Raw genomic sequence first — 135144 nt, forward strand, 5'->3', positions numbered from 1 at the left:
AAGTGAGCCCGCTGGAGAGAGGCGCCGTGGACTACGGCGCAACAACCTGCTTGTTAGCCTGACAGCTTTCAGGGCAGGACCCAACAGATGTGAACAAAGCTGCATACTTTTCCGAAAATGTAAATCCAGAGAGAGAGAAGATTGGTGGTTTTTTTCTCTCTCTCTCTCTCTCAGACAGTGAAATAGGAGCCTTAGTGAGCATTGTAAGGTTATGGAAAACAACTGGAAAATGATAAGCTACAAAAAGTGAGCCCGCTGGAGAGAGAGGCTCCGTGGACTACGGCGCAACAACCTGCTTGTTAGCCTGACGGCTTTCAGGGCAGGACCCAACAGATGTGAACAAAGCTGCATACTTTTCCGAAAATGTAAATCCAGAGAGAGAGAGGATTGGTGGGTTTTTTTTTTTCTCTCTCTCTCTCTCTCTCTCTCTCTCTCTCTCTCATATACAAGGGAGTGAACATGGAGCAACCTGTCTCACACATAACACAGCTGGCAGATACATGGCTCTCTTCCAGTCTCAATTTTCAAAAGAGTAGCTGTGTGCACATCCCACCTTCTGGCCAGAGTGCTGTGTCTCGCCACGCAGCACTCTGCCTGAAAGCCCTTTCTGAAAGCCCTTTCTGCCAGAAAGCCGACGTCACCTTAAGTCAGGTGACGTGGTAGAAAGTGCCACAAAGTACATGTCAGGAGGGGTTGGTGGTGTATTAACGGGTCAAACACGGGACATTCACCCAGGACCAGGGTTCATGACCTGTATTGGATTTCAGACTTAGTGGACTTATTATTTTCAAAGGGTGGTGGGCCATAAAACGACTTGGTAGGGTAGCTCAACTACCAGGTTGGGTTTAGGCAACACAACTACTCTGTTAGGGTTAGGTCAAATGCCCTTATTAGTGAGCCCTAATGGCCTATTTCTCCCATGTAAAGATCCAGCAGTCTTCCCTGTCCACCGTGGATCATTTCAACATCTGTTGACAGACTGGCCTTGGGCCATCCAACCCTGTTTGCCTTTGTACTGTTTTAATGCTGTCACCTGTGGAGGGAGGAGGGGCTGGGAATCAGGGAGTCTAGTTCAACAACAAAATGGGGTTTTTGTTCAATATATCACATTTTGTTCAATATATTTGTGTATAACAGCAACTTGGAGAGAAAAACGCTCTGTATGTAGAAATGCTGTTGCTATGCTGTCTTGACTGTTTCTTTTGTGACTGAGTGTGTGTGTGTTTGTGTGTGTGTGTGTGTGTGTGTGTGTGCGTGCATTGGAAAATGTTCAGCCATCTTAACAAACACAAGAGGAAATGGTTAATGTGGCTCAGTTCTGCTTTATCTCCATCTAGCTCTCTCTCTCTCTCTCTCTCTCTCTCTCTCAACAGGAGACCACTATCCTCCACTCCCACACCATCTCATCTCCTCGTAACCTGGTGTTCGCTCGTATCTGTGGTGCAGCAACTGTGCCTCCCTAACGTTCTCTATGCTCTATCTTGTGTTCGGGTTGTGTTATGACACACACACACACACACACACACACACACACACACACACACACACACACACACACACACTTGACATAAACACTCATGTTTCTTTGTAATGCATGTGTTGATTTTGCATGTAGTTTAAGTACACGTCATACAATAAATATTTTTAAATATTTTCCCAACAATATTCAATGAAACACAATAGAAGACTTTGTTGTGATGGAGTACCTCCCCCCTTTCATGGATCTCTTATCCAAAAGTAAAGAAAGAAGTTTCCCTCTAGACTCTTTTTCTTCTGTGTCGTGTGACAGCCAATCAGGGACTAGTCAGGTGAAGGTCATTTTACATTAACACTTACAGGATTTCAATGGAACCCATGCTTTTACAGATGTCTTTGTTACAGGGGTTGAGTCACAGCGATGGAAAACACTGATCTCTTCAGCACGGACATGGGATTAACCTCCTCAAGTTATGCAGTGTTAGACCTTTGATTAATCTCAAGTAGAACTAGAACCGTATAAAGAAATGTGTGTTTTCCAAGCCTATTTTCAGTTAAATTGCAAAATGTGAGTGTCATTAACATCTAATGTAAACATAAACATCAAAATGCAACATTTCTGAAAAAACTAAAACACCAAGAGAGCCAAGGATTCTTGGAGCTCATTTTTTACATCTGATATGACGGTATGTATTTCTTGTCTTACATAAAGAAGTTCCGTTTACAATTGCAAGCCTATTCATCTCTCTGTTTCTGTTTCACCTTCCTAGCTGCCACTCAAGTAACATGGATAATATTCTATCGTCTGACAGTTGCTCAGTTCCTCGTGAAAATATCATTCAATGCTTTGCTGTTATCACTGTAAAGAAAGTATTGTGAAGTCCAACACAATCTCACATGAAATGATCAGTGAGAACACCATTGATTGACCCACGCACAAGCCAGTATTACATTTGTGTTTGTGTGTGCTGTCGAGTAACAAATAAAGCAAATATGCTAATGAGCCTGAAACTACTAACTAGGTGTATTACATTGTGCAATAGCCAGATTAGCAGACCTTGACAGGAAATTAGATAGCAGTAAGCAGTCATACATGAAAAAATAAGGGCTTGGATGGAAAATATCAGCAAAAAGGATGAACGAAAACGTAAAAAGTATGTCCAAGGGTGGACCCAGCAACAGCATGCATCCATGCTGTGCCTGGGTGTGCCCTATGTACCCCCTTCCAGGACGCTCCGAGATCCTCAGATCACCAGAGATCCTTGCGGCCAGCCAACCCACGCAGGGCTACCGGTACAACTGGATTCCCCTCTTCCTCTGTGGACTGACTTTGCCTTCGCCTTCACCTGGCTGTAATTCAATCGAGTCCTTAACTTGATTGAACTACAACAAGATCCCTGGACTGGAGCTAACGTTTCCACTGAATTATGCACGACCAGAGAGCGTACACGTAGAAAAGGACTCCTTGATATGTTTTTGCAGTCAATTAACTGAGCTATTGATAAGGCTTCAGACTATTTTACTAACTGTTTATTAAAAGATTACACAATGCCCCTTCAGGTAAACCCAAAATTGGCAAACCTTATCCAAATGCATGTTCTTAGTTGTGTGCGGGTTGGCTTTGCAAGCCCCTTAGTCAGGTACATTAACCTCACATTAGGCTCAATCTCCAAACAGCAACAACCCGAGGTGCTGCTGTTCCAGAGCTGCATGCTGCTACATGTCTTGCTGCTGGTTCTCTCCCTAACTCAAGCCTGTGCCGATGAAGGCTGAGCAGTCTTCTCGCAGCTACCGCTACGCTCCAACCCTGTCACGAAAATGCCCCTACTAAATCAGCCTCAGCGTGTGTGTGTGTGTGTGTGTGTGTGTGTGTGTGTGTGTGTGTATGTGTGTGTGTGGTTGTGTGTGTGCGTGTGAGGTGTGGAGCACTTTTGTCTATATGTTATGTCCCATTAGTAGATTACCGGTCTGAGATAAATAAGGTTCCGAGGGAATGAATTGAGTGTATGGTTTGTTGCTGTGCGTCCTGCAACGCACCACACCATATCCAACAAACCATACCTTAACTCACCATACTATCCTTTCATACACCACACTGGCTTAGCACACCACACCATATTAAGACTGCACTCTCCCAAAGGCCTCTCTTTGGCATTCCATTGGTCACACAGTTGTATGATAGTTTCACGTCTCTTGTAGAACATTCAGCAAACAGCCTTTGACTGTTCTTCTCTTGTGCATAATGCTTGCTATTGGCAGTATTTTGCATCCTCTTATTTTGAGCTCTCCCCTGCTATCTTTCATTTGCTATCTTTCATCAAATCTGGGAACGCCAGCACGCGATCTTTCCACATCCCTCTCTCTCGCTGTGATCTTTTCAATGCCACCATATTTTTGTTCAATGGACTAATTAAACTGGCAATTTATTAAGAAGCATTTTTGTCTTATTTATTGAAATTCTCTTAACATAATGACTGTAATAAATAAAACAAATATTCAGACTAAAAAAAGATACATTTTGTTTGGCCTGAATTAAATTATTGGCTGTGCACACTCTGCTCGTCCACTCCAGGGGTCTTCCACAAGGCTAAGCAATCCTATTGCTAAAGCTAGCGAGCTAGACATGTGTTTATGGGGAGTAGCTTTTGAAGGAGGCCTGAAGGGAGGGAAGGGGTGTTTTTGGTTTAAAACCTTCAAAATACAAAAAAACGCTGGCTGGTTTGTCCAAATCGTCTACTCTAGCCTTAAGTGCAGAACATGAATGCAAGTATTTGATCAGTGTGAATGATTATCACACCATGTTCATCAACAACTAAATGTTATTTCGTTTCCAGAAGACTTAACATTAAGTAAGCATGTACATGAATAGAAATATACAAAACGCTGAAAGATGTTTCAACTAACCGAATATTTGTGTATTTATCAGATTCATTTTTTTTTTTCATGTCATCTCAATCTGAAAACATATATAAAATAAAACTTATAGAAAACAAAAAGGTTGCTTATTTTTCAGCACAAAGATAAGAGGGAAGATGATTTTTGGAAAGCGCCCTGTTAATTATTAATCAATATGTTGGGTATATTAGAAAGCCCTCATGACCGCTGACCCTTGCCTTACACACAGTTCAGTGCCCTGCTACTCTTCATGGTCCAGGCTTCATTTATTTTCTTTATGACCTTCATGAAGATTGTCCTTAACATTTTAAAAGACTGAGAAAGGAAAGTGACTCCGACTACTTCACAAGGTAATATTTGTTATAAATATGATGGATGTTAGACACATACTCTGACTTATGATGAAATTGGTGTAAAAAAATACATTTTGTTCTTTTTTAATCCATTACTTACTGTTCGCTATTGACATTTGGTTTCATTCTATATGAAAGATTTTTTTTTCCATGTGCATATATTGGCTTTCCTCAGTGAGATTAATTTAAATATGCTCTTGAAAAAAACGGTATTCTATTTATTCTATACAGATGCTGAACAGATCTTTTAAGATAACACACAAGTCTTTGATTGATCCTTGAGGGGGGAATTCAGGAAACCTCCTGAATTCCTTCTGATGTATTAATCCCTTTTTAGTACTCTTGTTGTAATTAAACCCATAGCAATAATGTGGTAACCCCAGTCGATAATATAAAAATTTCTAAGTGCGTAATATAATAACATTTTGCCAATAATGTTATAACGCATAACATTTTGGTTCACCTATTACGTAATGAAGTAAGCATAATAATTTCCTCCTTACGTTATGAAGCAAGCATAATTATTTTCTACTTATAAGCCAGTTTCACACATTTTTGCCGCATTTGTATATCAGGAGATTCTACCCTTAGGGCGATTCACACTTAATGCTTTATATGCGGACACCGATGTCGTTTAGACATCACTCAGAATCAACGGGGGGTTTAGGGGGGTGGGCTTGCAAGGGGCAAGATATTTTGATTTGACCAAAGACAAAATGGAGGCAGAACGGGCCGAACTAATCGCGATCATCTTAAATGTCGCTAAAATGATGCATCATATATTCCGTTGCATCCACAAAATCCGAAGCATCGATTGATGAAAGATTGGAGCATGAGTTAGAGACAAATAGAAGAAACGACGAAGAAGAAAGGCGTCGCGAATGACTGCGTTACCGGAGAAAGAGAGCGTATTCTTTTGCTTCATTTCACATATAACTAACACTTGGACAAATGTAGTTGATTTCTGTTTTTAACTGAGAAAACAGGGAGTGGAACGACTGGACCCTTTAATGTTCAGCTGACATTTTCGATACACGTGCAGCTGTGAACTCATTTATTGTTATTTATTGTATGACGTGTACTTTTAGGATTATGATAAGACCTATCTTTTAGCGTTCACCACAAATTACTCTTAAAAGCAGTGCCAACATTTAAATATTTTTTAACCATTCAGCGAACAAAAGGCAACAGGCTGATTATCATTAAGGGGGCTACTCAATGACATGCAGAAGCGTCATCAACCAGCCCACTGAAGTGGTGTGAGAAATACAGACTTTCTACTCCTTATTCACATATAAGGTAATTTACATTTTGTACAGAGAAAATACTAGCTCAGGGGAGGTATTATTCAGGAGATTTTCAGAGTACAAATGTCAGGATATGTAGTTTACACAAACGGCCCATCAGGAGAATATCAGGATTTACACGTGTGTCTGAAAGCAGCTAGTGTGTGAGCATTTGATTACATTATAAAATGTGTCAATTTATGGGTAACAGGAGTAATTGTTCAATGGAAAGTGTTGTATACTCTGCATGCAAATCATTAAATTGATTTAACTGTTATTCAGGGCTCAAAAGTACATTGACATTTTAAAATGCATGGCAACTACTATTGGTTAGATGAAAATAATAGTGTCCAAGACAGGCAGCAGTAGCCTACAGTCACACGCATACAGAGAAAACATAAGAAAAGTTAAACAACTAAAACAGTGCAGTGGGAGGGGGGATATCAATATCGCAAGACATTTTGGGAGGCTCAAAGAGAAGAGCCATATTAAGTTTGAGCAGCAAAGTGTAAAGACATTTCGGGAGGCTCAAGGAGGAGGGTAATTTTACATTTGAGCAACAAAGTGTAGACTTGTGGTGGACTATAGACATAATTCACCATACTGTGTTATTGACATGTTTTCGTTGTGTTCTAGGGACGCTGTCTCTTTAAGATCACGTGACATGTGTGTTGATATGCCGGTCGGCGCAATGTTTGAATTTAAAGGTTTTTATGTGACAAAACCAACGACGTGCTTGTCGAGGTGAGAAATTGTCTCTTCACTTCTTTTATAGCAATTTCTACAGTCTATAGACAGAACGTCTTACCTGGGAGAGTTTGTCGACGGCGACGCCGTTAAAACAGACGGAAGGGGGGAGGGGGGGGATATCAATATCGCAAGACATTGCGGGATGCGGGATTGATCTTGCCGTTGTCTTTTGCACGTTTGTGTGTTTGTATGTGGTGTGTATGTGCGTGCGTGCGATGTATGTGTGCATTCGCGAGTGCTGTGTGTGTGTGTGTGTGTGTGAGCTGCAGGCCGCTTGGCGTGAATGTGTGTGCCTGCGTGTGTGCGTATGCGGTGTCCTGTGCTGCCTTTGTCTTGAAACGTCTGCGTCAGCGTGTGAGTGTGTGTTTGTGAGCGTGTGTGTGCGTATGTGCGTGCGTGCGGTGTATGTGTGCGTTGGCACATGTGCACTGACCAACTTGAGTAACTTGTGCGACAGGCCTGCTTTTATATATAAGTAAGATAAGATTTTATGTAGCAAACAAAGTATATATGACTGATGTGATATGGTCATTGACATAATGAGGCATTGGATCAATGAAAAGGCAACATAAGCCTCTAAATAATAGCATTGTACCAACTGTTTAACCTGGTTTGCTGCAGTGAAATATTGTCCCTTCTCGTTCCAGACCATAATCTCAAAGATTAATAGTTCAATAGATGTCTGTTAAATCACAGACAGCATATCACCTTCAACTTTAAGAACTGTAAGACTGAAGCCATTCTGGTTCACCCCTGCTCCAACCTCCACCTGGTCCATTAGGTAGAACCGGTCTGGTTCGTTGGTTACATTTAAATATTTCCCTCTGACTTTATTAATCCTTCCATGATCCCTGACCATGTACTCCTGCTCAGTTTCGGTATTACTGTGTTGTGTACCTTGATGCCTTTCTTTAATTTTGGTTTTATTTAATTATTACTATTGGTCCGATGTGTTTTTTGTATTATTTGCCTTTTTAGTTATCCCCTGTACAACATCTTGGTCTGTTATGCTGGGTGTAATGTGCTTTATAAATCAAATGTACTTCCTTACCTCTTCCTCAAAAGTGCAAGGCAGACAAAGTGAAAAGCGTCAATCAAAAACTATATCTTCTACCAACTCAGGCACAGCAATCCAATGACCTGCCCCTTTGTTTTCTTGCCATAGCCTACTCATGTTCACTTTTGTCACGTGCTCTAAGAGTTCTCACTATATCCTTGTGGAATATCTGCTCAAACTTGCACTAGGGACCGGATAATATTAATAAAAACACACAGACACACACACTACAGCCACACAGCAGTTGAGAAGGGACACATTTATAGCCATAGGTAACACCTGAGTGAAAATCTTCCCCAAGAGTCCTGACACAGTGCACGTCAAACTGTGACCACCCTGTGTATGTGTGTGCATCCCATTTGGATTTAAAAAAGTTCCTAACTTCCATGAAAGAAAGTTTCAGCCTTTGAAAGTGACCTGATGGGGCCAAAATAGTTGATCAGCAGTGGGTTTATTCAAGTTAGTCAGCTGTTATTATCTTCAGACTGGAATTGAGAATGTCAAGCAGAAGTAATCCAAAAAATGGGGAACAGTATAACCAATGCATTATTTATCTCTATTTTTTGCACCTCATGGAAATATGTTGTGTTTCCCTACGAGATTTTTTATATTTATACATTGGTAGTCAAGGCGAGGCCCAATTGTTGTTAAGGCGTATAGTGCTGTGGGAAACACTGCTTTCAGCTAGGGGCAGCTGGTAGTTTGGCAGTGGCAGAAGTCGGAACTCGGAGGTTAACCAGTGTTAACTGTGGCCCTAAAACGCCTTTGTAACTTTCCAATCAAATAAGTCAGTTGTAGCATCGCTTTGCATTACATTTATATTGGGATGCAGAGTGTATGTAATTTGCAATAATGTGCGTCTTAGCCTCATGTGGGTCAGCTCTTCCCTCGGAGGGAAGCCCTTGACCATAACAAAGGAAATAGTGTTGGGAACCCATGTGAGAGACCAAAATAGTTAAAAACATTTCCAAACTATGTAGGCTATTGTTCAGTTATCTGACTGATAACTGAATATACTTGAACTGAGAAATAGTTCAAGGTGAACTGTGCAGAAAATGTAGTTAAGGTGTTTGTGTGTATGCGTGTGTGTGTGTGTGTGTGTGTGTGTGTGTGTGTGTGTGTGTGTGTGTGTAATGTGCATTTATCTTCTTAATTCTTACACAGTGGACAACAGTGGAAGAGCCTATTGTATTCCCGGTCCGAATCAATATTGATGAATCTGTATGCTATGTTACCAGAGTCGCCACAGTGTCAAATGAACATACTCGCCCCCTTCCCTTCCCCTGCCTTACCCACGCACCCTAATGCTCTCCAGCTTTGGCTCTCAGCCAAACTGCTTATGTATAATATTAACGAGGTGGGAATGCGAAATCTAATCAACCAGGCAATCTGAGCATGTGAGAAGTAGAGGTACCATTGAGCTGCTGTTGTAACATAAGCTGGTGTCATCAGTCAGAAAGACACAAAAACCTGGCCCAGAGCATGGGGCCAGAACATAGGGTGTGTTGTGGAGGTGGGACATTCCAGAATTGGAGGGCATTTTCTGTCCCACCCATGAAATTTCAAATAATGCACAAAATACTAAAACATGCACTGGTTGTGTAAATTATACTTGTCCTGAGACAAAATGTAAATATAGTTGTAGAAAAAGTGGTTCCAAAATATTATTTAAAATACCAAATAGCTCTCGAGCACCCCCTAAAATGGCATTTTTCTCTTGTCCCACCTTCTTGATGACCAACTTGCATGTCAAATGTAACAGCTAAAATAAGTTTTAAATCTACTTTTTTTGGTATGATTTTGTTGATATATGTATTTTGTAATTGTTAAAGTAATTTGTTTAATCATCAACATATTTTAAATAATAGTAATTATGCACTGAAGTTGTGTCCCACAACATGCGCGCAACCCTGTTAACGAAACCAATTTAGCCTGACAGTGGAAGAGAAAAAACAGTGAGTCACATGACACAGAGGAAATGACATCATTACACCATTTGCTAGCACCATGGGTAGACCAAAGGTACGTCCTTTCTTCTATTTTTCATATTTTTCCAATCTTTTCAGCATTGATTGAGTGTGTCACTCTGACCAGCGCAACCCTGTTAATCATATTATCAAAATAAGACAAATTAATTTCAAGTTTTCTTTCTTTATTTATATAACTAAGTTTGTCCTTGACCTTGACAGTAACATCACATTCCACAGCTAGCATATATTCCTGAGAAAAAGCTAACATTAGCATTGATTTGCAACCCTGTTACTGTAATTAGAGACAGGACATAAGTTTAGGTTATTGAGGAACGCAAGTGAGTGTAAGCACAGATCATAAGGATATGTAAAGAAAGGTAAAGGAACTGTATCTGTACAATGAACAGTGAAATAGGCATCACTTTTACTTATATAATCCTCCTATAATCCTTAATTATTACAAGTCAAACGATATCCATTTTCGATAATGAAACAGTATTGTAGCTATCAGTATGATGTTTGCTATGACTATCGAGTACTACTGCATGCACCATGTATTGCTAGTACTTACTACATATGTATCTATTAATTACTGGGTAACTACCCTCAAATAAGTTGCTACTGTGAAATCAATAATGAAAGTATTTATATGGTTACAGTTAATGGCTGGCGATGTCTATTTTGCTGCAGATGAAATGGTTAAGTGACAATATATTTATGTTTATATGTTTCTTTTAGACAATGTGATCTTGGGATAAGAAAAAGGAGGGCTGCCAAAGCAAAATGAAACAGGGAGTTGAGGAAACTACAGGATGAGTTGAGTAACAAGCAGAAAAATACAGAAAGCGGCTCCAATGATCAAAAAAGGACCATCCATCTCCAAGATCCAAAGTCAACAAGTTGCTTTGGGAAATCTCGGGCACATCCCTAAGGAGAACCCTATTGTTCCATACAGCAGTAGCTGAGGAAGTACGTACCAAGTGTGCACATTCAAAGAGAGAGAGTGACAGACAAGTCATTGCAGGAATAGTCACCAGCAAAATCCTGAATAAGTACAGGCTGCAGAGAATGGCAGAAGATGTTTTTGGATTTTCAAGGAGGAGGTGGACAAAACTGGCAAATGAAAATGTCTGCAGGTACCAGAGGCAGAAGCACGAGGGGATTGCTCCCACACTGAGATCAACGGTGAGACTGTTCTTTTCACGTGATGATGTCAGCAGGATCACAACTGGAAAAAAGCAAACGGTGACAAAAGAAAAGAAGAAAATGCAGAAAAGATTACTGGTGGATTCGATGAAGAACCTCCATTTGAAGTTCCTGGCTGAGCAGACCAACCTCCGTCTATCATACTCACTGTTCTGCACACTTCGCCCCTACTGGGTTGTGCATCCAACATTGGCAGATCGTGAAACATGCATGTGCAAACAACATGAAAATCTAGGCTTTATTGCCAAAAAGCTTCACCAGATGCACATCATCGACACATCCAATTTGGAGAGCCTGACACAAGCCATCACGTGTGACACCACAAGCAAGCAATGTATGTATGGGGAATGTGAGGAATGCAGCTATAAGACCTATGCACTCACAAGCCACTACAGAGCCACCGATCGTGTCTCCTACATTCAGTAGGCCACTGTGGACAAAGAGCACAAAAATGATCCTGGAGCAGCCTCAAAGATCACTTTGAAAAAATAATTTGAATGCTCCAAAGAAGAGCTGGTGGAAACGTTTGCCATTTTGCTCCAGAAGTTCAGGCGCCATCTCTTTAACATCAGGCAGCAATATGCTTTCTCACGGGTGCTGAAGCTGAACCTCCCTGCAAATGAATGTGCAGTCCATATTGACTTCTCAGAGAACTACGGCTGCAAGTACAGTGCTGAAGTACAAGCTGTCCATTTTGGTGCATCACACCAACAGGCCACTTTGCACACTGGGGTTTACTATATGGGGTGGGGGGGCATCTGCCCCTACCTCCTTTTGCACTGTATCGGCATCCAGACTGAAGGGACCACCTGCCATATGGCAACACCTGGAGCCCATCCTGAGGGAAATCCGAGAGATTCCCGGATGTGACAACCATCCATTTTTTTAGCGACGGCCCCTGCACACAGTACAAGCAGCGTGGTAATTTTTACCTCTTTTGTACTGAAATTTTCAAGAAGGGGTTTACAAGAGGAACCTGGAACTATTTCGAAGCCAGCCATGGCAAAGGTGCCCCAGATGGTGTGGGTGGCACATTGAAGAGGAGGGCCGACAGGCTTGTCAGCCAAGGAGTTGATATTCCCACGGCATTGTCCATGTACCAAGCTCTGAGTGAGGGACAATCAAAGGTGAAATTGTTTTACATTCAGGAGCAAGCTGTGGAAGATGCAGTGAAAGAAATGCCAGCTGACCTTCCAGCTGTACCGTCCACCATGAGGCTCCACCAGGTGGTCACACTTTCACCTGGGAAAATTCTCTACCGTGGCATCAGCTGCATGTGTTCGTAATACTGTAATATGACTATTTTTTATGTTTGTCCATTGAATATTTGATCAGATCCAGTTTGTGGTCTTGTTGACATGTTTCTTTTTTTTTATCATCCCTACTCATCCTGTTGATCCTTCATCGAAACGATATATAAAATATTATTAAGCAACATTCCTTTGGTCCTGAGTATTTATTTGTCATTTATGTCATGATCTACAATCAAAAGTAATGCATCCATTCAACCGTTACTTTGCACAACTCTGTTACTCTAATTTCAACCCTGTTACCATATCATTTTTATTAAAATAATCTTAAATTATTTTCTCAGCTCACAAGGGTTTAACCTATTGTCCTTTTAATAGTTTGAATGATTATATGCATAATGTATTTGAGCAAATATTTCAAAAATAAATACTGAAATGAGTAAAAAATAAACGTGTGTCTATTGAAAAGTTGGGCAAGATAGATTTCAAAAGTTGCTTAAATTAATATAAGTCAAGTCTTATCTGAAATTAAATGAGTATTCAATGTGAATGTGACTTTCTTTACTTAATGGTAAAGGATTTATTAAACAATATTTTAAAATATACTTTTTTCAGGTTCCTGTATTCGTAACAGGGTTGCGCCAAGCATAGCACACAACAAATAAAACATCTCATAAAAAGTGTACCTTTGATGCCTGAGCTGGACGAATCAAATTATTTGATGGTTTATTACCTGTTTTTCTTAAATACATAACAGAAAATTATAAAATAAAGGGTCAATTCTTCAAAAGTGTAGATGCCTAAATTGTCCTCCAATTCTGTAATGACCCAGATACTGTATACACGGTGACCTTTTGAGGGACGTCTTCTTGACTGCTGTTAGAAACTCGGACACTGTTTGGAGATGGATGAGTAAATTGATTACATGATTGCTATATTATATAACTATACATATAATATACTTAATATATAATATAAATGTATAATTTGTCTGATGTCTTCTTTTTCGTACAATAGGCTACATATCATATTTCATTATGAGGCACTATTCAACAACAACATTATCTTAAATGTTTTACATTTTTGATATTTCAAGCATATCAGGCTTTTAAAGTAATTTAGTCTTTTAAAGCGAAGTTACACTTCCAGTCTTTGAAACCGTCTTCTACAGCTGCCAATTACTTTTGACCATCTGAAAGTTCCCCAAAAGGCGACATTCTCTGCCAAATAAGAAACAATGGGGGAGATTCCAGTGAGAAAGGGTACAATGTCACCCGTGACGAGTTGAGCGAACCACCACAGGAAGGGCACAAAATGTAAAAGTACATTCATTCCTGTGCATATAAACGGACTTGCATCTTAAATGAACAGCAGTGACCATGTGACGCCGAGGAAGCAAACTGTTACTGAAACTGAAGAAACCTGGTGCAAAACATAAACGCAGTATTTCTTTTTGGATGGTGATGTGGTGGGGGGAAGCGGTGTGGTAAACGCGGCTGAGGGTGGAGTGGGAGACGGGCCGCCACGGTGGCTGGACGTCTTGAGCGAACACACCGCCGGTGCTCTTTCGTGGATCTCCACATGATGGTGGTGGGGAAGGGAGGGAAGACACGATTGTACGGTCGACCCTCCTGTTATTTACGTTAAGTCGTTTGTTTTCCTCTCCAACGGATTTGAGATACGGAACGGGAAAAGGTAACGTCACCATCCAACCTATGTGAATTATATGGCAAATTATTGCGACATTTTTTTTTGTAGTCGACAACGATGGAAAACCAACAGTCGGGCTTTTCATGTGAACGGGAATGCAGCCCAGCATTTTGAACGACGACCGAAAAGATGATGCGGTTATTTTTTCTGTGCAATGTAATGTATGGATATATCTGCGTGTGAAACGTTTGGTCAATCATATAACGCTGCTGGACCTCCACCTCTGGCCACATTTCCATTGACTAGCTCGACGCAGGCCTGCCGAGGAGACCTAGACCTGGCCTACTAACCCGCTACCGCTAGCTCGGTGAAAGTCGCCATAGGGTTTTTTATATAATAGTGTTGATCTAATATGCTCTGCTTGTCTTTTTCCTACACACATTTGTTTTCCACTTAACTTAGACCGTATCACAGCGCGGATAAACCACTAAACTACCAGGTACGACTGTGTGAAGCAGTCGTACTCGAGTCTAGCATTGAATTATGGGACAGCCGAGTTCCGTTATTTCTTCTGTTAGCTGCTAAATTAGCTCTTCATCTTTGGTCCGTTGTTAAACTGGACAAACGAAAAACGAGTCAAACTCAGGTCATATTAAGTATTTTCCCAGATTAATGAGATGTTGGTCCTGTGTTTTGGCAATCCTCTGGTTCCAGTGAGCATATACCTGGTGGTGGACACATTGTTTAGTGTGGTCCTCGTCCAGCCTCAGTCTACTGTTAATCATTATTAGCTGTATGCTACCATTCTCATGGTGACATGTAAATGAGATGCTAAAGTCCTTGATGTTGACGTCATGATTCGGCTACACTTTTGTCCTGTCTCATCCTTGACCCCTTCAATCTGCATACAAACCTAAGAAAGCATCATATAGTTGTATACACACAGAGGCTAAGGTGGTTTGCCCACTACATTTTCTTATTGTGTTAAGCAGTTATCAATAATAATAATAAAGTTTCAGGTATTATTGTGCCTTAAGTCCCAATATCCAATAATGTTTCATTTTTCATGGGCTATGAAGACTACATGTTTTGAAATGTATGTATTTAATTCCAAACGTTACACCTGGATTTATAGTGATCCAATCCATCCATTCCTTTATTTTTATAGACCCTTATTTGCTCTTGCTCCGAGCTGTTCTCAGAATGTGTTCTACATATACCCCACAAATTCTTTATGACGTGCTCTGTTTCAACAAGCCCTGCTTGACATTTGGTACCTTTTGGGTTTTTCCTGTGTGTGGTTATCAATATGCAGTGATAGCAGAAATCGTAGCCTGTTTTTAATGATAATATGCTTTAATTAGACAGTATATGTCCCATATTTTGTCTATTTGGAGTGTCAAATCTAGTTAGTCTTCAATTGTATGGTTCGTAATGGTTGACTTCCGGAGTGCCCTATTGGCTAGCCATTCATTAGCTCAATGTTCAGTTGAGGTGCCTCAAGGCGAATGTGTAGTACTAGGTCTGTAGTACTACAGGTCGGCTTAGCTCAGGAGGTAGAGCAGTTGTCTTGTAACCGAAAGGTTGCTAGTTCGATCCCCAGGTCCTCCTGGCTGATGTGTCCCTGAGCAAGTCACTTAACCCTAACAGCTCCTGACGAGCTGGCTGTCGCCTTGCATGGTTGACTCTGCCTCGGTGTGTCAATGTGTGTATTAACCGCTTTTTTAGAGCGACATGTTCCTTTTTATGGAGTTAAAAAATATAATTGTCATAAATTGAAAATCGATTTTAACACACTTAAGTATACTTTTCAGAATTAATGTTTTTGAAGTCTATGATCTAAAAGGCCGGTCCCTGTAGTGTTTGATGTGTTTGGTGTCGTCCACCACCAGGGTTTCCACAGCACTTTACAGCTTAGGCGGCCGCCTAAGCAACACATGCCTGCAGCCTTCAGTTCATTGTCATAAAAACAAAAAGAAAACTTTGGTTTTGAATATTTTAAAAGTTAAAATTGCATAAATTCTTCCACTGTTCTTGTTTCAGTTGTTATTTTGACTGTTAATTCTTTGACTGTTATTTTGAGAATGTTTTTTAGCAGCCTGATGGCAAACCATCTTAACTAACATTTTCTGCGGGAAACCTTGACTCCCATCATCATCATCATCATTATCATCTGGTCTTCACAGGTGACGGGTTCGGCTGGTGCCATGTGAATAACTGAAAACACCATGAAGCCATCACACAAGCTGCTGTTCGTTCTGTGCCCCATGCTGGTCCTTGGCTTCATCTACTACTCCTCTGGGAAGCTACACCTGAATGTTTGGGGCCAAAAGCCACGTAAGTTGCCCTGCACTGCCACAGCTGCTACTGTTTTGTTTGTGCATTTCTTTTACTGGCGTCAAAGGGTGGGTGGGGGCTGCAACCTTTTAGAATAGCCTTTTTCTCTTTAAAAAATGTTTTTTTTTAAATGGTACCTTTTGACTATTTATGAAACATTTTATTAATAATCGGGATACTTCAATTTGCGCCTTTCTTATTGTTAGATTGTTGGGTTCAGGACTAATATTCATCCGACAATGTTATATCAAACACACACTGGTCAAGTACAAAACAAGAAACCTGTTACAGTTGTGTTTTTTTTTATGTCTTTGTGCTGTTGTCAGCGGTGTGCTAGCCTACCACCCACCCAATGTGGCCTCTTGTGAAAGTGGAGATGAAGCACGTCTGCTCTTGATTCACCTCTGTTCTGTTTGATGTCTATCTTATCTGTTATGTTGTGTTTCTAATTTTCTCCCAGATCCGTTTTGTGTTTCTATTTCCTTTCTGTAGTAAAAAAAAACTTTACTTCAAAGGACCATTTTTAATTGTTTTGTAGGTCTTAATGTTTTTGGGTGAGAAGATTTATTCTGTTTTCCTGGCCGCTCTCTGGTAGTTCCATCATGTGAGTCTTCTGCGAGATAGGTATTTATTGACATTCATTCAACAGCCTTAGCTCTTGTATCAACATGGTGATAAGATAGCTCAGTTTTTTTATGACGGTAGACCAAATAAAGCTACTGTTGGGATTCCCTGTTAAAAGTTGAATCATTTCACTGAAGTTTATACTCATTATATGACATGCATTGCTCTCTGTAGAGCAGGAAATTACACATTGTCAATTCCCAACAAATTAATTAATAGTAATTCTAAAATCTGAAAAGCCGTTTTCCTAACGCAGTTCTATCCTCATTCATTTTGATTTTAAAAATGTCAGTACTGTTGTAGCTTTTACAACCAAAATAGATAAGTAACAAGGATTCATTTTTTAATGGATTACGAGTTGGTGGTTTGTCAATAGAAGTATGATCTCCCTTACAAGCAATCACTCTTTTGAAGGAGATGCCATGATACTAGTATGTACCCGACATCATCACTGTGTGTGCATTACTTTTTGTTTGCTGTTGTGATCTGGATCTATCTGATCTGGTTCTATCTAACTGGATCGAGCTCAAGCTGCCCCTTACACCTCTTAATGAAGCCAGCAGAGGGGGCTCCAAGATTTCACTTGGCCACCATATAAAATGCATTGGCTGGTAATACTAAAGAGAGAGTTTTCATCCATTGGCTATCCCTCATCCCGAGCCCCCTGTCCGTTTTTCCAGGAACATTGGTTTGGGAATGTTGATGGGCACTGACAAGAGATGTTTGAGCCTCAGAGGCCTTGGTCCTCATTTATTTATAAATGGAGACTTTATTGACAAACCAGCGGCTGAAAGTGGGACTTCTTCTGTGTTTTTAGAAGTAGATTCCTGAACTCCACCGGCCATGATATCTAGGGCTATAGAACAGCATTGATGACCCAAACCGTTTCCGCCGCCCTCTAACAGACCACCCTGATCCATTAGTCATAATGTGGGGCAATTTTAATGATGGGCATTTAAAATACCAGCCAGTATTTTGTGACATTGAGTTTTGTGCTTTGAGGCACACGCTCTTCTTTAAGTTGGAGAAACCTTGTCGCCTGCAGTGATGCAAATCGGATCACTAATAAGCAGTGAGGTGGTTGAGTGAATCATTTTTTGTCTCTAAATAGTTTTGTCCTCCACTAGTTTACTTTAATGCCAATTTATTTAGCAGTCCAGTCTGAGTCCAAGATAAGCTTTGACTGTGAGTTACAGTGTGAATAATTATGTCCTATCCAACAACATATCTTGTCGTTGTCTTTATACATGGAAGAGTTGAAAGATCTGTGTGTGTGTGTGTGTGTGTGTGTGTGTGTGTGTGTGTGTGTGTGTGTGTGTGTGTGTGTGTGTGTGTGTGTGTGTGTGTGTGTGTGTGTGTGTGTGGCAGCAGTGCCAGATACGTTTAAAGGACTGATGTTGGATAAGGGAGAGAAAAGCTTTTTCACACCGCCTCCCCCTTCATTCAACTGTGGCAAACTAAGCCATTCTATTTGAGTGAGAGGATCATATCTGCATAATCTCCTTCCTCACTCTTGAAATGATTGTGCTGGGTGGGCCTCCCGCCATTCCAGGGCCAAATGGTTTCCACTTGGACAGCGGCCGCGTGCATCATTAAGATTATAAATGATCTCTGTTACTATTTTTATTAATGGCTAGATTTGAAGCTGTGGTTGGCTGGGTACCATATGGCCAGTTAGTGCTTTCCAACAGTATGGATATCCCCCTGGTTCTAGCATAACTCAAGCACTTCTTCCTGGGAGAGTGGGGACAGGGATGTTTCAGGCAGGGTCTTTGGATGGTATAATTTTTGATGCTCTACGGATCACGCTTTCTTGGATGGCCTTCTCATAGCAGTGACTGGGCCTTCCAGCATTAACAAATGTATTATTGTAAAATGGTATAACAGTCTTGCCGGTTCATAAATAGCCATGTCAGCAGGAGTCCAAATGGCCGTGAGCAAGCAGACACCTACAATCTCTTACTCTGCGGCTACGAGCATTAGAAACATCACCTTGGGTTGTATCACGGTGCAAGACAAATTCTATGACCTTAACGAAAGTCTTATTGGGTTTAGCTTCATCTCTCAGTAACGCAGAGAGATGGGCATATGTGCACACACTATTTGCCAGAGGCGTTCAATTATTAACATTTGGTAAACCAATCTAACCCTGTTTGACTGCAGCTATCATTGCATTCTCTAGACATGGACAATTTTAACGTTTCTTTTATATCTATCGATATCCAGTTTTATTCCGATCATATTTCCAAGCAACTCTCTTGGGTTTTATTTCTGTAATACTTTGTGTTCTCATCAATGTTTGATATATGACTGTCTCCACTGAAGTGCAATAAATTGGGGGGTCTGCAACGGCTGATTGTTTCAATCACCCCTTTGTGTTTTCAGAGAGTGATGAAGAGTCTACACTCAGGGCCTCAACTAAAGGGCCTATAGTGAAACTGGCGACAGATAGTCATGTCACAGGTAGAGGAGCCATCCGCATATTGGGCTCATGGAGGAAGTGTTCGTCTTTACAGTAGGGGTCGACCTATTAGTTTATTTCAGGGCCTAAACTGATTATTGGTAATCAAGTGGACTGATAACCGATATTTGCATTTTGGTGTCAAAATTTAGAATAACAAAAACTCCAACGCAAAATTTTGAGATGCCTTTTTAGTCAAGCCTATGCTTGATTAAAATAACTTAAGATAATATTATCATAAAAAATATTATCCTGGCTACTTCAGTGTGTGTGTGTGTGTGTGTGTGTGTGTGTGTGTGTGTGTGTGTGTGTGTGTCCCAAGTGCGGAAAGTGTGCAACAAAGTGCGTTATTCGGGCACTTTCAGTGTAACTGGGAAAACCGGATATGATTGTCTTCAGGGGGATTATGTTTATTTCAACTTGGACAATCTTTGCGGACTTAAACTGGGTACACACAAGACATAGAATTTAGAAAGCGTGAGACCACACACCTTTGGATGGATAAGATACAATTAACTGTGCTGGTGGTTTAATGTGTGTGATAGGTAACAGCTTTGCCAACCAGCACACCACACACTAACCGATACCATTCCACAACAACCCAGTCAAAATTTTCGTAACCGGCAATCAGGCCAATCTAACATGGAGACAACGGTCAGGAGAAACTAGTTATGCTAGCTTTTGCAGTCGGAACTACAGGCTGTATCTCCATTTCGGAAGACCGCCCCACTTTTGCTTTTTGCCACCATGGCTTCTGTTATGATATTGTTGGTATTAGGTTTAGTCAGCGTGGCTCCGAATTGGCTATCCTCTTTCCCTTGTGACAATCGATTGCCTGCGTCCTCGACCGTTGTCGGGGTTCCCCCTATACTACAGCATATCTAATCGTAAATATTGAACATGTACATTTTCCCGATTTTTAATCGGTGGGGCACCAATCCTTTAAAAGCATTCTTAACATACCCCACACCACAGGATATTCTGGGAAAAATCCATATACAAAGTTCAATGGATTTTAAGATTCAAAACATTATGCCAGGGATTTGCTTCCATATCTGAACTCTAACCTGCCCTGTCTGTGGCACACAGGATTGCAGGTGAACCTTCAGTGTGGAAAGGCTTTTACACTGACCGGTAACCAATGAGATTATGCTGTTGGCAGGACATTGCTTGAGAACACTTAGTGGTGACTCCAGACACTGGCTATGATACATGACTGCATGATAGCCAAATTAGAATGTTTTCAAATAAATACATTTTATCGGCAATCAGGTTACAAAAAAATAAACACACTGATCATCTCGATAATGCTGAATAACGGATTCGATAATTGGCCAGGTTTATAATCGGTCGACCCCTACTTCAAAGTGTACACGGTATAACCAGGGTGGTTTTGGTGCTCTGTTGAAAGTCAATCTCTACTAATGACAAAAAATCCTCCAAGGATTGGTTGTTATTAATCACTATAATCCAGTTGGTGAATCTTCTATGAGCTTATTGCACCTATTTTCCTCTCTTTTCAATCTGGTATTTCCTGGTACTTTTATTCCTTTACCTTATTGAACCTAATTGGGTGACGGTTTTCATATCTGAATGGTGATCAGTGTTGATTTGATTTTGATGATAAGCTCACGGCTAGAGCTACTAACCGCCCTTCTCTCTCTCCCCTTCTTTCTCTCACCCGCTCCCTCCCCCACTTCCTTCTCTTGTGCCATTAGATGTTGACATTTTGGGTTTGGCAGCATCTCTCTGAGCCCCTCTCCGTCAAAGCTGGTTGACATGCCCCCCCCCCCCCCCCCCCCTGATGCTAACCAAACCTCTTGTGTTTCAGAGTCTGAAACGGAGATTACTCTCACCGTGGGACGAATAGTAGGCTCAGGTATACCCTCCAACCCCACCTGTTCTCCAACCCCACCTGTTCCCCTTCATGTACACCCCTTCACCTCTTTCTGGCTCCAAACCGCAGAACTTCCTCCACGCCCTGCTGGTAGACTTCTTTTCAGGCTTTCTTTTTTTTTTTTTTCATGAATACACTGGGGTGAGATTTTCTTCTTTTCGAGCATGGCCACGTGGCATAAGCTTAAGGCGTTGTTGTCCTGTCCCAACCAAATGGGACTCTTAGTTATAGCCTTAGTCACAAATTACATGTTTGTCAAAACTGGCTTGCCAGTTAACCAATAGGATATTGGGTAACTGGCATTACCCAATATCCTATTTTTAAATATATATATTTCTAAATGATTTAGCACTCATTTAAATCATGTATGTGGGCTTAATGTTCTCTGTTGAATTGAAGTTAAATTTGGTTGAGGAAATTCCTTATTTTTCATAATCTTGTTTTCAGCATATTTTTTTAAAGCAGCCAGACATCCACGATTTGTCTGTTGTAATGCAACAGCGCCCTCTTCTGGCACTGATAAGAACTGATGGCACGGTTTTATTACTTAAGTATAATCTTTTGAACAAGCAGTCTGCAGGAGTTTCTGCGGTTTCCATGGTACCAGAGGCCAGCGTTTAGCCTCGTGCTACTGGCCAGAGCGCTTCCTCCTCCTCGGCCCGGTCTCTTGCTGCTGCTCACCTCCTCTCGGCAAACCTCACACTTTACTATGGGAAACGTGCATCCATGTCCATCCTCTGTCATCTCCACTACCACAGCCAACCCCCACCCCACCCTTGTCCTTCCGGGCCGTGCTTGGAGTCTCTTCCCTCCTTGGGCTCCTCCTCCTCCATCTTCTGCTGCCTCTGTTTCTTTCTCTCTCCCCCGTAAGGTCTGCCTCTGAGGACAGCAAGACCAAGCAACGGAGGAAGACTTGTGGTCCCCCCTCCCCCTGCCATCCCCCCTCTGGGGCTTCCATTCAGTTTTTACTGATGTTGGGCCGCGTTAAGGGTTCCTACAGAATGAGGGGGCAATGCCAATACTTTGTGTCGTTATTGCTTCATACAGTTGTCGTATACAATTGTCATTACTGTGTGCTACACAACATTACACTGGATTTGGATCACACTATCAATCAGACGTCTTTATTTAATCTTTCAATCTTTCTTTACATTCATGTTAAAAGAGAACAGGTAGGTTTTATCTGCTTTCTTTTTTACTTCAACTGCCGCCTAATGACCTTTTCGTGAGGCACCTATGGACGACGACTCCAGGCGTTCATAGGTGAACCATAATCGGCGTTTCCCTGACTTAATTTTTAACCGACAGATTATTTTGGCTGGCTTCTACCTAACCGTGCATCTCTGAACACAAATGCTCTTTAACTCTAATGCTTTTCTTTTACTTACTGTTGGTGTCCTTTACTTTGTTTCAGATTCAATGCTTTTGTGTTTAATTCCTCTTTTTATTTTTTAAACAATGCCCAGCCTATTAATTTGATGAGACATAAAACTATGGCTACAACAGCTGATAGTTGAATTCATTATTTTCGTCATGACTTCCGTTAATGACTTAACGTTGCCAGTTGTGTAAGGTTTCCTTTTTTGATAACTGTTGTTTCTCCTCTCTTTCCTCTTCTCTTTTGCCTCTTTGTCTTTTTTTTCTTCTCCAGTGTATGACAAGCAGGGCTTTCTGCTGAAGCTGGACACCAAGTTGTAAGTACATCTCCCGACTTTCAAGTCTAACCTGGTGTCCTTCGGTCCATCATCCAGCCCCCTCTGTTGCTCTGCCAGGCCTTTCTGCACTCCTCTGCTAGAAGCTCTCACGTTAAATCAGGGGCCGTTTACACGCCATAGAATCTGAACTTTACTCTGTGGGTTTTGATGCAAGACTCCCAATATTCTTTGGGCCCTTACCTGCTTATTTTACACAAACTGACGTCCTGCCTTGTTAATTAAATATTTGGGCAGATGTATATTTTTAAAGCACCCATTTTCTATTCCTTTGAATATATGTTCCATACAGATGTTATTTGGCCAGTTGGGGAACATGGAGATTATGGAAATGTAAACCTTTTAAATATCCATCTTACTTAGTCTAATAAACATTTTATTATTTAGTCCTTACCAAACTTTGCCGATTTAATGTATGCAAGGTAGACACTCTCAAGATGCTCTTGCCTATTGATTTGTAGTTTGGTTTATTTCATTAGTGTATTAATGAAATAAACATAATTATTAAAACTCTTCACTTATTAATGAAGCAGTTAGTGTCCACTGTGTCTCATGATGGGTGCACATTTCTGGACAATTGGTTGGACACTGTTGTCACAAACTGCCACAGTCATCATACTTAGCGGGTCATTGTTGTTATTCATTGTCATCGCTACGCTGGGTCTGGCAGGGCATGCCTCTCCACACTTGGCCTTCACACTTTAAGCATGATGTCAACACACACTTCAGGGGGTGGGTCGGGGGGTTCTCACATGGGACAGAAGGCCCTCATTCTCATATCTCTTTCAGAGTGACCCATGTCATAGTAACTCCACAAGTTGTTGATGCCAGCATGGTTCAGCATTATTCTAACAAACCCCAACCTGAGCAAACAAAAACTATTTCCGTAAGGTTGATTGGGCACTATCATTGGTCTGTTTGGAAGACATTGAATTCATCTCAAACTTGGCAGCAGAGGTCTCTCTCCCTCACTCTCTCTCTTTCCTATTCGCACTGCACGGTGGGCCACCCAGTGGCTCCCAGCACAGCGGGCCTCCACTGTTTATTTGAACTGGAATCATGGCATAAAGCTGATTATTAATGAGCATGCAATTTAGAGGCTTTAGTCAAGACAGCTGTTGTAATTATTTTAACCAGAGACCGACTTTCACTTCATCATGCTGTGCGGTATTTGGGATCTGATAGCGGCCTTTCACAGGACGCTCTCTGTATCTTTTGTAAATGTTATGTATGTGCTTGTGAATGATCAGCAGTGCCTGCCGGTTGCTAATTATTCTCTTTATCGTTCTGTTCTCTTCGCTCATCCGCAGGCCCCTAGAGCTGGCCTACAAATATGGCAACCTCAGCGAGGGAGCGTGCAAGCAGGGCTACGCAGCGGCCAAGATGACCACCATCTACCCCAAGTGAGAACAACAGCATCTTTCTTCTTCCTCACTTCCTTATCTTGGTTTGACACCGGGTCTGTGGTCAGATCTCTAGATTGGGTTGGTCTGAATATTAATAACGTCCTCATGTGCCCTTCTTTTTTGTAATCGAGAAGGGAACAAAGCAAGGACATTTTAAATCCACACCACAGGATCAATCTACATAAGCCAACAAATCAGTGTCGTTTGGTGTCACGAGGATGTAAGACTGAGGCTGTCAAACTAGTATAACCAGTCGCATGATGTCACCACTCTGGCTGAGGTTGGCCCTTAGGGGCCCTTACACCCCATGCTCTCCCACAAAACCCTCTTCTTGTTTTTCCTTCCTCTCATTCATCTCACTCCTCTTCTGCAACCACGAGAGTCGGTCCTTGTAAGCCACATGCCTCACAAAAGCCTGTCTGTCCCTTGGGCCCCAGCCCCCCTCCCGTCCCCTGTCCCTTCCTACTCATGTCCTCGTGGCCCGCAGGCCCTCCTTTTATTACCAAAGCACGGACCAACTTCCTGTCCAGAATGCCCGTGACTCATCACCAACTTCCTGTTCCGTTGCCCCCAGACGGTTCCATGGGGGCGCTCAGTAGGCCCTCTGTGACGTCACCACTGGGTCCTTTCATCTCGCCACTTATCTGGAGCTCAATGTATAGCACTTTGTCTCTTTAGCATTCCTCTAGCATGAAGCTAATAGAGAGGCAATTTTCCACATAGCTTATAATCGCGAGTGACATTTCAGTGCTAAACCTGACCCATTTAATAAAGAAATCCCCCCCCAGTGTCGTTAGCCATTGTGGTTCTCAAAACCAAAGAATTTATGCAGATAAATAATTGACTTTAAACATGAAATAAATCAACTGTATTGTAATGGATGTCTGCGGGAAAAGGCTTTAGACGCGTCGCGCCTAACCCTTTCCTACTCTGGTTTGATCGCTGGCCATTCACCACGACTTGGCCGCGGACCAACTTTGCACATTAGCAGACCTGCGGTGCATGGGTGAGCGGCAGGGAGGTGCGGCGGCGTCCGAGGAGCTCTGTTCTACCCCCCCCCTCCCCTGCGCTCCCTCCCGTCCTCCCCTAACAACTTCCTCTAATCAGCCGCACGTGTCTGATCAAAGGTTGGTCCGACGCGCCAGCCCCCCCTGCCAGCAGCCGGCTGATTACTACCACCTTCAGAGCCAGAACCCCACCGGTCAACAGGCTGTTAGGGGCTTAGCAGGAGACCCTTTATAGCAGGGGAGATTAAGTTATACGTTTATAACCGCCTGAGGGTAATGCGCTAAAGCACCACGTGCACACGTTTTTAGATGTGTCAGTTTTTCCAAACCATTTGATTTAATTAGTTTTTCCCGTTTTATAATTTAGTATTTTGATACTTGCATTCAAATAGTTTGCTTGATTGGTCTTTCTTTTTAATGTTTTCCTCTTCCTCCCGCATACTTGATCTGTCTTGCCTGGCTGGCAGCTTGACAAGCGTGAGTTGTTATTTAAGGAATGACACTGTAATTGGTTTGTGAACCAGCCCTCATAAGTCATTAACCCCATAATGAGCCCTAGCTTTGATTCTCATAAGCTGGAAAGGCAAATTATGTCCAAATAAATTTAGTCAAATAAAGAATATGAAATGTATAGATTTCAAGTCCCTTTTTTACGGTGTTCGGTTACATCTGGTAACGTCCAATTCCCGTTATAAATAGGTGTAGCCGATGACTCCTTAACTTCCAGCATGTCGCTTCCACCCTTATCATCTCCTCCTTCCTTCAGATTTGTCTTCTCTGAAGGGCCCTGCTCTACACAATCCAATTTATTCTCCCCCTGTGTGCCCACCTCCAGTGTTGTATTGGAGCCCTAAATCAAGTGTTGGCAGCGAACTGAAGCACTGCGGTTGTAAAAACAGTGGCTTGGAGTGAGGGATGTACCAAGCTTAAGGAAATGAACAACACAATGCTTTGAATCCTTATGGGGAGCTCCTGTTCAGCTCTGTGGCCCTTTCTACCACTCTCCTCTTTAAACCTTGAGTCCCTCTGTCGGTTCTCCTGATGCTCAATGCATCCATGCTGTTTGTGTGTGCGTGGGTATGTAAGCAGGCATACTTTAATGAGGAGGCTAGTTCTGCACATGATGCGTCGGTTGCCCCCATCAGGGCATTAGCGGCCATTTAGTGACCCAGGGAGGAAAGAGACGTTCAAAAGTGCATCTGCCATGTTTGTTCATGGTATCACAATGCTCTTATCATTGTGTCTGTTGTATCTATTCCCCATTGTAAATCTACATAGCACTATGTTGTTGTGCCTAGTAATTAAGACCATAAACAATGTGGAACTATGAATTTGGCACATGTTCTGCCTGTACTCTCTTTCTAGGCTTAGTAGGGTCCATCTGTAGCAGCTGTAAGTTATTATGTGTGTGTGTGGGAGTGGGGGGCCTCGCTCGCATCTTCATTGTTGCAAAATAACAAGACAGCCATGACGGACGAGTTGATGTCGGATGGTGTAAACATAAACGGTTGGTGTTTAGTAACAAAGCCCTCACACTCCGCCACGGAGCACCCAAAGGCCATATCTAGTTCTTCTGAAACCACCTTCTAGTGCGTTTATTTTCAAAAGCGTAGCGTTGTTTGACTCAAGAGCAAGTGATGGGGGGGGGTTGACAGACGCTGCAGATTTAAATCTCTTGCAGTAGCAGATTGGTGCAGTGCCAGTGCTTAAGGAAAATTTGTATTCTCCAACCTGTATTCTATATTCTCAATGTTTTAGGTCGAAGGGACTAATGGAGACAACAAATACTGGAATTGTGTTGAGCGAGAGAACGCTGCAGTCATAATCTGCTAAAAAGGGGCTGAAATGTAATAATTTTGGGCAATAGCGATCTTTCAATGGACGTCCTCTAAAAGTGCTTGTTTTCTGTTGGACAACAGATGGTTTAGCTTTGTGTTTTGGGTGAACGAGAGTTGAGATTGTAATGACAAAAGGGAAATTTTCAGAGATTTCAGACGAGACTCCTTGAGTTAGACATGGTTGGACACAATATAACAGATCGTGATCAAGCTAAATAAACAAGTTTTATTTCCCTCTAGGGATTCTTTCCATAATTATAGAATATAATCTCAGTCAGGGGCAGAAACTAGCACGTTAGAGGACCTGTTGATGGGCGCTATTGCCCCAAAGGAGTTAAACCCGTTTTCACAGATCACGATTGCAGTGTTCTGCCCTAATCTGGTCCAATTTCAAAGATTCTTGTCCGCATTAACTTCTTGGACCTGAAATGAACTGAAATCTGGGTTCTGGTTGAGAAATCCCCAAGTTTTCCCTTGTTGCGTGCATGAAGTGGCTACTATTGATTCAGGGGCTGTGCTTCATGTTCATCAACAAATGGACACGGGCACACATGTACGCATGTAAAACATGCATACTTTGAGGGGGAGAAGGTGGAGAGCTGTGTCTCGTAAGAGTGCAGCCAGAGAGACTTTACTTACTTTAAGTGTGGTTTGTCAACATAGCCAAAAGTCCTTATTTATTAGCTCTACTCTGCCGTGGCAGGATGACTTCTTTCTTCCTGGAGTGAGATAAGGAGTCTCATGTTGTTGGCCAACACCACAGGCCCATATTTCTTCTTCTGTTTTCGTTAGTGGTTTCTAAGTGACTTCATTTGCCTATTAAGGTTGTGTGTGTGTGTGTGTGTGTGTGTGTGTGTGTGTGTGTGTGTGTGTGTGTGAGTGTGAGTGAGCCGAACCCAGTCGTAATTATGAACGGAAGTAGACTCTCCCTCCCCCAAACAGCTTCTTGTTTGTCTCCACTGCATTCTCTGTATCTTCCTCTGTCTCCGTCTCTCTTACCTCTGATTACTCTGAGTCCACATTAGCTTCCTGCGAGAAGCAGGACGAGGTCGAGGACTAGGGTGGGAATCCTTCGGTATCTTGATTTCAAAACCGGCAAATATTAATTCAAATTTGTAAAAAGCTTACATCAACAAATTCAACTGATTTAGATTCAGGATCTAAATCTCAAAGAGATGAGACTTGCATTAAAAAAAAAATCTATGGAGGACGCTGTTAAAGGATGGAGAGTTTACCACAGTGTTTTAGAGTGGATGAGACACAACCCCCGAGGGTCAGAACCAGGGTGGGGCGGGGGAGGGGCCCCGAGGTCCATTTCTCTGGGGAGTGGTAGGACATGTGGGGAATGCATGGCTGTTTGGTTTTCTATGTTGTCCAGAGGGTTTTTAAGGCAGTGAGGCTGAGGTTAAGACTGTCATATGACTAACTCAATGTCCATTTTTTTTTTTTTTTTTTATTATAATTCAAAGATGTCTTCTGTGTTAATTGTGGCAATTTGGTGCTGTAATGATCCATATCATCCTCGTGGGTTAACGAGCAATTGACTGAATGAGGAACTTCACAGCATTTCTTCTGTAATGTTTGAAAGACGTTTCTCCTAAAAATGCAAACCATCTCTTCCTTTTCTTTCTGCCTCTTCTCTTTTCTAAACAGGTTCATGAAACCAGCTCCGATGTTTCTTGACCGAAATTTTAAACGGCTAGCAAAAGTCAGCAATTACTTGCCGCCTTTCGGTTTCAAAACGCAAGGTAAGGACAATACTAACCAGCATCCTGTCACTTATTGTGCTGTGTTTTTCTATAATAATGCCAACAGAAATCTGAATGAATCCACCATGGCTTTTACGGCTAACAGGCTCCAAATAGCTAGTTTCCTTTTTATAAGAACACATTGTGATATTATTTTGTGCTTTTGTGCTTCAATGTGCACGATTTTTGTTCTTGGTTGCAAAGATTAGACTTGTGTAGATGGAGGTGATGAAACATACCTTTCATTTTAATCTCCAGCCATCACTTGGCCCCTGATATTAGAACTTCTTGTTGTATGCATGATGAAAAGAACAAATAATTGTTAACAATCCTCATGAGGCAAAGTCTACTGAAACTCGGCTTGTTTATCAGGACAATTAAACTGCTGTTGATCATGACCCAAGGCCCGAGGTTGCTTAGATGCTCGTTTTTTCCCCACATGGATCATTACCTCACACCTATTCCGAAACCAAACACACAATAAACACATGGTACTATGTGCCATGCTTAAAGAAACATTGATGTGACAGGTGTCTTTTGGAAAGTCATTGAATAGATGGCTGTAGATTGTGTCGTGGATAAAACCCACGATCTAATAACAAATAACAAGAGGTCGAGAAGGACTAGGTTTGAATGATCAAGGCTTTATTTTCACCGCAGAGAGTAACAACATCACGCGAGTTTGTTTGCAAAAGAACTGAGCTCTTTGGCTCGGTATCTCAGAGGTAACTAAAGCTGTGATTTTCTAGACCAATCAGAGCTTCTAATCTATTGGGCCTACCCCACACACAAGGACCCTACCTCCCCTCATTACCATTTAACTTTACTTCCCACATGGAAACATACATTCAAGCATTAGATACAAAGAGTTAAACATTAGTTGTATGAAGTTCACATATTATGCATTACAGTTATATGAAGTGAGGTCTTTGATTAAAATCCATTCATCGCCTTGTTTATTAACCTGATCTTAATTCACCATGACTTACCACATGGGTTTAAGAGATGAGCCCTGTGAAAGGAATATTCATTTGAACAGTAAAATATGTATTTTAATAGTTAATGCCACTTTATTTGTGGCATATACAGTCATAATCCTAAAGCTGGTAGTGTCTGATTTTAACCGGGGTATGAATTAGTTACCTTAATTCTAATAATGTGTATTCCTACAGAATACACATTCTAAGACCACAGACGAGCAACCATAGGGGGTCTCTGTAAGAAGTAATTTACATGGGGCGTCGGGGGTTCATCGGAATGCAAGCATTTGTTTTGACACAGGAAGGCCAAGTATTTTAACATTTGGTTCCATTGTGAATATAAATTATATTATGTTCTTATATAATTTATACTTAAAGCTAACCTTACTTATACTTATTATCTAAGTGAACTGAGAAATAGACTGATGTCATTGACTACAGAGGGATGTCTTATCTGAGTCTCATCTGTTTGCCGGTCAACTCCGGACCCTTGTCTGTTATTTCTAATCTATGTTTTTGTCATATAGTGGGTGAAATTTGGTTTACCGGAAATGCTAATCTCTGCACTAAACCCATATCTGCTGTGTCTTTGACAGTCTGCACTGGTCATTCTGGGGCGGCATTGGGTAACCTGAAGGTTGCTAATTCGATCGCCAGCTCCTCCTAGCTGAGACTTGAGATGTCCCTAAGCAAGCGGCTAACCCTAACCCCATCAAACCATTTACCATTCTCTGACCCTAATCCGACCCCTCAGTGCCACGGCCAAAATCGCACCAACCCACGTAGACACAAGGATCGGAGAGATAACGCCGAAGGGAAACGACCACCTCTGCAGCGAGGTGTGCTAGCGGACATTTTCAAATACTTGCATAGCTTGCAGAAACACGCGTAAGGCTACACTGAATGTTGCCTTTTGTGCCGCGCCACTCTCTGCAGCGTTGCAGGCGAACGTGCCTGTGCGCTCTCAGGGTTGACGATCAAAGGGAGCACGCCCAGTGTGTGGGTGCTACACCTGGTCTCTGTTTTCATCACGGCCGCTGCAGGCAGGGGGGGGGGGGTTCCTTTTCGGCGGTGCTCATGTGTAGCGATGATACGTGTGGATTCTGAATAGAGCCTCCACAAAGGATTCCGTCGGGAAGCCCAGGTGGGGGGGAAAAAAGGGTGATCCTATAAGTTTATTCTTGCTTTGACTGATGCTGCCATGCAGTGACCGAGGTTCACCTCAGGCCAACGCTTGGTGTAAAATGATGAAAAGAAAATAATAAAAGAAAATACGAGGGAGAGTCGGACCACTCTTCCTAATTGTCTGTGCTGTCATTTGGTTTCATCTGCGATTGTAAAACCATCAGAGCCAGTAGAGGAAGTCAATTCATAACAACTGTATTTATTTCTGTTGCCGTGGACCATGATTCAAAGCTATTGCTCCCCGGCGGGCACGTAAACACTGTGTCCCCATCCTATGCCTCTTCACTGTGTTTAGGCTGCTTCCCCCGAACACCGTGTCTGTGTATATGAATCCGGTTGACACCTCCAACTCTTCTCCTGTATTTCAACTCGAGCCCCCCCCCCCCCCCCCCCCCCCCCCCCAGCCCCCCGCCATGCTGGGGTAAGCGGCGCGTACCAGACTAATGTCTTAACCCTTGTGAGTCATTCGTCTTCGGCTGCACCCCGACACATACTTGGGTGAAATGTTTACCCCGGGTACTTATAACAATTAGCTTCCATGTCCAGAGAAGAAAGAGACGCCAGCCACTTGTCATTCATTTCATTTTTTGCCATCCTAGGGTCCAGGTGTGTTCCCTGGGCTGGTGTTTACGCAGGCCGGGGTGATGCTTGATTCAAGACATCGACACCACATCCAAACAACGGGCCAGTGGCCAGCCATCCTCCCTCTCCCCCCATGGGGTTAATCATTAGCACTGTCAACCGGGGGCCTAATGTGTCTTCTAAATGGCTCGAGGCCCCTGTGTCTGTGTCAATGGTTTTCATTCCCTCTGCGCTCTTATAGGTCCGGTGTAGTTTGGGGTAAAGGATATCGGGGGTTCAGTGGTGCCGTGGTTGTAGGGTGCAACGATGCACGTTTGTACTTATTCAACACAACAGGCCTGAGTCCTAAACCATGACTGGCGTTTCAATCTCTTTTGACTGAAGTCTCAAACTATATCTATTTATCTATATGCGAAAGAAAAAAATCCATCTGCGTTCTTTTCTGTAATATCTGAAACTTCCGAAAAGGTGTAATTTGGGTTGGATAATTTTATATCGTTGATATTCACGAATAACTCCTCCTTATTTTAATATTTATCTCCTAAACCACAGTCTACTCATCTGAATGGTGAAGCTGTTGACACAGGCGCATCACAACAGCAGCAGACCTGACTCAGGTTTGATGACTCCCGTATAAGTAGAAGAGGTGTCCTCTGAGGTTGCGAACGGAAGTCCCGACGATTATGGAGCGCCCATTCCTGCGTCCTGGCGGTACGGTTCTGAAGAGTAGAGCGGGGGACGTCCGTCTTGCTAGACGCTCTGTTAGCGTGACGCTCTGTGGAATGGCCCGCAGAACACGGCAGGAATGCGTGCTATGGCTAAACACACTTCCCACAATCAGGTGTTTTCCGGACGCTCGTGGACACTATCCCTCAGTTGCCCATTTTCCTCCTGCGAGAATGTGGTTGTTTGAAAAGCAGCATTCCTCTGTTGAGTGCTTTTTATGGGGTTTGTCTTTACATAAAAGACACACACACACACACACACACACACACACACACACACACACACACACACACACACAGTACCAAATTTTGTCTGTCTTATTTCTCCCAGATTTCATCCCCCCAAGCCAGAGCACATTGTGTTCTTTTATTATTCGTTGTCCATGTTACCGTCGCCCTCACAACCGTTGCAGGGGCCTTATTGGTCAGTCCTTATCAGGGGTTTGAGTAAACGGCCAGTCAGAGCGAGCCGCGAGGCGTTCTCTCCTCCACTGCTTCGAAGGACCACCTAGATTGCCTCCTCCACCTTGTCTCTATCACTGGTGAGGTCCACGGCAGGTTGTTGGAAAACAACCTTTGGAAGAAACAAAGTTTCTTCCATAGGAATGTTAGGCTCGCTTAGCCTTCCATTAGCCTGGTTCAGTTTGATGTGCGACTATGAGGACCTTGATGCCACTTGCAGTGTAAACGGTCCAAACATTGTGTTTGAGTCATTCATTTAAGTCTGATATGTAAGGCTTGGTGAACTGTGATACTACACTACATATTGTCCAAAAAATACTACCGGTTTATTTATCATTTTTAATTGGAATGGACCGTTAAACAATTTTGCCGAACAAACTCATGACGGCAACCTTGCAACCCTCAGAGATAATTCAAGTGGCTCAGGATGTATTGTATTTAATTCACAGCTAAACCATTCTTTATTTTCTTTTTGCACTTTTGTTTCATGTTTTTCTGCAGAGAGGATCATAGAGATTATTTTAACTTCAACCAAGCACTATGGACTTGGTGAACGGCTGGACAGGTAACATTTGAAATCCAAGGGTTCTAAATAATTAACAAATTTAGACAAATGGTCTGGTTCCTTTTTGGATTAATGCTTTCTTTGTTTACTATTCAGTTTGAGCTGTAAAAGATGCATTATTGTGGGCAACGGAGGAATCCTAGCAAACAAGTCCCTGGGCTCCCGGATAGACGCTTACGACGTTGTCGTGAGGTGGGCAAACCCTTCACCTCCACAAGTTATTTACTGTGCAAGCCCACAAACATAAACTGTTGTGATTCCGGTTCACGTTTGTCTCGGTGCATTATACAGCATTGCAGACTCTGTCACCCCCCATGTTCATCGCCCTGAGATAAAAGGGAAAGTGAATCTCAACAGTTAGTGTTTGGGGGGTAAAGTGCACGGACTGTATCAGTCTGCATCAGAATGCAGTTCCTCTTCTTGGGAGGAGGTCTGACTTCCCCTTCCCCCGTCTGTGTATCGGAAGGTTGAACGAGGCTCCGGTACATGGCTACGACAAGGACGTCGGGACCAAAACTACAATGAGGATAACGTATCCAGAGGGGGCCATCCAAAAGCCTGACCGATACGAGAAGGACTCTCTTTTCGTCTTCTCTGCATTCAAACCTCTGGACTTCAAGTGGCTCCGGCAGATGGTCTTCAAGGAGAAGCCGGTAAGTACCAAAGTGTGTGTGTGTATGTGACCCTAATCATGGCCAAAAATATAAAGATATGGACAATATTTCACCCTCTCCCCAAGAGAGGAGCAGTTTTGGCTCAAGGTCTGAATAAACGGGGATGTCCTTGGTCAATTGGCAATGATGCTCAGGCCATGGACTATACATAATCTCAATCTAGTTTTCCTCTGTGGAACAACATTCTAAACACACCACTTCATTATTAAGTGCGAAAGAGGTGCAATGTTAATATGAATACGGATTGTATAGCAGGAATTTTTGACTTGGTCTAAATGCGTGAGTTTGATGGTAAAAACTTTTCAGACAGAAAAGTAATTTACCGCTTCAATGACTGGCATTTAAAAGTTCTATGTTTTGCCTTTCAGTCATTCGTACATGACATGTTCTTCAACACATTTATATCTCTCCAAAGCAATTCATTTTAATCCTGTCCACTTGGAGGGACAGGGTAAGCCCTTTCCCTTCCAAGGTGGATGCGCCACAGAAACCCTTTGTTGCCGCGGTTGAGTGGCGGGCTGCGAATGGGTCTCTTTATCGCCGGGTCGGGTTTGATGGGACTCAATTGCCGCTCCCTTATCTATATGAAAAAAAAAAATGACTAAAGGTTGCTGCAGACTTTAACTACCCCTGAGCCCGCTCGAACCACTCACTGTAAAAAGGCTTTCACAAGCACCTCTTTATACTTAAACAGAGGCTAGTATCTGTAGAGATTGTATAGGCTGTGGTTTCCATTCAATTCAAGTACAATAAAGGCGCATATTGCAAGGCCTCTACTAAGAGTGGATTAAATGGCTGTCCTTTGAGGGGAAGGCATATTGAGTGTGCAGGAATTGTAGTAACGTCTCTTTGTCCCATCGACGCCATGGAATTTTTCAGTCAAGTCCAGCTTTAGGAAGTCTATCTCCCAGGCTTTTCAGAGGCCAGCAACAAGGATTTTCTTTCTTACAAGGTGACATTAGTGAAAAGTATTGACTTGAAGATTGAGGGGGGGTGGGAGGGTTAAAGAAAATAAAGAAACCGAAGGACATTTGAATACAGGGACAAGTCAGAGGAACGTCATGGTTAAGGGTAGAATGATCTGCACCAGGGAATAATGTCAGGTCAGAGACGAGAAGAAAGCAAAGCAAATGATTAGAGATGGGGGGGGAAAACGGTGAGCGTAAAACGGCTCCATTGGCTTCCTGATTGCCCCGGGGCCCTTTTGATAGGGGCCAGAATTCTGGGTTTCAGTGGGAATGAGGGGACATTTGCAATGGCCAGCCGGGATAATTGATCTGGCCCCTGGCTTCAGACTCTTTGATCTGCTCGAATAGAAGATTGTTGTGCTCATGAGTTGAATCAAGGGCAGCGGAGAGGGGGGGGACATTCTCCATGCACCAGTTCAGTGGCGAGGTGATGGAGTGGTAGACGGAGCTACCACTCCAGGCTTTGAGAATATGACTGGATTTATTCAGTATACTATTAGCACCGGTCTTAGTGTTAACAGCTGTTTTTTTAAAGTGTTTTATTTTGTATTTTTTGGTACCGTTTTTCTTTTTATGGTGGACTTTGAAACAAAAACGGTGCTCATGAAGTGCAAAGAGCGGGAGACGGTTTGTTTTAGTATTTTGGGGCATGAATGCCAGTATTCCTCAAACCAGATGGCAGGACACATCTCTCTCTGCATAATGGAGGCATTGGAAGTGTTATGATCACCGCCGTCACCTTCTAATCATCAGCGTGTTCTCAAAGGGGTTCATCCAGCTGTCACTAAGCGGCTGGGCCTCGTCGGCCTGTGTGTACGCCCGGTGATTGAAAAGGTTTGTGTTTGGGATCCATTTAACTAGTGCACTGGGAGCCAACACACGCGACATGCGGTGGCCCTCTTTGGCTCTGCAAAACATCTAGAAATAAGGAGCATTCCTCTGCTCTCACTGTTCCTTTTTGATTGGCTGTAACCCCGGGATCCTCACACAACCAGCTGCTAACCTACCGTCAGATGAGCAACGGATGATTGACTGCTACTGTAATGTTCACTTGTTGTTGCATCATCAACCCTATTGTTTAGCTCGAGGACAATAGACTGGTAATGCTACTCCTCCTCCTCCCTTCTTACGTGTTATCCAATCGTCCTCACCTCGTGTTCTATTGTGATCGCTGTTTGTAAGCGCTGTGCAACAACAGCCCTGTGTAACAACAACCCTGTGTAACAACAGCCCTGTGTAACAACAGCCCTGTGTAACAACAGCCCTGTGTAACAACAGCCCTGTGTAACAACAGCCCTTTGTAACAACAGCCCTTTGTAACAACAGCCCTGTGTAACAACCCCCCTGTGTAACAACCCCCCTGTGTAACAACAGCCCTGTGTAACAACAGCCCTGTGTAACAAAAGCCCTGTGGATGACACTGAGCCGATACACCTTGATGGTAGTGGCTGTACACATGGGATCAGGGAGACTGACTCCTGTCTCTGTGTCTCTCTCACGGTTCGTGGAAAGAGTTTAAAGTGCCCTTTACAATGTTTGTCACTTGACAAATGAGGCCCATAATTGTTGTGAAAGACTCCTGATGAAAAATGATCCCCAGGATCAGGGGGCCCCCGGGGGCCTGGTCCGCTGCCCGGCTAACCTTTACACATGTTTACTGCACTCCTGCACTCGTAAATAAAAACCCTGGATGGAGTTTCCTTTCATTTAGGTACAACAAACAGAAGGAAGATGCTGTATCATTCTCTTCCTTCTTTCAAGACTACCCTGTAGCTACCTGGCAACGCTCTCTGTGTTTACAGTAGAAACAGGATGTTGGGTGTCAGGCATCGTGATCAAAAGAAACGTTTTAAATGTGTTTAATCCTAGCCTTATTGTCGGTCGCCTGGCCCAATTTACCGCATCACCATGGGCTGGCTCAGACTAATGCAGCGACATAATCCCAGCAATGCAACAGATAACCGCTCTTGTCTGGTCTCTTTAATTTGTACACATGCTTCCATACAGGCGTGTGTATATAGACCCCCCCTCACCTAGCATGTGGATTGCGGCGGTAACCACCAGCGTGTATACATCTATCGGCTGAGCGAGCATGCAGAGACAATTGGCTTTAGAAAACTATCCGCTTTAGTGGACCCGGGGCGGCTAATCCTCCCATTGCAGCAGCGGGCCTTTGGTGATGCAGTCAATCACAGGAGGGAGACTAAATGTGACTGTGAAAAGTTAGCTTAGCTCGCTGGGTGGCTCGGGAGGGGGACTTACAGGTAACTGCATCGCAATGTGAAGCCTTGCTTTTTGATGTTCTTCCATTTTAAAACTATGTTTTAAAAAAGGAAGAAGTCTTTATGACTTTCCACGTGAAAGCGGTTGCATGCGACTTCCCTCCAGCACCCCCTTCCCTAAAAATGAGAGCGCTAGTTTCCCAATCTCTTATTGTTTTTGTACACTTGCGCAAACATGCATACTGCATGCTGCTGTTGAATCCTCTTCCTCTCACGCAGAAAAACGCACACGCACGCATTTGCGCGCACTCCCACTCACGGACACGCACACAGCTACAAACGGATACATGTACAGACATACACATACATACACAGTTGACTTGAGTTTAGAACAAAAGCTTGCAGACGATTCATCATTCTAAATGAACCCTTGCAGTTGAAGTCTCACTGATGATCTCTTCCGGGCTTACAAACTAGGAGATGTTACGAGTGGTGCAGAGTAGGCCTCCCACCACAATCATGCTGGCCGCCCTAATTTGAAAGTCCAGACGAATCTACATAAAGAACATACACATATACGCAACATACAACATGTCTTTCTGACAAAGGTTGGGCCCCACCCATCTAAACGTGCGGTTTGGGTGTGATTGGCCATTTTAAGTTGTTTACAGATGGATCAAACATGATAATCGGTCACTCTTGCACATATGTGCGATTTTGGATTGTTTTGAGGCAGCCTTCATGTACCGACACACATAACGCACTCATATCGCACACACCCACCCACTCCCGACCCGTATACATGCATACACAGGGACCTTTGTTTGTATATGCCGGGATCTTTTCAAACAGGGTCAGTGGAGGATATACAGGCGGTGGTAAACAGGGTCTGAGGGTGGATTGTCAGTGTTCTAGCTCTCCTATTTGTTTACTGGGAGCTCTCGCTGCTCTCCACCGCCATCACGGACACACCGGAGATGGAGGGGGGAGCCCCCTTCTCCTATAAGGAAATACCTCAAGGAATACTGACTCCCAAAGGGGTGGGGGATGAGTAAGGGCTTAACTAAATATTGTGTTATGCATAAAAATGTACCAGACTATGAAGATAAATATAGCCCAGAATGATGGATTGCCTGGGGATCACTTAATCGGTATATTTATTTATATAATACAGCGAAATCCATGGAAAATAGAAGATGTTTGGTCATCAAATTGGAGGTTAAAAACACGAGATTGTTTTAATATCTATAGCGCCCCCCCCCCCCCCCCTCCAAACATCTGTGCATCAATCCCAAGTAGCATACATATGTGCCTTCGTAAACATTTACACGCTTGGAAACATGGATAAGGAACAAGAACCAAGGGACTAGCTTGGTTCTCCGGTTGTCCCTGATTACCATGCGTGTCGCATTTCATGGTGAGTCACCTAGATAACTGATCAACACGCCATGCTCCTCGCTGTGCGGTTACCTTCAGAGCTCCCCCCCGGACCACAGAGAACCGCTTGTTCCCATCCTATATAGTCATTACCACTCACCGGTGGACCTGGCCTGGTCTGGACACAAGCTCCGCCCTCAAGGGCCCATTGGCCACCGAACAGGAGCTGGTCCGTTGTCAAGTGTCCCCATTGTTTTTCCGGTTTTCCGTCATGGGATTGTGAGGATACAGGTTTCACACACCGGATAACCTCGCCGAGGACGGCTGAAAAGCTGGACTCCAGTGACCCCCAACAGGGCCAGAGGTCGTGGTATGAGTCAAGAGAAGCAGAGGCAATTTGGCGAATGCTTTAGATTCCTTTCCCGAACAAAAGGGAATCTCCGCACCATGGCACACCGCAACAACTTCAGTCGGTCGCATCGCTGAAACATGACTTACATTCTCAATTGTGCACCTCCTGAGACATTTCCTACTTTGGTAAATCTCTAAGCCCATTTCGCCCTCCTGGCTGAGGCGGTTCCCGCTCAGTGGAGCACTTATGTGGTGAGCTGCAGTGACTTGTAAACTCCTGAAGTACAACATGTACACAGTCCTAATGACCACCAGACAACCTTAATTGTGATCGTTAGCAGTTCATGGCTGCCGTTCTCCTTTCTTAATTGCCTCGGAGGTCTCGCTTCCATAATTTGGCCGACCTTTTTCGGGCTTCCTGTCAGGTCTACTGCATTAACATCAAACACGACCACATCCTCAACTGCCATTCTCCAGTTGGGAATGGCAGTAACTGGATAAGGGAAAGGGTGTATGATGGAATCTAGTAGGAATGTCGACATATACATTGATGTTAAGATCTAAAGAAGTGTTAGGGAATGAAGTGACTATGGTGCCATAAGATAAATGGATGGATGTGATAAAATGATGAGGGTTTACAACAACAACAACATTTTGCTGAAGGATTCTCTGAAACGTGTAGTTGAACACATCTCTTGCTGGAAAAGGCTTCCGTGGTTGCTGAGAGAAGGCTGGATCCTTAAGAACCCAAAGCAGACACACACCAGACATGTGTGGAACATGCATGTCCAACTCGTAATCTTTAATTTAATCAAATTCCTTTTTAGTTTTTGCTCCATTTAAAGCGTCTGTTAGATTTACAAAGGAACAGAGAAGAATGGCAAAAGAAATGTTAGTAGTTTTGTTTCAATGTCTATTTTTATCAAGCCTCCACTTATCATCTTGTCCACATCTAAAACTGTAAAGTAAGGTTGTGTAAATGTAAGAATTTATCCCATTTATGTTTTGTTAGATTTTGCAGCAGTGTAGCTGAGGCAGATTATATTCATTGTTTTATATTGCCTGTATCCAGCATAAAGCCCAAAGAATGCATGTAATGTTGGTATGTTTATGAGCAGCTTGAATCTAAGTGCTTTTCCACACACCTTCCCTGGCCCATCTTATTGGTGCGGTATTTTTAGGAGGGTTGCACATCACTTGTTATGATCTCAGATCCCTTCAATAGAGATAAGCGAGGGGGAGGTCTTGGACACATATTGCTGTTTACATACGGTTTAGTTGTGTGGATCCCTCTCTGAGGCATCGGCAATTAAGAACTGTGGATGCTTGGTTCCCATTTGTATATTTTCCATGAGAAGATTATTGTTCCATGTTTGGGTATTCTAATGCTTGGGTGATTTCATTCTCATCAACTCTGTAATCTTTGTGAGACTGGCCGTCCTTTTTTTAAACTCCTTTTACTGATCTTCCAGTACTGTATGTTTTGGGTGTTCACTGGAATGGCTTTTTCCCCCCGCATGGTACCAGCTCAATTCCACTCGCTTCTGATAACAGGTACTTTGGTTTTCCACTGTAGATACTACAGTGTCAATGTCAAGGTCGACCTAGGGATGTGCCAATACACTGCCGTGACGCCCTCTTCAACGGGACACGCACAGAAACAATGGAAACAGGTTCAGTGTGAGGTCCTCTTAAATTGGTGAGAAAGAAACGATTTAGATTTATGACACGACAATCGCATCAGTGAAAAAAACAAATAGATTCAACCGTTTCACCAACATGCATTAAACGGATTAGATTATAATGGAGTTTCACTCTTTCGACCAAGCCGTCAGAATTCAACCTTGGTGCAATGACAATTGGTTTTTGTTAGGGTTAGGGTTAGGGTTAGCGGTTTTTTATAGCGGTCAGCTCAGGTTTGTGCAGGTTGTCCCGCGTCGCGCAATGTTGACATGGTGACTCAAGGACACAGGGATGACTAGTGACGATTCTCTGGGACCAAGTAGTTTGTAGTGTTTTCATGTTTTGGTATCGTCTTAGCTGGCTTGGAACCTGGGTCAAGGAGATGCTTAAAAAAGGTACCATATACTATCTACACCTGGTAAAACCAAACAGGGCGATTAAAGTTGAGCAGTTTCCATAAGTGGGACAAGAGGCATAAGCCTAGTGTTGAGGAGCTCTGCTGTAGGGCTCTGAAGAAGTGCTTCCACTACAGATGCCTGTGGTTCGTCCTACTGTTCATACATATACCTCATACAGTGGTTTTGGTCCTGTTTATTTGTTTATATTTCTGAAACTCATGAACACTGTCTTTATGAAATTCTCTGATGCTCAACACCATAACTAGTTAAATTCTGGAACACAGGCAAATTGGCTTTCTTTTTTTTGCAATACCGATTTGGATCTTAAGTTTGGCTTAAAGGGTAATTCCGGTGTAAAATGGATTTGGGATATGTTTTGTATGATAACGAGTTGAAACGTTCGTTTTGGAGCACAAAAAACGTATATAGACGCTTTCTTCAGTTGGCTGTTTTTAGCCGATTCTATCAAAACGCTATAAACTCGGAAGGATGGGGGCACTGGTTATGGTAAAAACTAAATCGCTATTTTAAACCACTTAAAGGGCTAAAAGTAGCCAGACACTTCTTTGGTAGTATAATAAGGGTCTTAACATATAAAATGAGGCATTGAGAACTTTGTAAGTGTACCGATTGTTTATTAAAAAGGACATTTTATACACACAATACCATCAGTAGATCACCCGTCGACGCCATTTTGTTTTTAAGACTCGATAGGTAGATTGACGAACACAGAGATTGTGACATCCGTCAGCAACACGCAAGCTCTGTGTTCGCCAATCTACTTAAAATCGTAAAAACAAAATGGCGTCGACGGGTGATCTACTGATGGTATTGTGTGTATAAAATGTCCTTTTTAATAAACAATCTCTACACTTACAAAGTTCTCAATGCCTCGTTTTATATGTTAAGACCCTTATTATACTACCAAAGAAGTGTCGGGCTACTTTTAGCCTTCTAAGTGGTTTAAAATAGCGAGGTTCAGGTTTATAGCGTTTTGATAGAATCGGCTAAAAACAGCCAACTGAAGAAAGCGTCTATATGCGTTTTTTGTGCTCCAAAACGAATGTTTCAACTCGTTATCATACAAAACATATCCCAAATCCATTTTACACCGGAATTACCCTTTAACAAAGATGCGAAAATTGTTTATTTGGGGGCTAAGTTGTGTCAATAATTTATACAGCATAAAGTCCCCCCAAGAACAAACACACACACACACAACAGCCTGTGTCCCTCTGCGTGGGATAGCCTGTTTACTTTAATGACTGCTCTGCTCGCCTGCACCTGTTCTTATAGCAGCTGACCGCTGGTCAGCCGTGGCTTGAGGTCGCTTTAGTGTGAATGACACGAGCTTGGGCTATGCTAACTCATGTAGTCAATGAGTCCCGAGTCTTGTTCCATCCTGGCTTCTCTTGAGTGAAACCCCACCCAAAGCTTCTAGCTTCATGGATCGGCTACATACTCCAGTCGGTGGTGGTGGTGGTGGAGGTTTAGTACCACAAGCCCCTGGGAGTTGGCTGACTCTGGTAGCTAGCACTAGGGAACGGTGTCTCTGGTAGCCCCAACCACCGTACCATAGGGGCCATCTTTGTTCCCCACTGTCCCACTGTGAATCAAGAGAGTGTGGCCATTCTTCCTTAAAATCTCTCTCTCCGCTGTAGCCCACTGGGTCCTGTCCACCCGTTAAGATGAGTTTACCTTCCTGTCTGACGCTGGTCTCTGGAGTGCTGCCAGTAAATCACCCACCCGCTGACAGGACGCTGTACTTTTTTGTCACCTAGGATCAGGCTAGGATAATAAAACCAAATTAGACTGTTGTTTTGTTTTTTGGCCCCAGAGCCATCGTTCATTCGAGGATGACACTTTTAATGGGCCGATGGGGCCCCTGGCCGCGAGCCAAGGAAAGCGTGCAGCCGGAGAGACATGGAGATGTAGAGAGTTGTCTTTAGTGACTTCTGTTGCTCCAAGTCCTTCCATGTAAGAGCACCCGCAGCTCCCAATTAACCCGACACGTGTACAAGCACACATATAGACAATCGCCTTTTTTCTTTTTCCATTCTTCAATGAAGAGGAGAAACGTGTCTGGCCGTACAGATTAGTCTTCAGACTGTATACCGCAGCTCCTCCAGTGTCTAAACCATTCGGTTAACGGATTGGGCTTGATGGGTCGTTCTAATCCACACCGCTTCCCGATTCCACATTCACAGAAAATCAGTGTCTGTTTATTTTCCCATTCCATTTTTGTTATTCAGCGAATAAACCCAGTGCCTGCGTTCTCTCCCATTGATGAGTGCTGGGGCTGAAAGATGAACGGTGTGTGCGATGGCCAAGCGCAACACGACTCGTAACCTTACATGGAGGGCCGGCGGCCCAGCTCGAACCCAGGCTCCTCTGGCTTTTTCAGGCTGCGCAAACAATTACCTCGTCCAATTAACCTTGTTTTAACAGGTGCTTCTATGGGAGCCTTTTGGGCACACTTTAAATCTAATAACCCAAGACCAATGTGACCGTAAAGCTGTCGCAGGGTGAAGGGAAACAGCCATTTCCTGTCGGACCACAACCCTGGTGATGCACCGCATCGTCCAACATTGCAACACCTCCCTGTTTTCATGTGTGTACACACACACACACACACACACACACACACACACACACACACACACACACACACACACACACACACACACACACACACACACACACAGGTCAGTCCACAGCGTAGCCACATCCTCGCTCCCGGTTGAAATGCTGCAGGGACGGCCAGAGCCCTCCTCTCTGCCCAGCGAGTAAAGGGTAAAGCGTTGTTGTGTTGGGTTTGACGTTGAATGCGGACCGTACCTAATCTGAGGTCCAGTTACTATACCAAATTAAAGGGCATTACATCTCTGCCATGAGAGCTCCACTCTATTAATCTATAAAGGTTCATACAAACAGGCAGTCTCTCGCTCTCCCTCCCTTCCCCTCCCTCTCCCTCCCCCCTCCAGCCGGGACTTAAAGAACAACTAAGAAAAAAAGAAAAAAGTATAGAAGACCTGGTGGTATTCTCTGGCTCTTAACCTCTTGCCTTCAGAGAAGGAAAGTATAATTTCTCCAACCAAATAAACCAGATACGTGTATTTATAGCACTGCTGGATCTGGCCTCATTTAATCTCCCGTGCCTTCTCACACCTCCGACGCCCGGCGTAACCCTAGACGTCTGGGCAGCCACGCTCCGTGATGAATTACGACATCAGAGGAATTGGGACCAGGCCCCGGCCGTCGCTGGCTGTGTTCCTCCGATGTTCCTCCATGGAGCTCAGGGTGTCTGAATTGGTTTAGTGTTTCAGAATCAGCCTTACTCAATTAAGACTTATTGCTCCGACCATGCTTATGTCCGGGAATATATTTTTCCTACTTTTCATTTTCCTTACTACACATTATTTTTTATTTCAGAATTGATGTGTTATATTGCCTTTTTTCATTTTTCCTATCTTGGGTACACATAACCCATTCATCATATGAGAACAAATGCATAACCCTTCACCAAAACCAGGTCTGGGGTCTCTGAGTTGACTGCACTTGAATCCCATTACTGACCTTACCACAATAGCTCTAGTTGTGACTTGGAGACATTCTTTATGTTACTTTTTGACAAACAAACTGTGGTCAAACGATGCTGTTCAGTCTTTTTTTGTTTCTGGTAAAGGGGATTTGAAGCGGTGGCTTTTAGCGCAAATAACTCCCGAAGAACGCCTCCCCACTTCTGTAATTATTTGCTCAGCGCACCGCATGCAGGGACGACCGAAAGTGCTCCTCCAACTCATCCTTATGATTGGTTCCTAACAGTTCTCTGTGCCACCTGTACTTAGGCCTGCTCTCTGGGGGCTGCACCGCCCCGTGACGGTCTGTGGCCATTGAGCCATTGTGTGGAACGGCAGGGCGTGTGTACCGTTTACCTTCCTCCCTTTCATGGTAAAAAGCGCTAAATTACTCTTTTAGTCAACTCACGCATACAAGCAGTTATAGACGAACACACACACCCAGAATTTCCCGCACACACATACACACACACAGACATCTCACACACATTCACACATACCTCAACCGCACGACCAAACAGATTCCTGGCAAACACAAGCTGTGTTGACGGGGAGAAGAGCTGGGGTTCCTGTCATGACTTGCCGAGAGCACAGTGCAGGGCCCGGGTTAAAAAAGACAAGCCGCCACTGTCGTAGTCACAAAGCACCGCAAGGCCCACTGTACTGGCTTCTGTCAGTGTGTTACACACACACACACACACACACACACACACACACACACACACACACACACACACACACACACACACACACACACACACACACACACACACACACACACAGACACAGACACACACACACACACAGCTGTATCAAAGGCAGAAGGGCGGGGGTGGAACTATTTGAACAGGTGAATCCCATCAACATGTTTCCTTCATACCTGGAAGTCATGCTTTGGGTGCGCTGTGGAGAGCCTGGTTAGTGGTGCTTGGAGAGGTGGTTGTTGTGCCTTGCATCATTTGTACAAATTCCAAGGAATTTTAATGGGGAAACTTGCTTTTTTTTCTTGTCAGTCTTTTTGTTTCATGTGTGTGTGTGTTTGTGTGTGTGTGTGTGTGTGTGTGTGTGTGTGTGTGTGTCTCCACTAAATACTGAATCTACATAATTCGGTTCAGGTGTATTGTCCCGGCCACTGATGATAATTGCCGGGTATAGGTCAAGGTGTGATTTATTCCACATCCTGTGGCGTATATAACCTCAGCCTGGCCCATATGCTACCCCATCGGTCTGGCAGCCCACCCCCAACCATCACCTCACCCACCACCACACTCATGGGGACTTTCACACTTAACACCAGCGACGCAGCACTCTGCTGCTGCAGCTACCGTGGCGCTTAATACCGCTAATTAAATTCCCCACTGGGTATCCTTTTAAAAGGAAAATGGAAAAACAAGCCCCCGACCAGTTGTTTCCCTCCTGGTGGTCCATGGTGGCATGGTGATGCTGTGGCTCTGACGTCTCCCACTGTGTGTGAAAGGCCCTTCCACACACTTGGCATTCACCTAATTTTAGTGTTTCATCACAATTCAGTTCCTAATCAGTCTTGTTCTGTTTCTCTTTCCTCTCCTTTCTGTTGGGTCTCCTCCTCCTCTTCCAGCGGGGGACGGAGGGTTTCTGGAAGTCTGTGGCCCACTACGTGCCCCGGGAGCCGGTAGACATGAGGATCCTCAACCCCTACTTCATCCAGGAGGCGGCCTTCCAGTTCATAGGCCTGCCTCTCAACAACGGCCTGATGGGCAAAGGGGTGAGTGGAGACCAAGAAACGCGCGCGCCATTGACTTTTTGAGTCTTTCCATCATATATTTTGCTGGAGTTACACGATTTGCTAGACCAGTGAAGTAGAAGAGATGAGGAGGGTGGCCCACCTCAAAGTACAGGATAGAGTGCTACCAGCCCAGGTTTGTATGTGTGCATGTGAGAGAGGCATTGAGGGTATCACCTTCACACTGCCCTCTGGGGCCACCAGCCATACTCCCCTACTTGAACTCTGCACTGCAACATGTGTTCAACATGTGGACAGCAGTCCACATGTTGGTAAAGTCTCTCAATTCTTGCCCTAAAATTCTGCCCTTTCTTGATTTTGATTAGAAGCATGCGTCTGATTTTTATTATTATTTATGTGTGTGTGTGTGTGTGTGTGTGTGTGTGTGTGTTAGAAGATGAGAGACATAGAACAGAGAGGGAGGCCCCATTTTAAATCATTAGGCTGATTTGGAACCCTGAGGGTGAGCACCACTCAACCTGTCGGCAGGCCAACCCCCTACAGAGTACACACACACACACACACACACACACACACACACACACACACACACACACACACACACACACACCTCTTTATTTTTCGCTGTTACTCTCTTTTTCTCGTCTCTCTCATCATCTAACACATGCGTTTATCCAATGCACACACACGCGTGTATCCAACGCACATTTGCCCTCTTATCCCAAGTACTCCCTTGCAGCCCAGGGCATTTAGGAAGTGTGGGTCCCAGCATGTCAGGTTACCGTGCAATAGGTTTGAGGAGGGGATGGGAGTTTTTTGCGGGGGGAGACGCCCCTTGATCACACACACACACACACACTACAGGCTCACTTACCAACCATTGACCCATGAGATCACATAATGGCCAGAAGAGGGAAAATAGTAAAATTGAAAGAAGAGAAGCATTGAAGGGTGATCAGGATGGAGGTTACTGGACATCGATTGGAATTGAGTTGAAGTTGTATAAAACCTAAATACAAAGTCCATTCCGACTGTACTGAGTGAATGTGGTTCCAGTGGTGACTGATTTGCTCTCTCTCTACCCAGAACATCCCCACCCTCGGAACGGTTGCTATCACCATGGCGCTGCACAACTGTGACGAGGTGGCGGTGGCGGGCTTCGGCTACGACATGATGACACCGCACGCACCCCTGCACTACTACGAGACCGTCAAGATGTCCGCCATCAAAGAGGTGAGCTGCTTGCCTCTCATGCCTCTCACTGTTACCACAGAGTTGAGGAAGAGGAAGGATAGTGTTATATTAATGATCAACAATGGATTTGAACTGGGTGAAAACAATGGTTATATTTGTTGGGAACGTTACTTAAAAATAGTTATTAGTTATAGTTACTCACTACTTGTTCCAAAAAGTAACTGAGTTAGTAACTGAATTACTCTATAATAAAAGTAACTAGTTACCAGGGAAAGTAACTATTTACGTTACTTTAAAAAAGAAAGCTATATGTCAAAGAATTTGGATTTTTCTGAGTTTTCACTTGGCCTTAATGTGTTAAATGGTTGAACTGCCCATTGAAGTCCCTGATATACTTCCAACTGAATTTTAATTTGCTTGGTTGCAAAGGCTGTGGAACATCTGCCGAACACTACAGAAAATGCCAACTTTTCATCGGATTGCTCTGGGCTCGCCATTTCTGTTGCTTCATCGAATCAGTTTGGTGTGTGCGTGGGGCGCGCGTGTCCTGGCTTGTGTGTAAAAACACTGGCTCCGATTGGCTACCATGAAACATGACTCTGTCTTAGCCAATCATAATCGCTTATCTCGTTGTTAACCCACCCGGTCTCCTCACTAGCAGTTTGTGTTTAGAGCCAGGGGTGCGTTCGGATTCTGCAGTTTATTCAATCAATTCATAGTAACGCACCGCATTTAACGTACAGTAACGGTAACGGCGTCGTAACGACGGAAACAGTAATTAGTTAGATTACCCTGTTACTGAAAGAATAACGGCGTTACCTTACACCGTTCTTTTAAACGGCGTTATTACAAACACTGCATTTAACACAGTTGGATGTGGTGTGTGGGTGTGTGGTCCAGTCCAACTCCTGGCAGTAGAGCAAGGCATCAACCAGAACAGGGTTTAGGGGTTCAACTCCCCCTGAGCTACATAACAAGGCTCTCTGATGTTGACTTTTATTACATAGTGTTCTCCCTCAAATTGCATACATTTTATTTATATTTGGCCTCAATAGGGATTAATTCATGTTTTCATTTGAGTCCTGTTTTGCTTTCATCCTGTCCCGAACGGTCTGGTTTCCCCTGGTGAGGGACACGACGGTAATGGTCTCTCCTGTGCAGGGGTGGGCGGCAGAGCGCTGACTTTCTGAACCCACCGCTGATGACGGATCTCATTTGGCTTTTGTCAGCCTGGGCTTCCTCACACATTCCTGTAGAAAGGAGCCCTAGTTTCCTCTCAGGCCTGACGCGCTGATAAACTCCAGGTGGCTGCTCTACCTTCTCCTTCATACTGCTATCCTTTCCACTCCGTTATACAAGCGGTTAAATATAGAAATGATAAATAACAACTCAGAAATGCTAATAATTAGGGATTGCTTTGTCTCGGTTATGGCTAGCCCCCGGTGCATGAAGGTATCCAGATATTGTAGTTGGGTTCTCAGCCGCTCTGAGAGGTTAAACATTCAGTGTACCGGACGGAGCCGATATGTCCGGGTTTCCACTGACGTGTGAGACGTGAGATCGCTACGGTGATGACCTCCGTTTCAACTCCCGCTGAACTCTGTGGCCTCTCGTCATTATCGCAGCAGCAGTCATCACCGTCGTCATCATCATCATCAGCAGACGGTCCATCACGATAATAATAATTGTTTGGACTAATTAACGAGCACCAGCAGCCACCGTGGTGACGCGTTTGATTAACCACATTGGTCAGCAGCACACGGCATGAAGTCATTCCTCAAGTGCCCCCGTGGACTCCTGGTAGCCCAGTTCTGTTGTCATCCGTTTAATGTGGATGGGACCCGGGGTGACTTTACATTTTAGCCCTGGTAAACAACTTTATTCATTGCATTTGGGTTTCACAGCCTACTTTTACACAAAGTGGTCACTGAGGTTATATATTAGGAAGTGAGCCCTCGAAGTGTTGCCTTGGGCGTGTGTTCCGGTGAGGACTATGATCCGGCCATGCTGACCCCTGGACCACAGTTGTAACCAGCAGGTTGGAGTGCAGGCAGCTGCAGGGCCCAGCCCAAGCTCCCTCTACAGCCATCTGACTGTTTCTCTGTATCTCCTACCCTATAGAACCTCAACAGCAACATGTGCTTTGGTTTTACGTGGTTCCCGCTGGACTAAGCCTCCAGACCCACAGACCTGACCCCCATCGGGCGTGGCTGCTCACAGACACAAGCATGCACAGCTATCGGCGCAATTAATAGCCCCATTGTATATCAAGTGCATACATAGGCCGTGCTAAATGTCAGGGGTAATGATGGAGGATTTTAACTTGGTTTAGACTGCTCTACCCAAAGCTTCCCCACTGCCATTAGCCTATGGCTTTAGTTTTTTGCACTAGCCCTGGCCCATGTTAGGGGACCCTCTGAGAGGGGTACAAACTAAACACTGGGATGGGACACCACTGGAGTTGTAGGCCAAGACATGCTTGGGAGCGCACCTGTGTAGTAGCAATATATCACAGGAGTTTTTGTTTTATTTGAGTTTGACAGGTATTTGATTATTGATTTGTGTAAAATCCAGTTCTCTTAACTGCCCTTTTGAGGGCCAACTCTGGTCAGAAGCTCCACTACCCCTCGACTCTTATGTATAGCTGCACTCCCATGGTGGTTCTCCGATGTTCAGTCAAGACCAAAGGGACGGTGTTTGGGGCGGGGCGTAACGTCATTCTAGCTAACAGTCCCCTTGTCTCTCCCTCTTCTGCAGTCGTGGACTCACAACATATCCAAGGAGAAGGAGTTCCTCCGCAAGCTGGTGAGGGCTAACGTCATCAGTGACCTGACCAAGGGCATCTGACTTCACACCCTCGCTCACAGAGGTGTTGCCTGCCTTTCCCTCAAAGACCACGCCAAATGGCATGCTGGGAAATGGAGTCAGAATGGGGAGAATGGACCTTCCCCCATCATACTACTCCTCCTCCTCTTCCTCCTACCCCACATATCCCCTCCCCGCTCCCTCTGCGGAGATCTGGGGGTAGAGGAGGTGAGCTCACCGGCTGAGTTCCTATCAAAGCAAGGAATATGATCTCAAGACAGATTAGCAAACACAACGGATCAAGTGGGAGGATTTAGGGGACATATGCACACACGTGCCTTCTGAACCAAAGGCTCCTGGCAGTCGGGGAGAACATCTCACTGCTCCCTGACCTGACAAAACAGGATCCACCTGGACCCACCTAGGAGGGTCTCTACCTGGACACCAACCCCGCCCCCCAACAATCACATGACTCAACGACGAGGTGGCCGTGCAGCGGGTCTAGAGCCGGATTAACGGCTCACACTGACACGCTGCCTTCAGATGAAAGAGAAGAAGAATATTCACAGGGCGAGAGAGAGAGAGAGCGAGAGACAGCCACGGACAGCCAGGGGAGGATTCAGCAGATCAGCTGTGCCAAACGTACCTCGTACAAAAAGGGAGAGGCCCACCCAACCGCCCCCTCTCCCCCCCATGCTGCCTGAATGTATTCACGTCCCATACTGGAACTGTCAAAGACGTGCACTGGGCTGCGTAGATTCCACCCACCTGTGCTTTCTCTCTCTCCCTCTCTTTACCCCTCTCTTTCTCCCTCTCTGCACGGGTGTGTTCCTCGGCAGTATTCACCTCCGATAGGAATATTATCATTTCTACTCCCCCCTCCCTCCTCTGTTGGGCTGCCTGTGACTCGCTGCGTACCTGCGATGGCTACCTGAGTCCAAGCGCCACCCAAAGTGGCCAACGGTTGAGATTAACTTTCTAATCATCCTGAATGACGGGGAAAATATCAAAGGTTTGATTTATTTTAAGTATTTATTTCAGGTTACACGTGTTTTAAGAAAAGCTCCTGGTTTCCGGTGATGGGCTGGTCTGATATTTTTATTTTTAATTGTTTTTTATTTTACACATTTTACAATAAAGGCTTTTGTCTCTCTTCCAAGTTTGCTAAAATGTGCTTCCTACAAGACGATCATCTGTGTGGGCGTAGCATCAGCAGTGTTCCCACTAAATCTACAGATACATCTCATTGTTCGGTTTAATTGACATGATGTTTTAATTAGTGTTTTCATGAGACCTCTTTTTAATTTTCCGCTTTGCAGGGACATTGTTCTCGCACGGCTCTTGTTTGTCACGAGCTGGGCGCTTTTTTAAGTGATTCCTCAAATAGGGCAAGAACCAAATTACAGCGTTGTTAAACTTTCTGGTTATTGTAAAAGTGGAGAACCTTTGCAGGCATGCTCCGGGCCCACTTCTGCAGAATCATCTGCTTTTTCCTTTGCATGTAGAAAAGGTTTGTTGTTGGCAGGAGACATCGGCAGATTAAAAAGGTTGCAAATGTTCAAGTGGAAAACGTCTCTGGGATTATTTGAAGAATACTGGGGTAAACATTTCAGTATTTAAAGCGTTGCTTTGTCATCACAAGTGTCCAGTATTACCCAACCCTCCTTGCTGCCTCTCCCTCAGCTCCCAACAACCAATTCAGGAATGTCTACATGCTTGCTTGTCATTTTATGTCATTATCAGCTTTACATGGTGGTGGTGCTTTTTTATATGCTTTGCCAAAGCCAAGGCTTGTTTTTGTCTGTTCTTCCTGTTTGTCGTTTGTCAATGATTTTGTTTCCACTGCCTTCTTCTGCAGACTGCATATTCCTATTAAAACGCACACACACTTCCAGCCCTCACTATGGGTTAGTAGGCCTTATTCCGCTAGCGGACATCTTAGTGCTAACATTTGTAGCGTTCTGTGTTTCTAGCGTTAAGAAACAAGATGGCTGCTAGTGGAATACGGCCCAAGGCTGCGCCTTCTTTTCTAATTTTAAACAATAGACACATCATAAGGCCTTTATGTCCATCTTACAGCTTTGTACGTTGAATCAGTTTTGTTACCATTCAGGTGAAATAAATGTCTGATTCATTAGTGGCACCACCTTCAGACTGCCTGAACTACTGGGTTTAACTAGGACTGCTCACGCTAGGGTACAGCGGACAACCTTCTCAATATATTGCACTAAGAGAAGAGAAATGTTGGACTGAAGGATGTCGGTTAAACAATTCAGTTAAATATCCATTGTTATATAGATATATATATATAGATGTGTTGTGTATATATAAATAGTTGACACATCGCCCTTTATTATTCCTATGTGGGGAACAATCAACTGTAAAAAGAAAAATCACAAGGTACCATCGACTTCTCAACAGAAACTTGGAGACCAAACAGATTTGTCGGCTGGTTTAAGCTCTCATCTTCCTAATGTGTAATGAATGCTGTACTGAACTGGATAACCAATCCTCCATCTTCTCTTTATATCAACCCTGTCATTTTCAAGCAGAATGTATTTCCTTTCACTGACAATTCAACTCCATATGAACTCCACTACTGGAAGGCCGCCGACAACGGATCAAAATTGCAAGCGTTATTTTTTTGTATTTTATTTTTTTAAATATATATAGGCATATATATGTATATGTATATATATTGGATGTATACATATTTATATATAGCTATAAAATTGCTTTGTTCTTTTCGGCAACTGAATAAATTGAGTTTGTAAATGATTTCCTGTGCATGTTTGGTCTTTTCTCTTTGTTTTGTCCGAACTGTGACCATCTGATGTCACTGATGTGTTGATAGTCGCAAGAGAATCCCCTCCTCTGTACGTCGTTCCAGGAGCAAAGTCATGTCAAAATCCCCTTCAGTGGATTACAGGTTCAACTGAAAAGGGGAACGATGACCTCCTATATAAAGCCCCTTACGTCACGCGACAGCCCCAGTCCGGAGACGGAGCAGAGGGATTTCCTCTCCCGTTGTACTGTATCCGACCTCAGCAGACAGGGGGAAACCATTTCTCTGTCCCCTCCGTTCGGCAGGCTTCCTCTCCTAATGTACTCCAGTTTTTTTCTCCTGTGTGTTTATCTCATATCTTCAGGAGTCCTCCCCCCCCTCCCTCCCTCCGTCCTTTCATCCCAGGTCTCGTCCAGCTCTCCTCTCTCCTCATTCATGCTTCAGTCTCTGTGTACGTTCCTGTCTCTACCTGCCAGTCTCTGATGAGGCTCTGGTTTCATCACCGTATCCCTAAGGGCCCCAGTGCACTCATACTTTCTCCCACTCTCTCTCACGAGAGAGTGGGAGAAAAAGAGCCTGACATTGAAAGAGAATAGCGAAAAATAAAGTGAGATGTCTGCTCCAATGTTGATTTCACCCTTCAGTTGTTCTCGGCCAAACTCGTAGGCCACCTGGTCTGCTTCGTAACTGATGTAAACGCACATCAAGAGAGACAGGGAGATAGAGATAGACATAAGAAGAGCCAGAGAGAGGTATAGCAAGAGAAAGCAATGAGGAGAATCAAATGCAGCCACGTTCAGTCCCCTTTGTATGCTGATGAGGATGAGGAAGGTGGGAGAGCTTGGAGTCCAGCTGTGGCGACTCTGACTCTGTTCAGTCTGCTCTGGCGGAGGGGGGGATCCCTGGGGCTCTGTAAAGGGGCCGGTGAGCGGTTTACATTCTGCTGTTAATGGGGTGCCAGTAACATTGGCCCCTGTGGCCCCTCTTCACAGGCCACCAACGCCCTGGGCCCTCTAGCCACTCCGGCCATCGTACATAGCCTGCTCAATGCTAACTCTTTCCCTTCTCCATCTTTCTCTCTGAGTGGCACTTTCTCCATATCTCTGTAGCCTTCTCTGTTTCCATCTCTCGCTGCCCCGACCTCTCTCTCTGCCTCTGTAGCATGCTCTCCATCTCTCTTTCTCCCCACAACTTCTCTGACGGGCCTCCATGGTGGTGGAGGAGAAACTCTGGGGTAATGGTGGTGTAGGAGGAGCTCTCTGGGGTGGTGGTGGTGTTGGAGGAGGAGCTCTCTGGGGTGGTGGTGGTGGTGGTGGTGGTGATGGTGGTGTTGGAGGAGGAGCTCTCTGGGGTGGTGGTGGTGGTGGAGGAGCTCTCTGGGGTGGTGGTGATGGTGGTGTTGGAGGAGGAGCTCTCTGGGGTGGTGGTGGTGGAGGAGGAGGAGCTCTCTGGGGTGGTGGTGGTGGAGGAGGAGCTCTCTGGGGTGGTGGTGGTGGGGGTGGTGGAGGAGGAGCTCTCTGGGGTGGTGGTGGTGGAGGAGGAGGAGCTCTCTGGGGTGGTGGTGGTGGAGGAGGAGGAGCTCTCTGGGGTGGTGGTGGTGGTGGTAGTGGTGGAGGAGCTCTCTGGGGTGGTGGTGGTGGGGGTGGTGGAGGAGCTCTCTGGGGTGGTGGTGGTGGTGGTGGTGGTGGTGGTGGAGGAGGAGGAGCTCTCTGGGGTGGTGGTGGTGGTGGTGGTGGTGCTGGTGCTGGTGATGGTGTTGGAGGAGCTCTCTGGGGTGGTGGTGGTGGTGATGGTGGTGGTGGAGGAGCTCCTTCAGATGGTGGTGCTGGTGGCGGAGGAGGAGCTCTCTGAGGTGCTGGTGGCGGAGGAGGAGCTCTCTGAGGTGCTGGTGGTGGAGGAGGAGGAGCTCTCTGGGGGGGTGGTGGTGGTGGTGGTGGAGGAGCTCTCTGGGGTGGTGGTGGTGGTGGTGGTGGTGGAGGAGGAGGAGCTCTCTGGGGGGGTGGTGGTGGTGGTGGTGGAGGAGCTCTCTGGGGTGGTGGTGGTGGTGGTGGTGGTGGTGGTGGAGGAGGAGGAGGAGCTCTCTGGGGTGGTGGTGGTGGTGGTGGTGGTGCTGGTGCTGGTGATGGTGTTGGAGGAGCTCTCTGGGGTGGTGGTGGTGGCGGTGGTGGTGGTGGTGGTGGTGGAGGAGCTCTCTGGGGTGGTGGTGGAGGTGCTCTCTGGGGTGGTGGTGGAGGTGCTCTCTGGGGTGGTGGTGGTGGTGGAGGAGCTCCTTCAGATGGTGGTGCTGGTGGCGGAGGAGGAGCTCTCTGAGGTGCTGGTGGTGGAGGAGGAGATATTTGCCACTTGGGACCTGCTCCCCGGGGTGCCCCGGCTGCCTGCAGGCGCTTCATCCGGCGGATGGGGGTGCGAGCAGCGCCTGCTGGGCTTCAAGCGGGGGACCCCTTTATTCACGGCGACAGGTTCCCCGGCCCGCCCTCTCTCACCGGGCTTTGGGAGGGGGCTGCGACCCCTGGGCTGAAACATAAACTCCCTTTAAAGGAGCTTGAGGGGTGAGGGTTCACACCCGCTCGGAGATGCAGGAGGAGAACGTCAGGACGGCCGCTGTTTACTCACCACGGGCACATGTGGGGGGAGTACTCAAAGAGGGGACCTCTCCTAGGGGCCAAATGTCCCAGAGGTCAACTCTCCTACAGGTCAACTCTAGTATGCTCAACCGCCCCAGAGGTCAACTTGGACCTGACCCTTCCTGACAGTACTGCCATAACCATCTGGCTTTGTGGGAAGGGACGTTGTGTTCTCCATCTCCGTCTACTTCCGCTCATGTACTCAAAGAAGTGATGGAGATATTATTAGCAAATTTGGCGGAACATTCCTCAAACATGACAGTAAAAGCATCCGAGGGAAGAGGATTCCTGCTGTTTATGATCTGCTACCAATCCCTCGCGAGGGGTGGAGACCTGATGTGTGCTGGGTGGTGGGGAGCCGGCAGGGAGAATCCTCCCAACACCCACCCCACACACACACACACACACAGCAGGTCTCCTGACGCCCAACTCCTCTGTTCCTCCATACCCCACCCCAGACCGTTGACAGCAGGAAATAAGTGAATAAGACAAATATGAGGCTGTCATCACCAATTACAATTCTTACATTTCACTTTCCTTGTTCTAGTGCTAGTTTGACCTGCTGTCGGTCAAGCACTGCAATTGTTTTGACCATCAAAACACAGACACGGTTGCATTCTTCCAATTCCACTCTTCAAACTTGACAGAGAGAGGATCTCGTGTGTGTGGATGTGTTTTCTGTGAGGGGCAAACTGAGGCCAGGACATCTGGACCACTCTGCACTCTTAGCTGCCACTAAGGCCTCCTTAAGCTCCAGGCCGATGTCAAAATACCGCACAGTCAAAGGGCCTCAAAAAGAGTTTTATGGGTATTTTGGGGACTATTTAAGGACTGGGGAAATGGGGAGAAAGGTTGACTTTGCCATGCTCTCCATCCCTCCTCGATGTGACCACATCAGAACCATTTAATGAGGCCACATGTTTAGGTCTGGCTTTATGGTTTGTTTGTATGCAGAACGGGCCAGTACCTCCTCATTCCTCTCAGAGGAAACGCAGACGTGAATCTCTGCTGATGAACTGTTGGGAGGGCGATAATGTTTATGGGGTTGTTAAACATGTTATACTCACCTGTTGGATTTCCTATAAAGTCTGTTTTATGGATTTTTTTGGCCATTTCGACTTTCCCTTTTTCTTGCAGACCGAGGGAAAGAGCGAGACTAAAGGGTTTCCTGGGTTTGGACTGAACCCGATGTTGAAAGACACCTTCAGATGATGCTGTGTCTGTATGTGAACTTGTGTGTGTGTGTGTGTGTGTGTGTGTCATTGTGTGTGTCATTGTGTGTGATTGTCTGTGTTTGTGTGTATGTGTGTGTGTGTGTGTGTGTGTGTGTGTGTGAGTGTGCGTGTGTTACGTGTGTGTGTGTGTGTGTGTGTGTGTGTGTGTGATTGTGTGTGTGTGTGCGTGTGTCTGTGTTTGTGTGTGTATGTGTGTGTCTGTGTGTGTGTGTGTGCGTGTGTTACGTGTGTGTGTGTGTGTGTGTGTGTGTGTGTGTGATTGTGTGTGTGTGTGTGCGTGTGTCTGTGTTTGTGTGTATGTGTGTGTGTGTGTGTGTGTGTGTGTGTGTGTGTGTGTGTATGTGTGTGTGTGTGTGTGTCTGAGTGAGTGTCTGAGTGAGTGTATGTGAGGGAGGATGAACACAGGGTCTTGAGAAGAGCGCCACATGGACAGGAAACCTTAGAGGGAAAACAAAAGCTTTCCCCAGATAATATGTCCTTCACATCTGTGTCTCTGATCAGCAGCACCCCCTCCCCCCTTCCCCGCCTCCCCAAAACTGTTATATCCAGCATGTCTCCAGATACTGTACATTTCGTTAAATCCTCCCAGGTTGGGAGGCTCCGGGGCCCAACCAGCTACCGGGCTGGGCCTGGAGGCAAGGCTCCATGCAGCGTCCCAGGACCCATCCCACCTGGGATCTTGTGCTACATGCCATCACCTCTCTTCTCCAAAACGCTTTCCTGTCTCTCTTCCCTGTCCATAAAGGCACAACAAGTCCATACAAATATATTTATAAAAACATATGAACCCCCTCCCCTGACCCCCCTCGACCTGGGGACCAGTTGAAGATCACAGCACAGCGACAATGGCTTCCATGTGAAACGTTTTGACTTCATGTTACATTATATTATCAGCTCAAGGCCCCGGCCCCTTCCTTTATTAGAGACATGCACAACTTATTAAAAAAAACAAGTTGTGCATGTCTCTAATAAAGGAGACATGCACAACTATGGCCCCAACAGCCTGTTTTGTGTGTGTGTGTGTGTGTGTGTGTGTGTGTGTGTGTGTGTGTGCGTCTGTGCGTGCGGTGGGTCTGTGTGAGTGTGCCGTACATGAATGCCATGGTATGTGCCAATCTGTGTACACCAGGGATGCCCAATACGTCGACGGTAGCGTGGGTAGATCGCATGGCATTGAAGGAAAAAAAAAGTCATTAAAAAATAGACGTCAGCCTATCATCCATCCCCCCTATGAAATTTGCGCATGCGCAAACAACGGCACTAAGTGCAGGAAAATAAAAAAAAAGCTTGCGAGTTGCCTAGTTAGCCTCCAATTTTTAACCCTCGGATTTTTCTCTTAATCTTAAGAAAGGGTATAAAAATGAGTGGGGGAGCTGGACCGAGTAAGAAGCCAAAAACGTATCACTTTCATACGGAATGGGAGGAGTAGTTCTTTTTCATGTCATTTTCGAAGTGCGTTTGCCTCATCTGCCAGTCTACCATTGCAATACCGAAGAAGGGAAATGTGGAGCGGCATTTTCGGACTGCTCATAAAAACTACGACACCAACTTCCCGCCGAAAAGCGAGCTGAGAAAGAGAAAGGTGAAGGAACTAAAATGCCAGTTGTCCGGACAGCAGTCATTTTTCTCACAGCTAACTTCAAAAGCCAAAGCCGCCACCGAAGCATCATTCCGGGTGAGCCACTTAATTGTTAAGAACAAGAAGTCCTTCCAAGAAGGAAAAAAGAGGCATTCATTGAAGCAGCTGACTCATTGTTCCGAGACTTTAAAAACAATGCAGAAATATTTTCTTCGATCAAAGCTCTCCAGCTGTCAAGATGTACAGTTACACGGCGCAGTGAAGCCATGGCCGAGGATTTGACGCAGCAACTTTGGATGGACATCGCAGATTGCGAGTGCTTCTAACTGCAGTTGGACGAATCTACGGACGTGAGTGACACAGCCCAGTTGTGCATTTTTATTCGGATGGTGTTTACTGACATGACTGCAAAAGAGGAGCTGTTAACACTACTGCCCATGAAAGAACACACGCAAGGAGAGGATATATTTCAGTCTTTCAATAACTTCATCACGAAAACCAAGCTCCCAGTGCACAAATTGGTGTCCATCACAACGGATGGAGCACCCGCAATGGTAGGCCGCGTGAATGGATTTATTGCCAAGTGCAGGGAGGACGATGCTTTCCCGGACTTCCTGAATTACCACTGTATAATACACCAACAAGCGTTATGCACTAAAATGCTCAACATGAAAGAGATCATGGATGTGGCAATGAAGATCGCCTGTTCTATTCGCGCCAGATCTCTTCAAAGACGGCTATTCCGTGCACATCTGGAGCAGGCTGACTGCGACCACTCTGAGTTGTTGCTACACACTGACGTGAGATGGCTTAGTCGAGGGAAATTCCTGCAAAGATTTCGAGAGCTCTGTCCGGAGATTAAGGAGTTTTTCTGTGTAGCTGGACATGCAGAATACAAGCAACTAAATGACGGTCAGTGGCTGTTAGCCTTGGCATTTTTAACTGACCTGACAAACCTATTGAATGACCTTAATCTAGAGCTGCAGGGAAAAGACAAAACAGTGATTAATATGATCAGCTCAGTTAATGCATTCAAACGAAAGATGCAACATCTCTCCTCAAAGCTGCGGCGCCATGATTTGGCAAACGTCCAGAACCTGGCGTCAGAGCTCGAGATGTAAGGGAAGGCCTGTCAGTGCACGCTACACAGAGCAGATTGACAAATGTCTGTCAGAGTTTGACAAACGCTTTCAAGACTTTTCTTTGCTCGAGCCAGTCGCTACATTCATTTCGGGAAGATGCTGAGGTTGATTCCCTCGCATCAAAAATGTCAACACTGTTTCACCTGAACTCTTCTGGAGTGGAAGATGAGATTTTGACATTACAAGCAGACATTCAGCTGAAGTCCAGAGCTCATGGAGAGTTCTGGAACTTACTCACAGAGGAAAAGTACCCCAACATGAGGAAATGTGCTACCTCCTTGACTGCGTTATTCGGCTCCACTTATTTATGTGAGTCAGCCTTTTCCCACATGAAGATCATTAAGTCCAAGTACCGTTCCACCACAACTGATGATCATTTGGAAGTGTGCTTGAGGCTGGCTGTCAGCAGCTATTGACCGGACTATGCATCCCTGGCTGATTCCATTCAGTGCAGGTCATCAGACTAAGGTAATGACAAAAAATGTACATAGTTAATATTGTTGTGTTGTGCAATATGGGCTCATGCTGTTATGCAAGGGACATCAACATACATTGTACACATAGAGAATTCTCAATTTATTCATGAATAAATATGTTTAGCATTTTTGTAGTAGGTAGATCATTTTGACTTGGTCATTTTATAAGTAGCTTGCATGCTGAAAAAGTGTGAGCACCCCTGGTGTACACAGTTGACATGTACATGTTTGTGTGTGTGTGTGTGTGTGTGTGTGTGTGTGGCCGCACTTGTGACACTGTGTTGTTGTTGTCTTGCTCTTTACAGGGCTCATAGCTTTCAGCCACACAATGGGAACCTGCTACAATAGGGAACATATTCATCCCCATCTATCACCTTTAGGGGCCGTGAGAAAAAGTGAGGGGCCAAGGAGACACTATGAGACTATGAGGGGCCCCTTGGAGACGCCCTGGCCTCCGTCACAGAGACACATCAAGGTATCGCCATCATGGTCCCAACCCTTCGGTCCGGCTCCACAGGGAAAGCCCCCTAGACATTTGTGGGATTGTTTTCGCCCCAAACTTTGTAAGTTGCTGTGGTGATGCTGGTCTTCATAACACCTTATCGGGTGCTTACTCTTTCAGTTTGCTTTATCCAGTTTGTCAAACTGTCAGTCAATGCCTCTCTACCCATAAAACCAGTCCTATAGGAGGCTCTGTCTCCCTCAAGCTCCTCTGCTTCTCAACTCATCCCGAGTGTCTGGCACAACATTCCGGCATGTCATGCACCTCAGCTGTGTGTGTTAGTGTGTATGTGTGCTTGTGTGCTTGTGTGTGTGTGTGTGTTTGTGTGTGTGTGTGTGTGTTTGTGTGTGTGTGTCTGTGTGTGTGTGTGTGTGTGTGTGTGTGTGTGTGTGCATGCATGGTTGATCTATTTATAGAGAGAAGGTGGTGTCGCCCCCACAGACACCTAAGAAAGACCCTCCCTCCTCCCTGTCTGCGGTGCCACCAGAGAGAGAGGGCGAGAGACCTGCCCCTGTCACAGGAGAGAGAGAGAGAAAGCCAGGTTAGCGGCAGTGCTGTTTGCCCAGCAGTCCTTTGTGCTGCGCGGGGCCTCACTGTTTGCCCTGCTGGGAGTGCCAGCAGCCTGAGGGCCTCCGCACCAGGGCCCTTCCTTCTGTGTTGTGATGGCAGTAGGGTTGGCAAGGGGGAGGGGGCGGCGGTGTTTGGAGGAGGGGTGCCATGCCTGGGGAGCAGTGCACAGAGTGGGCGGAAGAGAGAGAGAGAGAGAGAGAGAGAGAGAGAGAGAGAGAGAGAGAGAGGGCAAGAGAGAGAGACGGAGAGAGAGACAGAGAGACAGACAGAGACAGAGACAGAGATAGACATAGAGAGAGACAGAGATAGAGAGAAACAGAGAGAGAGAGAGAGCGAGAGAGAGAGCGAGAGAGAGAGAGAGAGAGAGAGAGAGAGAGAGAGGCAGAGACAGAGACAGAGACAGAGAGAGAGAGAGACAGACAGAGAGAGAGAGCAACGGGAATTCCCGCTCGCTGGTCGACGGCACACAGGAGCCTGAGACTGGGCGAGTCTGTGCACCTATGTCCGGGGGTGGGGTGGGGGTGGGGTGTGTGTTGGAGGAATCCCTGGCAGCTCCTTGTTGTTCCTCGTCTCCCTCCTGTCAACCCTTCAGCTGTTCTTGACGGCACACTTGGCGACGCCTGCAGTGGCCGGGGGATGACTGTGCAAACACCAACCAGGGTGGCACCGAGCATGAGGGTGCATATGTGTGTTAAGTGATTGTGTCGGCTGGGTGTGGGTGTGTGTGTGTGTGTGTGTGTGAGTGTGTGTGTGTGTGTGTGTGTGTGTGTGTGTGTCTGTGTGTGTGTGTGTGTGTGAACACGCTCAATAAGTGTGTGCAAAACATATGCGTGAGACAATGTGTGTGTGCCTACAAGTGGAATGCAGTAAGACTCCAAATGTATGAATGTGCATTATGTATACAGTGAGAGAGAGAGAGAGAGAGAGAGAGAGAGAGAGAGAGAGAGAGAGAGAGAGAGAGAGAGAGGTTCCCAATCGTTTAAACACTACCAGATTCCTCCACCGATTCCTCAACTCATTTTCAGAGCGGCAAAAACTGACAGCATGACAATCGCACTTCCTCCCCACTAACAGACAGACCTCTGAGCTCTGTGGATGGGGAGAAGAAATCACAGCAGTCTCACCAGTGGCGGCGTGCTCTGGTTTCACTCCCTGACTGTCAGCGCGGCTGTTCGCTCTCTACGCATACAGCCTCTAGTCCTGCATTGTTCAGTACCTCTGTCCTACACTCCCGGTACGACACCGGAGCGGCGGAGTCCCCGGATCACTGGATATCCTCGTCCCGATCAGCCCAAATAGCTCACAGAAAGACGACAAGTGGACACTTGGAGATGTGCGTGTTTGCGCAGTGGACGACCTGCGTGAAGGCTTGTTGCATGGGTGTTTAAATGTTTCACAGTGGGAGACTTTGGAGAAGTTATTGTTGTTTTTTTAAACCAACTTCATGTTGAAGTTTTTCTTGCGGATCGCATCGGATGCGTTTCGGTGTTTTGAACATTAGGTGAGGAGCGCGCCGAGTGGAGCCGTGTGGGCTCAGCCGACCACATGATCTCTGCTCACGGTGTCCGACCTCGGGATGACTTTACCGGGACACATGTTGTGAGCTCAGCGCTGTTGGTCCTCAATCATGCAAAACGACGGCGGCAAGACTCAACAGGTTGGTGAAGGTAAGAAGGCACTGATGTGTCGTACCTCCCGTCGTCGTGGCACCACTATACGGAGTTTTGCCATGCTGTCAACACGCAGAAAAAAACACTAAAATGGAATATATATATATATATATATATATATATATATGAGGATATATGAGGATATATGAGGATATATTGTACTTCTGCTCGTCCTCCGTGTTTATCCCCTTCACCAAAAGGTCACATATTGGCCGTATCTGTCCCGCTCGGTCTAAATTAAATGTTTTGAAAGTTTATATAGCCTAACCCAAAACACAACCCCTCCCATTCATGTGTCATTATAGGCTATGTGTGTGTCATCTTCTACTTCATAAACACAAGCTAGCCCACAAGTTGGTTGTATTCTGTTATGTAGGGAAAGGTGGCTACTAGACATGTGCGTAAAGAGAGTTCATTTTTCGTTTACATTATTGTCACACAGGACGGGTAGATCAGAGAGATGAGGGGTGGGAGTTAAATACAATCTTATTCTCTCCTACATTTTTTTTTCATGGTCGATTTTTATGTATAGTTAGTGTGTAACTATTCCCGCTTTCTGCCTGTGTGACGCACATGGAATCCTATATTGTGAACTAATTATTGAAAACATTTTTTGTAGTAATTAAGTAGGATTAGTAGGTTGTAACCTAGTATAACGTGTATAGGCCTACACACGGTATTCTTGTACTTCATGTATCTGGTTTGTTGGGTTTTGTTTTGTTTTATCTTACAAGCTGCTGTGGAAGTAGGACACCAGGTCGACATCGGTCATGGCCTGGTCTTATGTGTGCTGTAAACAATGAAATGGATATTGGAGCTATTTGTTTGATTATTCAGCCGGAGGTTATCAGGCCAAGTCTGTGTAGGTTTCAGAAGCAAGTTAAGTATTATTCTGCAAAAACACTGATGGTTATATTCAGGCAAAATATTGGAATAATTTAAATTGTTGGATGCATAAAAAACGAGATAATACAAAGGGTTCTCTATGCTTGTGACGTTAAACTTATGTTTTATTGGAATCTCAGATCACTGGTGATAAACAAAATTGTTGGTCAAATATAACCAAATTAGTTTGCTATATGGTTTGGGCTACCTCAACCTCAATAAGAATATGCCACTGAATCCACTTCCATGTCACCTCCTGATACCATCTCACATGCACACACACACACACACACACACACACACACACCATGAAACACTCCTCTACGGATCTCTGTCTCACTCACTCAATCATCACCCGTTACCTAAATCACTCGCTTCACTCGCTTGCTCAGCCACTTAAAGCCTGACACACATGGGTCACAGGAGAAAAATGCACGCATTCATGTAAACAAGCAGGCTGGCTCTCAGGATGATTAACACGCATGGCATGGAGGCTGGTTGATGTTCCCACCCCACCGCGGTGTCCTCCTTATACTCTAGGCCGCTGTTGAGTCGCTGCTCGTTCCCATCTCCAGCCTAATGCTCTGAAGAACAAACCCACTCACTCTTATTAGCATTTGAGGCCAGAGACAGAGCTCAGCGGTAAGAACTCTTTTAAAAAGACATTGGTTGAAATTTTTCAAAACGCTGTACCTCATCCTCCACTGCCGACGCTAGCTCTAGCTAACGACCAAACACCAAAGCACCCGCTTCTAGTCCTTTGTCGTAACACCTGGATGGTGTTTGTAGCAGTCGGCTCACATGAGGCAGAGTCTCCAGACCTTTTTTTACACCTCCTGTAGTTATCTCTCACCTCCTCGACAGGGCCACCACTACTTTTACTTGCTGGGTTCAAAGGTCAGGGGGTCGGCAGTGTGTTGACGGTCCGGTGCCTTCTCCAGCGGCCCGCTGCCAGTGTGTGGTCTGGTGTGTTTAAACTGTCGCGCAGCTTTAGGAAAACGTGTTATCTTGTTTATTGGCGTTGTCGCCTTAATCTCCTTATCATGTTGGCGCTAGGTTCTGCAGCGGTTGTCCTGTCCCCGTATCGTATTATTATTCTGTATTGACACGAGTGTCGTCATGTTGTCCAAATACGTCCTACTAGGGGGACCACACTAAAAGTCACAGTCAGTAAAAAGTATCAGCATTCTCACAGCAAACATGTAACCTCTTAAGGATGTCGGCTGTTGATATATATCTTTTTTTAAAAATGGCTTGGTACAGGCTTAGAAAGGGGGATTATTTTTGTCTCATAATGTTTTACTGCTCGGTCCTAGGAAGGGGGATTTAGAGGAGAAACGTCGGGTGTAGCGAGGCTGTGTGGCCCCCCTCACAGAGTTGCTATCACGGCATCGTAAATATCCCCCCGCCGCTGCGCTGATCCCCCTCTCACGGGCGACCTCCACACCTCTCAAGTAAACGAACCCCGGAGAGCCTCCTCTGAGCCCACCATCACTAATCCCCCCCCCCCCTCTTCATCTTCTCTCACACAAGGCAACTTGATCTCCAAATAATGTATTGTTTACTAGTAAGCACACTATTCAATGCAAAGCGACTTAAGGTGAATGTCGATAGGCACAGTGGGTAGTACTAGCACCGATGCTCCACAGCAACAAGGTGCTGGGGGGGGGGGGGGGGGGGGGGGGGTGCCTCGTAGTAGGTTGTGGACACAGGGGGGGGGGGATCAAACCCAGTGACCTTCTCACTGGGGGGTCGATTAGCCAAGAATACACTACACCTCTAATGTCAAACAAACACCCTGGTCTGCAGGAGAATTTGTGACCTGTATCCAACTGTTGCTTCCCCCTGCCCTCTGGGGGGTTCCCAGCCCGTGACGGACGCGGGTCACTACGGGGAGAGAGAGGTCCGGGCCGCGCTCTATCGCAACTTATTCCACGCATAGCGGCAGGAAGCCCTCCGACCCCCCCCGCCCTGAGGCGCAGAGGTGGTGGAGGCCGTCCACCGTGAGGTGGAGGACTTACGCAGCGTGGAACCTAGTCGGCTCCGAGGGGTGCGAGCCGTCAGCAGAACAGCGCAGGGCCCTGCTTCTGTCTTCACTGCGTAACGTCTCTGATTGTCCAGCCCCCCTCGATGGGAGCTAGCGGGAGGAGGGAAGAGAGATTGATTATGCAACGTGAAGTCGTGCCACAGGGTAAGTCCAATCTGGAAGTGATTAGGGAACGCGCTGACCCTAAGTAATTCCTCCAGGGCAAACTGAAGCAGGCATGATCTGACAACAAGGAATTCCAGATTTGTTAGATGTATTCCTTCAGACAAATGCTTCCCATGCTTGTTCTGCTGTCCCGAGCCGAAGCTTTTTGTAGTTTCTCATGTTGTCTGCGGGCCTGTTGGAATTGTTCCTCTAATAGTAAATGACTAATCATCATTTTCATGTTGTTGGGATTTCTTCCTTTTTTTTTCATTGGCTTCTTCAAACTTCAAACAACTTTTAGATTTTAGAACAAAGTAGCAGTTAATGCTTTACTGGAAACACTGATGAAACATAAACTCCTGTTCTTATCGCCACCACATCTCCCTTTAAGCACAAAACCAAACCCAACAAAAGCTTTTTAGTTTAGTTTTTTTTGTACTCAAAAAGAATGTTAACTAGCCCCCCGGTTGTAGTCAAGTGTTTGTGTCGGCAAGGTTTTTTATTTTTCCGAAACACAATAAGCCGTGTTCAGCTAAAATTAGCAGGTCAGATTCATTAATCATGTCTGGGTGAAGGGGGTGCTGCTTTGAACCTTCAGACCAGGTCATTACAGGCAGAGCCGGTCTGGGGCTCGGGGGAGCAGGGGGACCCTTTGGAGGGGCGTTGGTCCAACCCAGACATAAGACACACTAATGGCCACTGTGTTGGGGTATGAATGCATTGTGTGTGTGTGTGTGTGTGTGTGTGTGTGTGTGTGTGTGTGTGTGTGTGTGTGTGGGTGTGTGTGGGTGTGTGGGGGGATGGAGGGAGGGAGGGTGAGGGGTCAGTGATGTCAAGTGCGCAACGTGTCATTGATGGCGGTTTGTGAAGACTGGTGAATGTGCTTGATTTTGCGGAGGAGATTGAGGAGGATATGAGGGTGAAAGTGTGTGTCAGGCGGCGGGTGACAGTGGGTGATAAAAGGTCTGTGTGTGTTTGCGTCAAATAAGGGAAAATCTGTATTTTTTCCAGGGAGCGAGAGTGTCTATGGGTGGGTCGTTTAGTCTGTGGATGGACATGCATGTGGTGGTGTGCACATGGCTATGTGTGTGTGCGTGCGTCTCTCAGTGACAGCCACGGCGTGTGAGTAATGTATGCATGAGACTAGAGGGCGAGTTATGAGGAAACTAATAAGAGTGAGGGATGCCTTATCTCCTCTCCCTCTCTCGTTCCTAGCTTAACCTCTCCTCTCTCTCTCTCCGCCGCCGTGTTTGGGATTGTTTCAAGGGTCGCTGTCCTTACTAAAGCTGTCAAATGAAATCCCACCCTCTGATTATTGTTCCAGCTCTGCTAAATGTGTTCCCATTTAAGGTGAAGATCACCCAAGCACTCTCTCTCCCCCCCTTCTCTCTCTCTCTCTCTCTCTCTCACTCTCTTTCTCTTTCTCTTCTTGTCTGTCTGCCTTCCTCTAACCAGCTTAATCAACCTGGAATTCCAGTGTTATAATCAACCAGGGACAGTGGGAATCACTCTCTCTCTCTCTCTCTCTTTTTCACTGTTTCTAGTGTGAGAAACTAGAACCGGTGATGTGTAACTTAAGTCTTTGAGGCTGAGAACCAGGAACCATGAAGTGGTGGTTCATGTACATTCTTATTTGCATTAGAAAGCTCTGTTTTGTGACATGTTTCTTGGGATTCTGATATGAGTGATATTTTCTTCCTGGTGATGGCACATGGTTAACATTACAGACAAGATGCCTTTCAGCATCTCCAGAGGTACGATAGGAATGCTGTTAGCAATATGGAGGTTAGGTTTGGCTTTTACCTCATGCCTTTAGCATGTTTCTAATTCATTGTTTAAGTTTTTTTTTTTTAATCGCAGCATAGTCATGTTGCAGCATATATAACTTATATAACATATATATATATAGATGTAAATTATTATTTATATATCAAACAACAAATATTGTTGTTTGATTTATCATTCAATCATCAAAAATCATTGATAAATCATTCAAGCATTAAAAAAGAGTTACATAAAAGAAGTTCCTCTGCTGTGGGAAACGTGACCTTTTGAGGAATGAATTGAAGTATTTTATTACCAGTTAAAGAATGACAGTAGAATTGTGAAACGCATCTCAGAATACACTCTTTTTTCCTTTAACGTTTCTTTGAATTTATTGATGATGATGATGATGATGATGATGGATTGATGAAAAACAATACAATTCAATTTTGCGGTTTATAAGCAGTCTGTTTTATGTAATTTAATAATTAGAATAAAATACCTTGCTTCAAGGCTGAGGAATCAAACAGTGAACATAATAAGTACACCAGTGTTAGTTAGGGGGGAGCGTATCTATGTTCCCCGGGTCCTATGTTCCCCGGGTCCGCTTTAACCCTCACCCTAACCCTAACCATAACCATAACCCTAAACCTGACCCTAACCCTTTGCACCCGGGGAACATAGGACCTGGGGAACATAGGGATGACCTCAGTTAGGGCTAGCTTAGGGAACTGAATGAACCCGTTGGATTTGTTCTGATACAAGCTCTTTTTTTTCGGCTTCTTAAAGGGGGGACGTCTCGTAAGAATAACGAAGACTAACAGATTTTCTGTTGTTGTTGCTTCAGACCGTCACATTAATGTCAATTGAGTGATTTATATCTTGGCATGCCTGCAATAACGCTACGAGGAAGTATTAATTTGCGATTTGTCTGACTACTTCTACAGCAGCCCTCTTTTTTACTGACTACGTCATTTCCCAACTGTAGAAACGCGGTCTGAGTTAACGAAAGGTTAACCTGTTGTTCACAGAAATTTTTTAACGTGTTCTTGAAACGTCTAATTTATGGCCCCTAGTTCCCGGGCGTTTAATGGCGTGCATTAACTCTCTCTCACGTCCGACCTCACTGCCTCAGTCGGTGCACTCTGGTCTGCATGTGCTGAGGTGCTAATCCCGACCGCTCTCACACTTCAAAGGCGCTGAACTCCACCAAAACCCTCTCCCCTTTAACGCTGTGGAAGGGGCTCATTAGGCAGGTTTCCTCGGCGGGCTACCTGGGGAAGAAGACCAGGGCTAGGAGCTAACGGTTAGCTCAGGGCTAGGAGCTAACAGTGAACTTCAGCGCTGATGTACACATCCTTTGAAATGTTTGGGGTCTACTTCATGTTTTCGATGAAAACTCACAATTTTATTCAACCGTTTTCAGCTGTGCTAACATAAATACACATTTCTGTATTAATTTTGAATAAAAGATCCCCATCAACACACCTCCACATGAAAATCAATCCTCTTCACATTCGGTTTGATGAGTGGCACCTGTCAACACAGTCTGGGCTGGATGATATTGACAAGACCTGGAAGCCGGGCGGAAGCCTTGGACAGAAAGCCCAGAATCTGGAGCCTGTCAGCCGTTCCTTCACTCTGGCGAGGAGGGAAACAATAGTAATGAGGAACCCGCAGGCAGCCTCCTCCCCTCCAGGGGCTGAATGTCCACACTTTGGGTACCTCCCTGCCCCCCCCCCCCCCCCCCCCCCCTGGATATGCTGCTTGAAAAGAGCAATAGAGCAGAGAAAGAAAGAAAGAAGAGAAAGTGTGTGTGTGTTTGTGTGTGTGTGTGTGTGTGTGTGTGTGGGGGGGGGGGGTCTGTAACCACCTGAAGCGAGTGCTTGCACCTCCTATCTGTTTCTCATTGTGGCGTACAGCTCTGTGGTTCTCCATCGGTGACAGGCCCGCTAAAGAGGAGGAAAGGAAACTGGCACTAACAAGCAATTACATCCTGCCTGCCTGCCTGCTAGGGATTATGGGATTACTGGTTGGCTGGCCTCGCTCTTCTGCTTTCACACTCTCTCTTTCTGCCCTTCGCCTGCTACTCTCTCTCTCTCTTGGAACTCGTCCGTTCCTCAAACTCTACTTTTATTTTTCAATGAATTTCTTGTATATTTTTCCCCATTTTTATACATATACTTTTTTCTTCCTTGCTCTCTTTTCTTTCTTTCTTTCTTTCTTTCTTTCTTTCTTTCTTTCTTTCTTTCTTTCTTTCTTTCTTTCTTTCTTTCTTTCTTTCTTTCTTTTCTCTCTCTTTGTTTCTTTCTTTCTTTCGTTCTGCCTTTCTATATCTCTCCCTCTCTCTTTCTATCTTTCTTCTCTGCCATTCCCACACACACAGCTGTACCTGTTCCTCTACTGTATTCTCCTTCTATCTTTGTGTTTTCCACTCCATTCCCAGGCCCTTGATCTTTTCATCAGGCCCCACCGGGTCCCAGTGTTCAACTTGTATCCATCGCTCTGTCTAACATCTGCTGTCTCAGTCCATCTGCCATGCCCCATGGTGCGTTTCATTACAAAAGAAGACGTTTTGAAACAAATACACTCTTTGTTTCAGTGGTTTATTAGGATTGACAACACATTCCAACCACTTAATGTGCACCTTTTCTTCAGCAGTAGTCACCAAATACATCAAAGTCATGTTTGTTTTGCTGAAAACAGTTGAAATAGGCCCAACCCTCCAGTGACAGAACTGACAGACACACGAGCAGTCTGGATGAGCACTCCTCCCAACACCTGCGCACAAACACATTCCCAAAGAGGGATTTATTCGGGAAAATTGAATTTGAACGATCGTAAATTCACCACGGTAGGGGTTGGCTTTTATTTTATTTCTGACCCTGCCCTGCATCCCAGGGGGCCCTTGGTCATATTTCAACACAGAGCACACCAGCAGCAAACAAGTCATGACCGGTGATCAGCCCCAGCGCTCTCCACACCGTATGGCACTCCTTTTGTCTGGACAATAAACGCTCAGCCCAGGGCCACATATTAGGGAGCCGACATCACAGTCAGGGGCCCGTCTCAAGGCCCTTCCTGCGCTCGGCTGGGTCTGGTAGTCATCAGGCAACGACTCCCCTGGTGTTCCATCACTCTCGCTCCCTCTCTCCCCGTGTCCCTCCCTCCCCACGGCTCTCTGGGTCTCTCTCTCCCCGTGTCCCTCCCTCCCCACGGCTCTCTCGGTCTCTCTCCGCCCTCCCATCCGTTCCCCCCCCCCTCAGTCGTCTCCTCTTTCACTGCAGGTGTCTTTTATTGAGCCAGCTGTGATTTACTGTACTCTGTTTCTCTCTCCCTCTCCCGGCCGCAATCAGGCGCCGCCGTGGCAATGACAAGTTAAGGCTGGGGGTCAAATCACCTTGCCTACGCACGTGCACACACACACACACGCACACACACACACACACACAAAACATTTGAAAACACACACGCTCACACACATAAGAAAGTGTGCTTGTGCATGCATGAACACAGACTCAAATGCCTGCACACATTTACACACTAAACATGCTCACTTTCACACCTTTTTTTCCCACACACTACGGACACTAACCCTCATCATTATTAACACATATACAAATCACAGACATATGTTCAAACACACACACACAGAAAACAAACTCGCCTACGCACACACACAGATACCCGCACATCACAAACACAGCCAGCAAATCTGCTCCACTGGGAGACTATTACCAGTAAAGACTCTGCAGAGATTGAGGCTCCGTGGGAGGAGGCCTCCATGTGCTCTATCCAGGCGGCAGGGGCCCGGGCCGTGTGGTCCTCTGGAGGAGGTAACGGGATAGCCCCAAGACGGCGTTGGAAACGCATGACTGCAGCGGAGGAGTCTCCTATCTCTGGGGCCGCTGCGCCGGCCCCTGAGGGGCCCGAGCCCAGGTGGTTAATATGTTCATATGAGTCTCATACTATCATTAAACGGGGGGTGAGGTGAAGTGTTGAATGGGGGGGTGGTGTTCTGCCCTGGTGTGGAGAGGAGCTGCTGGGGAGAGGCTGTATGCAGGCTGATACACTGTAAAGGGATTGAGGAGAGCTGGCGAGGAGCTACAGAATCAACCTCCTCCGGTTTGAACTTTATTCAGTTGGATTTAACCGGGGGAGACGGACATTTGAGATCCGAACTGAAATCAAAACCTTCTTTTCAAGAGCAACCTAGTCAAGGAAGCAGCATATAACACCAGGGTTACAGAAAAACGACACAACGGTGTGATCTTGAGAGTAGCATACAAGAGAGGCAGAGAAGTTGTTGTTTTTCATACTCTGTTCAGCAGTTGGACTTCGTGTACGGCCTGCAGTACTGATGCTATGCGTAGATTGTTCTCTGCCTTGTTTGTGAGTGGCTCTGGATAAAAGCAGAATTAGGCCATGAGAGGAGGAGGACCTTTATTTCCTTCCAGCTTTGTTTGAAATCCATAGAAAAAAAACTCCCAATTGTGGTTGGAAGTAACCCAGGCAGCGCTGAGTCATATAGAGCTCAGACACAGATAATAACCGTTGTTCAGCGTGCTCTATTGATGAGAGGGCAGGAGCAGGGGGAGAAGGACAAGTCGGCTCCAAACAGGTTTACCTGGGGACGGAACCAAAAGGGGAGTGTAGCGCGCTAACCGCTGGACGGGGAGTGTAGCGCGCTAACCGCTGGACGGGGAGTGAAGTGCGCTAACTGCTGGACGGGGAGTGTAGCGCGCTAACCGCTGGACGGGGAGTGTAGCGCGCTAACCGCTGGACGGGGAGTGTAGCGCGCTAACCGCTGGAAGGGGAGTGTAGCGCGCTAACCACTGGACGGAGAGTGTAGCGCGCTTACCAGTGGACGGGGAGTGTAGCGCGCTAACCACTGGACGGAGAGTGTAGCGCGCTTACCAGTGGACGGGGAGTGTAGCGCGCTAACCACTGGACGGAGAGTGAAGCGCGCTAACCACTGGACGGGGAGTGTAGCGCGCTCATCAGTGGACAGGGCCTGCACGGCGCTGCTAGCAGTGCGCTGCCTGGCTGATGGACCAACCCAGGGCTTTAATCAGGAACACACAAAGAACAAACACATGCTCTGCTGCTCTCCTGGCCTAGGTGCAGAGCATGCAGACGTGCATTAACACACACACAGTGACGCAGGTTTCCCCAAATGCACCACACACACATGTACTCACACACGTATGTACAGACGCATGTACAGACAAACACATGCACACACCTACTCCTATGCGCCCACACATCTGTGCATGCGCACACACACATGCACAACCACATGTAGTCACACACACACACACAAACACACAGACACACACACACACACAAACACCCACACAGACACACACACTGATGCCTGCAAAGGTAGAGACAAAGAGTTCCCTCCGGCCACCGACCCACGCACCCACTTCCCGACCACCCCCACCTCCTCACATTATTACCCTCATCAGTTGACTTGTGGAGCTCTTGAGGTCTGCAGGTCGTCTCTCCCCCCTCCCCCGCCCCCTCCTGCTGCTCCTCGCTGAGGAGCTGGAGGCGCCGGGCTGTAAACAGCTCCAGAGCGCCGGGGTGAAAGTAAGCAGCAGGCAGGCGTCCCCGTGTGGGCCCTCAGCGAGCGGTCTGGAGGAGGAGGGCTAAGAGCTGCCAGCTGCGGCGCTAGGAGGACACGGAGCAACGCCGGGCCCGGCCCCCCACAGGAGAGACCCCCCACCTCCCCTCACACCGCCCACACTCGGCTGGTTGCTGTTGTCAGTAAGGTTAGAGAGGGAGAACAGGTTCTGGACGGAGAGTGTAGTGGCTTGTGTGTTTGGCTCCCAGCTTAAAGGAACTGGGTTTGATCCCCTACCGAGGGTCCACAGTGTACCTCCAGGTACACTTCAGGTACACTGGTGTACTGAGCCAGTAACACCTTGCCCCCCTACCTGCCCTTTAGGAACCAGTATCTGAAACCGGTTGGTCCCTGTTTGTGTAAGTGGTGAATTGAAGTAAATGAGGGGAGTTTGTTTAGCTTCAGCGGCGGTGCTTGGTAGTGGTGCAAGTCAGAGTTTGAGTTGTTTTCATTTCCATGTGAACAGATCACAATAACAGACCCAAGGACTCCTGACACTGACGGGATCAGTTACTGGTCCCTCCATCTGAAATACACTCTTCTCTTTTCTGCATTTTTGTTACTTTGTCTTACTTGTGCCACTCTCTCTCTCCAAATGTTCTCACCCCTGAGGTGTGTGTGTAGGTGACTGAAAACGGTAAATTAACTGTAAAAAATTGTCAAAAACAATTTCTTTAAACTGAGTTCAAAGAAAAGACCAAACATGATGAGTGAAGATATGTTTCCATGCTGGTGTTACCTTCGACGTGTTGTACAGAAGGTATCTCACTGCCACACTCCACATCTATATCTCCACCACCGATGCTTACATTACACACACTGATGTGTTCCTCCATAGGCTTTCACTGCCATCGCAGCGTTATCGGCGCTATCTGGAGGTAACAGGTGGGGGTTGATGTGTGGCCGTAAGCTCTATCACATCAGATCACAGCGCCTTCATTGTACGCTTTGTGTTTCATGCGTTCACATTGCACAGGATCAGAAAGGAGCGAGTTGAAGGCAGAGTGCGGCTTTGAGAAAACGATTTAATCAGAATACGGGAATCCTTTATTTGTGTACTTCGGAACAATCTCATGATGTATTGATAGCTGTTTACTTAAGTCTAAGATAGATTTGACACGCTCATGGAATCTCACTTGCTTAGTGTTTTGTTTTTCCTGGGAACTTTGAACTTTTCAACTTGTGAAAATGTTCAGCACCCCTGCAGCCAAGGTCTTCCATCGCAGAGCGATTCCATGATCCTCAATGTATGATAACTAGCGCTAACTGCTACTGTGGCGGCTATAGCGGGAACCAACTTGCTGACCTCTGGCCAGTTTATCTCTGGGGACAGAGCATAAACTCAGATGGCCCCAGGTTGTGTGTGTGTGTGTGTGTGTGTGTGTGTGTGTGTGTGTGTGTGTGTGTGTGTGTGTGTGTGTCTGTGTGTGGAGCATTGCAGCCAACACAAGCATCCACGCAGCACGTATATAAACATCCACCTCCATCTATAACGCGCCTTATCTCTCTTGCTGTATCTTCGCGGGTTTCAGTGGGGGACCTCCGCGAAGTGCTCTCTCTCTCTGTCTGTCTCTCTCTCTCTCTCTCTCTCTCTCTCTCTCTCTCTCTCAAAGAGATTGCCTTTGTTTCTCTATCGCAGGGATTGCCCAGAAAGAATACCTTTGACAGGTATATCAGGGGCGTGGGTGGGTGTTGGGTGAGGAGGTGGGGGAGTCTTTGAGCCCCTGTCTCTGAAGCAAGCCAAAACGAGCCACCCTAGCTGGCAACACACACTGGCCTTTAGTGCAACAACAATAAACACGCTGTCCTCTGGCATTGTGGACGTGATTTATGTGACATGTGGGTTTCTTCAGGGGCCCCCAGGGCCTGCTTTTATTATTTTTTCCCTACAGTATACCAACTATTGTTAGTTCACAGATAACCCTATCGCCCGCATTTACCTGCCCTTAGTTTATGTTAGTGCATTCAGAGCCGCTGCCATGGAAAGGGGAAAGGTTGACTGAGTCCTGGCTCACCTTTTTGCTTATCTTCTCTCTCTCTCTCTCTCTCTCTCTCTCTCTCTCTCTCTCTCTCTCTCTCTCTCTCTCTCTATCTTTCTCATCCTCTCTTGCTCCCCCTTCTACTCTTGACTCAGGTGTGGCCAGATGGAGGATGTGGAGGAGGGATAGACGAGCAATGTCCTCCCTCATGTCGCACAGTGCCAAGGTTTGTGATGCTTTATTTATCTGTCTCTCTGTCTGTCCTTCACTTTCTCTTTGTTTCTATCCGTCTGTCTGAATGTCAATCTCTTGCTCTGTCTGGCCCTGTTTATCCCTGTTTTATTCATGTGTCTGTCCTGTGTGTGTGTGTATGTGTGTGTATGTGTGTGTGTGTCTGTGTGTGTGTGTGTTTGTTTGGCTGACGTTTTTATATTCTGTTAAAAGAGAGCGCCTCTTGCTTTGTCCTACGCATGAGGTTTCCAGATTCTGCTCCCAAACAGATCAATTATTCCCTCCTTTACATTTTTAATAAGCTCTAATTCTGTGAAAATCCCAGGCTTTACGTTCCAAAAACAAATGGAGGCTTAGACTTTTCCTGCTGTGCAATTAGCCAGTGAACCGACCACAGTGCCGGAGGCTTTCCTCTGAGTTGGCGCATTGCAACATACCCTCACCTCCAACCGCCAGCGCATTTGCCGCCTCTCGTTGACAACAAAGGAAACTCAATCAGCGCACAAAATGTTTCTGCAGTTGGCCGCTTACACGTAAAACATTCCAACTCCACTCTAAAGGTGCTGCTGTGGGTGGTGGTCTCTCTGCTGCCCCTAGTGGGAGGAGCCGGTACGGGGCCTGACCGCGCGGACCCCGGAGAGGGGCCAGACCCTGGCCGGGCCCTGGGCCTGGGGGGGAGCCAGGAGGAGAGGGAGCTTCCTGTCCCGCTGCCAGCGGTGGTGGAGGAAGAACCGGAAGACGACGGTGACCCCTACCCCACCTGGCACACGCTCCACGGTACACACACAAACAGACACACACAGACACACACACGCACACAAACACACACATACACACACACACATATACACACATACACACACACACAGGGCACATAGGACATAGACAGTTGAGCTCTAGCCTCGTACCAAAACGTATTTGACTTTATCTAAACTTTATCTCGTCATGTCCTCCTCCTCCTCTCCTCATGTCCTCCTCCTCCTCTCCTCATGTCCTCCTCCTCCTCTCCTCATGTCCTCCTCCTCCTCTCCTCACGTCCTCCTCCTCCTCTCCTCCTCAGATCCGTACGTGGCGGACGAGGCTGACGACCACCCCAGCCGCCGGTGGGCGGGCCGCTTCCCGCGCTCCTCCGAGACCTCGGAGCCCCCGCCCCATGGCACGCCCAAGAAGAAGAAGAGACGGAAGAAGGAGAACGAGGGCGAGAGGGAGAAGGGGCGCAGTGAGAGGGGCCGGGGGCGGGGCAAACCCAGCCACACGCCCAAGCAGAGCAGCCGGGACTGCCGCGTGGAGAAACGGGAGATGAAGGTGCGGGACCTGGGCCTGGGCTTCGACTCGGACGAGATCGTCCTCTTCAAGTTCTGCGTGGGCTCATGCCAGTCGTCCCGCACCAACTACGACCTGGCGCTGAAGGCGCTGCTGCAGAACGGCTCGTTGCCACGCCACACTGCACGCAAGGTCAGCGGCCAGCCCTGCTGCCGCCCCGACCGCTACGAGCCCGTCTCCTTCATGGACGCCCAGACCACCTGGAGGACCATCACCTCCCTGTCGGCCGCCAGCTGCATGTGCATGGGCTGAGTGAGGCTGGGAGGACGCGTTCCTGCAGAGGGCAAGTAGAGGACACTACAACATCAACGGCAACAACAACAACAGTAGAGTCTACTGCCGGCCATTACTCATTACATGAATGGAGATACAGCGAGCGGTAGAAACGCCACGCCGCGCTGCAGGTTCCAGGCGGGCCCCAGGGGCCCGTCGGCCGTAGGGGGACAGAGGGGCCCAGTACAGCAGCACCTCAGTACATGGAGCAGGGTTCCCCCCTTATAAGGAGAGGACAGCAGGAGGAAGTTATGGTGGACGCTCGCTGCCCCCTCAGGGAGGGGTCTTCCTGGGGAAGGAGAGCTCTGGGTGGCTCTCGTCAGGGGAGAGCAAGAGTTGGAAGATCAAAGACCAAAGGGGGGGGGGGAGTGTTCCAGGAACGAAAGCATCGACTTACTGTATATTCTCTCTCTCTATTCCAAGGATTGTTTTTACAAACTGAACAAACGGCGCCTCGTATAAGCCAGCATTACTCATGAAACACTCATAAAGGGAATATGATTTATAGTCGTACACGAGAAAGGAGGATCCAAAAGCTGTTTTCCATGGGTTCACCCTCTTGTGCTATAAGTATTTTAAATGTTTATATTCTGTATCTCTAAGAGAAGAGAAGACTGTGGTCCGAAAGATGTTGATTCTCCATTATTGTTGAAAGAATACCTTTTTTTTCACACAATACCCCCTAAACATTTTTATGATCAAGTGAACTCAACACAATGGATGCTATGCATCCTCCTGCATTACTGTATAGTACAACATATATTTATTTCTTATAAGTTATTTATTTATTACTGCTTCATCTGAGAGCTTTGTCTATGAACCACAACTATTTATTACCAAGATCGTATCAGCCTTGTTGTTTTTGGTTACTTTATATATATATAAAAGTGGCTGTTCAACACATCAACTCCCCGGAGGTCAGCCTAGGTCCAAGTTGTACCGGACCCAAACCAAGGAGGTGTACCTACAGAGATAGACCAGTCCATTTAAAACACACATAGACAGACACGCAGACAGACCGGGACTGACAGAGCCTCTGCGCCTGAAGCCCCAACCCACACCGCCGGGACTCCGACTCCGACGTCATGAGCCGTCGTTCAGTCAGACCCCCTCCTGACCCGGCTCCAGGGGTCCTGACAGAACCAAGTGGAGGAAAGTGGTCCAACCAATAAACCTGATCAAATAAGACCAAGCGCTGTTCACGACATATTTCGTTAACACTAATTTATTTGTTATATTATAATTTCTGTATTGGAATACCTCAGGTGTGTTTATATATACGGTGTATATATATGAATAGCATTTAGAAATGGAAGCAAATGCTACCAGTGTGAAAATACTAGTCCTTCGGTCCCGAGGGTCCGAACGACAGCATGAGGGTCAGCCCCCGGTTTGTTGGTTTGGGATCCTCTCGTTTTCAAAGTTCAACAACTTGACACCAACATACATAAGATATATGTGGGCTGAATAATGGATATAGAGTCCTAGTATTCAGATTGGTTTGCTTAATTTCATGTAGATTAATGTACCTCATTGATCCAAGGCATTTCCCTCAAAGATCTAACTGTCTTAGCTTGTCTACCATTCAAAACCAAGTAGCATTGAGGAACTTGGTTAACAATACTGTCTGTCCCGGGTATACGTTTTCTGTGATGCATTTATGTTGAATAAAGTTTCTGAAGAGCACTTAACATTATTAGCCCTGTACGGTATTATGTATCCAGCTTTTTCCCCCACAGATTCATGATAACCTGTGCTATTGCGTCCTAATATTTGAATATTATCATAATGTCTGTGATTATTATTAACATCATGTTTATTTGCATGTATATGCAATATATATTTGCATGTATATGCATGTATATATCCGTTATGTTTTATGTTTGACATAATTGGACGTTTCATAGAGTTAATGATTAGTCAAAACAAAACACATGTAACTGCCTGTGCTATTTTGTGGGAATGACCCTCTGCTATGTTGGAGGGCCACCTTGTGGCTGAACATGGTTAATGCAGACATTATAATCGACGGAAGAGGGCGTCGTGTCCTAACTTCAAATGAGCTGCAATCCTGACCTGTTGCAGACGACGAGATTATTAAGGAAAACACAGCAACTGCACTGGATTATAAATGTGATCATGTAGAAAATACAGGATTGTGAAGCAAAGAAAAATTCCATATCGACTTTTTGATAATAGTTCGTTAGCGGAATATGGGTTAGTCAGATCTACATAATTGGTTTCTGGTTGCTTTTTATTGCACACAATTAAACAAACACATCATAGTGATTATCATCATGAACATAACAAACATGTAGGCTAGGCCTAATACTGGCCTTTTAATTTTCTTTTTAATTTTCCTTAACCTTTTTATATTCATAATAAATATATTTTCATATTTATATTCAGTTCCTTCAGTGCTCCCGTTTCCAAAATACCAACCAGTAGGCAAAACCATAAATATTAACTTCATACGGAACATTTTTTATTTTCCAACACAGAACCCCGCAGACCCGAGCCCTGGTGAGCGGAGTAGCAGCAGACCAGTATGCCTACACAGATACACAACAACCATCTCAGAAAAACAATGACACCTGGATTCACTCAGTGAATATATCTTGCTATATTGTGCTATAATGCATAATAACAAATATGCATGCATTCTGTAGGTACCCATAGGGTATATTGTAAAACTATTCCTACCACTCGGTAAAGGGAAGTTCATGTGTGTCCTATAACCGATCCCATACTGCTATAGGCCTGTTTATAGTGATGATACCAGGGGCCCTTGTTAAATGCATTTGGCCGACAGAGTGGAGCTGGGAGTGCTGAAGGTGCACGTGACGATGTCCACTTTCCTCGTGAGCGCGCACTGATGGAGGGACTCCACGGAGCACACGGCCTGTAGCGCCCCCCCGCTGCGATCGTCAGGGGCCGACAGTGTGGGTTTGGGAACCATTGCTGCCGCCATCTCTCCCTCCACGGAGATCACGGCTGAATGCTCCACACTGAACGGATGGTAGTCGGCCCGGGCGGTGTCGTAGTCCCAAGCCTGCCTGGTGGTGAAGTCGGTGAAGGAGGTTCCTCTGTCGTCAGACGCCTGGTCCTCCACGGGCTTCCGAACCTTGGCCGTGCGTAATGCCGTGCGTAATGACGCGTAGCTGGTGTCGTTGCTGTGGTCAAACAACTGGGGCGAGTTCTGTCCCACCCAGCCCACCGAGTGGCCGCGGTCCTCCTTGACATGTCCCACTGTCCGCTTCAACCTCTCACAGCCCTTCACCAGCAAGTTCTTTCGGCATAGAATGTACACCCATGGGTCTAGAATAGGGTTGAATGAGGCAAAGCGGATCGCCAGCAGATCACTCCCTGCCTCGGAGATATAAGCATGACCGTATAGCTGGTTCACAAAGATGCGCACCTGGAAGACAGTAACAGACAGAGAAGTCAGCCAACAGATAGTGGGAATAAAAGGTGTATTTATGCGAGGGGGCTTTATGCACAAGAATAAATAAGGCATTTTGGCACACTTTTATACAGTATTTTTCGTTAGATGGACTTACCACAAAGGGAATGGAACAGACCAGGAATACAATCGTCATCAGGATAAGAAGCCAGAGCATCTGCATCTCCGCCGCGGAGGTGACCGATGGCATGCGGGGGAAGCGGCGCCGCGCCCCGCTGCGCCTGGACGCCTCCGTCTTGACTGTCCTTGTGTACCTCTGGTTCATCCCCACCAGCGACCTGCATACGGCATAATTGCACAAAACGGTCACGGCGATTAAAACCAACATTACGCCGCCGTAGAGAAATGAGTAAGACGCACCCAGTGGATCCGTCGCCCTCCAGTCCAGAAAACACCAAGTCCCCGGGTAGTGACGGACGTGCCTTCCAAACCCGAAACTGGGCATGACGCACAGCGTGATGTTGGCCAGGTAGATGGCGATGAGCGCGAGGCGCGCCATGGAGCGGTCTATGTGCTGCGAGTAGAAGTACGCGTGGCTGATGGCCAGGTAGCGCTCCACCGCCATTGCGCACATGATGGACATCCCGGCCGAGCCGAAGAACAGCATGGAGAAGGAGAAGTAGTCGCACAGCAGGACCCCGCCCGGCCACCGTCCGGCCACGTAGGTGGCGATCACCACCGGGCTGGTGAAGCACGTCCCCAGCAGGTCGGTGACGGCCATGCCGCACACCAGCGTGTAGAAGATGGTCTCCTTCTGCTCTTTCTTGGAGATACACAACACCACGATGGCTATGACGTTCCCCAGGAGCCCCACCGCGAACATGGTGGCCGAGGTGACCAGGGAGCTGGACTGCAGGTTCAGCGGCGGGAACGCGCTGTGGTTGTGGAGGACCAGCGCCAGGGGGCTGAGCTGCTCGGAGGCGTTGATCTCATAGTCTTCCGGCAGCAGAACGGTGTCGTTGGTCATCTCTGAACACCAAACCCAGCGCCCAGTGCTGTCCTGTGAACCTTCACACCCTTGCTAAAGTTTCTGGAGAACCAAAGGGATGCAGTGCGTATTGGTGCGTAAAGCGGTCCACTCCTCTCCGTCGGGGCGCTGTGCACTGCAAGACGCGACCACACACCAGCCCGTGATGCCGCGGCTGATATTTAAGCGGAGCGCTTCCGGATGCTGAGGCCAGCTGCTGATGTCAAGAGGGTGACGTCAGCAGCATCACCGGGTGGCCACCGGACTAGTTGACCCATTCCTTCGGTAATCCTCAAGAGAGGACGGATCAATGTTTACCATTGAACCATTTGTAATATCCCAAGGCTTACAGAAGTCCACGTTAATGGCTCTAAAGAAAAGCATGGGATTCATTTGGATGAAAGCCCAGATTCCCATTGGTTTCTGTTATCGATTACTTTAAGAATAGCCCTGTAATGAAACGCATCCTTCTAACTGGAACTCGAACAAATCAGAAGAACAATATTGTTTTTATGGCTTTTCTCTACGAAGCGTTAACAGCTACTGCAATAGATGTTATCACACACACAATTCTGAATTATCCAATTCATGGTGGTTTTTTGTTACAAAGCCAACTGTTACTCACACTTTAAACGTACATAAACCTACATGGGGGGGGGGGGGGGGGGAGACAATCAAGGCAAAACTACAACTGTAGTTCATAAATTGGAGTTTATATATAAAACAACTTTTAAATATTTAATTATGCAAACTAATGAAACGGCAGAGATAAATCGTGGTAAATTGCACTTAAAACATTAAAACATCTGTTGTCTATTGGTCCTGTAATCCATGTATCAATAATGCATGGCTGCTATGAGTGTGCTCATCAAAAAGGCTCTATGCAGCTGTAGTGTACTCCCGGGTATAGGCATAACAGTGTTGTGCTTTGAGGTTTTATTGGCGATGGTGGTGGCGGTAGGGGTAATGCTGGTGGCGGAGGGAGTGTTGATGGTGATGGTGGAGGAGGTGGTGCTGATGGTGGGGGTGATGGTGTAGTGGTGGTGGGTGTTGGAGCAATACCAATATCATCACATCAACACAAGTTGTAATAAAACAACAATACCTGTTTTGGTTTTGCTACAAAGGTGAAAAATTAAAAGAGCAGAAAATGTATCCCACGCATGAACACACACACTCACACATACATACACACACACACACACACACACACACACACACACACACACACACACACACACACACATTCAATCCCCAAGGAGCCTTGCAGGCTGAGTAACCTAATCAGTAAGAACGAGAGGATTCCTCATAAATATGTACGGCAGGAGAAAGGTCCGATGTGCGTTTGCAGAGCTAGTGGGCTCTCCATCTCTGTCTGCCTAAGTGGATTCTCTCTACACTTCTCAATACCTTCTATTGGCGGAATGCCCCCTGGGTGCGTGCGTGGGGTTGTCCGAATGTGTTTGATTGTGTGTGTGTGTGTGTGTGTGTGTGTGTGTGTACACTTGAAGAGTTTTGTGCACAGTATACTGTGGATCTGTAATAAGACTGTGCCCGCAGATTATTGCTCCCACACAGGAAATACAAAGGGATACACACTCACACAACCCAAGAGACACACAGACACACAGACACACAGGACCCTGAAATACGTGTGTGTGTGGGTATGTGTATGTGTGTGTGTGTGTGTGTGTGTGTGTATGTGTGTGTGTGGGGGGGGGGGGGGGGGGGGGGGGGGGGGGGGGGGGGTGCGTGTGTGTGTGTGTGTGTGTGTGTTTGTGTGCGCGCGTGCGTGTGTGTGAGTAAGAGAGTAGACACAGCATCCTTCATATCACCCACACCACCAGGCACAAGGTATCCTTCGGTCTGACGTAGTTCTCCTGCCTCTCCTCTCAGTGCTTCAAACGAGGACCTCTAGGAGAAATAGTTGCTCTTATGGATTTGAATTCCATCTATAACAATATATTTAGAGCTGGGAATCACAATATTTTAAATTCGTCTTTCTAAGCCCTTCAGGGCAGCTATGTCTCTTCAGTGGTGAAAACGGTTCTGAAGATCATTTTCCATGTGTCTGGCTGGTGTCTGAAACCAGCCAGAGTAAGATGATTTTGGAAGTTTCCACAAACTACAGCCCCTAACTCTAACCCCTCAAAAACATGTTTTTTATTTTAGAAAGAAAAAAATTCAAAAGACTACTTCTATTTATTTCAGGAGACTTTTATTCCCCTATGCCAGCTTCTAACGTTGTAACGGGGGTTAGGCAGAACCCAAGTGCACAGACTGACAATGGTGACAGGGCAGTCCAAAGGTTCTATTGATCGCACAGATGATCAGGGTTGGGCAGGCAGAGTAAACGGGGACAGGCAAGAGTTCGGGAACGGCAGGCAATCAGGTAGACTGGGGGTACCGTCGGCGGGCGGGTAGTCGGCCAGGCAAGGGGTCAAAATGAGGAGGGCAGACAGGCAGGCAAGGAGCCGGAAACAGGGGAGCAGACAGACCGACAGGGACCCGACAACAGGTGGGTGGTCAGACAGGCGAGGGTTCGGTAACAGGCAGTATCAGCAATGGAGAAACATTTCTGGAGTGGCGGGAAAGCTCTGTGAGTATCGAGAGACGATCTGGCAGAGACTGAGTAGAGAGAGAGGATTTATATAGAGGGAGCACAGGTGAAGGTGGTTGAGCTAATTAGGTGAGATCAGCTTGGCAGGCAGCCGTCCCTTGCCCCCCGGCAAGGGATGGCTCCCGACGTCCTAAGCCGAGCTGGGAGGGTGGAGGGGGCCCGGAGGAGGGTTAGAATTCCTCCGAAGCAACGGAGGCCGCGTCCACCGTAGATGAGGAGGATGCGACATCAGTGTCCCTTGTCTTCGGAGGGTCAGAAGGTCCCTCTGCCGATGGAGCCGTAGCGGGCAGGCGTGAGGACGAGGCAAGCTGGTCAGGATGTGACAAGTGGAAGTCCGAGATGAGACGGGCGTCCACGATGAAGTGAGCCGGGATCCAGGAGCGCTCCTCAAGACTGTACCCCTCCCAATCCACAAGGTACTGTACCCCAAGTCCACAGTGGCGGGGGCAAAGAAGGCGCCGGACAGTGTACACCGGACTGCCGTCGACGAGGTGAGGGGGAGGAGGAGGCGGAACGGGAGGAGCCAGAGGGCCCTCCTGGACGGGCTTGACTCTGGAGACATGGAATGTTGGGTGGATCCTCATGGACCTAGGGAGCCGAAGGCGTACCGCCTTCGAGTTAATGACACAAGTGATGGGGAAGGGGCCTACAAACCTAGGGGCCAGCTTGCGACTTTCCAACTTAAGGGGGAGGTCTCGGGTGGAGAGCCAGACCATCTGGCCAGTCTGGTAGACAGGGGCCGGCGTACGGCGCTTGTTGGCGGCGGCAGCGTGGCGGTCCGCGGATTTGGTGAGGCTATTGCGCGCCTCGTCCCAGGTGCGTCTGCAGCAGCGAATGAGGGCTTGTACAGAGGGACAGGAGGACTCCTTCTCCAAGTCAGGGAACAGGGGTGGCAGATACCTGTAGGCACATTGGAAGGGAGAGAGGCCTGTGGATGAGCAGGTGAGGGTGTTACGCGCATACTCTACCCACACTAGCTGGTCAGACCAGGAAGCCGGATTGCGGTTCACCAGGCAGCGAAGGGTGGTCTCCAGATCTTGGTTCGCCCTCTCGGTCTGTCCATTGAACTGGGGATGGAAGCCGGAAGACAGGCTGACGGAAGCCCCAACTAGGCTGCAAAACTCCCTCCAGGGGAGGAACTGGGGGCAGGCTGATTCAGAGTGGCGGCCTGCACCCTCTCCTCTATCTCCCAGGTGACTGAGGCGACGAGGCAGGGGGCTGGAACAATGGTTGAGGGATCAACCGTCTCGTCAGGGCACTCAGCGAACGGGAGAGAGCATCAGGCTTAACATTATGAGAACCAGGACGATAGGACAAGGTGAAATTAAACCGGTCGAAAAACAGTGACCAGCGGGCCTGTCTGGAGTTGAGCCTTTTGGCGGACCCAATATACTCAAGGTTACGGTGATCGGTCCAAACCACGAACGGAACCCTGGTACTCTCTAGCCAGTGCCGCCACTCCTCCAAGGCCAGCTTCACCGCCAGAAGCTCCCTGTTGCCAATGTCCTAATTTCTCTCTGAGGGTGTTAGGCAACAAGAGAAAAAGGCGCAGGGGTGAATCTTCTGGTCGAAGGATGAACGCTAAGAAAGGACCAACCCTACTCCCACACCGGATGCGTCCACCTCCACTATGAACTGACGCTCAGGTTCGGGGATCTGGAGGATGGGGGCGGTGGTGAAGCGAGTCTTGAGGGTGTCGAAGGAGTCTTATGCCTCGTCAGACCAGCGGAAGGGGATCTAGGGTGAGGTGAGGGCCGAGAGGGGGGAGGCAATGGATCTAAAGCCTCGGATTAGCCGCCGATAGAAGTTGGCAAACCCTAGGAAACGCTGCAGCTGCTTCCGTGTCTCCGGGGCCGGCCAGGTGGTCACAGCAGAGACCTTGGCTGGATCCATCCGCAGGATCAGTCTTTCGATTGGAAGACTGCCGGGGCGTTGGTCAAGCCACAGGGCATCACGAGATACTCGTAATGGCCCGTTGGTGTGTTGAAGGCTGTCTTCCACTCATCTCCATCTCGGATGCGGACCAGATGGTAAGCATTTCTCAGGTCGAGCTTGGTAAAGACCGTTGCCTCCTGGAGCAGCTCAAAGGCAGTGGTGAGTAGTGGAAGGGGATAGCAGTTCTTCACCGTGATATTGTTCAGGCCTCGTAGTCGATACAGGGTCTCAGGGACTTGTCCTTCTTGCCCATGAAGAAGAACCCCGCCCCAGCCGGTGACGAGGAGGGTCGGATGATCCCCGCTGTTAAGGAATTCTGGATGTACTCCTCCATGGCCTCTCGCTCGGGAGCAGAGAGGGAGTACAAGCGTCCCTTGGGGGTGAAGTGCCCGGAAGCAGATCGATGGCACAATCGTAGGGAGGTGACGAGGCAAGGAGGTAGCCTTAGCCTTATTGAAGGCTTCCCTCAGGTCATGGTAAGCTGCAGGGACCCCGGAGATGTCCGAGGCTGGGGCAAGAACGAGGGGAACAGGCGGCGGTGAAGGCGTCCTGAGACAGGACTGCTGACAGGTCACTTCCCACTCCCGGACGGAACAAGTAGACCAGTCAATATTAGGGTTGTGCCTGCGAAGCCAGAAGTGACCCAAGGTGACAGGCTGGCTGGGTGTAGGCAGAAGCATGAACTGGATGGTCTCCCTGTGGCCCTCCGGCAGGAGCATGTGCACAGGGTTAGTCCGAGAAGTTACCTTCCCTAGCACGTGTCCATCCAGGGCTCCAGCAGAAATCAATGATGGCGGTCTCTCTGGACCCAGCCGCAGAGCGAGGGACCGGTCCATGATGCTCTCGTCGGCCCCTGAATCGACGAGGGCGGCTATGGGATGGGAACTGGAGGGTAGCAGGAGCTCACCGGAGAGGGTGTGTCTTCTAGGAGAGGCAGAGTCTACTACGGAACGGCCTCTGGTTACTGGGAACCTGGGGAGGGGAGGTCTGCGTGGCGGGGTAGGACGTGACAGAGCCTCTGAATGCCACTCCCTCCTGCGAGCCTGAATACTGAGGTCGAGGCGGGTGGCAAGCTTGATCAGGCCCTCCAGCGTTTCAGAAATCCTCTTACTCCTCTTACATCTTTCCCTTAGCTCATGACATTTTCCATCGAGATCAAAGAAAAGTCGATGGAGAGACCAAAGGATGTTATTATTCTGACGATCTGACTGGAGCTAGAGACCTTAAAGTGTGTTTCCTAAAGGATGGAGCAGTAAACCGTTTCAGCAGTAATACCATTCTGTTGTTAAATGCCCCAATAAATGCTGCATTTTCATGATGTTTTTTGTTTTGTCAGTTAACAGGGTATATAACCACAATTAAATCACAATATTACACTTGGGTTTGCCAGACCTCAGTGATGCTTGCAGATCACTGTTGTGACTTGTGCCAATATTGTCAGTAGAGCACACCCTCTTGTGTGATTTGGTGCTATTGCTTCATTCACTATCTCTTCTCTCTAGCCGTCTCTTCTATATCCACACACACACACGCACGCAAACAAACTCACACATACAGACACACACATACACACGCACACCCTCACACACACGCACGCGCACACACGCATCTAACTCTTGCGCTATTGGTCCCCGTCTGTTCTGTGTGACGGGGGGCCAGGGGACAGAGAGATGAGATTAAGGAGCCATTGGCCTCTATGACGTGCTCACTAGTGATGTCATCCGGGTGATGCGTCCCTGGCATGACGCGGTGCAGCTGTGTCGTGCTGTCACTTGATTACCCCCTCCCTGCGGTTCACACCCCATAGCTCCCTCTCTTCTCCTCTCTTCCCCCCCTCATCCCTTCTTCTCCTCATCTCTTCACCTTCCTTATTGGTCAGACTCTTCTCATTTCTTCTCCAAAAGATGTGGAGCGTGGATCTCCCGTTGTTAGTACAGACAGACAGACAGATGGATGTCTGTTTGACTGTACCCTGATAGTCTCAGGCTTACCCCCTCCACCCCCCCCCCCAACACACACAGAGACACAATCACTCACAGACATACAAATTGTTCATTCACCATCCCACATATTCGCTGGTATCCACGTCAACAATACGTTAAAGAAAATTACAAACTTACAAAGTTCAATGAGTTTAGGTGTGTGTTTGTGTGTGAGTGTGTGTGTGTGTATCCATGTGTGTGTGTGTGTGTGTGTCTGTGTGTCTATCATTGTGTGTGTGTTTGTACATGTCCCACACATCTCGTTAACCCCACGCATTATATTTTCTCTTATCCTAGCTTTGGGCCGTATTAGATTGTGTTCAGTGCTCCCAGTTAGCTTTCCATGCTGGGTTGAGTGGGTGACCAACACAAGGGCTTTTAGCACCACAACATCTATCTGGAGTTAAATGCTAATGAAAATATCATTGAAAAATGGATCTGTGTGAGTGCTTGAGTGACTTGGATGCTGGATGAGGGTGGGTGGGTTTGGGGGGGGGGCATATGTCAAAGAACGTTTAATATATACACGTGTGGGAAAGCTGTCAGACAGACAGTCCCTCATTGAGCTATTGACGCTTCTATCCAAAGAGACTTACAAAAAGTGCATTCCATGAGGATGCACCCCACAAAGACGCAGACCGCTACAAAACAAATATTTGAAACATTTTAAATCAAAATGTTTCTCGTTTGTCTTCTATTTCCAAGGGCAACGCGGCAGTCTAAACAGACTTCAGTGTGTGGGGGGAGATGGAGTTCTGCTGTCCTGACATCAGCCAGGGCCTCGGCCCACCATTGTGGAACCAGGACAGCAAACAATGTGGATTGGGTTGGACCATCGTGGCCCCATCGTTGTGAGGGAGGGGCCAGCTGCTGGGCCGCTCGCTGGGCCGTCGCAGAGTGAGATCAGTGTGGCTCAGAGCGTAGTGTACGGGCTGGGGGGGGGGGGGGGGGGGTACTTCCCCTGTCAACCCCCTAGCAGCCTCGAGGGGAATGCATCTTCCAAACGACTGGTGGTAGAACACCCTGTCTCATTGATCTGCTCTGAGATCTGTTATACCTCTCTCGGAGGCTGTTCAACAGATGGGATGAGATCCAGCTTCCTCTGCCTTTACCGATTCCACAATTATCCCATGTCCTTGGATCTTCTGTCTTATCCGTCTGCCTGCTTGCCTCTATGTATGTCGGTTTTCTTTGTCTGTGTGCCCACTCCAACCCTTCCTCCCCCTCTTGCTTCCTCCCCTCCCCTTTACCAGCTCATTGAGTGAGGGGAGGCGGTTGGCGTAGAGGTGTGCTCCACGCAGAGACAGAGTAGCGTCATCCATGACGTGGGACCCTCTCCTCTCTTTAAAACCTCTCCCCCTAACGCAGGGCCAGGTGTCTGCCACTAATTGGACTTTTGATTCACATCTGCCGATGCAAGCCAGCCAACCACAGGGGAAGGCTTAATGAAATAACATTTGCTTTTAAATAAATGTTTGTATTTCCCCCTCAACCGTTTTCATTATTGTTTTTGGGTGCCATGCAATTTTGAGGTTTGTACATACGTAGGCTGTGCAGTTTAAACCAGCATTCAAAGAGGAAATCTGTGTGGTGGATCCTAAAGTAAGATGTAAAAATCAATGGTTAAAATGCATTGGTTAATATAAAATAAATGAAAATTTCATAATTCTCCTGTGTAAAAATAAATAGACTGAGATTACGTTTATTTATTTGACAATTCACCAACATTTGACACTCACAATTAAAAGAGCATCACGGATAACACAAAAGTGCCAGGACCTGTTTCCGTGGTGGACCTTGTTGTGGTCAGACGTCAGAGAGGGTTGTGTGTGTGTGTGTGTGATCGTGGAGTACAGCAAAAGAGGCACAAAAACAATAGAAAGTACATTGGCCATTATCAGGCCAAAGGCACCCAATGCTAACACCTATACTCAAACCGGTCCAGTCTAAAACCTGTACTCCAACTGGTCCATACTAAAACCTATACTTAAGCTGGTCCATATTACACATATACTCCAACTGGTCCATAGTACACCTATACTCCAACTGGTCCATTCTGAAATCTACTAAACTGATCGCTACTATAACCTATATAAAGTCAGGTTCATACTAATCCCTTTACTAAAACTGGTCAAAACCAAAACCAAGTCTGATAATGTGGAACCATAATCCATTCCTGGGCCCCTGAGGAGCTAAAATGATTGTTGATCAACTGGTTGATCCTTACAGCCTTACTGGCTTTCCCTACTCCGTGATGAGAACGTATTCAGTCCACTCAAGGCAGGCGCTGGCTCTGCTTCATACGAGAGTCTATGACCATTACCGCTGCGTGTGACATCTTCTGTGGAGCCCACAGCCTATCAAACCCTTACAAGAGGCCATTAGCCTGCTCAGAGCAGGCTTTATTGTATCTGTCGAGCTACGTATTCATTACCTATAGCCTTGAATGAGCAGCGGTAAATTACCTGATTCATATCCTGGAGGATTCACCAGCCGTCTTGATTAAAGGTTATTCTTTGTTCAGATATATATTTTTCATAAGGGTAAATTAATATTTTTTCTAATGGGAGATGAATGCAACAGAAATACACACACACAAAAAACATGTTGGCAGCTGTAGGAGGACAGAAAGAAAAGCCCTCTTTCACGTTCAGTGAGTGTGTGCTACTGAGTGTGCGCTTCTGTTTGTGTCTCAGTGGCGTGCCTGCATGTGTGGATCTCGCCTGGAGAGATCACCTTTGTGTTTAACATGATGAGAATATTTCATTTTTCTGCTATTGGAGCCACATAAAGTCACATAATGTCTTCAAACAAATCTTTATTTAAAATTGTCTGTACATGAATCCCGCTGTTGAAATTTAGCTGTGTCTTATTGTAGATCCTAAATACCCTTCCAAATTTCAATAGGATTTCAGTCAGAGATTTTACCTTTTAAGTAATTGCAGTACAGTTTCTGTTATTTAAGATAGCAATAAAATAACATTGACATAAAATTAAGGATTATTTTAATAATATTTAGAATACTGTCAATAACCTTTAAGTATAACCTTTATGATACTATAATTGGTGCAGTACTTAGTTGAGATAGTTGAGTTAAAAACGATGGCATTAATACAATTATAATATACATGATGAGGACATGTAATGTGATCTTCAATTGAAACAGCATTGCCTCTTTCCTACACACCATGTCCATCGTTCTTCCTGCCTCTGTAATAAAAAACACTATCATTCAAAAAGACTCAAAGACTGAAAATGCAAAGGGAAAATTCATCCAGCTGACCTATAATTCGGAAGGGGAAAACACCACGCGGGGATAAATCAGGATTGGTTCTGGAGTGGTGTTGGGAACACACTTGTTGTACTTGTAGTTTTAATAAACCTTTTATTCCTATTGGGTTATGCTCAGTTGATCCCTTGACAACATCCACACACAAACACACAACGTGTGTTCCTGATCTACCGGTGGGGTCTCCAGCAGTGGTCTGCCTGCTGCCAGACGGCATGTGAACCAGACTAATGAGCCTCAATACCATCAGTTTAATTGCTCATCTCAGCCAAAGGCTGTGAACTATATGGGCCGCTCAGATCAAAACCAATTAAAAGCATTTAATGGCATCTGTGTAAGCGTGAGATCCAGATCACCTTTCCCAAGGGGCCCTAATTGATTTGAAAAGAAAAGCTAGTTGTCATAGCTGAATCACGAGTGACTTATTTCTGACGTACATTGGACATCTTTAATGGAGCTCGAGATCCGACTGCGACAGGAGACTAATGGTGCAGTAAGGCTTATATTCTGGTGCCAAATTGGCATCACAGTAAGACACAGGAGATAAGCAAGACTAGGAAAATAGTTACCTAGTAAAGACTAGTTAAAAATACCTAAAACCTTTTTCATTGTTCTTGGATCCTTTTGTTTCGATTAATTTTTATTCACCAATTCACTAGCTAAAGCAGTTATTGTGATTACTCGACTTGGAATATGGTAGCCTGACATCGTCAGGCCCATTTGCAAATGCGTGTAAGGCTTGCTCCTCTCAGGTCATGGTGGATTCTAAAGGGGCCATATCAACGGGTGCAGACCAAAATGCCTCTTGACGCAATTGGATGGACCGACAACCAATCAGAGTATCTCAACGTGTGACCCATCAACGGCAGCCATCTTGGTTGTTTATGACAGTTCCTCACCCCGATGGCCGCTTCTCTGTGGAGGCCTCGTAATAAACCATTATCAGAGTACGGGTTGAATTCTCCGGACCTGGCCAGGAATATGGATTTCTCTTAACGTTAATGATTGAAGACTGTTCCGTATCTTCCAATTTGACCCTAATATTTGATCCCTTTAAGTATTTATTATTTATTCATTCTTTCAATAAACATTATCTGAATACAAAGCATTTACACTTCCCATAGCTTCTTATTGTGATGGTTAATGAAAAATACTAAATTATATAGCTCCCATTATAATTACTCACTTCAATTTTTTTTTTTTTAATTAACATTTTTGACGTTAGCCTGTCCAATAAGCTCATTAGTGGGGTATGGACAGCAGCCCTCATGCAGGCCTCTCACTGGCTACTTAATGAACAAGCAGTGTCCTTATTCTTCAATCACTCTGTCATCAACAACTCATCCGCGTTGTTTCCCTGTTGCCCGACCGCCGTTCTGCAGCATCATTCCTGAATCCCAATAAGGCATTGCGATGCTCCATATATCATTCCTTCATTGAACAGCTTTCTTAAAGGACACAATATTACGGCCCCAGGGCACGTTTTGATTTTATATTCTGCATAATCATTATGCAGAATTAAGTGCTTGCACCGGTCAGAGCTGTAAATAGAATGACTTGATTTGACCAAGAAGGATGCATCAATACGGTGGCAATTGATTGCATTCCGCTTATTACGTCTCTGCCCCTCTGTTACTAGTATGATGCTAATGAAAGATTTGACGGGCTTAAGGGTGAACCGAACCTTAATGGAGCCACCATCATTAGTCCCCATTCCACACTCTATCATGTCTCCTGTGGATAGCTTTGGGCCTTATATAATCGCTTTACAATAGACCGTTAGCAAGCCCGGTGGAGGTTTATTGTACTGTGTGTGTAATTGTATCCGTCAAGTGAGGTATACGTTTCATATACAACTATGATGGGAAAGAGCAGGGGGAGGTGTGCAAAAACCAAAAAGCTCAACACTTAATTCGTTTTTGTCTATATGCACCAAATCAGCAGCCAGCCTGAGAAATGCCTTCTACTCCAAACATGCACAAGAGTCTAACTAAAATGAATGCTCGGATCAAATCTACGTTTAATTGCACCAGAGAAAAACCCAAGCACATAATTGGGAAACCTGGTCTGTTTTGACTCCAAAATGAGAAGTTGCTGTTAATAAAATTTGGAAAGAGGTATGGGGGAGGAAATTGAATTTGAAGTGTCATTTCAAGTGACATTTCACTATCCAATCTCCTCACAGATAGTAACTCGCTCTCAGACTAGTGAAGCTAGCTTTAGCCAGGCAGACATACACTCCTGTTAATGCCTAACAACACTCACCTCGACAACTCAAACACAGAGCTTACGTTCCTTCCTGGATAGCTATTGAGGAAATCCCATCACCCTGTTTTTTTTTTAAATTACTCACTGAAAAATGTGCAAGCTGAAAACACACAAAGGTTTCAAGGCTTTGCTCCTCAGCACAATGCCACCCAATGGGTGTTACTCTAACCACTGGGCCGTGGCGGCTGCCTCGCCCTCTGGGTCAGCAGGGCCACCCGCTAACCCTCCGCAAGTGGTTATGTCCATTTAAATTGACAAACATATTGACAAACTGTTGAATTATAAGACGTGTAAGAAGTGAAATATGTAATTAGAGAAACTAGATGGCCAACAGCTGAAGCTCCTGTTAACACTCTGCCTGTGTTTGGTACCGGGAGGTGGTCATACGAGCAACGGTTGCTCTTTTGGTTCCCGGTGATTAAAGGCTCAGGATCCGTTGGCTAAACCCATCTGGTTACAGACCTGTTGGGGTTGATGATGTATGTTACTTATTGATGATGGATGTTACTTATTGTAAGTCGCTTTGGATAAAAGCGTCTGCTAAATGCCCTAAATGTAAATGTAAATGTATGTTGTGCGAGACGACAGATGCAAGTCAATTCTCTGAGCAGTTCCCACAAAACTAAAAGTTACTTTACTGTTTTACAACAAAATGTAACATTTTTTAAATATCTCTTCAATTTACAAACATTTGAATTACATAATTAAACGCACAATTCAAAAGGGATCAGGATTTGTCTCTTGCAGTTAACTACCCTATATATTTTTTCCGAACATTACATTACGGTTACCATTGAGGACAGCGGAGGGGAGGGAATCAGGCTCTCTATGGCCGGAGAATAGAATAAGGCTGTTAAGGGGAGGCTCATATAAGTGAATAATGTTATAATTAACCCTGCCACACCAGAGTTTAGCCATGCCTCCGGTTGTGTGTGTGTGTGTGTGTGTGTGTGTGTGTGTGTGTGTGTGTGTGTGTGTGTGTGTGTGTGTGTGCATGCCTGCCTGAATCTGTGCGTGTGTGAGTGTATGTGCATGTGTGTCCAACACATGCCTACCTGCCTGTGTGTATTTGTGTGCATGCACTGTGAGTGATTGTGTGTCTGTGTGTGTGTGCGCGTGCATGTGTGCCCTTTACTGTGACAAGGTGCAGCTAAAGTGTCTGCACCTTGGTATTACCTCCTCCATGCACTGATGCCTCCCACCAGGGATCTGAATGAAAGCTGCTACAGAGAACTAAACCACAACAGACATTATAGGGAGAAACACACTGGAACCAAAAACATAGACTTCAGGATAGAGTAGGCCTGCTGGTGCCAAATCCAAGCAGATCGATTGAGATATACATATCAAAAGTAAAAGTGCCTAATCTTGACCTGATATTTTGTATCACAACACATTCTATTAACTGGTTAAGATATAGTGTTGATGGTCAATTCTGTTTTCCCAAATAGTGTCCAATTATTGTCCCCAAAATAAAAGATTCCTGGACTAACTGCAACTGTATTGCTTGTATGAAATTGCCCCTCAGCACAACAAATAGTCTAGTACAGTGTACAAAATATTGTCTCCAGTAGGGAGGCACAAAGTATGAGTAGCTCACCATCGGCCTGGAGTACAGTAAAGTATGTTTAACAACAAGTGCTCACATGCTTCCAAAACGGCACGTTCACCATGCATCGCCCGAAGGCAATAACCGAGAGTCAACATGAGCATCAGAGGGTGGTGTTTACACACAACACGGCCATCAGCACAGCCGCGGCCACCTTCCGACGAACCCTTATGGACGGGACCTCATGCCTGCGGGAACTCAACAGCTAAACGTCATGATACACACGCGGCTAATCGCATCCCGCTGCAATTACAGGGCCCTGACGCAAGATGTATTTGCTAATGGATGGAAACTTTTAAGTAAAAGGCAATACGCCAAGGAAAGGCCCATTGGGAAAATGTTCTGACTTACCTGGTCTGTTTTCTCTTTTTCAATCTATCACTGCACGAGGTGAACAGCCTGGCGCTGCAATGCAGATTTCCATAAAGCAACCAGCTTTAGTTAAATATCAATGGGTCAAAGGTATAGCCTGAAACATATTAATATTTAATAGCATATTACTGATTTGATAAGGCAGAGCTTAAATATTGTTGGAATACATTTTTTAACACTGACATTTTTTTCAATACATTTTTATTTCAGTTACAGTTCGTATGAGTCATCATGCCAGCATGTGTGAAATAAATTAATGAACCCTAATTATGACCCTAATCTGGTTTGTTATATTCCACATTTTAACACTTTACATTTAACAATTTTAAATACTGATGCACATAATCCTATACAAACATCCATGAGAAGCATAGTTACATTTATATTTATATAAATTATGTTTTAAAGTTAAAGAGTATGACCAATCGATATAAAATTAACATCAAACGATGTTTGGCGTTTTCTGCTTACTCAAACAAACATTGCCGATTTTAAAAGGTCCATGTGGTTTAAAGGAACTATGACGCCCAATATTTCTCCGTGATAGGTCAGCTTCAATGCATGGGCGGGACGGCTCGTCTCTCATTGGTTTAAAGGTTAAATCGCGCTCCACCCGCCATTGGTCCATTCTGCTTGTAGCCTCAATTTGAAAACCCTTCAGAAGTTACAAAGGGATATCAGGAAAGAAGACTGCAACATGGACGTTAATTAAGGTATAACTTTATAATTTAAAAAACCCTCGAATCGTTCCCGTCTTTTGCAGATGTAAATAATCATGGCAAATTGAAAAAAAAAAAGTCGTCGCATTGTTTGCCCTATTGCGGATTGCACAAATCCTAGCGCAGCTGTTTTTTGGTGCAGTTCAGTCACTCTGCTCTTGCATTGTGCAATCTCTACGTGATAAAGCAGTGGTGTGACTACAACTAATTAATTCTGAAACGTGTTGCTTTAGGAGTTCCAGCACACCGACGTGATGGACGGAGGCGCCGGGGATCAGCTGCAGTGCTGCGCGGCGGTGGAGAGGCTGAACGCCGCGGGTCAGGCCATCAAGCGCCAGGTCATCAGGAAAGCCACTGTTCTCCTGGGTCGTAACGAGTTCCAGGAAATAATCATTCGAATAGAGGATGGTAAAGTGCCTCAAAGCTACGTGCTGAAGGAGTTCAAGCTGTTCACCAAGTTTGTCAAGGAGGGGAAATGCACTGTTCAACTGCTACCCGAAAACATCCAGTTGCTCATCTCCAACTGTCCCCCCGACCAACTGAACGTCTTCCTCAAGACCCTCAGTATCAAACATCAAGCATGGCAGACCCTCAAACCCCTGACCTACCGGGATAAACTGAAAGCGGCTCTGCCCCGCAGTTTTGAAACGATCAGCCCTTTACAGCAGAGGGATGTGCAGAAGGCCAACGAACTGAGGAGCAAGGTTGCTTCCAAAGGCCTAGCAGACCGGACTAATAATACGATGAGGACTGTTCCAGGACAACAGGTCAAAAGACCAAGAAGTGACTGTGATTTCAGCCCTGTGAGTTGAATAAACTCAACAATAGTATTATTATATTTCGTTAGAAATTTTGCCCGATCTTCTTTACACAATTGCATTGTGTTTTCAGAGTAAGGGAAACCCCAGCAAGAGGCCGGTGCTTTCTCTCCCGGTAGCTCGTAAGCTGAACAAAGAACAGGCCGCTGTCCTCACTGCTGTGCTCTCTGGAAAGAATGTATTCTTCACCGGAAGTGCAGGTATGGATGTACATGTGTGTCTCATGTGCTGCCCGTATGAAGCTGTTTGCACACTGCCACAACAAACAGAACAGCCACAACCTTAGGATGGGACATGGTTACCAACAAAACCATTCATCTGACAGCAGCTCATCATCACCGCCGAGTACGGCACACTCGCCCAATGTTTTGTTTTTGGGGCAGTGATTAAAGATTGCTTTTACCGTAATAATGAAGTTGTGAACATTTCCAAACGCCATAGTGTAGTTCTCATTGTCTTTGGAACGGTCTCAATATTATGAGTAGGTAACCAACCAATAGATTATACTGGCACACATCCGCCTCCAATCAAAATATCTAAATGTAGCTTTACTCTTTAACAGGCACAGGAAAGTCTTTTCTCCTGAAGAGAATCGTGGGCTCTCTGCCTCCAAAGAGCACCTACGCCACAGCCAGCACGGGGGTGGCTGCCTGCCACATCGGAGGGACAACACTGCACAGCTTTGCCGGTGAGTTTCGCCTGACTGGACAAACGTGTGTGTGTGTGTGTGTGTGTCAGTTAAAGGCTGTGTGTGTGTGTGTCAGTTAAAGGCTGTGTGTGTGTGTGTGTGTGTGTGTGTGTGTGTGTCAGTTAAAGGCTGTGTGTGTGTGTCAGTTAAAGACTGCGTGTGTGTGTCAGTTAGAGACTGCGTGTGTGTGTCAGTTAGAGACTGCGTGTGTGTCAGTTAGAGACTGTGCGTGTGTGTCCTGAGATAGAGACGGTGTGTGTGTTTCAGGGATCGGCTCCGGCGCCGCCCCCCTGGAGCAGTGCATCGAGCTGGCCCAGCGGCCCGGTGTGCTGCCGCACTGGACCCTGTGCCGCCACCTCGTCATCGACGAGGTCTCCATGGTGGACGCCCCGCTGTTTGACAAGCTGGAGGCCATCGCCAGGTATGTACACCAGAGTTCATCTAAAGCTACTCTGGACTGTCCACGTTTCTTTGAAGAAACTTTGTCATTCAAATTGAGGGCATTTAGCAGAAGTTTTTTTTTTTTTACAAAGCTACTGACAATAAGTACATTTGTCAGAAGCAGGTCAAAAATATATAACTGTCGGAACAGTAAGGATGTTCATAGAACCAAGTGCAAATCACTAGGTTAACCCATTCCCCATATACAACAAAGATAGCTAGGATAAGATGCTACACAACTAAGTACTTTATTTAAAGAAAATTGAAGTGCCAGGACTTGCAACATGCAATAAGTAGGAGGGGTGGGAGGGCGTTGCTATGCATAGCCTAGGTGATTCTGAGTCTTTTGTGGAAGCTTGTCAACGACCACTCTAACTCTTTTGTCTAGCACCTGAATAGTTATTTATTTTATTCTCAGATTTTGATTGTGTGCATCTCAGGAACTACCCTTTATCATACACTGAATATTCACGTCGGCATCGAGTAGTAAAAAGGTGGCAAAGATCAGCTTTTTGTCTGTGAAAGGGAGAACAGGAGTTAGAATAAAAAACAATTTTGAATAAGCTTAAAAAAATATTCTGGATCTCTTGAGGCTGTCTGATGCTCTTAGTATTGATTTCCATTGGTTGATTTGATCTTCCTCTCACCGGTCAATGCAGAGGCAAGCCGAACCATGGGCCCCGACATTAAAGGACAAATCCGGTGTAAAATGGATTTGGGATATGTTTGGTATGATAACGAGTTGGAACGTTCGTTTTGGAGCACAAAAAACGCATAAAGACGCTTCCTTCAGTTGGCTGTTTTTAGCCGATTCTATCAAAACGCTATAAACTTGGAACGATAGGGGCATGTGTTATGGTTAAAAAAATTGCTATTTGAAAACCCCTTAAAAGGCTAGAAGTAGCCCGACACTTCTTTAGTAGTATAATAAGGGTCTTGACATATAAAACGTGGCATTGATAACTTGTAAGTGTACAGATTGTTTATTAAAAAGGACATTTCATACACACAGTACCGTAGATATCAGTAGATCAACCGTCGACGCCATCTTGTTCTTAAGACTCGATAGGTAGATTGACGAACACAGAGATTGTGACATCCGTCAGCAACACGCAAGCTCTGTGTTCGCCAATCTACTTATCAAGTCAAAAAATGGGGGCTAAAAACAGCCAACTTAAGAATGCTTCTATGCACACTTTTTTGCTCCCGAACGAACATTCCAACTCGTTATCAAACTAAACATATCCCAGATCCATTTTACACCGGATTTGTCCTTTAACACACCTCCCTATTGTGCTCTTGGTGGTGAAGATAGCAGACTGTCTTATTACCCCCCTTGTATTTAAGAAGGGCTTTAATCTGGTTCTGGCTGGTTTTAACCAGCCTTTACAAATGCTCTCTTTTATGCTGACCTGTGGTCTGCATAAAAAAACTATTTCACTAGCTGAAAGCATCCCCGGCCTTTATCAACCCTATGGGGGACACTCATGTGTAGCCATTGTTCCATTTTTCCTCTTTTCCACTGACAGTGAAAAGTTTATTTTCTGAAAGATTGTCCAAAAAACAACCCAGTGCTGTGCGTTATCGTTTTCAAAAATTTGGTGAAATTGATGGACTTTGTCTCATTGTGTGCATGTGTTTGTGTAAAATGCTTGGCTAATGCAGTCCTAAATGAATGACTGCATTCCCCCTCACTTACACACATTATAGTCTCCTTACTCTAAATGCGTCTTAATCTCCATGTAACTACCCATGGTTTACGCACCTCACATTGAACCTTTTTAAATTAGATGGTTTATTCAGATTTGTTGTCAGCCTAATCCTTATTCACTCGTTGTCTGCATTATACACATGTTAATAAAAGGATTGGCTTCGTGTTCTGCTGCTGAATATCTGACGGCATTAACTGATCAAGCAAAACAAATGTTTGTATCGAGGAAATACTGTCCAAGTTCTCATTGAACAGACTACAAGTTCAAAGGCTACAGGCCCAATTCAAAGGTTTATTCTTGCTTTCGGGAGGGGATGCCGCCACAGTCGTGCATCCCTTTTTCCATTACAACATCACTTGACTAATTGGGCTCCCCACACAGCAGTTCGTCTGGTTTCACTTATACCCCAAGGCCTATCTTCTTTCAATCTTACGTCACCAATTTGGCTATTGGAGTATTGAAGTGTGTACACCTATTCCTTCGGGCTGACTTTTATCCAAATTAAGAAGTGGAGCTGAGAACAATCCCATGCCAACGTATTTATTCGTCAGATTCTTCCAGTTGCAGCAGTAACGGTGGATGGATGTCTGCAGTTATTAACGACACAGATCCACAGTTTGAATGCCTTCCGTCTTAAACCTACTGTTTGCGTGACCTCTCTGGTTGTAGGTCTGTGCGGCGTTCAACGGAGCCGTTCGGAGGCATCCAGCTCATCATGTGTGGGGACTTCCTCCAGCTGCCTCCCGTCTCCAAGGGGAAGGAGAAGGCAGCCTTCTGCTTCCAGGTCAGATTATGCCGGAAGGCACTCAAGTATTGGTTGCTGCTGGTGGGCTTCTAATGTGGAACTGCGCCAGGATGCAACCCAAAGTCAAGAATGGAGTATCGCCGGCACCTAGCTTAACGAGATTCTCACTTAGGAAATCTTTTCAATCTTGGTCCTGTCTCAAGTTTCCCCAACCGCTGTTTCCACCTCTCTACCAAAAGCTTTTTTTAAAGGGTTGGCTTGATTAAGTTCCAGCAATAAGGTAGTAGCTTCAATCGCCAATCTCTGCAGCCCCCTTGAGCAAGATGCTCAACCCCTAGCTGCTCATTAACGACATTAATAAATCATCAATTTCTGTCTTTCGAAGAAAGCATCTACTAATTGAGTTACTAGAAAATGTATATACTGTATAAATATTTTTGCCTTTTTGAAGCTAAATTGATCAGTTGTTGGGATGTTGTTGGTGCATCCTTGTGTAGTGACCTGTCTATATTTACCATAAACCGCTTTAGATGAAGCATCTGTTAAACGTTTACCATCTAAACGCTAGATGGTAAATTGATAGAGTTGCAGATGTCTTTTGTTTGCCGTCCTCTGTACAATTGATCGGTTGCTGGGGACTCTGTCTCCCGAGAGAGCTCGGCCTGACCCCCCCCCCCCCCCCCCCCCCGACCGGCTGCAGGCCCGCAGCTGGAGGAAGGTGATCCAGGTGAACATGGAGCTGACGGAGGTGCGGCGACAGACGGACCAGTCGTTCATCTCCCTCCTGCAGGCGGTGCGCGTGGGCAGGTACTGTCACACCGCTGGAAGGATGGAACGTGTTCAGCTTCATGTCTGCCTAGTCACACACACGCCAACGGGGTCACTAGTCAGTTTATGTTTTTTTATTATCGAATGTGCAACTGGTCATTCTGTACAGTAGCATACTTATGACACAGTGGTCATGTATGTAGTTGAAGGCATAAGTAAAAATCAGCTCCCAAATAACAATTGTACGAAAAAAAGAGCGACAGTAATAAAGGTATAACAGAGGATGAGAAATATGTTTTTGTTATAATTCAATAATTTGTATATTTATTTGATTTATTATATCTATGGTTTTCAGGATCACTGAAGAAATTACCGCAAAGCTGATGGAGAGTGCCTATCACAAAATAGAGAGGGACGGTATCCTGGCAACCAGACTGTGTACGCACAAGGATGACGTGGAGCTCACAAACGAGAACAAACTCAAGCAGTTACCAGGTTTCACGTCTTTTTATTTCTTTAAACTTTTAGTTGGCTGCAACTTCAGCCGTATTATGAGGTGGAAGATACCTTAGGCGTGAGAGACAGTGAGGTGACAATTGGCCTTTATTTTATTGGGTGGGTCGTATCGGGGAGCCTTGAAGAGGCAGCTCCAAACAATGGCACAACTGAGACACCTATTTTGTTTCTTAGGATTTTATTTGTACGAGCTGTGCTCTTTTGCCTCCGTCTGTCACCTTTTGTTTTATTCATCTGCCTGACTGGTCAACCTTGACCAGTACTTTCCTTTGTTTTCTTCTTTTTTGGGGGGGCAAATTATTACAGTGATGTTTGCGGTGTTTTAAATAATTTGGGCCATTTCATGTAGTAATCTTGTCGATTTAGTTTCATCCTCCTTTTGCGGGAACTATGGTGATTTAAAAAAAACGATTGACGAGAGGGTATGCATGGCGGTAATGTAGCCACCACACCCAGTTTGGGACATTCATTATACTGTAAGGGCTTCAATCAGTGGGTCATGTAATCTGAGAACATTGAGATGCCACTTTAAGTACCATAAGAACGAATACGATACAAAATAAATGGAGGGGGAAGGAAAGCATTGACACCTAAAATTATGCTAACCCAGAAAATGACCATAATGAGTCGACCACTGGAACACGCACACCTGTGGCAATCAAGGTGTATTTTGTTATCTTTGTTTTTTCTTGTCTTGAGTTAAAGACATTTTTCTTGGCTAGACTGTCATTATGATCTTTTATGTATTATGTTATTGCATGTTGACTTAAGTAGTACAGCACCAATCTATTGTTGTCCTCTCCCCGTCCCTCAGGGTCAGTGCATGTGTTTGAGGCGCTGGACAGCGACCCCTCCCTGGTGAAGACCATCGACGCCCAGAGCCCCGTCAGCAGAGCGCTGCAGCTCAAAGTGGGCGCCCAGGTAGGCCTGAGGGGTTGCCATGCAACTCTGACATAAAAATCTGTTCTTTAATTATCTTACCCTGTTCTATAATTATCTTTGATAGAATCGTCTTATCCTAGCCCTATTTGTGACCCTTAAATACAGTGAATAGCATGATCATACATCATCCTTTTGGGTCACCAAATGATTCTGCTAATAAAACACAATGACTTTCAACCCAATGTTCTTGATGGAATCGCGGTTTGACCCAATGAATGGTTGTGATCTTGATATTCTGTTCATGCCGCACCATTTTAAGTTGGAACGGCTTAAGAGTAAGTGAGTGCTATCCTATCCGAGGGGAAATTGTAATTCTCCATTTGTTGGATGCTACACTCTCTCAAGTGTAGTCTTCCAAATGATATATTGTCATGGAGGGTGAGAAAAAATTGACGGTGGTAACCGGTTGTCATGGTGAGAAATGACCTTCAGTTATCAAACCAATTTGGTGCGTTTAGAGTAGGTGTGGTGAAAGCGTCCACCTGCAGAGAGAGAGAGAACACTTTCAGCCAGTATGGGGGTGGGGTTCGAGCACTTTGGGAAAATTGGGATTTAGAAATCGTATGTAAATTCATGAGGAGCCATTTTGATATTTCTATTATGATGTGGTTGTGTGGTTGTCTCGTATCTGAACCTCGTTGTGCAACCACCAAGGTCTTTTTTTTTTTTTTTGAGCGAGCAAGTTTGTAATTGCTTTAACTTTTTTGGTTTGTCGGTTTAATGGTACAGTCATAAGTTATCGTACTGTCAAATAAGTCCATTTCACAAACCATAAATAGAACCACTTACACCTGGCAAATCTTTAGATTTCTATCAACGAATAGCCTTCCCCTGTGAACACTGTTCAGTGGCATGTGGAGGAAGAGGTTTAAATCCTGAGTTTTGTGTACGTTGTGTTTGTATTTGAAGGTCATGCTCACCAGGAACCTGGAGGTGGAGCGGGGTCTGGTGAACGGAGCGAGGGGAGTGGTGCTGGGCTTTGAAACGGGCAAACAAGGTCATTAATTATTTGTGTTTATTTATAGGCTTATCTGTGCATGACTGTCCGCACCATGTTCAGCATGTAATGGAATGGAAATGACGTGGTATAGATGCGAGTTCAGGATAGTGTTGTGTGTACGGTGTGGGACTCTCAGACGGAGGGTACTGGGTACCCATCGTCCACGGCATGCTGCTCCTTCATGTTGACATGGTCTGGTTAACGGTAACTTGCTTAAATTATATTTGGGTCAAATCATTACTTAAAGATTAATTAAATTAATCTTAATTTATAGAAATGAGATACCCCAACCAACCATGTTTTTAAACGAGGAGCCTCAGCTGGTACCAGACATGAGTCCTTTCAGACATGCAGACATGAGTCCTTTCAGACATGCAGACATGAGTCCTATCCGACATGCAGACATGAGTCCTATCCGACATGCAGACATGAGTCCTATCCGACATGCAGACATGAGTCCTATCCGACATGCAGACATGAGTCCTATCCGACATGCAGACATGAGTCCTATCCGACATGCAGACATGAGTCCTATCCGACATGCAGACATGAGTCCTATCCGACATGCAGACATGAGTCCTATCCGACATGCAGACATGAGTCCTATCCGACATGCAGACATGAGTCCTATCCGACATGCAGACATGAGTCCTATCCGACATGCAGACATGAGTCCTATCCGACATGCAGACATGAGTCCTATCCGACATGCAGACATGAGTCCTATCCGACATGCAGACATGAGTCCTATCAACATTCAGACATGAGTCCTATCAACATTCAGACATGAGTCCTATCAACATACAGACATGAGTCCTATCAGACATACAGACATGAGTCTTATCAGACATACAGACATGAGTCTTATCAGACATGCAGACATGAGACATGGATCAAATGAACCCTTAATGCCACACTAACTCTCCACCAACCGGACCGCAGGTCTGCCCCGTGTGCGTTTCCTGTGTGGCGCCACGGAGGTGCTGAAACGCGAGCGCTGGATGTTCAAGGTTGGGGGCGGGCTTTACGTCAGCCGCCAGCAGCTGCCACTCAAACTGGCCTGGGCCATCTCCATCCACAAGAGTCAGGTGAGCGGGTTCCCCGTGGATCTCCCTGATGGCACACTAGGGGGGGGAATCCCTCTGTCTGCATGGGCTTCCACCAAACACATTTAGTTTAGAATAGCGCATCCAGAGATGAGGGTAATTAGGTGTGTGTGTGTGTGTGTGTGTGTGTGTGTGTGTGTGTGTGTGTGTGTGTGTGTGTGTGTGTGTGTGTGTGTGTGTGTGTGTGTGCCATATAAATGGATAGGCTACTCATGAGTGGGAGGCACTCCTGGGGAAACCGCAGACATTTTCATCATTAATCATTGGAACCTGAAAAGGATTGTGCATCACAAATAGAAAAACTCACTGGCCATTTCCATGACTCATTATTTAATGGGAAGATTACTTGCGTGAGTCATGAGATGAATTGCTCTCCTCGGGGTCTGATTTAAAGATGCACATTGACATACAGTGTGTAGAATTATTATGGCATCTAGCGGAACGCAATTAGCAGAAATGTAATATTCGATTCATAATTGTTTTAATCGTAGTAAAATCCCATGAAAATAAGAATGGCGTTTTATTTATTTTTTAGAATGAGGGCTTTATGTCTCCACAGGGAGCGGTCATAAAAAAAATGGATCATTTTGGAAGCTTCTACTAGTACCTTACAGGCCAGTAGTTTTTTTTCCCGCTTTTTTCTCTTTCCAAATGAACTTTTGCTGCCAGTAGCCAGACGCATACAACTCTCTTCTGCCTTAGGTGGTGTCGTACCGGAAATCACCACCCTGTAGAACAATATATCTTTCCTACCGGCACGTTCCGCTCTCTGGTTCAGAATTGACCTAAGGTCACTTTCTGGAACGTGATGGGAATCTGGGTAATTGAGTTCATGGGCTATTGCCCAAATGTCATTCTGGTTTGATGCATGTCTTCAAGCAAGATGCAGGTGGAATAATGGCGTTTTTCCATTTCTCTTACAAAACAATTAGCTTGTTGAAATATGACAGATTCCGTTCACATTAGTAAAGGCTTAAAGACGACATTGGACGATGTTTCACACTATATGATCGCTGAAATCGATATTCAACTTGTTTCTTTCCTAAAATCAAGGACATCGTGAGGCACTCTGAGAAATATTTTTGAAACGTTATCAATGTGTAAACAGAGCATATTTAAATAAATCTGCTCTGAGCTTTTGAGATAAAGAAGCAAAACGGTGAATATTGAACATCGAACTGAATTCCTCATCGCGGATATCATTGTGTGTCGCCATCTGAAACAACCCAAATACATTGAATGGGTCCAAGACGGATCACTTTATGCTAAGCTATACTATAAAACTTTATTGGCAATTAAAGTTAGTGTTGTTGCGTCATCGACGCGTATCATTAGAAGAACGCCCTCAGGCGGGAAGCGCCCGGAAGCGTTGTTAGTGTACACCCAGTTTTGGGAGAGGTGGGTGAGTTCCTTTTTGAGTTTTGACCAATTGGAAATTGTTGTGAAAATTCTTCTAACTAATGTATTGACAACGCAACTCCTAATAAAAGATTTAACAAAATTTTAAGTAAAAAAAATCTAATAAAGGGTAAAAGTAGTCTCTAGAGAGGCAACACGACAAGCGTCCAGGGGTTGAAGCGCTGCAGTGAGCCCAAACAGTGGGCACACTGCTGGGTTAAGAGCAGGGACCCATCCTTGAAGGCCCAGCGGCAGAAAGGGATGCCACTGCTCCTTTCAGTCCTCTCAGGAATGTTGATGTGGTATTGCTGCATCTTGGGTTAGGGTGTCCACCATGGCCGTCTCAGTTCCCCTCAAGGGTGACACAGTGAGATGGTTGCTATAGATAACTAGGGGGTCTCAGTGACTTGGGAACATGGCTTATAGAAATAGCCATAACAAAATATGACATAGCAGAACAATTGGGATTTCAATTTGACGTTTTGAAGTTTCAGTTAAAATGTCTCTTACTCTTATTGCCACAGGATCTCAAACGAAGCTAATCTTTGGTTTGGGTGACCCCAGTAGAGTATGATGATGATGTTGAAGCCCAAGAATAAGACTTGTTTTTGAATGTTGTACCAGGGAATGACACTGGACTGCGTGGAGATCTCCCTGGCTCGTGTGTTTGAGTGCGGCCAGGCGTACGTGGCCCTCTCCCGAGCAAAGACCCTGGAGGGGCTCAGGGTCATGGACTTTGACCCCCGGGTGGTCCGGGCCGACCCCGACGTCCTCCTCTTCTATAAGCAGCTGAGGAAGGAGAGGCTGCTGATGCAGGTGGGTGTGGAGTCTTAACGGCTTAGCTTACAAACCTCATCATTGATCACCCCAAACCAGCTGGATACCTCTGCTTTCTTGTTTACATTTTACAACTAATTTTGTGTATGTAGTTTAGGGATAATAGTCTTGCCTTTAGGTTATAATGTTGGATATTATATTGAAAATATAATAATTACATTTTCTTTTTGAAGAAATTATCAATTGAATGTCCCTTGACTTTTTCCATTTCAAATCAAGGCTAAAAGTACAGATTATTCACTTTCCCTTTTTGTATCTCTATAGGCCTCCATGGATGAATTTGTCGGCAGAAACAAAAAGGATAACCACTTGCGGTAGTCCCTTGACTTCCACCCGTGATGGCCTGTGCACTATGTTTACTTTAGATTTCGGCCCTGTCCGTAATGCATCATGTTATGTCCCGAGTGTAACCATGGAATCACTCGGAGCGCTCTCTGGACAGTCAACTGAATTATCAACGGGTAATTTGAGTTATACCTCCCTCTAGTGCCGAAAGTGCAACACAACATTTTATTTATTTTTATATTCATTTTTATTTATAACTATGGAGAATGTTTTACAGAAATAAAGTGTTATTTTAATTATTTTGTAGTAAAATGACTTAAGTTGTGGCAAAAAAAAAATAACCTGGCAAAAAGGTTTGCAAAGCCTGACAGTAGCTGCTGGTCTCAAGCAGGTTTTCAAATGATCCAGTTATGGTAAAATGGTATTTGCACATTATCTTGGAAAAGGCTGACTGCCATAAAAGCCAAACAATGCGGTCAAGGAGGTAGCACATTCTCATGTTTGGATACTTTTAGTCATTTCCAAAATTTTCCATGAAACCTGGACTTAAGCTCAATATCAACTTGTACTAACTCAAAATAGGTCATTTACGTGAATCGTGTAGATCCGAAGATTCTTTTAAGGGGGAGACGACTGACCTACCAGCCAACCAACCATAGACTGTATAATAACCGACTGTATAATGAGCGAGAAACAAGTTTGCTATCTTCACAATAAAAAAAATCTTTGGCCAAATGACTCGTGTTCCACGACCCCCCCCCCCCCCCCCCCCCCATCGTTCCAGTCTTAGAGTGGACTGCTCAGTCGTCAGCGAGTTACAGATATAAGTTTTGAGGTAAGTAGTAACCTGACAAAAAAATGTATGCTATATAATTTTAACGTTGCTTAAGTAAATTATTAGCTAGACCAGTTCTACGGCACCCAGTTAATGCGAAAATAATACGTTTGTGAAGGCTAATCTCCACAGCATCCGTTTTGTTATCTGATATTACTGACGGTTATGTCATTGTGGTCAGATTTGAGAGGGATGAAAACGAACATGTAATGAAAAAATACACATCCGTGTGTGGTTTAATGATTCGCTAGCAGTAATGGAAACACCAACTCTTACGGATCATTAAACCTGGACGGAATCACTTGGGTTTAGCCTTAACAAACGTTTATGATAAATGAGCCCTGACCCAAACGATAAATATTCAGATGATTATCTTTTCAGAATGAGAGAACTTAAAGAGGATGAAGCATTGTATGTAGCACAGCTTGAATCAGGGCTTAAGTGCAGGTGGAGCTGGGCTTGGCTAAAGCTGGAGGTGAAAACGGAGGTGAAGGGACAGCAGTACAGCTTCCCGCTGTCACAATATTTTTAAAAAATCGACAAAGCGGGCTATTCCAAGTGCAGCCTTTTCGCTAAGAAAATAAATTATGGCAAAAAGGGCTCCCATGCTCTCATGACTCATGAGTTATGCGAATTGGCTTATGATAGGACCTGGGTCTAATAATTCATGATATTTTCTTTGAGCACAGGGTATCTGCAGTTCCTTATTATGTTATGCTTTTTCATAGCAAAGTGATCCCAGTGAATCCTAATACTTTTCCTGAGATATAACTGGCATGCATTCCTTGTGCTTTTTTGTGCATTGAACCACAATGTTATTTTCTTTATAGGGCAGACAGACACTTGTCCATACACTGCATGACAAACAGCTGCAAGTTTTCATGAACTTTCTGGCCTGCTTTGTCAAATCTGAACACCTGAATCTGATGCCCAAATCCCTGGCTACTCTTGAACTTGACAACAAGCTGCTACCTTTGAGGGAGATGTATGTGGGACGGGAGGCTAGTAGATTCAGATCAGAACATCCACAACATCCTGTGAGTACATAAAAATGAATTATTAAAAAATTGGTATCGATACTCAGTATGGTGTATCTCCATTTTAGGGGTGCCCAAGAACGTGTAACGTTTTTCCATATAATTCCACCTACTATAAGTATTGTTGATCTGTTTCAGCTACTGAAGCCATTCCTGCAGGAAGTGTCCCAGGCATACAAAACCTGTGCAAAATACCTGCAAAAGAAGCTGCCTTTGCAGAGTGAAACTCTGCAATCTTTGTCAGCTGTGGACCCAATTGTGAGAGGGCACTCCCTAACCACAATCAACTTGAGGAAGCTCACACATATGGGTCACCTGCTGCCACCAGATGCTGACACAGACCAAGAAATTCTGCGTTTTAATGTTGACCAGGCGCTTCCCAGTTTTCAGAATGGAGAGGATGTTGTCAAGTGGTGGGCCATCGTCTTCAATACAGGGAAGTATCCCGCACTGTGTCAGGCAGTCAAGGCTGCCCTCTTAATTTTCCATGGTGCCCTGGTTGAGTCGTCATTCAGTGTCATGGGGAACATCATTGATCAACATCAATGAAAATCACCACCCTCAGTGCTGTGCAGACTGTTTAATACACTTTGCAGACCAGGAACCAGACTGGGGTGGAAATGTTCAGAAGGGATGATTTGAAGTTTGGGGAGGTAGATAGGAGGCTGTGTTCCAACATTAGTGCAGCTGGAACTAGGGACAAAGCCCAACGACAGGAAAATCAGCTTGAAATCAGGGAAAGGAGGGTTGAGTTTGGCTGCCAGCCATCTACCAGTGCTGCTGGTAATAGGGCAGAGGTGGTGAACGATAGTGTGGCCCGAAAGAGGCACATTGCCAAGCAGAGAAACGGGCCCTTGAAAGGCTTGTCCAGGCCAAAAGGATGAAAAAATGAAATTAATATTACGTTGATATATTGCCAAATTTGGCCAATGGGATTTACTGTTTACCTGTCCTAAATGTTCATGTGTGGTATAGCGCCCCCATGTGGCAGCAGAAATAATGGATATAGTGGATAGACCTTTTCACATTTAAAATGTTCTTAACTGACCAGTTTATGGGTTATTAAATGTGCCTTTTTTACCATAAGAAAATGTTGTCTTTTCCCTTTATTTTCTTCATGGAGTACACCGGAATGCTTAATTTACATGTTAAAATAGCAAAATTTGGCTGGGAGGGATTCCCCCAGACCCCCATACAACAGTTTAGTTTGTCACCTTTTTCAACCCAAATGAGTTTGCAGGTATGTTAATTTGGAAGTAATATAAAGTGTAAGTTGCAAGTAAATCAACCTCTTCACTAACTGGATATCGCATAAATGTAGAGAGTCTGACATACAATTTTTCAATTAAGTGATAAGGGAACTTTAGATTTTGAACGCTATCACGCTATCTACCCATCGATCATGATCGATGTAATGGGTCCCCTGAGGTAGGTGGACCCTCGACTTTTGATGTCAAACACAGGAAAAGACAGATTTTCATACCACTTTTAAAGGCTAATCACACTCACAACTGGTGGCATAACATCACCCCTTTTAAAGTTCCAGGAACTTGGGTCATGAATAAGGAACAGCATTATAGCTGATCATAAAATAATTTTATTATGACTTGGAATATCAAATCTTTTCAAAATAAAACTGACAGTTAAACCATTTCCCTGAAACGTATTGTACAACTCTAGCATTTTAAACCACTTCCCCGAATCAGTGGACATAACCAACGGGGACTGGACAAGGCAGATGGTTCACTTGACGCTGTGGAAGAGCTTGTGTGCCACCTGTAATAAAGAGATGAATGGTATTTAGTATATATTTCGAAACAATATCCCCATTCACTCATATTGCAGACTCACATGACCCACAGCAAGTAGAGGCATCATCATGGCACTACAGAAGAGGATTAGGCGCACATTTGAGTTCTGACTTTAAAGTCATAACTCAAAAAAGAATCACCTAATCCTCTTCCGTATTGGACCAACATGTGTTGCTCATTGCATAATCATGAGTCAACTTGTTTTATGAACCAGTGCACATAGACTTATCTTGCTTAGCTTCTGAACTCATAGTTGTGATTCTTTGCAACACCTGTAGTTGTGTGTACGACACCCCGACCTCTGAAAGGCCCCATTACGTACACAGTGGTCCCGGGCGTGGAGGAAGTCAAACAGCTCCTCGGTGCACTCCTCACTGGTGTTGGACCTGGCGCCCACCCTGGCCTCGCACGTCTCCAGACGCTCCTTGTAGTGCACGCAGTGTTCCGTCTGCTCACACTTCTCTCGTAGTGTGTCCAGGGGGTCCTGTGAGGCAACAGTTGGTCACTACACAGGAGTACAATTTCAAAGCAGTCATCATTGTCACGGAGTGCAGTATCATCAGAAAGACCCCATAATGTAATGTTACAGCTGGTGCACAGACACATACCACCAGGTCTTCTTCCTCCTCTTCCTCTTCCTCCTCTTCTTCTTCTGGTGTCTCCTGTCATCATTAAAAGATTGAGTTGCTGTTATATATTTAGAAGGACATGGTCTGGTCCTTCTACAACATTTGAACCCCAACGAGTATAAAGTAGTTTTTACAAATTTGAACTATAAAAAAGGATCATTCAAAAACAAGTGTACATACAATTTACAATAATATAATCTGGAAACCACGCGAGATGTTGCAACGAAACCTTGGTTGACCCCGATATAATTAACCCAGTGCTAGTACACTGACAAACGAATGTGTTTGACCATAGGTAACATAACATATCCATGAGTATTCATTGTTGATGAATATCGTATATATATCATTTAAACAAACATAAGACATACAATTACCGGTGTAGTCCCATACGGTAATCATAATGGCGCTTGCATGTTCTGTAACTTTGATCACTGGTTACCTCTCATGACACTCCCTAAATTATAAACGATTATGAATTAAATAGTTTACCTCCTCGTCGGGGTCGTCGTACGCGATCATTTTGTTTTCGAAACCCATGATTTAAGGCCCTATTTGGTCGAAATTATCTCCGGAGTGGATTGATTTACTTGGAGGACGTTTTAGGTCACACGCAGGAAACGACTAGAAAGTTGGCCGGATAGGAACGTTGTTCTTATTATCTGCAGTTGGTTCCGTACTCTTATAGCGGTCGGACTTCAACATGTCGGCGCCGGCGTTCATAAACACAGCATTTCTACTCCGGAAAATTCGGGATTTGCGATCCCTGACACCGAGACGAACACGAGTGAAAACGAAATGGGTATGCTCTTTGTTGTATTTCTTTTCCAAAAATATAATAAATCGACATCAGCTATCTTACAACAATGTTTGATCCTCAGAATCAAAGCAAACTCCACAAGGACATATTGTGTTCATATATTATAGACTGTACAATAGGTTCAGGACTGGTGTATTTACCTTTACCTTATTGGGTAAGCCTCGTGTAAGAATAAACATGAGTCTCCTGTCCAATTCAAGTTTTGTCCAGGGAATGGAATAGGTCTTTACAAACCATATCCTCCATCATATAATCACTATATCACATCATGTTATGGACAATCTCATTGATAGACTGTTAAAATAACTGCTAACTGGACATCTTTTGTGAACAACTCGGAACTGTCACTATCCCTCTCAACAGGCCACCTCCCTGCCCAGGTACCCCGCCACCAACATGGCCCTGCAGTACTTCGACGCCACCTACAGCCTCCAGCTGGGTCGGCTGTGGCCCTCGGTGCGCTGCAGCATGCTCTCTGAGAGGAAGTACGGAGCTCTGCTCAACAACTTCTCCGACCACCAAGCCGTCGCGTCTGACCTTCAGGAACAGGGCTGCTGGGACTTTGTTAGCCCCGCACAACTGGAGGGTAAGGCAGTGCATTCTTTATTTAATTCATATTTCATTAAAATTGCATTACTCTATAAACTGTACATGTATCTTTTTTTAATAATAATAACTGAATGTCAACATTATAGGTTGTGCTCTATAATTCTAATGCAACTGTCCTTCTCATTGATGGCACTTGTCACAAGGACTACGAAATCCCTCCTCTTTTAGAATACTATGACTTTGCTATATGGCTAATACTATGAGATTGCTGCGAAGACTATTTTTCATATGAAATGATGACTTTTCACATGGTGTCTTTTCAAAGCTCCCTTGACACCCATCGGACCTGAGATAGGAGGAGGACCCGAAGAGAGGTCTGAACTCAAGAGGTCTCATGGTGGCAATCAAGACCTCAGTCTCAGCTCCAACATCAGGTGTTTTGTTTTCCCAAGAGCTGACATCACAAGATTCAAATCGGCCAGGTGACTGTTTCAACTGATAACATTTGTTTATCAATCCTAGTTCAGTCTTAAGTTGTCCGCTTCACCTGTGATGTTAACGTGATTGTACCCTTACCTTTTATAATCAAAATAGATTTTAATGGCAATTAATTGTTCGTTTCCCCTTTTCATTCACATACATATATTTCTGGTAAGTATGTAAGATGGGAACTTTTAATTTGAAGTGAATCTAAGCTATGAATCCTTCGGTACGGCTCAGACCAGATCAGACCAGGCTGCTGGGATACTACCTGATGGACGCGGCCTCCATCCTGCCCTGCCTGGCGCTGGACGTCCAGGAGGGCCACAGCGTGCTGGACCTCTGCGCCGCCCCTGGAGGGAAGACCCTGGCCCTGCTCCAGACGGAGGCCATAAGTATGTAATCTAGGACTCATTCATTGCTTGATTTGGGCTTCATCTGGGGCAGGATAGTCTAGTCTGGTTGAGGGGTGTTGAGTACTTAACAAATAGGAATGGGTTTGATCCCCAATGTCTGCAGTCTACCGAGAGCGCGTGGCCGAACCCCCTAAACTGCTCCTCAATAACATGCATCTGAATTCACTGTTAATCAATAAAATAAGCTGAAAAATAGGCTAATAATTAAAATAATTTCACCTACCCTGTGTCTGTTTTGTGGGTTGGGTGTGGCTGCGTGCGTGTTTATGTGTGTGTTATTTTCCCAAAGGGTTCCTCAGCGTCAACGACTCCTCCGTGGCCCGGACGTCCCGTCTGAAGAACGTCCTGCACAGCTTTGTTCCCAAGCACCTCCTGTCCACCGACCGGCTGCGGGTCACATCCTTCGATGGCACACAGTGGTCGGAGTTTGAAAGGAACACTTACGATCGGGTAAGCAATCAGGGTCAGGGGATCGAATAAGGGTCAGTGGATTGGTTTCCATGGTTGTTAATTAGGCGGCGGCACATTGGTGGCTCAGCTGGTAGAGTGCGCACCATTGAGGCCAGTCCTTACTGCAGCGACCAGGGTTTGATTCCTGCCCATGGTCCTTTGCTGCATGTCTTCCCCTCTCTCTCCTAGACCTTCCTGTCTATCTCAATCTACAATAAAAAAGATAAAACCTTCACAAATCAAAAAAAAAAAAAAAATATATATATATATATATATATTATGCTCTAATGGTTATCTACCTCAAGCTCAGCTTTGACACCATGATTTATTTCCTGGCGGTTAGTGAAGTATTATCTATGTTGTTGTTGCATCCTCTGCCTCCTCCTCAAGGTGCTGGTGGATGTGCCCTGTACCACGGACAGACATTCAGCCACAGAGGAGGACAACAACATCTTCAGCAAGATCAGGACAGGCGAGAGGAAGAGGCTTCCCCAGCTGCAGACGGACCTTCTGCTGTGAGGAGACTAACCCCAACCACTGCAACACATCAGGCTGGGGGCGGGATCTGGGGAACAAGCACTGCTTTGAGCCTATTGGAATAGTTTGGCTATATATTATTATTTTTATCTAATTTGACTTGCAGTGAATTAAAATGCATGTTTGTAAAGGAGCCGGTAGAGGCCAGGAATGCTTCCATGCATATGAACAATGTAATAAATAACTTGAATCTGTGATGGGGGTGTTCTCTCTCCCAGGGCTGGCATCAAAGCAGCCCGTCCAGGTGGGGAGGTGGTGTACTCCACCTGCACCCTCTCCCAGCTCCAGAACCAGTACGTTGTCCAGCAGGCCCTCCACCTGGCCCGCCAGGAGGGCATCCACCTTCAGGTGGGTGTGACGCATGCACGCACGCACGCACACACACACTGACATACAACATGAGACACACACACACACACACACACACACACACACACACACACACACACACACAGCATGAGACACACACACACACACACACACATATTGACATACAAGATGAGACAGACACACACACGCACGCACGCACGCACATTGACAATGTGTTAACAAAAATTCTATTTATTGATTACTGCGAGTTAACAAAAAAGGAGGAACTGCCAATGGTCTAATCTGCTGTGTTTAAAGGGTACTTTGGGACGGAACCATATCAACTAACCTGAAAAACCCAAAATATTTGCTCATACTTTATAAGCATCCCATTGTATTTGCAATAGTGGTGAAATTATAAAATCCAACCATGTATGCAGTGCAAATTCCTTATAAACTCTATAATCTAAGTGTTATTTGTTTTTCTGCCAGGTGGTCTCTCTGCAGCCCCTGGTGAGCACGCTCGGTGGAACCTTCCATTTCGCCCCGGACCTCCTGCTGGGGGAGATGGTCATCCCCCACCTCACCGCAAACTTTGGACCCCTCTACATGTGCAGGCTGAGGAGGCTGTGCTGAGGCCCACGAGGGTAACAGTGCACCTTCAACGACACGTGTGAGGACCACGCCCATTGGCTCTTTGACCGTTGCTGTGGCCCAAGTGAAGGCCTAACCCCCCTCACCTCAAAGGCTCTTGCTGTTATGTTGCAGACGGACTGTTGGTCAGCCATTGTTTAATGCAAAGGCCACATTTAGATGAAATACTGGAATGGGTTGAGATGGGGTACATCTACACATCTGCACATCTACAACATCCAAACTCCATTTAGGACCGTCCTGATCAATATTGTAATAATGGAGACCTGTAGGTCAGCAAAAACAACTATTTAACCAAATATCCAGTATTATCCCTTATTAAAGACGAACATGAGGCACGTTTACGTCCTGTTTTGAATTTAATTATAAAAATGAATGATCCTTTATGTCCACTAGAGGTCGCCAATGGCACACAGGTGAAAGTAATATCGCTTTCGGCAGTTGATTGGTAAAGAAGAAAACCTCATATGCTGACAACTTTTTGCTCCTTTTTAAAAAATATCTACATGTTATTCACCAGGTTTGATAACTTTCCCCCACAATATGCTCTACGCTGCAATATGGCCTGTAATGAAAAAGGAGGTAATGATACTGGTAATAGCATTTTCTCTGCCTTCCCGTTGTTGAAGCTTCTAGGCCTTTTCATTATCATAGTGGAATATCTTATCACCGTCGCTTAAAGGTGAAATGAATTCTGCTCTTCATAACAAAAATGGGAGCAGAGAGAGAGACGGAATGAGAGAGAGAGCAGTGGTACCTCTTGTGTTCACCTCCCCTCATCGATGACCCCCTTTATGTTGGGCTGGCCAGGCAATGTAGCGTGAAAGAGGTGTGTGTGTGTGTGTGTGTGTGTGTGTGTGTGTGTGTGTGTGTGTGTGTGTGTGTGTGTGTGTGTGTGTGTGTGTGTGTGCGCCTAACGAGTCGGGGGCCCCACCCAAGTGTCATCGGTGTCCCACTGTCATTAAGCGGCTCTGTAGAGCCAGAGCTGGGGCCCCGGGAGCGCTGGGGCCCCTGGCTGGCTGGTTCCCAGATGAACATTAAAGAGCCGGGGAGGAGAGGAGCGAAAATGGGGGGCGGTCACACTTCGTGTTGAACCCCCCACGCTCCGTCCTTTTTATTCCACAGATGACTGCAGATGATTTTCTGTGCGATTGTGAGTGATTACTGTATTACCGCCGTAAAAGGAGGATGTAACGGCGACTGCGGAGGGAATTAATGACTCATAAAAACTCTATATTTTCTCTGTGTATTGAGTTCTTCCGTCTCGCGGGTCCCAAATGCCTATGCGCGCATCTTGTGATTACCTAAACCTTTTGTAAATATGTGTTTCCTATGGGCGCGCCCATAAATTTACATGTTTTAACAGTCGGGATGGCGGACTATTAGGGCTGAGTTATTCTCCACGCAGCCTCTCCAAACACTGTGTCTGGCTGGCTGCTTTATTATTGAATTAGCCAATGATGCGCTGTGTGTTTGTATCTCTCGGTGTCTGGGAGATATATGCTGTGTATTAAAAGATGATGAGTTTAACACCAAATAAGTATCTTGTGCGGCCCAATGTACTTTTTCAATAAAGCAGGTTTTCTGTTTACTAAATCATTGGGACTTGTGATTTTTTTTACTTATTTTTCTCTAGTTGCTAAAACATAAATATCCATATATTTACACTCTAATTGTTGTGTTATACATATCGAGTGATCACTGAAACTAATTACACATTACACTATTTTACAGTTCAAATTGCTTTAAGATCGAATACAGTTGAGGTGATATCGCGGGCGTTTGTAAGTGTTGGTTGTGCGGGCTGTGAGGATGAAGGCATCAGAGGAGGGTGGGGGTGGAGAAGATGCCCCGCTAGGGGGGGGGCTGCAGGGGATGACACGGCACACCTCTGGTCGGCCGTGCAAGGGAGGATCCCACCCCTGGGGGGTCTTTGTCCCGATACTATGCTGGGAACACTGGGCCACAGCACTGGGATGCCTCCTGGTCACTGAGTTCACAGACAACCTGCCAAGCTGCTATACAGCTGGACATGAAGTAAACTTTTTGTATTAAATAGGGTTTTTTTCCATAAAGAACTTGTCCTCCTCTGGTTGCAGGGCAGGATCTCTAAGGAGCAGTTATCTTGTCAGGCATCCTCCAAGCTGCACATGGGAACCAGGAACGTGGGTGAAGTCCATAAGCACGTGTAGACACAGGAAATCATATAGTGAAGGACCCGAATTTACAAACTGCTGGAAAGCCACTAATTCTTCTGATTATCAACTCATCCAGAATCCTGATGAGTAAAAAATATCTCTCCTATACATAAATCATTGGTAACCCTGACTGTAGCTCTTATCAGAGCTTTCTCAAGGGAACCAGTCCTCTGTTCTTAGGATTGGTAAATAATGTCTGTGTTGTAGTATCGACAGTATGAGTTCTCTGAATGAACAATGCATTTCTTCCAAATGAAATCAGGTCCATCTCAAAGCCCTTTGAAGGCGGTGAATTGATGAAAGCGTGTCGGGGGGGTGGAGCAGGGCTCAGGGAGGGATGCAGCGGTGGACGGCTGCAGCTGGATTACGGGGGGGGGGGGGGGGGGGGGCGTTCCTCCTGGATAAGAAGATTACCCCAAGGAGGGTCCGGACGCCACTGGGGAGTGTTTTAAGAATAAAGGAGGGGAGGAGAATGGACGGTGGAGTGGAACTAACAGGAGAGCAGCCCCGGGGATCAGCACACTTCAGCCACCTGTTGTCTCCCACATCACCTCTCCTTTCTCTGCCTCCTCTCTTCTTCTGCTTTTTAACTCTTTTTTTTTACTCTTCGACCCATTTCTCCATAACCTCTGCATTGTCCCAGCTTCAAGAAATAAATGCTGTTTAAATTTAAGGGATTTTGAAAAGTTTGGGACTAAACCACAGCAAACCACAGGAGTGGGTGAAAAGCGGTTAAGACGGTTTGTTAGGTTTGGATGGGGCCAGACTGTTTTCTCCTCACAATAGTACTTAGTATGACTATCCCCTCAACCACAGGAAAAACCTTTATGTCTACTTAGTGGCTGTGAGAGTTTGTACTTTACTGTGACCCCCCCTCTGCGTTCCTAGTGGTGGTTTCCAGGCACACTTTGATGTGTATCCGGGCAATGTGGTATGGGGGGGGGGGGGGGGGGGGTGGATTGTCCTGGGCCTGACAGCTCCTAGAATATGCAGCAAAACGTCCCTGGCAGCAGGCTAAAAGAATGCTGGAAACAGGATTAGGATCATATTCTGGCAGAGCCTGTCACCTCTTCAATGGGCCCAGGTCTCCAGCACTGGCCCTGGTACTCCCGCCAGGGTTAAAACCTTAGTGAAGCGTGGAGCTGGGGAAGAAGCCCTGCATTGATTGAACGGTACACTGTGATTTCTGTATGGGGCTTGCTTTAGACCAGAGGATCATGCGTGCACAACGGTGCCAGCGCGCATGCATGTGCAAGTATTGGGCTGTTGTTCAGAAGTTGCACTAAGAGAACCCTAGTGACTATGAATAACTCTGTATTTGCTTGATGCACCTTTTTCTTCGTAAACATTTATTTAAAAAAAAATCGTATGGGGCCATAGTTTCATAAGACGCAGTAAAAAATAAATGCAAGGGTATCCACATATCAACATTTTGGATCTTTAGCACCCCAATACACCGGTATGTACACACACACACACACACACACACATACACACACACACACACACACACAAATACGTCACCACAACCATGCCCTTAAGGGGAAATAGATGATGACACGAGTCTGCAGACAGATAAGTGGCATTAAAGGGGAGTGTTAAATGTGTAACCCTGAGTGTATGAGATGGGAACATTTGGATTCAGCATCTAGGGCCCAACGTACCTGACCTCCGGTGTTACAATCTAAGGCGCCCTGTTCAGCCCCGGGACACGGTGTATGAGTGAGTGAGATAAAGGGTGAGAGAGGGAGGGAGGGAGGGAGGGAGAGAGAGGCAGACCGACAGCAGTGGCCAGTGAAAATGCTAAAAGAGTGTTAGTGTGGAAACACGTACGTGCTTGTGTATCAAACATGTCTCAGCTGGGAGCGGGGAAGGGAAAAATAATGAATAAAATAAACTGGAAAAAGAGAGAGAGAGAGTGTTCAGAGCGGGAGAAAAACAAGCATTGTGCTGGGCTGCTGAGTCCCCGGGGAGGGAGTGGTGCCATGTACCTATATAGATGGTTACCCCGGATAACAAGGACACCCGGCGCTGCTGCATATCCACAGCAGCATCCAATCAGCACAGCTACAAGGATGCCCTTGGCGGAGGACACACACACACACACACACACACACACACACACACACACACACACTCAGGCTCCCACGCAGGCATGGAGTGTAATAAAACACAACAAGGTTAGGGTGAAGTGTTACACGTGCCTTAACACTGCTAATCTCGCCAGATCATTATCCCCCTCCACCTGCTGCACAGGAAGTGCTCATCAATAACAGTGTTGGGGTGGGGGGGAGGAGGGGTCGCCTCCACCGTTGCCACTGCACCTCAGGAGCATCGCTTATTTACATACACAGAAGAGGCGGTGTTTTCAAGGCCAGTCCAATTAGGGAGAGAGAGAGAGAGAGAGAGAGAGAGAGAGAGAGAGAGAGAGAGAGAGCTGAAGACCCCCAGCTGGTTGTGTGGATATGGACATAGCCGGCTGGAATGTTTAAACATTCACGTGAAGTTCTGTTCTTGGAAGAGCAAGGGCATGTGTATGTTAAGACACAGGAGATGAAGGAACAACTATAACGTGTGTGTGTGCGTGTGTGTGTTAGTGTGTGTGTGTGTGTGGGTGGGGGGGGGGGGGGGGGGGGTGTGCGTGTGTGTGTGTGTGTGTTTGTGTTTGAGCAACCACAGCCCTGTGGGTCTGTGTGTTTCAGTGTGTGTTCTGGGTAGGGGTCTGCGCTTGACAAACCATGCTATTTGAGATGTAATGGAGTCCTAATCAGGGCCCGGGGCCGTTGTTCTTCAGGATAATGGCCGCTTATTCACTGGGGATGGCTTACTCTCTGCTCCCTTTTATTTTTTCTGATTACTTTAAGGCTTCTGGATCCTTCTCACTTGCTCTCACTCTGAACCTGCCCACATTTTGTTAACCTTACTCTTAATTTGTTTATTTAATTTGTTTATTTAAAGGATCCCCTAATGCCTCGGCTCTCTTTTTAATAAAAGCCTGTCAAACAAAATAACAGAATGCATAATTCTGGGGAGTCTAAACAGTCTATACTTTGGAATGTTTTTATTCCATTGTCTTATTCAATTTTATTTAATGATTTCAATTTCATTTGGGTTTAGCCTCCATTGGTAATATGCATACACATTTCGGGGTCATATAATTAAAGAATAAATAGTCCTAGCCTACATATTTGAAAATAGTCTAGTAATAGGCTTATGTGTTTTAATGTTTTTAATTTTTATTATTAAAATTATGATACATTCCTATCCCCTTTCACTTGACGCCCGTTGACTGAAAACCAAACCGATTTCTTCTGGCAACCGTTTTTTTTTTATTTTTGACAATTTTACAGTAACAGTTCAAGTTCTACATCGTAAACGCGGAGAGAAACAACGCTGCGGTTGGTGTTGACCGACTCTTCCTTCAGCATTATAAATCTACCTAAACAACACTGGGCCAAGCTGTTGGCAGAGACACACAGAGGGACAGCATAATAATTACATACGACAAAACAACAGAACTCAAGACAGCAGTTACACACAAGTCTCGGCTCAATTAAGCATCGGGCCAATTAGAAACTTCTCAATCGCTCGCGCTTCGTTCGTCGCCTGGAGCGCAACGTTCCAAGCGAAAACGTAAACATTCCAAATCGTAGTTTGCGTCATTCATAGGAGATCGGTTCCTCAACCAATGTTGCCAGATGGGACGGGAAATCTGGCCCAATCTGGCAACACTGTCCTTAACAGCGATTGACGCTGATGCTTTTGGAAATGGCAGGCCACTTAAACCCATCGGCTATCGGGCCTCTCAAATACATTCATACACTCAGTGACAGTTACAGGGAGCTTCCGTCAATGCTACAACATAATAGGAAATGTATATCTGCATTATAGGGAGTAAACATTAATAGACTATTTTTTCTTATTTTCTTATTATCATTATTTATTTATTTTACATATAGTATTAAAATAATGTACATATTTTCATATTGAAACAAATGCTTTTAAATCAAGTGTTCAAATGGAAAACAACGGAGGCTTTTGTGTAATACTGGTAACAAAGTGCTAACAGGCCACCAGAGACAAAGTATTTCTACAACAATAATTCATGTTAATAAGAATCGTCCTTGAGTAGATCCAACATGACTACTGAAAAAAAAGAAATTAGAAAATAAACAACCTCATTTTATGTTTCCCATAACTTTATGGCAATTATTATTGAACTATTATTTCAGACCCCCCAGTTAATATTTAAAAGCTCATTGTGAATTATTTAAATGTTCTGGTCTCATGAAGATATCTTTTTAGTGGTATGCTGTTTCTCTTAAATGCTATGTGTGTATAATTGCGTCTGCCCGGGTCTTCACGGCCCAGGGCAAATGTAATTAAAAGCTCTGTGCATTTACTCACTGAAATCATTTTCCCATTATCAAGCCAGCCCCCGCACAAACCCGTTACATTACTGGCCGTTAAACTGGTAAATGAGTTACTTTTAATTATGCAATCTGAGGGAACACAGCTTTACGTTATTTATATGTATGTGCAGTTATGTAGTACATGCTCTGTTTAATATTACATCACTTAATTGAATGTGAATACCCCCGCCTGACAGAAGTGGTCTCCTCCATGCACGTGATCCAAGTGATTATTCGTTGATGAAGGGGTGTAAGCCCTTCAAAAAGTGCCTCGACATTGTTTGACATTTTCTTCTTGTAAACATTATTTGCAGAGTGCATCCGTTGGCAGCTTTGTACATGGTCATCAGTCTTTTCTCTTTTGCTTGTTAAATACAATTACATGTGACAGTCTGTCCGCAACACCAGCATTATCTATAACGTGTGTGGATTCAGTAATGGTCTCTTGAGGATAAAAGCTATTGTTTTATCATATTCTTTGTGTTTGCATTGCATGATGGGAAGATGTGGCATTGGCTTGTCAAAAATTGAGCAAAGAAACTTGAGATGAGGAACATATATAATTCACATTTGGGACGGTCACCAAAAGAGCGTTGTTCTGTTGCCCCAGTGGAGGTCGTACTAGACGTCCCTCGATGACCTTTGCCCCCGTCCTCTTCACAACAGGGGGACAGTGGTGTGCGTCCCACAGCCTGAGAGCAGGGACAGACACAGTAGATATGGTGGTGCGTTGAGGGTAAGGGGGTCGGGGGGGGGGGGGGGGGGATGGGCTCTGACCTAATCATCCCATCCCCCTCCATTAGCCGCGGCCTCCTCTCCCCAGGAGTCCCAGGGTCCGTCCTAGGGGGAGGGGGGGGGGGGGGGGGGGGGTCTTCAGGTGGACATGGTGTCCAGCCCGAGCGAGGCGGCGTGCTGCTTGGCCCTTAACCGCAGGTTCTCGATGCTGGTGGTCTTGCTGTTGTGGCTGCTCAGCCCCCCTGCGGCAGCGGCGGCGGCGGCGGCGGCGGAGGCCTGCAGCAGTGGGGCGCTCCACACCTGCTGGGCGGCGTGGTGCGACAGGGACTGGTAGTAGGCTGACTGGCAGGGCAGCGTGCCCAGGGGCGCGGGCGCGGGCATGTTGACGTTCATGCCCAGGTAGGGCAGCCCGTGCGGTGGGGAGGAGGGGTGGCCGGTCATGTCGAAGGCCGGGTAGTGCACCATGCTGCTGGTTGCTGCCATGTGCTGGCGGAACTGCTCCTGCAGGCGGAAGAGGCTGAGGGGGGAGGAGGAGTAGGAGTGTCCCGGGGGGAGGGGCCCAGCCCCGGACATACTGCCCCCGCTGCTGGAGCCGGGGGTCACCGACCGGGACACCAGGGGGGAGTCTGGGGGAGCAGAGGGCCAGGGGTTAGACGCTGCAGGTCAACAGTGAGGCCCTTATGGTACAGGCTGCTACATGTTTGCAACGGATGTGTGGTTAAATGGCTTTAAATGAAATAATGAACAACCTGACACCAAGGGATTTGAGTAATGGGTCACATTTAAAACATTTAAATTAAAAAGGGTATGAGAATAGAAGTGAGGTTTCTTGCAAACTTTTTTTCCACGTCACCTTATTTGAAATCCCTACATTCAAAATGAACACCTGCCACCAACCAATGGCCGACGATCTGCCATGGACCATCTAGCTCTAGCAGGTAAATGAGCCACTTCTGAAAGGAGTGGCTCACACTATGTGTGTTGTTTGCTGTTAACATGGCCGACACTAATCAGTCGTAGCTGTATGGAGAATGTACCCGAAGCGTGCGGCCCTAAAGCCCCCCGCCACTCACCAGGTTTGGGGCTGAGTCGTTTGCATCCCGGGGACAGGTGTCCGGGCGTCATGGCCGCCTCGCTCCTCATCTCGTCCTGCAGAAGTTTTCCCCCCTCCTCCTCCTCCTTGTCCGAGCCGTTGTCCTCCGACTCGCACCCGGAATGTTCCGGCGACGTGACATTGAGCTCCATCTCCACTGGGGGTGCGGTCCGGCCGGCAGCCCGCTCCAGCTCCAGGGAGGAGGAGGAGGAGGAGGAAGAGGAGGAGGAGGCGGGGGCCATCTGGGTGTCGGGCAAGCCGCCTCCGGTGGAGGTGCTGATGGTGCTGGTGGAGGAGGTGGTGGAGGAGGCGGCGGGCTCCTCCTTGTCTCCCTCCTCCCCGGACGCGTCCTTCTGCTTCTGCAGCTGCTCCTTCTGCAGGTTGCGCTGCTTCTTACGGAACTTGGCGCGGCGGTTCTTGAACCACACCTGATGGAGCGACAGACAGAGCTCTGAGAGGACAGACCGCTAGCGGAGCAACAGACAGAGCTCTGAGTGGACAGACCGCTAGCGGAGCAACAGACAGAGCTCTGAGAGGACAGACAGCTAGCGGAGCGACAGACAGAGCTCTGATAGGACAGACCGATAGCGGAGCGACAGACATGAGCTCTGAGAGGACAGACCACTAGCGGCGCAACAGACAGAGCTCTGAGACGACAGACCGCTAGCGGAGCAACAGACAGAGCTCTGGGAGGACAGACCACTAGAGAAGTGACAGACAGAGCTCTATCATTTTTTTGGGCATCTTTTTACGTTTTTATATTAACATTTACAACAAATAACCCTACACACACACACACACACACACACACACACACACACACACACACACACACACACACACTGTACAAAAAGTGTAGAATAAATAATTCATAAATAAATCAACAACTGACCTGCACGCGGGCCTCGGGGAGGTTCGTGCACATTGCCAGACGCTCGCGCATCACCACGTCGGGGTAGTGGGTCTTCTGGAAGGTCTTCTCGAGCGCCTCAAGCTGCTGGGCGGTGAAGGCCGTGCGGCTGCGGCGCTGTTTCCGGTGCTGGGACCCGTAGCGCGCCTCCAGGATGATGTCTTGAAATGTGCAGCCGTTTGAAGGGAAAATACACGGCAAGTTTAATTAATATGATATAATTATAGAATTTGGTCTCTTGATAAAACACGTGAATTCTTGCTTACGCTATAGTCCAGTGGCAGTGGGTCAATAGAGGGCGCTAGGGCGCCGCCCCTCCGTGAATTATTCAATTGAATATATCTGCCAACTATTAATAAACTATTATCAATACGAAATAAATCATCAAAAATACATAGCGTTTATCCTCGTTTAATTGTGTGATATACTTGTCACTGCCAGCAACCATTAAAATGCGTCTAAACGTCAATGATTTGGGCTAGACTAGTTATTGGTCATTCGAAATAAAGCCCTCCTCCAAGTCAGGGGCGCCGGCCACGTTGAAGTCAATGTAAGCTCGCTAACTTTTTGCTGTCTATCAAGCAGAGACAGCTTTTCATTGGCGCAAGAAAATTCGCCCCAGGCGCCCCAGTGTGCATTCGCGCACCACAACTACTTGTAGAGAAGAGATAGGTCGCTAACTAGCAGAGAGTTGCAAGCACTTTCCACCCCTTTCAGTGGAGGAATTGGACTCCCCAAGCAATGTCATACTTAAAAGGAGCAAGTAAATTACATATTAATTTAGTCTTTCGTCCTGTAGCATATAAACAAAATTAAGCAACTGTCCCATATTTCTAACTGCATTTGAAGTAGACATTGAGACTCACAAAAATTGGACGCTATAGGACAGTCATCATGATTTGTCTCAATATCAGAATAACAACAATTGGTCAAATAGCAATGGCTAATGGAATGGCCATGAAGTAGGTCTGTATATGCAGTGTAAGCTTGTCCAGGCCCTGCAAGTCAGGATGTAGGCTATGAATCGGAATGAATAGTAGGTAAATAGGTACTGGCCATCCCCAAAATGCACCAGAATACAGGAAATCAAATCTATTAAATTCAATTTTTTTATTGGGGGGGGGCGGGGGGGTGGACCCCAGACCCCCTGTCTATTACTGTGCCCCACCAACATTTTTGATCACCAGCCGCCACTGCTATAGTCTATATATGTCCTATATACTAACTAAAATTGCTATTGCACAGTGCACTCAATTACCAGCGAGTCTCTCCGCGAGGGTGAGCGCGTGCACGGAGGGCCGGTAGTCGGGCGCGTGCTGGGCCTGTTGCGCGGCCTGCTGGTGCAGGTTGTACATGGCGCTCAGGGAGTTCATCGCGTGCAGGGAGTATCCGTTCACCCCGTAGTGCTGCATGGCGGCGACTGGCTGTGAAGAGACAACAGTAAATGGATTACATTTAGGGTTCCTGTGTTACGATATTTTAAGGGCACCTTGCCATTCCATCACCTTTACAAAATGAATTGTTTTATTTATTCATATATGATAGCCTGAAGGCTGACTAATAGGCTATGAACACAGAAGTGTATGACTGCTATGAGCCGGGAGTCATTGTTACATGATGTGCTGCTGCTATACGTTTAGAGCGGCTCGGCGGGGGGCCATCGCTTAGGGGCCAATAAATTATAATATGTGGATTCAGACAAAACGTTATCCATTAATATCCAATTATCGCTCTATTCATTCCATTAATTATACAAAAGACTTTTAATTGGGGTAATTATTACTCGTTCAGATAATGAACCGTGACAAATGCCTTATTCATGATATTATTTACTCACTTTCTGAGATGAAGGAGACGCCAAATCCCCTTTGAAATATTTAGGATAGTGATATAAGGCGATCAGATAGAAGACTTAGTCTCTTTTAAATAGAATTGTTGATTTATTTTATTTGCCAAAGATGGGTCAAATCAGCAATATATTGCTGCATTTCTAAAATTCCTAAAAACAGGGTTCGTCCATTTTACATTTATTTGTTCTAAAATTCATTAAATCTGCTTCTTTTTTTATGGTGGCTAACAGAATGGGGGATTTCATAGGTCAATTTGTAATTATTATTATTACAACGAGAAAATCGGGGAAATTTGACGCAAATATTTGTCATTAGATGCACTGATCCGAAGGCCTTTATTAAAAGTATAGCTCAAATGTAAGACGTTGATATGTTTAAAATGGTAGGTCTACACAAAGCATCACGGTGTTTACCATTATAAACAATGTTGTCCAGAGATTTACATGTGAACATTCCGAATCATGCTTCTTAAATATTGAAACGAACAATATTTATTTGAACAGATTTTACAGAAACTATTTTACTTTCATTACATTCAAATAACCAACACAATGATCTAAAGCCAGTGTACTCTAAGGCCGCTTTTGATAGTGTATTAATAATGTATAAATAGGCATGATAATAATTATTATATAATAACATCTCATGATAATAATAATAATAATTATAATAATAATAATTATAATAATAATAACAATAATAGGAATAGCGTTACAATTGCAATTAGTCCGAAACATAACAACAAATGAGTTTTGCGAAACAGATATTATAGTACTAGATTTCATTTGACTCTAATAATTAACATTTGTATCAATTCAACAGCTCCTTTTACAGCGCGTGTTCACTTAACCCTGCATACTTCCTATTGAGCTCGCGCTGTCCACGACCAGACCAATGTGTGTTTTTTTTGTGTGTGTGTGAGTGTGTGTGTGTGTGTGTGTGTGTGTGTGCGTGCGTGTGTTCGTGTGTGTGTGTGTGCGTGCATGCGTGCGTACGTGCGTGCGTGTGTGTGTGTGTGTGTGTGTGTGTGTGTGTGTGTGTGTGTGTGTGTGTGTGTGTGTGTGTGTGTGTTTGTGTGTGTGTGAATGACGCCTGCAGTGCCCATTTCCAACCTATTAAGTTTCCGCGGCGGCTGATGAATGTGATCAGAGGGCAATGGGGAATAGTTTAATTCGCCGGGACAGAAGGTGCTTCGCTAAACATTTACTTTACTCCCCAAAGTATTTGAGTTGAATGGACCCCCCCGCTTCCCTCCCCCTCCCCTCTCTTGCGGCCTCTTATCCCATCGCCCCGGGGCAACGTTTTGGCTGAGATGTATGGCCCCTCCACGGGTAAAATATGCATGTTGATCCCCATTTGGCTTCTCGTCTAATGGAAGTGCAAATAGGTTTCGACTGCGAGGCCCTCCATTTATCATCACTGTTGACACGGACGGACGTACAGTGGGCCCGCGTGGCTCGCCGGGATTTGAGTTCGTTGGTACTTTTGGGTGTGTGTGCGTGTATGTGTGTGTGTAGTGTGTCTGTGCGCTTGCATGTGTGTGTGTCCGTGTGGGGTGTGGGTGTTAGTGTTAGTGGCTATAAGAAAAATGAGTATATTCCCAGGTTGTTTTTCTGGGCGTTTTGGTGCGGGTTTCCATTTCTGCATGTTTAAATCCACACAGCACTGCCTGGTGTATAACACACTCAGCACAATAGGCCATCTTTTTTTGTGCATGGCTGTGCCATTGTTGTTATTCATAAGCCTTGCTTCGGGCACAACGCCTATGTTTTGAAAAGCCATGCTTGGCAGCCCCGTTCAATGCATCTATTATCAAACGTCATTATGTAAATTGGCATGTACAGGACACATTTCTTATTTGACCGAATTAGATTAAAAATATTTATTTTATCAATGGCCTTGGGTATAGAGCGACCTGACGATTTGATCTTTGCTGTGTCACTTCTAGTTGTACTTTGAATGTTCAGGGGTGAGGTGCGTGATGAGGGGACTTGACGCGTGGGACGGGGGGCTGGAGCGTCCACACACGGCTCTGTGGACACAGTCAGCATCGTGCGTCCCGCTGCAACTTATAGTTTAACTATAAGTTAAACTATAAGTTAAACTATATAGCATCATTGTGTTTATGTATCCAGGCCCAACCCGTGTGGGCTACTACCACCCACTGGATGTAAACACACGCATCACAAGAATCACATCGATTGAACCATTCCAGTATAAGACGCATGAATTTAGGCTCTTGACCATCCAGAAGTGTGCAATATTTTTCATTGGTTCTTGCCTATATTGTCTCTGGCTCTTAGGTTTCTGACCGATTCTTACCTCCTCACTACTGACACTTTGGTCGTATTACATATTAAATGTGCATAAGAATGTATAAACTGTAGTGGACATTGCACCCAGTTAACTATCAGTATACGTTGTTTGAGCAAATACTGTTTGGTCAAGGAAAACTCCAGACGCAACCCTTCTCTGACTCGTTTAGAGTTTTAGAAAATGCAGGAAAATGAAAGTGAATATTAATAATAAAAAACGCCATTAGGTTATTGTTTCCCTGATGAACAGTGAAGACAAATGCATGAATGAGTAAGCAGACCTCCAGCCAGCAGTGCAATAACACGACACAGACAGAAGAGTTACGCGTGTTATAAAACCTGACACTTGATTTTAACGACTCTTCTTATACAATTACATCAGCTAAGTTTGCTTATGGTTCAGGCACCAACAAAGGTGGTAAAAGTTCTTACCTCCAGTCCAGTGGTCCTGGTCGTCCGGATCTTCTGGTAGTAGCGGAATATCCAAGTACCTCACTGGTTCTACTAGTGTTTTGGCTGATATGAGGACCAGGTTCACGCCTCCGAACTCCCTACGATGTCACTGTCCTTCTCCAACAACCGCGAGAACGGGAGTAACAGCTGAGGCGCTCCGGCAGCGGGTCTGGTGCTGCGCGTCAAGTGCGCGCGGTCCTCAGTGCAGTGTCTCTGTCCGCGTGCTCCGGGAACTCTCTCCTTCTCGCGCCAACACAGCGAGCTGAAATCTAACTGGTGCGCGCGCCGAGGGGGGATTTTAAAGAGTGCTCTGTGGGGTCATGTAAGCTTTCTAGTGGTCCTTCGAGCTGTCAATCAAGTAAAGAGGATGTGTTCCTCCACTAGGAAGAGTTCGGCTCAACGACCTGACTTATTTTTCGAATTTATGAGTTTAAGAATATTGTGTCTACAATATCCCCGTGACTGTCAACAATCTCCCCACCCCCCTCCCTTTTTCCAGATAGCCGAGGTCATAAACACTTCCGAAACGGGAGAGTGAGATCTGAGATAATACACGTAAGTTGGGTTCTTTTTTTTTCTGCAGATAACAGATCGACATACACTACATATTTAAAATGTTTCTTATTACACCTTTGTAGATGTTGGCCTTTTTGCAGGCTATAGCTGATCTAGTTGATCTAATTGGACATTACTAGGCTATTCTCACCACTTAAAATACTTTATAATACGTTATTTTTGTTGTACATTGTAATTGTAATAAAAAAAATGCATTAAACAAACTCCCTCTATCATAACTGTTCAATAACCCACAATAAATTTCAAAAAGGAATTTACATTCATGTTAAAACAAATAAATATATATACATTATTAGGTATTTGTTATTTAATAATAGGGGTGTATTTGCGGTTGTTGGAAAGAGAGAATGAGTGAGGGAAAGAGAGAGAAGGAGAGTTTGGAGAGATGGCTAATAGATGCCAAGCCTTTGCCTTTAGAGTCTGTTCTGGCCTCGGAGGATTGGGGATGGGAGAGGGAAGACAAGACGCCATCTCAGCCTCCACAAACCCCTGTCTTAAAACGACTGCGGGTAAGAGGATTAGGGCAATAATGCCCTTCTCTTCTTGAAGGGTTTTTAGAGCAGATTTCGTCTCTCGGAGCAAAACCGTTTAGGTAGGAATTAAGGGCAGGGAGTAACCTTTAAATGTAAAGCTTGCATATTCTGCTGAGGAATTCTCTGAAGGGGGTCGAAACCCAGAGCAGTCTCATCTTTGACCGTGTCTTTGTTTTCGCTCTGGGAAAGTTGTCAAGCAGACGAAAGACTGACACAGAGTATGAATAAATGAAGGCTGTATTCACCTCTTCTGTGTGTAGAAGAGGTGAATAAGGTGCACCTCTAATAAGTGCTACAGCCAGGTGTGCATCGACCAGGACTGATGAACGCTCCTCACACATGTTGGGCTGCTTAATAAGGCTGAAGTCATTCCAGGTTTATCTTTTTATTTAGTCATTATGAGTCAGGACCCTTTTGGATCATAAACTTAAGAACGCAATACTTATTTGAAATACCAGGGAGCTTTTTCATTTATATTAACATATTTTTAAAATAAATAAAATATTGATTGCTATTTCGTAAAAAGGACATTTGTTAAAATATTGTAGAAATCTCTTTTGCTATATTTGGCAATCTTTGAAATGCTCAAGGTTTTTGTTTATATGAGATATCTCTTTGCCTGATAATGAAATAATATGATTAACAAATAATCATAATAATAATAATAATAATAATAATAATAATAATAATAATAATAATAATACTATTATCACTATGATAATGATGATAATCATCCTTATCATTATTACTATTATTGTTATGCTCTAATCAGGAATATAAAACAATGAGCCATTGTTCGTTTTTAATTGTAACTCTATTTATTATATTTATTTTGCGACGTGAAACTTTTTCAACAGATGATTATTCCTTTTTATTTCCTTGCTTAGAAAACTCATGTCCCTCCACTGGCTCCTCTATGGGTAGGTTATATCACTGGGCTTTCTGAGGTCTGAGAAAGAAAGAGGATTAACTTGTGAACCAATGGAAATAAGAACTTAAACGGGAGGTAAATCTGGGCGCTGTCTTTTTGTGAAGACCGTTTCTAAAGCAATTAAAGCGAGAAAGAGTTTCTTCTCAGCGCCTCTCTCCCAAAGCCTCTTATAGCGACTCGCTGTCCACTGAAAGGTTTAAGCGTCCAGTGTTACCAGGCGTCTCATATGACCGATACTGAAGCGCTGCTGCCAAAAGGCCTCACCTCTGCAGCCCGTCTGTAGCCGGTCTGTAGCGCGGACACACCGGGGTGCTGCCCGTCCGCAGCACGTCCGCAGCCCGTCCGCAGCCCGTCTGTAGCCGTCCTCAGCCCGTCAGCAGCCCGTCCGCAGCACGTCCGTAGCCCGCCTGTAGCCCGTCTGTAGCCCGTCCGCAGCCCGTCCGCAGCCCGTCCGCAGCCCGGACACACCGGGGTGAAGCCCGTCCGCAGCCCGGACACACCGGGGTGCAGCCCGTCTGCAGCCCGGACACCCCGGGGTGATCCATGTTGGGGTCCAGGAGCTTTGACTTATGATCGACAGTGCTTCATTAAAAATGAGATTAGTACAAAACTGCAGCAAAATAGCATATTTTACATATGTGTTTGCCTTTTTTTTTTTTGACGCTATAGGAAATAATTGACATTGATTCTTAAGTTTCTAAACATTCCGGTTTATTTTGTATTTTATTTGTACGAAGATGTCAAATAAAATCGAAAACTCGGGCAGTAGTGGTCGTGCGAGCTAATTAATAGCCTTAATGATGTTTCTGTAACTTGATGAATACATTATCTTGGAGCTCGAGCCTCCCCGGCTCCATTCAAGGGTATTTCAGCATCTGTTCATCCACCGGCAATTAATCATTTTGATGTGTATTTTAAAATCGACTTCTTGCAGTAGACCTTTTTGACAAGAATAACAAAGCAATTTGCCAGAAGCCATCGCTTCGACACGTTATTAGCCGCAGCTCCAAAGTAATCTGCACTTTTTCTTTCGCTATTTTTCTCCTTATTAGATACCTGCTTTTAAAGGGACAGCGGCCGTTTGGCGCTATTGTCAACGCCACGCCTCGGAATCTCTCTAAAGTCCCCCTTACTGCTGACAAGATCTCAGGATATCCTTAGCAAGTGCCGCCCCCCCCCCCTTTCTAAAAGTGCTCAACCTGTCAGTTTCCACTTAAAGCTGGATAAACCTCTCCCTCCATCCTTTGCCTTTCTTCCTTCACTCCTTTCTCCAGTGTCTCAATCTCCCCCCTCTCTTCTTTTAGCCAGTTCTCTCCTTCTTTACCTCTCCTTTTTACACTCCCATTAATTTATTTATTTTCTATTTTCTTTCCTATGTCTCTCCCTCACTCTCTCTGTCTCTGTCTCTCTCTCTCTCTCTCTCTCTCTCTCTCTCTCTCTCTCTCGCTCTCTCCCCCCCCCCCCCCCCCCCCCCCATCCCTCGGCCCGGATCCCCATGCACAAGGGGCTCCATTGTGTCTCTCCTAATCCAGAGACAACACAGCTTTAGGGACACGGAGGGATAAAAAGCCCATCAAGCCCACAACTTTATGTGGGCAAATCTCGACCTAATCCTTCGCTTTATCTAAACAAAAGCCCCTCCAGCTTAATGCACCTATGAGCTGGAAACTTTAGGGAGAGAGAAGAAAAAAGTGGAGAGAGTGTCAGAGGTGATGTGATGTTTGATGGTTTGTGTGTGTGTATGTGGGTGCGTGTATGTGTGTGTGTGTGTGTGTGTGTGTGTGTGTGTGTGTGTGTGCGTGTGTGTGTGTGTGTGTGTGTGTGTGTGTGTGTGTGTGTTTCTGTGCGTGTGTGTGTATGTGAAGGAACGACGACAGAGAGAGGTGGGAGGGGAGAGAGGGAGAGCGAGAACATAAAACGTCTAGGATTGAACTGTGAGCAGAGATCAAATGCTGCGTGCCATCATGGCCCCTAAGGGCCGAACGTTATACAAAGTTCAGAACAGCGAGGAGAGAGAAGGGTAGTGCTTCAGTGAAGGTTTCTTTCATTTACAATGACTGATATTCAGTTTGGATAAATGGAGATTCCAGACCTGTAGGTTTCATGGTGTGAGTATCTTCCTTTCACATATCTCAGATGTAGACTTGATGACGTCCGGTTGTTTGTGTAATTCTCCATGAAAAGTTAAGTGCTATATCACTTATCCTGCTCTCAGGACAGAATCTAAGTCTGTGTTTTTTAAGTTGTTGGCCGTTGAGAATCCACAAGCCCTGTCACGGGGGGCGAGGGGCATAAAACAACAACCCTCCCCATCCACCTAAGACCAGGACTCTGCTCAGATTAATACCAGCGCTGGAGGATTGTGTAGAATGTCTGTATTAAAGAGCTATTTGATCCCAGTAAAGCCCACTTGTTCTTTCCTCTCGGGACCATATTGATGTGGGGCAGGGTGCTACAGAGCCAGGTCCCCCCTATTAACGGGATGGGTTCACCGGGCCAGACACCCCCCCCCCCCCCCCTCCCCTCCCCAATGACAAGGCTCTTCCCTGTTAAAAGCCTAGAATCCCTCTCTCGCTCTGAAACATCTGTCTTTACTTTGGCAAATCCTGCCCTATCTCCTGAACGATGGACGATCAGGCTCTAATCTGGGACTCAGTGAGGTACAATAGGAGCTGAAGGGGCTTTGGGTCGGAGCTTGGAGGGATAGGTGTAGTCAGGCTGGTGGGATACCTGCTCGTCGTTCTCTTAGTTCTTCTTTTTTTCATACCATTATCTGAAAGTTATTATACACTCACTGGTTTGGATACAGGCGCCACACTTTGGCCGTTCCAGGGACTGCCCGAATGTTGTTGTTGTTCTACATCCACAGGCGTGCTGA

The 135144-nt window shown here is 45.5% G+C and overlaps 7 protein-coding genes across 9 annotated transcripts; 4 read left to right on the forward strand and 3 right to left on the reverse strand.

The window, feature by feature from the left end:
• The first annotated feature begins 13768 nt into the window (after positions 1–13768).
• On the forward strand, positions 13769–53173 carry LOC307085433 (CMP-N-acetylneuraminate-beta-1,4-galactoside alpha-2,3-sialyltransferase-like). Of its 3 annotated transcripts, XM_079750224.1 has the most exons (13): positions 13769–13938; positions 16080–16230; positions 19240–19317; positions 21147–21194; positions 22864–22906; positions 24235–24327; positions 28829–28923; positions 33359–33422; positions 33519–33614; positions 33889–34075; positions 46271–46417; positions 47483–47629; positions 50348–53173. In XM_079750224.1, exons 2-13 carry the CDS (start codon positions 16122–16124, stop codon positions 50435–50437), a joined length of 1197 nt encoding a protein of 398 aa, XP_079606350.1. In that variant the 5' UTR covers positions 13769–13938; positions 16080–16121; the 3' UTR covers positions 50438–53173. The 3 variants fall into 3 exon arrangements, with proteins under 3 accessions (XP_079606350.1, XP_079606351.1, XP_079606352.1); XM_079750225.1 differs by lacking the exon at positions 19240–19317; XM_079750226.1 differs by lacking the exons at positions 19240–19317; positions 21147–21194.
• A 9238-nt stretch (positions 53174–62411) lies between these two features.
• On the forward strand, positions 62412–78867 carry LOC307086488 (uncharacterized protein). The gene is made up of 4 exons (XM_079751715.1): positions 62412–62975; positions 75582–75652; positions 76218–76434; positions 76718–78867. Exons 1-4 carry the CDS (start codon positions 62936–62938, stop codon positions 77230–77232), a joined length of 843 nt encoding a protein of 280 aa, XP_079607841.1. The 5' UTR covers positions 62412–62935; the 3' UTR covers positions 77233–78867.
• A 1177-nt stretch (positions 78868–80044) lies between these two features.
• ptger4c (prostaglandin E receptor 4 (subtype EP4) c) lies at positions 80045–81683 on the reverse strand (the record flags this gene model as incomplete). The annotated part of the gene is made up of 2 exons (XM_079750207.1): positions 80045–80671; positions 80814–81683. The coding sequence occupies 2 exons, from the start codon at positions 81681–81683 to the stop codon at positions 80045–80047; spliced, it is 1497 nt and encodes a 498-aa protein (XP_079606333.1).
• Positions 81684–96442: 14759 nt separating this feature from the next.
• pif1 (PIF1 5'-to-3' DNA helicase homolog) lies at positions 96443–107842 on the forward strand. The gene is made up of 13 exons (XM_079750184.1): positions 96443–96471; positions 96711–97280; positions 97369–97495; positions 97858–97983; positions 98251–98404; positions 100806–100920; positions 101582–101688; positions 102005–102144; positions 102980–103086; positions 104017–104104; positions 105050–105195; positions 107236–107427; positions 107713–107842. The coding sequence occupies exons 2-13, from the start codon at positions 96732–96734 to the stop codon at positions 107764–107766; spliced, it is 1905 nt and encodes a 634-aa protein (XP_079606310.1). The 5' UTR covers positions 96443–96471; positions 96711–96731; the 3' UTR covers positions 107767–107842.
• A 3337-nt stretch (positions 107843–111179) lies between these two features.
• On the reverse strand, positions 111180–112677 carry LOC307086374 (cytochrome b-c1 complex subunit 6, mitochondrial-like). Its single transcript, XM_079751563.1, has 4 exons — positions 112538–112677; positions 112025–112078; positions 111739–111900; positions 111180–111381 (listed from the first exon to the last, which is right to left on the reverse strand). Exons 1-4 carry the CDS (start codon positions 112583–112585, stop codon positions 111349–111351), a joined length of 297 nt encoding a protein of 98 aa, XP_079607689.1. The 5' UTR covers positions 112586–112677; the 3' UTR covers positions 111180–111348.
• Positions 112678–112736: 59 nt separating this feature from the next.
• Positions 112737–117856, forward strand: nsun4 (NOP2/Sun RNA methyltransferase 4). Its single transcript, XM_079751706.1, has 8 exons — positions 112737–112847; positions 113229–113451; positions 113740–113896; positions 114135–114289; positions 114600–114760; positions 115151–115275; positions 115516–115645; positions 116099–117856. Exons 1-8 carry the CDS (start codon positions 112749–112751, stop codon positions 116240–116242), a joined length of 1194 nt encoding a protein of 397 aa, XP_079607832.1. The 5' UTR covers positions 112737–112748; the 3' UTR covers positions 116243–117856.
• Positions 117857–123743: 5887 nt separating this feature from the next.
• dmbx1a (diencephalon/mesencephalon homeobox 1a) lies at positions 123744–127020 on the reverse strand (the record flags this gene model as incomplete). Its single annotated transcript, XM_079750555.1, has 4 exons — positions 123744–124231; positions 124679–125126; positions 125591–125769; positions 126867–127020. 4 exons carry the CDS (start codon positions 127018–127020, stop codon positions 123744–123746), a joined length of 1269 nt encoding a protein of 422 aa, XP_079606681.1.
• Between the last annotated feature and the right edge of the window lie 8124 nt (positions 127021–135144).

This window comes from Pollachius pollachius (assembly GCF_949987615.1).
Source record: "Pollachius pollachius genome assembly, chromosome: 14".
Lineage (NCBI taxonomy): Eukaryota > Metazoa > Chordata > Actinopteri > Gadiformes > Gadidae > Pollachius > Pollachius pollachius.

Bases quoted from the DNA above. Each gene is read 5' to 3' on its own strand.
- LOC307085433 (XM_079750224.1), top strand. From the start codon at position 16,122: ATGAAGCCATCACACAAGCTGCTGTTCGTTCTGTGCCCCATGCTGGTC. The intron at 33,423-33,518 runs GTAACATTTGAA...TTTACTATTCAG, and splicing joins CTTGGTGAACGGCTGGACAG to TTTGAGCTGTAAAAGATGCA. The intron at 46,418-47,482 runs GTGAGTGGAGAC...CTCTCTACCCAG, and splicing joins ACGGCCTGATGGGCAAAGGG to AACATCCCCACCCTCGGAAC.
- LOC307086488 (XM_079751715.1), top strand. From the start codon at position 62,936: ATGCAAAACGACGGCGGCAAGACTCAACAGGTTGGTGAAG. The intron at 62,976-75,581 runs GTAAGAAGGCAC...CTCTTGACTCAG, and splicing joins GACTCAACAGGTTGGTGAAG to GTGTGGCCAGATGGAGGATG. The intron at 76,435-76,717 runs GTACACACACAA...TCTCCTCCTCAG, and splicing joins CACCTGGCACACGCTCCACG to ATCCGTACGTGGCGGACGAG.
- pif1 (XM_079750184.1), top strand. From the start codon at position 96,732: ATGGACGGAGGCGCCGGGGATCAGCTGCAGTGCTGCGCGGCGGTGGAG. The intron at 101,689-102,004 runs GTACTGTCACAC...TATGGTTTTCAG, and splicing joins CAGGCGGTGCGCGTGGGCAG to GATCACTGAAGAAATTACCG. The intron at 103,087-104,016 runs GTAGGCCTGAGG...TTGTATTTGAAG, and splicing joins AGCTCAAAGTGGGCGCCCAG to GTCATGCTCACCAGGAACCT.
- LOC307086374 (XM_079751563.1), bottom strand. From the start codon at position 112,585: ATGGGTTTCGAAAACAAAATGATCGCGTACGACGACCCCGACGAGGAG. The intron at 112,079-112,537 runs GTAAACTATTTA...TAATGATGACAG, and splicing joins ACGACGACCCCGACGAGGAG to GAGACACCAGAAGAAGAAGA. The intron at 111,901-112,024 runs GTATGTGTCTGT...GTTGCCTCACAG, and splicing joins AGGAGGAAGAAGACCTGGTG to GACCCCCTGGACACACTACG.
- nsun4 (XM_079751706.1), top strand. From the start codon at position 112,749: ATGTCGGCGCCGGCGTTCATAAACACAGCATTTCTACTCCGGAAAATT. The intron at 113,452-113,739 runs GTAAGGCAGTGC...GTCTTTTCAAAG, and splicing joins TAGCCCCGCACAACTGGAGG to CTCCCTTGACACCCATCGGA. The intron at 115,276-115,515 runs GTGAGGAGACTA...TCTCTCTCCCAG, and splicing joins CTGCAGACGGACCTTCTGCT to GGCTGGCATCAAAGCAGCCC.